This window comes from Thunnus thynnus, chromosome 17 (genome assembly GCF_963924715.1).
Source record: "Thunnus thynnus chromosome 17, fThuThy2.1, whole genome shotgun sequence".
NCBI lineage: Eukaryota > Metazoa > Chordata > Actinopteri > Scombriformes > Scombridae > Thunnus > Thunnus thynnus.
In genome coordinates, this window is record NC_089533.1 from 24,108,449 (window position 1) to 24,211,644 (window position 103,196).

General features: G+C 40.0%; 9 protein-coding genes and 2 long non-coding RNA genes across 15 annotated transcripts; 8 read left to right on the forward strand and 3 right to left on the reverse strand.

The window, feature by feature from the left end:
- The first annotated feature begins 586 nt into the window (after nt 1–586).
- tlcd4b (TLC domain containing 4b) lies at nt 587–16,026 on the forward strand. The gene is made up of 7 exons (XM_067615841.1): nt 587–932; nt 4,133–4,285; nt 6,795–6,884; nt 10,832–10,890; nt 11,242–11,336; nt 11,460–11,533; nt 11,666–16,026. Exons 2-7 carry the CDS (start codon nt 4,140–4,142, stop codon nt 12,015–12,017), a joined length of 816 nt encoding a protein of 271 aa, XP_067471942.1. The 5' UTR covers nt 587–932; nt 4,133–4,139; the 3' UTR covers nt 12,018–16,026.
- LOC137201025 (uncharacterized) lies at nt 5,254–11,795 on the reverse strand. 3 transcript variants are annotated; one of them, XR_010932118.1, is made up of 3 exons: nt 11,653–11,795; nt 6,740–6,881; nt 5,254–6,606 (listed from the first exon to the last, which is right to left on the reverse strand). It is a non-coding gene; the product is annotated as an uncharacterized lncRNA (long non-coding RNA). The 3 variants fall into 3 exon arrangements; XR_010932119.1 differs by having other exon boundaries at nt 6,729–6,881; XR_010932117.1 differs by having other exon boundaries at nt 5,254–6,881.
- A 7,908-nt stretch (nt 16,027–23,934) lies between the features above and the next one.
- On the forward strand, nt 23,935–35,535 carry cnn1b (calponin 1, basic, smooth muscle, b). Its single transcript, XM_067615699.1, has 7 exons — nt 23,935–24,184; nt 29,315–29,436; nt 29,568–29,634; nt 31,234–31,371; nt 31,768–31,884; nt 32,236–32,382; nt 33,651–35,535. Exons 1-7 carry the CDS (start codon nt 24,125–24,127, stop codon nt 33,894–33,896), a joined length of 897 nt encoding a protein of 298 aa, XP_067471800.1. The 5' UTR covers nt 23,935–24,124; the 3' UTR covers nt 33,897–35,535.
- On the reverse strand, nt 35,285–38,595 carry elof1 (elongation factor 1). 2 transcript variants are annotated; one of them, XM_067615700.1, is made up of 4 exons: nt 38,434–38,595; nt 37,589–37,720; nt 37,430–37,500; nt 35,285–36,284 (listed from the first exon to the last, which is right to left on the reverse strand). In XM_067615700.1, the coding sequence occupies exons 2-4, from the start codon at nt 37,702–37,704 to the stop codon at nt 36,220–36,222; spliced, it is 252 nt and encodes an 83-aa protein (XP_067471801.1). In that variant the 5' UTR covers nt 37,705–37,720; nt 38,434–38,595; the 3' UTR covers nt 35,285–36,219. The 2 variants fall into 2 exon arrangements, with proteins under 2 accessions (XP_067471801.1, XP_067471802.1); XM_067615701.1 differs by lacking the exon at nt 38,434–38,595 and adding an exon at nt 38,280–38,382.
- A 3,131-nt stretch (nt 38,596–41,726) lies between these two features.
- On the forward strand, nt 41,727–44,663 carry tmem205 (transmembrane protein 205). Of its 2 annotated transcripts, none has more exons than XM_067570259.1 (4): nt 41,727–41,867; nt 42,975–43,090; nt 43,199–43,362; nt 43,524–44,663. In XM_067570259.1, exons 2-4 carry the CDS (start codon nt 42,991–42,993, stop codon nt 43,824–43,826), a joined length of 567 nt encoding a protein of 188 aa, XP_067426360.1. In that variant the 5' UTR covers nt 41,727–41,867; nt 42,975–42,990; the 3' UTR covers nt 43,827–44,663. The 2 variants fall into 2 exon arrangements, with proteins under 2 accessions (XP_067426360.1, XP_067426361.1); XM_067570260.1 differs by having other exon boundaries at nt 41,728–41,867; nt 42,982–43,090.
- A 2,769-nt stretch (nt 44,664–47,432) lies between these two features.
- Nucleotides 47,433–59,526, forward strand: rab3db (RAB3D, member RAS oncogene family, b). The gene is made up of 5 exons (XM_067616282.1): nt 47,433–47,810; nt 51,662–51,898; nt 55,995–56,113; nt 56,768–56,892; nt 57,034–59,526. Exons 2-5 carry the CDS (start codon nt 51,662–51,664, stop codon nt 57,219–57,221), a joined length of 669 nt encoding a protein of 222 aa, XP_067472383.1. The 5' UTR covers nt 47,433–47,810; the 3' UTR covers nt 57,222–59,526.
- A 2,153-nt stretch (nt 59,527–61,679) lies between these two features.
- Nucleotides 61,680–68,422, forward strand: epor (erythropoietin receptor). The gene is made up of 8 exons (XM_067615516.1): nt 61,680–61,945; nt 62,246–62,381; nt 62,804–62,970; nt 63,687–63,838; nt 63,981–64,137; nt 64,330–64,417; nt 64,519–64,606; nt 64,870–68,422. The coding sequence occupies exons 1-8, from the start codon at nt 61,843–61,845 to the stop codon at nt 65,608–65,610; spliced, it is 1,632 nt and encodes a 543-aa protein (XP_067471617.1). The 5' UTR covers nt 61,680–61,842; the 3' UTR covers nt 65,611–68,422.
- Nucleotides 66,992–71,053, reverse strand: swsap1 (SWIM-type zinc finger 7 associated protein 1). Its single transcript, XM_067615518.1, has 2 exons — nt 70,507–71,053; nt 66,992–69,382 (listed from the first exon to the last, which is right to left on the reverse strand). Exons 1-2 carry the CDS (start codon nt 70,768–70,770, stop codon nt 68,813–68,815), a joined length of 834 nt encoding a protein of 277 aa, XP_067471619.1. The 5' UTR covers nt 70,771–71,053; the 3' UTR covers nt 66,992–68,812.
- On the forward strand, nt 71,005–79,308 carry znf653 (zinc finger protein 653). Its single transcript, XM_067615515.1, has 10 exons — nt 71,005–71,417; nt 71,640–71,680; nt 73,137–73,454; nt 73,621–74,153; nt 74,245–74,422; nt 76,797–76,881; nt 77,052–77,163; nt 77,261–77,375; nt 77,454–77,553; nt 77,847–79,308. Exons 1-10 carry the CDS (start codon nt 71,122–71,124, stop codon nt 78,022–78,024), a joined length of 1,956 nt encoding a protein of 651 aa, XP_067471616.1. The 5' UTR covers nt 71,005–71,121; the 3' UTR covers nt 78,025–79,308.
- Nucleotides 79,309–81,453: 2,145 nt separating this feature from the next.
- On the forward strand, nt 81,454–86,708 carry tspan34b (tetraspanin 34b). The gene is made up of 8 exons (XM_067615519.1): nt 81,454–81,710; nt 83,752–83,829; nt 84,240–84,455; nt 84,666–84,740; nt 84,845–84,952; nt 85,050–85,181; nt 85,280–85,372; nt 86,134–86,708. Exons 2-8 carry the CDS (start codon nt 83,773–83,775, stop codon nt 86,191–86,193), a joined length of 741 nt encoding a protein of 246 aa, XP_067471620.1. The 5' UTR covers nt 81,454–81,710; nt 83,752–83,772; the 3' UTR covers nt 86,194–86,708.
- Nucleotides 86,709–95,460: 8,752 nt separating this feature from the next.
- LOC137201357 (uncharacterized) lies at nt 95,461–96,961 on the forward strand. Its single transcript, XR_010932163.1, has 2 exons — nt 95,461–95,842; nt 96,378–96,961. It is a non-coding gene; the product is annotated as an uncharacterized lncRNA (long non-coding RNA).
- The last annotated feature ends 6,235 nt before the right edge of the window (nt 96,962–103,196 follow it).

Below are 103,196 nucleotides of genomic sequence, written 5' to 3' on the forward strand. Positions count from 1 at the left end.
TATAAAAGTATTTTACATTTTTGCTGAATATTTTTGAAGGTATGCTGTACAGTTTCAGAATTTTAGACATTGTTTTACCTTCCAGTCACTGCGTTATTTCATGAGAAATGACTCAGACTTAACAAACAGACTTAAACTTCCTTGTGTTGCACAATCAGTCACAGAACCCATCAAGTCTGCATAATCATGCCAATTATATTACAATTGTGTGGTGACGCAGTTACAGTACAGATTGATTTTTAAGGGTTAGTGTTGACTCTTGTCACACTGACAAAAATGAATGCAGACTTCGTGTTCACTGATAAACTGCATCAATCAAGCAAGTTTCAAGAGCCTGCTAATAGATTTTCATATTGTCTGGAAATGAAAAGAAACCACTGGATGGCTAAAATAGTAGAAGAATAACAGCCGCATGGTTTAATGAATAATCAGATGAATTGCTATAAATGGGGTACAGCATGTAAAACCACAATCTGAGCTGCTGCGTGTTATCATCACCTTATCATTATAAGGTTATCAATAATGCAATGTGGCCTTTGTTCCTCGTGGGCGTAGCCTGTGGCGCGGGGGCGTGTGCACGCGGGAGGGGTACGTGTCGACGTCACCGCTTAGTCCTTACTGTCAACGCCAAAATAAAACGAGTTAAAACTTTTACTAATCGGACACATCACTAGAAACACATGGCAGCGAGGAAACGCGGCTGTGCGGAGAGTCATTCATTTTCTGCGAGCTGTGATGGTTGTTGGGACTCGGCTCTGTCTGCGTAGCACAGGAGGCTGTTTCTCTGTCTTTCCTGGGGTCGCTCAGGGAGAGCCAGCGGGCTGTAACAGTTTAGCCGACTTGCTAGCTAACGTCAAGTTGTAAGAAAGTGGAGAAGACGGCGGCTAAACGGGAGCTTATCCGCCTATACAGACCTATGCGACGGATAGCAGGTAACAGAGCTCTCCCTACTGCTTCCAACACGTCAAATATAACGCGGACCGACGCGTGCTGTGTTTATCTTACACAATTTAGATGTTTGTTACCGTACAAGTCTTGGGACTGCAACAGCTCTGCGCCTCCTCCGTGGCAGCAGCAGCAGCAGCAAACGTAGCAGTCCAGTTTGAGCCAACAACTTTGCTCCTGATATACACCGGGTTGTTACTTGGCTGCTTTTTACAACTCGTTCAACACCTGCCTGACTTGTATTGTAATAATGTGTGTTTACGAGTGATAATGTGGCCGATATTCCCGGTGTCTGCGTGGCTCGCCATTCCCAAAAACTGCCTGCATTGCTTTATTATGCATTTGCACCCACTGCAAAGGATATAGGACCTAACAGGGAGAATTAGCCATTTACTGTTACATATACCCTTTACTTTGAGTTGCAGATGCTAGTTGCTATTGTGCAGAGTCTACAATACTCCAAATCACAGAGGGGAGTGTTTATTTATTTTAAGAGTTTGTATGCTAAATGGGGATATCCCTGTCAGCTTAAAAACGGCTATAATCACCAATTATTAATCAGTATTCATGTCATGACCCAACCTGCCTGCAGAGATTGGTGAGACCAGGCTGGCCAAGGATTGTGCCTGAAGAGCTGCTCCAGAGCGAGTCAAACCCATTGGTCTGTTGTAGCAATGCGGTAGACAGGGGCCGGTTTAGATTTCCAAAGGAACAGGGGAAATTGAAGCGCTATTATTTATGTTAGGTCGATATGTCACGGGGTCATGGTTTGCTGACAGCAGCAGTATAGTCCAGCAGGAACAAGGTCAAACGTGGACGGTAGAGCACCTCTCCTGTCCGGTCTGTCAACCGCAGTGAGGGGAGGCTCTGTATGCTGCTTCTTCCCATGGGGCAGTGTGAACCAGCCTGCCAGGTGAAGAATGACAATGAATTATTCAGGCACATGCTGCATATGATCAACGTGGCCCAGCATAGCTGCTGCTGGGGGACAATACGAGGCTCTCAGGGTGGTGTGGTTCCTCCAAGAATAATGCCTGCCTCAGCTTTCCTGTTGAACATGCCAGTTTCTAGAGAATGAGTCACTGGAAAGCTCAGTGGAGAAGCAGTTGTTCGCCTTACAACGGCTTTTGATTTGTGTGGGTAACGTGCATTTCAGAGTTGGAGGGCGTCCTATCTATTTTGATCCATTTTGAAGTTTATTCTGCGGATGTTTCGAGTGATTGCAGAGCTCAAATTGGAAGATTGTTCTGAAGCTTGGAGCATGATGATTGTCTGTGGTGGCTCTGAGCAAAGGTGTACTCTTCATGGCAGCATTATAATGGATGGGTTTTGCTTGTCTGTGGCACTTTGTCTTGAGGGGCTTTGTTTTCCTTAGCAGCTTGTTGTTGTGCTTTGTTTCCTTGTATTTTATGGAACAGTATGCACACATGACATTGGACATTTTAGAGTAAAAATAGATCTTGATGTAGGCTACGTGCCTACAGTGTCATGTGCTGCCCAGAGGCCAAACTACTTAGGTTGCTTTGCAAAGAGAATGTCATCACACAATATATGGCTACATTACATCATATTCCCACCTTTGTGTCTGCCAATCTGTAATAATCTCTACCTTGTGCAATCCTAATCGTCAGTTCTTCTAGCATAAGTGGTTTTAAAGGGCTTGCATAATTTCAGTAGTGTAGTCAGAATTCCTGGTTATTTCTCAGGGCAGAGTCCAGACAAGCACAGCCTGCGGTATGTTGAAATAGCTGATGTTACTAAAGAACTAATGAGAGGTCATGTTGAGGATGAATCACAGTATCAAATGTTTCCTGTGACTTATGTTAAGAGGGTATATTTGGATATTGATATGTGGACAATTTTGTGCTGTAATTGCACTTCTAATATCTTTTTATGGCTTTGTGATGATGGAAACCGAACTAGATGTGCAGCAAAATGTACAGTGAAGATGAGACGGAACACAAGGTGCTCGCTATGCCAGGATTTCTAGTCATCAGTGCAAGTTCAGGACTCAAATTATCAGGACAAATGCTCATTATTTTGTCTATGAGTCCTGGCAAGAGTCAGCAAGTCGTTGATGCTCCAGTCTGACCCTGAGACATCCGGTTGCTCAGAACAGAGTCCGAAAAACAGACAAGATTACAGTTTGAGAAGTTACGCCTATCTCTATAAATGACTTTTCTCCACTTCTTTCATTTTAAACAGGCTGGAAAAAGACAATTTAAACCAAATTGTTTTTTTGTTTTGTTTCCTTGCAAACACTGTGTTATTTCAGTCCATCTTTTCCTGATTGCCTGTGACATGAAAAGACAGGCCTCTAGTTTGTTGATCTGAACGAGGACAAACAGATCTCTTCAGTTTGTGTGTATGATTGTGTGTTTACAGTCAGTAGTTCGTACATCTGCATACAGGGTCTGTGTTTGCTCTCATTTGTTTAAATTCATGTTGATCCACCACTTGGACTCCTTTATCTCAGGCCAAATCTGCCATTACTGAGAACACTTGAATACGGAAGATAAAATGAAATACCGAAAGCCTAATACACAGATGATTTCGACATAAATAAACACAAAATGAAGTGCATTGTTCAAGTAGAATGTAGCCTAAAACTTTGCAGTCTTGCACAGCCTCTGTCTCATGAGCTGAACCCGTTTCTTCATCTTGACAATCCTCTTTTCTTTCCTCGCTCAGCCTTTGTTTTCTTCTCAGGGATTTTTGGTGTGTCCTAAACAACCCACTGTAATCCCCTTGCAAAATATGCATAATAATGGGGACCTTTTATTCCAAATCTAAATACCATGCTCCGTACTGTATTCACAACACCCAATAACTTTTTTTCTGTTTCTGCCCTCAACTGTAGTGCCTCTCTTGTGCCTTTCATCTTCTCTTCCCCCTCTATGAACTGCCCTGCTTGTCTAAAGCTCTCATGTCACTTGCATTAGACAGCCCATGTCTTCGGCTTATATATTTTTTTCCTCTGTCTCTTTCCCTTTCTTCTTTTCTTTGTGGACTGGATGAACCACGTAGGGCGCCGCTTCATCCTCTCACCACCGCTGCCACCTCAGTCTCTCTTCTGGCGCTGCCCAGGATGACTGACAGTCATTGATTGAACCTGTCCATGTGTGTCACCCTCTCCGTATCCTGCCCCCACCCCCTCCCTTCCCTTCTCCTCCCCTGATGTGTTTAGGTGAGTGATGGAGATGAGAGAGTTGACCGTGGTAGCTGGCAGCTTCGTGGGTTTCCAGCTTCTTTTCTCTGTGGCCAGTCCTCTGCTCTCCTCAGCTACCACACCGGGTTATGGACGGCTGCCTCCCACCAAGCTCACTGAGTGGAACTCCAGGTGTGTCCACTGCTCCCCCTCCGTAGGCCGGTCTTTTCTCATATGCATCTAACCTGTAAATGCTCTGTCAGTTTCATCTCGGTACCATGTGGGAACCAGAGCTGGACTGTTTTTTGTTAAAGGCTAAAGCAGTTTGACAGCAGACTTATAACTGTCTAACAGGAATCATTTGCTGGTTCTAGTTTCTCAACATCTGCAGTTTGTTGTGGTATTACATCCAATAGTTTTATTGTTAGATGTTTGAAAATATCACCTTTAGCTTTAGGAAATTGCGATGGGCATTTTAATACATTCTTGAGAACAAATGATTAATCGAAAAAATCATGTGGAGATTGATAATAATATAATCAGTAGTTGCATCAGATTAAGTTGCATCAATAGATCCATCACAGTTTCCCACAGCCCCAGCTGACGTCTTCAGATGTCTTGTTCTGTACGACCAGCAGTCCAAAACCCAAAAATATTCAGTTAACTATCATCCAACAATTGCAAATCTTCACATTTAAGCTTGAAAAATGACTAAAACGAGTAATTGATTAGCATAATAGTCTGGATACTAAGTTAGTAAGTAGATGACAGTGTTAAGCAATAGTATAGCATTTGCTGGTGAAATTATGCCTCTGCTCTTCTCCCCTAAAGGTTTAATGTTTTATATCAAAAACAGTATTTTTATGATGTTAGCAGAGGTGGTCTATGTTTTAGACAAAGTGGACTGCCTGCACTAAAAAACCACTGCAGGGAACCTTCCTAATATCGTAGTATCATGATGTCGTAGCTGCAGGTTTTAAGTACAGTTTAGCATTCAAAACTAATTCATTATAAGTAAGTAAACTAAGTTATTATGATGTCAGTGGGATCTCATTGGGTGTAGTTTTTTGTGATCCAGGTGTGGAAGACTTTTTTTTTTTTTTTTACTACATCTTAAAATAAATACAGAGATGCATGAATGAAAGTTTTCCTCTCACACATTGGACGGGACAGACTTGAGTGAACTCAAACATTTGGTTGTTTGACTTAACTGTTTTTTGTGTTTATTGTTTCTATGACACGTACATTGGTGTCATAAAATCATCCTGTTGGCTTACTGAGACACACCTCTCTAGAATAGGACTGTTGTATAAAACTGTGTGGTCGTGACATCCTGACAGAACTGACCTCTGTTGAGCAAACACCAGCGTGTTTGATGATGTGGCTCTGTTGAGATGGACCCTGATGTGCCTCAGGCCAAGTCATCATCATTCCACACAACTACAGCTGTGATTTGAACGGCTGGTGGAGCACAGAGCGGTTTGAAGTTTGAAGCGGAAACTTCAGGGGTGAAGTTCAGAGGGCGATAAATTGTAGTTACATAACATCTGTCACAGACTCTCAGTTTGTTGTCTTTTTAATCTGTCTTTTGCTATCAGCTAACACTCACAGATAATCCTTCATTCATAGAACCAGTTTACATCTGTCCATATTTTAAAGTATGGAGTGCATTGATCAAGGAGTAGTCCAAAAGCAGTCAAAGGCCAGGTACTGATGGCCCACCTCAGAGTGGTCTACTGTTGCATAACAGCCAGCTCTCAGTGTGTCAGTGTGTTGTTTATGTAACCATGACTTAAGTGCAAGGAGGGAGAAAGCATTTCAAAAGAAAGAGCAGAGTCACATGCCTAATGTTGAACACAGCTGCATCAACTACAAGACTGTTGTTAATATTGCCTTCTTTTTATGTTCATCTCACTTCTTTTCTGCCCTCTTCTTTTTAACTGTGCATCCTTTCTCTCTCCCAATATCATTAAGAACTTCTCAATACAAGAAAGCTGCGATTTCTGTTTCCCATAGACTCTCAACACTGTATAGAATGTTCCCTTTGAAATATGCTGCCTTTATTTTCTGTTTTCTGCCATAAAGTGTTGCAAGTTATTGGCAAGCAGAAATTATCTACACATTTTTTGGACAAGAAAGACGTGAGCGTGAGATTTGTATCGTAGCCTATACAGACGGCCATACTGACACTCAGTTTCACCAACTTCCTTCAGCCAAGTTCTTCCATGGCTTTTTCATTCTCAGACACTTCACACTGATTTTTTTTTTAGTGCCAGGAGTAATAATGGAGTCATCCACTCATACAGTAGCCGATCTGTAGAGCCAGTCTTGGCCAGGGCTCAGGCCAGCGGCTGCAGTCTGTGAACAGGGGCCGCTGTGCCCCGGTGGCTGCATGGTGACAGTGGAGGAACTGTGATTCTGGTAGAGGAGAGATAAGGGCCACTGGAGCTCTGGAGTATCTCTTCAGTGGTCCAGATAGCCACTCCAAAGGTCAGGAATGATGCTGTAGCAGCCTTGATAAAAAAAGAAGTTACACTTTCATGGACACAGACACGTACGGACAACACAGATATAATTGCATACTCATGAACAGACATGTAGCAGAGACATATGCACGTCCATATTTAATGATTACCCATTTGTTACCATTAGCCTGTCATCATATTTACTACGTTGATCTTGTGTGTGTGTCCATCCCCAGGTTGGTGTCGACTGTGCACGCCCTGATCGTAGGTTTGTTCTGTTTGTACATCCTGTGGTTCGATGATGCGGTCAACGCCAACCCCGTCTGGTAAGAGGAAAAGAAATGAAAGCAAATCTGTTAAATGTTATATGAGAAATAAGGCAGCAAAATGTGTGACATGCAAAGAAAAAAGAGGTAATACTGACAGTTATTTAATTATGTAAATGGACAATCCAAAGCAAAAAAAACCCTCAAAAAACAAAGAAATGCTGTTGTATACGACACTTTTTGTTTTGTCATTTTGGCAGGTTAAAAGAAAAAGTAGCGTGAACGCTTCAGGCACTTTTAGGAGAAACCTTTCTTCTCACATCTGCCTTTTCAAACCGGCAGCCATGACTAGCTCACAAGGGAAGGGAGGAAACAGATGAAGGGATGAAAATGGGAGGTGGAGGTTTTTTTTTTTTTTTTGGAGGAGGAGGAGGTAGGGGGGTTATTGAAGGATTGTCAAGGTTGGTAGCTAATACCTTCGGAGCGATGACGACCGTGTTCCCTTCATCAGAGCTAAAGAGTGAAGGGGAGAGGGTGGATCTAATGTGTCAGCGGCGTCTCCAGAGAGTTGTAGATTCAGTGGATTTAGCCTTTGATTATTGTCTTCTCTCTGTCTCTGTCTTCCACTCTCTACTACTCTACTGCTGACTGTCTTATTTGCATCAATGACTCCTGAAGAAGAGAAATGGTAATTTCTCTTCTTGTCTTCACTCTCTAATATCTCTGTCAATCTTTTCAAAGATGTCTTTCTTTCTCTCACTTCTCCCCTATTATTATCTTGCAACACTCCTTCCTCCTCTTCTTTCTCTCTTTCTCTTTCCTTCCCTCTGTTTCGCTTCCTCTCTGGCTATCTAGCAGACAGACTAGAATCCCACCAACAAGGCTCCTTTTCATAGCAAACAACAGCAGCCTAGTCTTCACACCCCCCCCCCCCCCTTTCCAACCCTCTATGAGAGCCTCCTCCCTCTAGCTGTCCGTTGTAGCAGCACCCCACATCTCTGGCTGTCGAATCAATGCAGCACACCTCCCTCACTCTTATTGTCTCTCTGTCGGCCGCGGCCAGCATCGCTGAAGGAGTGAAAAGGGGGAGAAAACAGAAAGTGGAGGAGGGGGCGAAAGATGGGGGTCTCCCTCCCTCCTCTTGCTACCAGTGCTACTATATCTGCGGTGTGTTCAGGTGCTTAGTATCTTAGTCCTCCCCAAGCCTCTTTCTCTTTATATACATTTTTTGCTACTGAATTTAATGCAGTGTTGTTTTCTGTCAAATGATTTCCTTCAGCTCCCATGAAGAAAAGGTGATTTCTTTGTGAAAATAGTGTTTTAGCGTAGTATTCCTGTTCCAACTTGAGCTTTGCAGTTTGCTATTTATTTCTTCACTCCCTTCTCTTGTTAAATTTCTCAGCACCTAGCCCGATCCCCGGCAGTATCCTAATGCCTTAAAGCTCATCTCGTTGCAACAGCGGAGTGGTGCAAGCATTAATTCTCCAGTCAGTCTGATTATATTGCAGCATCATTAAGACCTGTCACACAGCAGCATTGTTCTCCACGCTGCTCTCAATAGTGCTGGAGTGGCCAGAGCCAGACTGTTAGAAACCTGCATTGTTTTCAGCTGCTCAGGCTCTTTCAGTGTGTCACTCTGGCTGGCAGCTCAGGCCTTGGCTGTTATCATAATCCATTCAGTTAACAGGCAGCGTGTCTGACCAACCCCCCCCCCCCCCCCCCGCTTGCATTTCTTGATTGGCTTATCTGGTCTTGAACTTAACATGTACAGGGCCTGAATGAGGGAGCAAAACTCAGGGTCATGTTGAGTTAAGGTCAACATGGATGAAATGTAAAATATAAATGTAACATTCATGACATCGGGCCTCATGCAAAAACATTTTCCTATTTTTATGGCAAACCACATATCACATACTTGTAGTAAATTGCTCGTTTCAACTTGAAGAATGCAACCTGCTTTGATTGTTTTGCATAATGTACGTCCCCAAATTGTTTCATTCACAAAATATAACCCAACAACTAAAAGATCCAGCTGTCAAAAATCAGCAGCCAAAAACTAGACAAATTCAGCAGCGTCAGTAGCAGTATTAGCGGACCCGAAGACAGAAAAAAATATTAGTACAGCTGTCAACACCATGTCATCACAGAGCTGCGCAGACACAGAAATAAAGTAGAAATAGTTTGACATAAAGTTTCATGCCTAAAAAAATGTCTTGGACGGGAGGCAGTCAAGGCGACGTGACAGTCACAGAGTTGGATGAGAGAATACAATTCAGTACATTCATCATAGGTGACGTTACACTGTCATGTGCAACAGAACACGTTCCACTGAAGAGAGACGTGCAAAGACACTAAAATGCCGCTGCAGTGTGAACATTTTACTAGTAACTCCTGAATATCGTCATTAAATTGCCAATCCATGATGCACGTCACACTGATGCAGTCAACACAGTATAAATTTTACATGTATTTTTACATTCACTTTTTAAGTTTTAGTTTCTTTGTCTTTTAGTTAGTTTTTGGAACATATTGAAACTCCCTATTCATTAAGCTGTTGTCATTATGCTATGATACAGTAAGTATAAGGCAGACTGACGGACCACTCAAGAATTTCATTCATATCTAAGAGAAAATTTTAAATACAAGAGAATCAGTAACATTTCTTAAATCACTCATGATTACCACTTAGAACAAATGTCTTCCTCCGAGTGGTTTTTGCATGAGGCCTGTGGAGTTCAATGATCTTGTTGCACTTCCTGTTTAAAAGAGTCTACATCTCTTTCTAGGCCAAATTCCAGTCAGTTAAGCATACACCCAGAGAGGAGTGTGGGTTTACTGTACGTCTAATTAACTGCAGCAGGATCACACTGATGTGATTATCAGGAAGCCTGTGGACTCTGACGGCAGCCAGCAGACTCTCTGACTGTCACGCTGTCAGTGAGGTTGTGTGTTTTCCTCGCTTATATTTGCTTGCTGCATTTCTTTCTAAGTGCAGTGGTAAAGTGATACAATAATCACTTAACAGGATGTGAGCTGAGCGCTCACTTGTGAAACAGACATTAGATTAGATATATAAGGGGAAGAGGAAACAGAAGGTATCATTAACAGTGTGACCAAGCTGAGGAGAAACTTTTTGATTTTTGAGTTCCATACAAAATTGCTTGTTCATGGCAAAGCGAAGCCTCAAGTTATTAGTGATATAGCAAAAGATGCATTTATGTCACACATGCCTACAAACACAGTAGTCATAATTTCATTTATTTAAACTGTATGTACACTGTTAAAGTGCAAAAGCAGATGGTGTGCTGAACAGTCTCAGGTGAAACGTGCAGTTTGACAGCTGTGAGCTCAGTGGGGTAAGGTGCGCCATGTGTGCATTGAGGGTGTATACAGTATGTGTTCTTACAAGGTTTTGTTACAAGCAGTCAGCCAGTCGTTTGCTATACGATACTTGTGACTGATACCAGGATCGGATGTCTGTTGAAGCGAGACATCTTCATTGTTATTTTGAACAGTGTTATTTGTAAGGACACCTAACAGTCACCAGAGCAGCTCATGGGTTCATGGACTGAAATGACCACAGTTTATTCAGAAATTTTGTCAAAGGAGGGAAACAAAGACTGTCAGTGACGTAGATGTTCTAATATGCTAAGCTAGTTGTCACGGTGTGGACTCACCACAAACACTGTTGATTGCAGCTGTTCTTTTTAATCAAGACCTAACTATGTTACAAGGTTATCACAGCAACTGTTGTAGCTCATCAACATTAAACAATCATTAGACAATCAACCTTGAATGACCTTACTGTGATTCCTGATTAGTGTGTTAGCACTGCTTGTGTTCTCTTTACATAAGTAGATTATTGATCAGAGAAACTGTTGTAACTAGTGTTTAGATTTTCTAAGAACAGTAAGTAGCTTCCTACTCCTGGTTTGTTTGCCTTGCAGGTTGAATTGTTACAGCTGTGTTGAAAGTACCTTTACACTGTGTTCTTTGCTGTTCCACAGGGGTGACCCCGGTCTCGTCAAATTAAATGTAGCCATAACCTGTGGTTACCTACTTTATGGTGAGCTATTTGTGTTTTTCTAACTCTGTTGATCATGTTTCCTAGCTCACAGTCCATCAGGGTAGTGAGTCATTGTATTTGGTGTAAACACCTCAAGGAAACGACCTTAAACTATTAAGTAACTTGATTATACTGTAGAAATGAACATAAATGCAGTGCTGCTCACTGTAGAGTGAATGTCTGGTAGCAGCATATTTTGCTATTAAAGAGGTGTGACGATCTGCACTTTGATAACCTCTCTTGTTCTCTGATTCATCACTGGTGCAGTTGTTATGTACATAATCCTCCTCCTAGCCAAACAGACATATCAGTTTGCTGGTTGTCTGACCAACCTCTCACCCTGTCCTTTAGACCTTGTGCTGCTCGCCTGTAACTGGAGCACTATGGGTGACAGCTTTTTTGTCTGTCACCACTTGGCGGCGCTGTATGCATATGGATATGTTCTGGTGAGTCCACCATTCTTCGAGATCCACAGTGTATAAACTGAAATAGTAACTGAAGAAGTCTCATATTAATAAATGACATTTTGCTCCTGTATTTGTAATAGCCTATGTGTTTGGTCATTGCAGACACGTGGCGTGCTTCCCTACTTTGCCAACTTTCGTCTCATCTCAGAGTTATCCACACCGTTTGTGAACCAAAGGTGAGTCAGCCCTACTAGTGAATATAATCCACTTCCCTTTTTATCAACACATCCTAGGATTCATATCAAGCTTTGCTCACCATATAGCTGACATATCTTCCACGACATTTCTTAATCACCTTTTCCCTCCAGGTGGTTCTTTGAGGCATTAAAGTACCCCCGCTCACACCGGATGGTGGTGTTAAACGGTGTTGCCATGGCGGTGGTCTTCTTCCTGGTGCGCATTGCTGTCATGCCATCGTACTGGGCCAGCGTTTTCGCCACCTTTGGCACTCCAGACTTTGAGCGGCTGGGCTTGGGCGCCCAGGTGGCCTGGATCTCCTCCTGTATCGCCCTGGATATCTTGAACACTATCTGGATGTATAAGATCACCCGTGGCTGCTACAAGGTCATAACCGGGAGGGGAGGACGAAAGGTTAAGGAAGTAGCAGAGGCATCGTCTTCCTCAGACAAGACGAAGCATGTCAACAACCACACAGACTAAAGACATGTAGAGCAGAGAACACTGGGACGAAGGACATAAGCAGGGAGGGAGGCTGGACATCCAGGAACCTCACAGCCTCTCTCTTTTTGCTGAAGCCTCTGTGTCCCTCCCTCCCCCCACCCACCAATCCCCAACCTCAGCTCTTGATCTCCTTGAAGTTGGCTAGTGGACGGGCAATGAGTCCTCAGGTCCACACCCTGACACGAGACAAGGGGACTGCTCTTTGACTCGCTCAAGAACCAGCCTTTGCAGCCTCACTGTTGTTCACTGACAGATTAGTATCCTGCTGGGTGATAGCTTTTGGTTGCAGATAACAAGGTAGAGCTCACAAGCACACTTTTAACTCCATCTGTCACTCGCCTCTATCGTCGCCACCACCACCATCCTTCTGTCATCCCCAACCCGTCTCCCCCCTCAGCTTCCTCTCACTCTCAACTTCAGCCAAAGCCCAATCCTCTGAAGTGCCTGTGAAAGACAGGAAAGCAATAATTGTGGAGTAACAAGATCACAAAGTCTAACAGAGCTTAGCCCCTTCAGTAGACAACCATCCCTCGCACGCTATCGCTCCTGAATGACTGAAGGCTCCTTCTGCTGCCCCTTTCATACTCCGTCCACATTTGAGGAGACATGGCCTACAGAGTAAAGTCTCACATCCGATCCATACAGCGTTTGTGAATCTATAGGGCTCTTGTCTTAAACTCATCAGACCTCACAAAAGGACAGACAGACAGACAGACAGAGAGAATACCACCATAATGCCTCTTCTATAGTATCACCTGCTGTGGCCTCCTTGTAACAAGTGGCGCCTGCCTATATCACCAGCCATGCCCCTCCAACCTCTTTATGATTTGGACTACAATTCAGAAAACACTCTAACCTAAGAATATGCATGCAGGAGAGAGAAAGACACACGGATGAGAGACTCTCCAACATCTTCTAGCTTCTCACAGGACGATTTAGCCTTTTCAGTATTCATCGTACTGGCGTCACTGTGTTATACTCCGCTCTCCTCGTGTACGGCCGCCAGTCTGGAGCTCTCTTTGTTTTCTTATTTTACACAGCCTCAAGCCCTCAGCAGTCACGATAACATGTCTAACTCATATTACATTTATCACAACCCGCTGCCTCACTGGATAGGGCTCCACTATCCAGCCTGAACTTTTGGTTTTGTTCTACCTCTCCCCCTGCCTTACAATGACTTCGTCAATCCCTTCGTCACAAGTTAATTAATCAATCTGATGTTGTTGTTTTGTTTTGTTTTTTTTTCTTTTTACTGTGAAGAGTGATTTTAGCCTTTAAAATGGTATCGTTTGTGATATCACTGGTTCAGAGGGCCTGAGAGAGCTTTTCTCTGCCCTTCTCTCTCTCTGCTAACCGTCTCTAAAGCTTCTCCCAGCCAACGCAGGGAAACAAAGTGGCATCACTTTTCTTGCAAAACTGTGTCTAGTGTATCTTTCTAGAGAAACACCCATGGGAGGCTTTTACACTCCCATTTACTCTGTTCTCAGTGACTCTGAGAACCTAATTGAGGAAGGCAGGTGGATGTGCGTGTGTGTAAACTTTTTCCCTCTACCTTCTTCATTTTTGCAAATGCATAGCCTAGCGTGCAAACTACACATACAAATGTCACGGTATATGGTGCCCTTCTAAAACACAGACATGGTGCTCTTCTTTTTTTTTTTTTTTGCAGAATTTCAGCGATAGAAATGCTAGCAATATGATATTTTTCAAAAAGTAGACAACAGCACAGACTGGTTCAATATGCTGTTGCTGTTAAATGCAATGTGGCAATCTGCATGTTTTGTTTTTCTGTAGAGTAAGTCATCAGTATAGAGCATGGTAAGATTCTGTGATGCCTTAGTGAATAGTCAACATAGATGAATAACATCTAAATATTAATTGCATTAATCTAATGCAGAAAGGGGGTCTGTCTTCCAAAACAGTTAATGTTTTTGCCTCTCAGAGCATACTGAAAGCATGTATTTTTGATTCCCTTCTCTACCTGCATGTCTGTATATACACATGCAGGTACCTTCTGCGTATGCTAACCCACTAATTGTCACCACATTCTCTGTATGCCAGTTGGCATTGCTTGGTTCTACAAATTCATTACAGTCTTGTTGTTGTACTCTTGTCAGCAGACACTAATAACTTCATAGCTGATGTCATGACAGACAGAAATACAAGAGGGTGTTTCAGATTTGCCACACAACTAGAAATAGATGATAGGGATGGAAATCTACAAAGGATAAGTTTGTACTCTGCTTGCACGTTTACTCCTGTTTCCTTCTTGCTCAAGTCTTTGTCTCTCTACTAGGATGGGTAGTTATAATAGTCTGAGAATGTCTGTGTTTTCACTGTGGAACTAAAAAGCACACTCCCTGCGGAGCAATAACTCAGTGATCTCCTGTATTTCTGTCTGTCACCGCAGAGGAGGGGCTACAGTATCTGGTGCCTTTACACTAACGGTGGATGTGACACAGTCAGATTTGGATTAGCATGACCTTTTTAATGTAATATCCAGTGATTCGATTTTCATTATTAACTCCTCTGTACTCCATATGTATACTCTATGTATATATTTTTATAATCTGCCTGCACAATGATTAATCCGGCCAAGTATTATAATCCAAAGCTGATCCCTCTCGGGGAGCCTGTTTTGTGTTGATTTGTTGCTTTCTTGAATACAGGGGTATGTCTCTATGAATGTTGTCATGAGTTATTTAGTGGCATTAAAATGAGCTTACAGTATCCAAGGTGATGAGAATGAAAATCAAAATATATTTTTTTGACATAAGCTCTTTAAGATATACAGATAATTAATGGGTAGGCTAACATCTCATTTCTCCAGCCTCCTAAACTCAAAGCTGTGAATAGTTGTAGAATAAAACTGTAATATCGTTCAGTCAAGGAACTAGAAGAATCTGACTAAAGTGTGGGAGATATCTTGAGACTGGCTGACCAGTGATGTTGGATGTCTTTGAGTTTAGACTGAGACTGCTCTGTGGTGCAGGTCTCATGCACAAAGTTAAAACTAAAGTACGTTGTCTACTTGGTTGTCTACAGACTGGAAAAACTGTTGAACTGGGAGTTTTTGTACTTGTCAGGGTTTTCTACAGACTATATTTCAAGCCCTCATATTTGTGCTGTATCTCACAATCTGGGGCTGTTTGAGAATTGACAGAATGAATAAATAATTTGATAAGGCTGCTATTGTAAGGCCATGATCTGTATTCTGTACTAAGTATTGTATCAGGTTAGAACAACCACATTGCCTTTTGTTTCTTTGGGGAGGCCAACATTCATTATATTCTATAATGAATATATATATATATATATCAAAAATGTCCTGTTCTGTGATCAAATATTGCTACCAGATGCACATTGTGCTAAGGAAACCACTTCATTTGGATGACAGGATGTCACTTCTCTCTGAGGTACATTATGACAAAGCTGCGTCAGAATTCGGTACTGAAATGGTAAACTCTGCAGGTCTTCTCAAGGTTACACGTGGTATTTAGGCAAGTATTATTTTTGCCCCATTTTTGTTTGTTTTTAAATCTTTGATTTCTCCATGGACTGATCCTAGGTGAACAATAAAATAGGATGGAATGAATTTCAGTGTCACAAAGATGACAACATTTGTATAACAGTTAAGAATGACAAACTGATAATCAAATGACTTACCAGTTGATTTTTTTTTTTTCTTTGAATGACTTGCCAGTGTGGCTTATTTTCCTTCCCTTTTTATTTTGTCTTTTAATTCAGTGCAATTTCTTGTTATGATCTGTCTTTTTTTTTTTTTTTTTTTTTTCTCTGGAGATTTTAATGTGAAACAGCACTACACTACACTACACACAGGCCTTTTGGGTCCCTGTCTGAGCATCACCTTGTGACTCGGATGGTTGTCGTCTACAATGACCACTACTAATGATCATGTAATTGTAGTGCTGAAAGCTGAGACTTACTTGAAAGTGTTCTTCAATAAAGTTGAAGATGAGAGAAAACAGCTGCTGGACTCTTTCATTGTGACTTCACAGTTAAATGTTTATCCTTTCTTATTTACTTCCGCACTAGTACATCAGTTTCCCATTCTTGGTTTCTGAGCCATGATGTCAGCATGGGAACGACCTGTTGCATACAGTATAATGCATCTAGGCTGTTCCAGTCATTTGTTAGCTGTGGGCTGATAGTATGACACTTCTACCCAGGCAAGCCAAGACCAGCTACTGGTACTTAGCACCACAGTGGCATGTACCCCCTGCTCCATGTGTTTTTTTTTTTAAGTGTGAGTGTGTGTGTGAGGAAAGAGATGGAGATATTCAGCAAAAAAGGAAAAGAGAAGCACAGACTGAGTATAAAAGCGTCAAACGAGAGGATTGACTGAAATAGGGATGAAAGAGAGATATGAAGGAGCGTGGAGAGTGAAATATTTGGAGGGGTCTGAGCCACAGTAGGTCTGTGATTGAAACCATCTCCTCTGTGTGTGTGTGTGCACACAGTTGGTCAAGGGGCTTGGTCAGAGTCCGTGCCTGAGGAGCTTTACCAAACATGGTCACGTAACAGAGACTCAATGAAAATTTCCTCTGCTACTACAGCACACATTCATAGTGCAGAATTACCACTCAACTTCACTCATGCACAGGATTAATATCATCACCTGCTTGTCGTGTACACAGAAAAACACACCTGCACATGACATAAACATTCTGTCTGTCGTCACCCGGTTTAACATAATTACTATCACGTTACAAGCACACAAAGAAGCATGTGCAGCATACCTCAGCGTTTGTGCTGTTTAATCTGCAAGAGAGCACCAGCCTCTCATGGGTGTTTACCCTCTGTCAGCTATGTTTGTGAGACATTTTAACTTAATGAATTCATGTCTATAAATGTCAAGTCATCTCTTTCCTACTTAACAACTTCCAATATATGTGTTTTGTTTCTTGTAAGCACAAGCCAGCCACCACAGTATATTGAGCCAGTTATGTTCAAATAAATAGATTATAGGGATATGCCTATTTCAGGAGGAATTCATGCTGAAGACCTTTCCCAGACTTGGGGAAACAAAAACATATCAAAAATCAACATTCCAGGCTTTAGAGAGGCTGTAAACGAAGCCAATTTTACAAGGTGCTTAAACCCTTGGCTGGCGTTGATCGAAATGACTTTTAAACCAGCTTGTTAACAGGCAGCACCTGACTGTCACCACCTACCTCACCCAAAGATGTCATGAGCCTGTCCCAGCCTGTGAGTAAGGGCCAAGATTAAGATGTGTGAAAACAACTGAAACCAAGGATGGTTCCCATTTTGTCCTACATCACCACTTCACAGGTACCTGTGGCACAAAGCAGAGACCACATCTTCAGATAGTTCTAACTAGAAAAGGCTGAATTTTCTGAATGTGTGTGTGCTGCTGAAATTTTGCAGTTGACACATTTTTAACTGTTGAAATACTTGAACAGTTGAAGTGGCAGGTGAAATATAAATACCAAAATACGTTCAATTCGTAAATACAAGTGGAAGTACTGAAAAAATGGAAGTTTCAGCTGAAGAGTAAGCACTGAATGAAGTCGAAGTGTCATTTTAAGTGAATTAATAGAGTGAAGTTGATGCTTCAGTTGTTGAAAGGAGCTGAAGTGTCAGCTGAGGTTCAAACACAGAAAGAAGTTGAAATGTCAACAGAAGTGTCACTGATCAATTGACCTAGAAGTTTCATTTGAAGTGGAAGTCCTGAAAGAAATTAGAGCCAATTCATGTGTTACAACTGGAAGAAAATATCAGTTGAAGTAACAGCTGACATGTAAGCAGTGAAAGTAATTGAAGTCAATTGTGTATGAACTGTGTCTTGAAGTTTAAATATTGAAAGCAGTTGCAGTGTCAGTTAATGCATAATTGGTAAACCTAGTTGTGTTACAGTTGTGGAAGAAGCTGAATATCTGAAAGTTTAAGAATAAAATCAGTTCAAGTGTCAGTGAAAATGATGAAAGTACTTTGTAGTTAGAGTAAGATAATGAGGTTTGAAGAATAAGTAAATTTGGAATGACGTTTCTATGAAAGTATGTTGACATAGTTGAAGGGCAAAAGTGAAGTGGAAGTCTAGAGAGAAATTAGTGCCAGTTCAAGTGCATAAACTGAAAGAAGATATCAGCCGAAGTGTAAGCAGTGAAAGCAGTGGAAGTTGTGGGAGTTGAAGTAGTATTTAAGTGAGTTAAAATGTCAGGTGAAGCCAAGAGACAAAAGCAGTTGAAGTGAATGGTAAAAGTAGTTGAAATTTCCTTTGTGGAAGATCTGAAAGAAGTTTAACTCAGTTTAAGAATAAAATCAGCTGTGTCATGCTGACACGTAATACGTGAAAGCAGTTGAAGTGTCAGTGAATAATATATTCATAGGTCAAATATTTAAAGTGTAAGCTAATGAAGTTTGAAGAGGAAACTTCATTTAAACATTTGTGTGTTTAAGTGGTTGAAGAAAAGAAAGTGTCCAGAAGAATAAGAAAAAGAAAAGTAATAACGATATAATTACAATAACATGAGCGTGCGTGGCTGAAGGCGAGCACACTTACTAGTGATTGAATATGTTTGTGTGGACGCTTGTGGTTTTATTGACCAAATCCAGGTTTGTTTGAAGCGTCCTGTCCTACTGTAACGACAGGTTGGAATTATAATGCCATGAACTCAGCCTTCAGAACTCTCTCTCTGTGTTACGTAGGATCTTGAGGCCTTCTACCATAAATAGCCAGACGAAGTGGAGTGAGGAGAGGGGTCGGTGGGTGGGTTGGAGGGAGGGAGAAACAGCTTACTGTGGAAATGCCCTTCTGAGTTTCTGAAACTGTATTAATCTCCCCCTCTATCTCCTCCTCTCCCTCCCTGTCTGTGTTTTTGCATCGTTCTCCCTAAACAGTTTTCATCCTTGAAACTCTCGTCTGCATTATGTCACGTTTCATGACTCAAAACTTCAACCTGAATCAACCTTTGCTGATGTATGTCTTCACTGTGAAATACTTTTTCTGTGTGTATGTTTCCGTCCCAGTGGAAATTAGAAATTGTAAATCAAGAGTGAAACAGTTAAACTGCTCTTGCCATCCAAACTTAGTCATTGAAAAACACAGTCTCATAAAACACCTACAGCCATTTAAAGTAAGAATACTGTTAATACAAAGCACATTATCACAGAATTTCTCCCTCTAGTTGATAAAACGGTGACACATTTATTGTCTTTCCCTTAAATGAGGCCTCTTTACTCATCAGCTACCATCCACATGACACTTTGCAACGCAGTAAATGCACCCAGAAGTAGCCGATTAGCCAAAGTGACAAATGAACAAATGAGCCAACGTAAACAGCAAAGCCCACCTCGCAGTGAATATCAGACTGTAGTCTGTTATTTTTAGTGTGAGGGATTCCTCCTTCACAAGACATTACATCTTTATCCCTCTCCCAGCCGACTTAGGCCCTTCCCTTCTCCCATCATGCCCAAATAAAGTGTCCAAATTCCATGAGTGTGCTTCTTCTTCTCTCTGTGAAATGTTTATAAGACCCTCGCTTAGTGTGTGTGTGTGTGTATGTGTATATGTGTGTGTGTGAGAGAGAAAGAGCATGCATAAATGAGTCTCTAAGTCTCTATGCTTTCGTATGCAGATTTCTATATTCCAGCAGGCTGTTTATGGTAACCTAATGTGCTTTGATAACCTTGATTCATCTTAGAAAAATTACAAATGACAAAAATAAAACTTAGACTAAATTTTAATCGTATGAGGTAGAAGATTAACCAGTTAATGAGGTCCATTATGGTGTTTCTGTATTCTTCTCTGTTGGATTTTACTAGCTGGTTATTGGAGCACTGAGCTCATCAAGGCTGTAGCCAGGGTATTATAAAATACTGAGGTCATGCATCCAGATTTGACCTGTGCAGTGTGCATGTGAAATGCTAAATATTTTACTTTACTTTTCTTAATCTTAATTTTACTTTCTGTAAATCATATCATAGCCTTCTACACACTGCCAGGATGTAATTCTGGTGGAGAAATAATAAATCCCTTTATTATATTGTATTATTATATTTTTATTTAATATTTTCTGGCAAAAAAACAGCCAAATATGAAAATATTTAGTGTAAAAATGTCAGAATCAGCCTTCAAATCCACCATGTGTGATTACAGAATTTACACTACTTCTCAGGTTGTTAAAATCCCCAGAAACATTACAGAAGAGGGGACTTCAGTGTCTTCAAAAGTAGCCATGACCATGGCGCTCATCAGGCTGTCTGCAGTGTTACCTCTCTCTATAGGCACCTGCTGTAAAACACAATGTTAAGATATCATATCTCAGGTGTATTAGTGAATAAACATCTTGCGATGACACCCGCTACTCTCCCTTAATCAGATTTGTCCATCATGCCACATCTCTATCTGTGTTTGTTGCTGTGGGATCAGTATAAATCAGTTGCTGGACTCAACTGAAGTTAAACTAATTTTCCATATTTCCAACAGAAAAGGTCATGTGATGTGTGTTTTTATTCCTCAGTCACCTGGCACTTTTCTTTTCCAAGAAATATCACAGCTGCAGTGTTACATTGTGAACATAACTGTAGTGTTGTGGTCAGTGCAAGTCTGTCATGCAGACCATTGCTTTGCAGTAATTATTTTCAGCTGTGTGTGTGTTTGTGTGTAATTCCTCCACCGACTGATTGAAGCCCTTTGCATTGTTACTGGGTAACAGTGTATGTCCAGTAATCTTGCGTCTGCACTCTTTCATTGTCCATCACCACCACCGCAGCCACATATCCCCTTTACTGTAACTCGGTCTGTCCCTCTTTCTTTCATCCTTCCATCTCTGGCCTTTTCCAGAATGTTCCTCTCCAGCTACATCCGCCATGCCAACCATGCGTCTGGTAGTGACACACACACAAACACACACAAAAGAGAGAGGAGAGGGTGAATCATGCTGTTTAGGGAGAAGTTGAGCCACCTCCTCCATCCCCCCTCTGACTCTTTCCACTACTGAGACCCCCTGAATCTGCCGCATTCTTGTCCTTGTCATCCGCCTGCCTGCCTATGGCCGAGAGAGAGAGGAGTAACACACTGGAGTAAAATAGAAAACCACCTCATTGTTCCCAGAGTGACGTCAGAAGCCCAACAGTAGCTTCCACGCACAGTCAAACACATGTCAAATATGCTGCAATCAATCCCACAGCAGTTTATGGGTATACAGTACATGCACTGTATATTCTGGTTTCAACAACTGGAGAGAAAAGAATTCAAGGTGGCCAATGCCACTCTTCTTAACGTAAGAGTATTTTAAACTGATTTTTCAGGATTCTCCCCTAAGAAAAGGTTGTTACTTTAAAAGAAAGAAATGACTTTTACTTTTTAAAAAAAAAATGCTTATTCACTTTGTGGCCCTGCATTAGACGAGAACATTGATACCACTTTCATATCTGTGTGTTAAATTTAAGGCTACAGCTAGAAGTCAGTTAGCTTAGCACAAAGACTGGAAACATTTCAAAACAGCTTGCCAAGAGTTAGACGAGAATAATGATGCCACTCTCATGTTTGTACTGTAGATATGAAGCTACTGCCAGCAACCAGTTAGCTTAGCTTAGAACAAAGACTGGAAACAAGGAAACAGCTAGCCTGTTTCTGTCCAGGTAAGAACATCTGCCTGCCAACACTCACTAATCAACACCTTATGTCTTGTTCAGCCATACAAATACTTAAATGTGAAAAAGACAATTTATCATCTTATGGGGGGTTATGTGGCAGACTATTTCTTGGTTGGAAAGAGTTAGCGTATTTCCAAAAATGTCCAACTATTCTTTTAATTGTGAATTTTGATAAGAAATTATAATTCTGGAGACAACTTTATTCACCATGTGAAACCAAATTATACCATATTTTAAGGGATAAAAGTGAAAAAATGTAAAATGAATTATAACATTTTGCATACTGAAAGATACTAAGTGATCATCTGTAGCACTTTTACAATTAAAGAATGAATGTGGTCAAAATGTGTTTCAGATCATTGTCACCAAGATGCTGATGGTAGTTTTTCAGTTAGTTGGTTAGTGTTAATGTCTTTGTGGTTAATGGTGTGAAGAGAGATTTGTGAAGAAGAAAATCCAGAAACCAGTATAACAGCATCCATTGAAAGTGAAATAGTGGATTTTATCAACACTCCTCCAGCATCCCTGTGTTGTAATGCAGGTAAAGCAAAACCTGTCCAGGACCTGCAAGGTTCTCAAAGTGTGAAACATGTAAAATAACACAGAGAACAAGTGAAGGTTAGTGTACAGGCATGTAGGTTATGAGTGTCTTGAATAATTCAAATCAAACCCCAAATAGCTCACATGTTTACAACTAAAACCTAAATAGAGTAAAACCTAAATCCATCTAACACTGGGACTGAAAGTTCATTTTTGACCTTGGAAACAGTTTTGAGACTTTTCATTCATGTTGGCTTAAAAATTGAGATTGAAATGATCATTTGATACCACTGAATGAGAACAGAACAGATACTACATTGATCTTGTGAGATTGTATCATCAGCTGCTGTTTACAAGGTCAAGTATGAATATCAACATAGATGAGAAGTCCTTGAAGCGCTCAGAAGAGTGGAAGTTTGAATATCTAACATTCCATGACAACAGATCTTGGGATACAATTGAAAACTCCACAAAAGCTACTACATGGACCTTGTCGTGAGATTATTTTGTCAACAATCTTAATTTCATAACTCAACTTGACCTATCTTTCAGACATTATAGTGACCCTCTACTAGCATGCAAAAGGTGTCCATAAGCAGGTTTAGATAAAACTGAAATGTAAAAATCATTGCACCATTGAGAATGCAGTGAAAATGAATTATAGGACATTTCAGACATGTAAAGTTCAATAACCACCTAATGTATCCTACCTTTTAGGAGAACATCACACATCTAAATGTCCTGGATGGCATGAAATATGGAGGGTGATATCAGTCTGTCTGTTGGTCCAGACTGAAATATCTCAATAACGATTGATTGCCATGAAATTTTATACAGACATTCATGGTCCCAAGACGATATATTGTGTATATCCTAATGACTTTTGTGATCCTCTGACTTTTTCCTTAGCGTCACCATAAAGTTCACATTCTTGTTGTGAAAAATTGAATGGATTACCTTGACATTTACTACAGATATTCAAGGTCCCTGGAGGACAAATTCATATGACATCAGTGACTCTCTCACTTTTCATTTAGTGTCATCATCAAGCCCAAAACTTTGGTTTATGACCAAATACCTGCAAAACTAATTAACCTGAGCTGCACTTTGTCTAATTAGCAAATGTTAGCAAGCTCATGATCTTAAGTAAGATGTTGAACCAGGGAAATATTACCTGCAAAACATCAATGTTTTAGCATTGTGAGCATTCTGCCAGGCATATTATTATTGATGGTTATTACAGAATTAGACCTGTATCATTATCAACATCATGTAAGCACTAGTGATATTCAGTCCTTTAATAATCTAATATTTTTTCATTTTTAAAATACCTTTCTTCTCTAGTAGGATATCATTATATTATCTCTATGTGGATTAACATACAGTATACTTGTATAGGTTTACTGAAATATTTGATGATTCATCACAGTTAAATCAGATAGGGGGAAATGTTTGGTATTGATCCTGACATGCATTTTAAGGCTATGACTGATAACTGAATATGACAATGACATAACTTTAGCAAAGTGCATCTGAACACGAGTAAAAAGCATCCCTAACTTGCCCGAAGGTGGAAAAAGTGACACTGATTAAATCTAATACCCGAGCGGTGACATCACTCCCCCCGATCAGAGGAGGCTGCGTCCGGATTGGACGGCGGCCGCAGCCAATCAGAGAGCACACACATGGGAAGAGTTTAAAAAAGATTCAGAAAAGTGTCGGAAAGTTGCCCAAACGCCTCACCAGCAGGTCCGAGCACGACTACGAAGAATAAAAGGAGATACCCACGGATTTGTTCGGGACTTTTTCTGTGTGCTTCCCCTGCCCCGGACAGAGAGCTGAAACCTGCTGCTCCATTTTTAAAGCTCCCTCTGCTCTCACTGTAAATAGACAAAAACAACAGAATGTCAACACATTTCAGGAGCGGCCCGGCCTTCGGACTGTCTGCAGAGGTCAAGAGTAAGGTAGGTTTACCTTTTTCACATTATTATGAAGTTTGTTTAGAATATAGGCACGTTGTAGGTGGAGCAAGTGGGGTCAGGGGTCCACTAAGGGTCGATGAGGGGGGCCCCAGCATGACGAAGGATACTGTAATCCCTCTGGTAATCCCACTGTGACTGAATATTTTTATTATTTCATTATTCCTTCAAACAGAATCCTATAAAGTGGGTTTTGGGTCAAATGGTTGATAGATATTTGGGCCCTTGGTATGGAGAAAATATGGGATGTTGGTGGATGAAACCTTGGTAAAGAACATGTTGGCCTTTGCTGCATCATAGATAAGAAAGAACACAAAAATGTACCCGAAAATGTGATAAGTCTTATCTTACAGCAGATGTCTTTATGTGCACCTTAATTGGATCCAGTTTTGATTCCAGGTTGTGTGCTTGGGAAACAGCTCTGGTGACACACTCCTGCCTTTTGATAATAGATCACACAGTGAGGGAGGTGATTGTTTTGGAGCTGAAAGTAGGTCTTAGTGGCCAAATAATTTGAGTGATTATGGAGGGGTCAGGGCATTATTAGTCTGTGAGAGTGCAACACAATGGTGAGGAAGTTTGAATTGTACTGCATATGCTCCATTATTCTTCTGTTATCGCTTCATCGATCTATTCGGCATTAAGAAACCAGACTGAAAGATGTGTATCACAAACAGTAAAGTGACGGCTTGTTGTAAAAAATGAATCGAATGAGTCAATATGTATATGAAGATTATTTTAATATTTAAGTAAAGCTTGATTTGCAAAACTAAAAGGACATGACAAAGATTATTATGAATCAAAAGGTAGTTTGTGAGTTTTTAGTGAAAAAGGGCAACATGGGGTCAGTGGTGGACTTACATTAAGTACCACAATGTATAAATACTCCATTACAAGTAATAGGCCTGCATTCAAAATCCTACTTCAATAAAAATAAGTCTTTTTAAGTAAAAAGGAGTATTACTAGCAAAATATACTTAAAATATCAATGTTAAAGTACTCAATACATCAGAGTTGGCACCTGTCAGTGTTACATTATTGTATATTATAATATTGTATGATTATTATTGATGCATTAAACATATAAGATGTATTAATATGATGTCAGGAGTCTCGTTGGAGCTAATCTTAACTATTTCATACACTGTTGGTATTTTAATCTATAAAATGTATCAAGATTTCATTAGATGATGATACATTTGTGTGTAAAATATTCATCTGTAAAGTAATTTAAAGGAGTAAAAAGTACAATATTTCCCTATGAAACATAGCAAAGTAGTAGTAATAAGTAGCATATAATAGAAAGAGTCAAATTAAGTAGAAATACAGTACCAGTCAAACGTTTGGACACACCTTCCCATCCCCTTGAATGAGAAAGTGTGCCCAAACTTTTGACTGGTACTGTACCGCAAATTTGGACTAAAGTACAGTTACATTCCACTACTGAATGGCAGTCTGTATGTTGGGATGACTCAGAGCTGCTGACAGTCTGTGTTCAGAATGAGAAAGGTCAGCCTGTGACTATTCCAACACCCAGATCATCGTCATCATTGTCCTGGAGGGAAGTCGCCTCCTCCCTGAATAGTGCCATCTCTCATCAGTGCTTTAATCTCACACAGAGGTGCACTGCATTGCTGTTATTCATCATCAGCAGGGTCACAGTCAGCAATGGCGGTTTGAGATTTTGGCACTATAGTCTGGCAGTTGCTTCGCTGTCATCTCTCTATTTTGGTTAGTGGATTATGTTCACAAAGTCAGACAATGTAAGCTGGGAAGGGGGGCGGGGGGGAGTCAAAGTTTCCAGGTAACAAACAGCTGAGTAGGAGGTGTTCATGGGTCATGCAGGGATGGTGAGTTCCAGCAGCATGACATCAGGGAGGAGCAGAGATGCAGCAGAGAGACTGACAGGTACATCAGCATAATCTAATGGCCTTTTAAGGAATGACCGGGCTCTGACTTGGAACTTGAGAAAGTGTCCTTATTCTAAACAGTTTACATCGGAGTCAGGAACGACAAAACACTGTCCTGAAAGAAACCAGTTGGACAGGAGTGCGTCTGATAGATGGCAGAGACAAAGCCGTGCCAGCAGCTCACACAGGGGATCTATTTTACACTGCAGGAGAAAAAAAATCATGTCACTGAAGCTTTTTCTATTTAATGTTTGTTTATCTATCAAAAACGTTTTTTTCATTTAACAAAAAAAGGCAAACATTTCTAAACATGAGCAGCTGTACAAGAACGTTGTCTAAATAAAACACAGTCTAACATTTCATAAATTGTAATTTGAATCAGGAACTGTCTGAACAGTCCCTGATTCAAGATTAAAAATTTACCAGACATCAATTTTTAATTTAACCAGACATTCAGTGCTGGCTTTCGGTAGGCTGCTTGCAGTGGTGGAAAAGTACATTTACTCAAGTACTGTACTTAAATGCAATTTTGAAGTACTTGCACTTGGCTATTTCTGTTTTATACTACATGATACATCTACACTAATATTGTTCTTTTTACTCGATTACATTTGGCCTATTTGACAGCTGTAGTTACTTGTTATTTGTCTAATCAAGATTGAACATAAACACATATGAAAAGCTTATAAAATACAACACATTGTTAAAGATTAAACCATAGATTCCCTACATGTGTGTCTTGTGACCAAAGCAGTGTCTTGTTTGGGCCCCTTGTTGCATTTCAAAGAGTTGTTAGCATTTCCATAAAAGAGTGATTTTTCCCACCAAACTTGTCAGATGATTTCATGTGAATAATTGTTGGAGGCCAAAGAGGTAAAGTTATCCAAGATCTTACAAAAATATAAATCTAAAATAATTGAAAAAAGTCCAAATTTGTGCCGTTGAACTTTCTTCTTCTTCTTTGTTCTTCTTTCCTCCCACTTTAATCATCTCACAACTCCACAGATTTATATTGTGACCCTTTGAAGGGGGTGCGACCCCCAGGTTGACAACCACTAAGCTCACCTACCAAGCATGTACTGCACATAAAGTAGTTAAAATACTGTTGTCCATCATGTACCACAGCATGATGCTACTTATACATTGATGCATCAGTCATATATAAAGTCATAGATAATCACTTATCAGTCAAGGCCCATTTTTCTGCTGAACAGGTACTTTTGTTTTTGATACTTTATGTACATTTTGCTGATAATACTTCTATATTTTAAGTGGCATTTTAAATGCAGGACTTTTGCTTGTAATGGCGTATTTTTAAGCTGATGTGCTAGTACTGAAGTACATCAATACCTAAGTAAAGATCTAGATTAGAGAAGAGTACTTCTTCCACAACTGGCTTCTTGGCACATTTCTGGCATCACCTACACCATAGTCCATCAATCAAGTGTCATTAAACAACATCACAAAAATTCTCCTATGTTGTTTCTTATATGTTTTTATGCTTTTTCTCTTCATGTGATTCATGTTTGTGAATCTAAAATGTCTTTAAAAGCTCAGAAAAAACAACCAGTTCTGCTTTCCTGAGCTCTACAATGAAAAGAACAACACAACAAAATCAAACTCTGAGCTGAAGTACCTCGACTGGAAGCAGGACCTGTCGATCTTGGCCTGCCTTTATCAGACGTGGTTTGCCTGAATAGTCAACTCACTGTAAAAGGGCAGATTCTGGAAAACCCAGAGGGAGAGAGAGAGCGAGAGAAAGAGAGAAATATGAGCCTGGCCAATGGGAGAAGCAGAGCAGGACAGTCGAGGGAGAGGGAGGAGTGTTTGGGAAAGCTGTTTCTCCCAAGTTTGGTGTGATGGACTGGAAGCTACGCTATCCCTGCTGCTTTGAAATACTTGTTTGTGTTGGCTGCTGATCCCAGACTGTGAAGACTTATCTGCAGAACATTCAGGAAAAGGGGACAAGGGGGTGTGTGTATGTGTGTGAGTGTGTGCGTGTGTGCAAGGGGGGGGAACAGCCTTAAACCCCATGCCAGAATTCAAAGTATTAGGGCGATGTGTTTGTGCCAATAAGGAAATACATGGAGAGACGCGAAGGAGGCCAGTATGTTTCTTCATGCAGGAATGTCCACAGGCCTTTTTCATTTTCTTTTTTCCTCCTGTTATTTTTATACCCCTCATCTCAAAGTATTTTTTTATTATACAGTAAGACTTTCAAAGACAGTACAGTTATGGCATGCCATCCCTTATGAGAGAGGTTATTTTAGTCATTGAAAACCTGAAATTAGGCATGAAAGAAACATTGTATTAAACTGAAGTAGAAAAACATTTCCTTGTGTGTGTGTGTGCATGTACCTTAGTAAGATTTGAGTATTGTATATACAGTATTTTAAGTGACATTCTACTACTTTTTTTTCCATCCCACAGAGAATTTCACTGTATTTTTCCCACTGAGAGTTTTAAGGGTAACACTTTACATAACACGGGTCTGTAATTTCTGAATAATTTCCTTGGAAGTTTCATAAAAAGAAAGAACTATGTCATTTGACCATAATAGAGTTCATTTTCACTTGGTACACTTCCAATGATTTCATTGCAATTAACTGCTAGTGTAATCTGTTTTTGTCAGTGCACAACAGGTCAGCTGAATATGCAAAAATGTGAAAATTGAAAGTTTTTCTGTTAATAATGAATCATAAATGAATATTTACCTTGGTTTAAATGGAGCTTTTCTTTCAAAGGAAATTCCTAATTAGTTCACAATTGCACAGTTTTTGCCAGGAAAGCTTTTGGAAATGATTGGAAATTACGTACCGGCAAAATACACATTATCATCCAAAGCTAAATTTTAATAATCTCAAATGGAATTCATATTCCGCTGGATAATATTTGACACTAGCTCAGCGAGTCGTTTGGTGCATACATTAATACTTTTTGTTCTTTCACAAGAGCTACAAGGGGATATTGTGCATCTGTTTTCTATGTGTCAGCACCACAGGATGTATTATACTGACCCTGGTTCTTTTTTTGTCCTTCTGGTGAAATTCAGTAGAAGCACCAAAGGCTTGACAGTAGAGAGTGGGAGAGTTGAAAATGAGTTCAATCGTGGGATAGTTTGAGTTAAAATTAGTCTGTAACAAAACAGATTAATTAGCAAAAGTCAGATGTTATGTTTGACCTTTGACCTCTGCTCCACCCTCAGCTTGCAGGGAAGTATGACCCCCATAAGGAGGAGGAGCTGAGGCTGTGGATTCAGGATGTGACTGGCAAGAGGATCGGGGATAACTTCATGGAGGGTCTGAAGAATGGAGTCCTGTTGTGCGAGTGAGTGGAGGTGGAGGATTTCTGTCAACACACACTGAAGCACAGAATCTTTATCATATTAATATCTGGACTATGATGAAGGTGATTGAAATTTTTGTTTAATACCAATTGTGTTTCTTTCTCCTTTATAGACTCATTAACGTTCTTCAGCCAGGTTCTGTGAGAAAGATCAACAACTCCAGTCAAAACTGGCACCAGGTAATGCACCAGCTCCATGGAAAGAACTACGCCTTATTTGTCCTGCTAGTCTCAAAGTCAGGGTCATTTTCCAGAGCATGTGGAACTTGGTTAGTCTGTCGTATTGGCATTGACAACACAGAGCTTATTTACATTCCATAAAGTTGCTGCCATATCTAATGAATCAAATGAAAGCATGGCTTCATTAGCTTTTTACAGGTCTGAACAAAGCAAACAGTGCTTTTAAGGCTTTATTGAAGATCTTTCCAAAAAATCTTTCCAAAAAATGCATAGGTCATCAGAAAAATCAGCCGCTTTTGTTAATGTTAACTGTAAAGCTTCATAATTTTGCATCAAATAATTCTTTGAATCATACAGAAGAATTATTCTACATTTGTCATTTTTATTTTTAATTTTTTACACATTTTAAAAGAAATGAGTCATACAAACTACCTTTTCCTGCTGTGATCATTGCACACTGGTGCATTGCATTTTACACAATTATTTACTTGATGGTCACTTTTACTTTTGTCAGATTCTATGTCTAACCCATCACTGACTCCTCGTCCAGTGTCTCCGAGACCATTTCAACTGTATATGTAGCAAACATGTCAACACTGCATATAAAGAAATGCAAAAATAATTGAATGTATTTAATGGCACATTAATGTATACATGCAGTATATATGATGATAAACTAATGAACAGTATACCATCAATCAGTGAACAAATAGGTTTATTAAAGGTATAACTATCATGAAATCATCAAACTAGCAAATATATCAAGATTCAACTGTATCTCTCTAAAATATGCTACTTAGTAACTAAGCTAAGTGGCTAAGCTACAAAGCTACTTAGTTATGTGACGTCAATACACCCACAACAACTCCAGTAATGTTAGTTAGCTAAAAAGTATGCTAAGGTGACTGTAACAGCAGCTGCTCTTTAATATAATTGTAAATGTGTTAACAGTATGCAAAACAGCTCAATTTAGTGAAATAAAAATATAGATACTACATCATGTATTAAATGTAAAATGGTCTTTCTGTGTAAAGTGATGTAGTAAATATACTGTCTATACCTGACAGACATAACTGATCAGCATGAAATGAAAGAAATGCATACAGGTCATCACTTACAGTGAGTTGCGTATGATACAAAAACTTTAAAGGTACATAAAAAAATAAATGGGAGGATAACAAAAAAAAAGATTTTTGAGGAATACCTGGAATAGATTTTGTTGATGTGCTAATATATTTTTGTCTCAAAAATTTTGGAAAGATATAGACTTTCTTGACTCACCTATGCATGTCAGGCTTAAATACTGTCGCTGTAAAACTGTAAAACATTAGGGAGGCAATGCACAGATAGAATACAGGTCTTTATATATCAATACCAATCAATGAATTTCTTTTAAAGTATTAGCATCCCAATTATTCTTTCAGGTGTCCACACAAAACTCTAATGACATCAGCAGATAGAAACAGCTGATTCTGTTGCATCCAATAATTCTCACATGTGAAACACGAGGAAACAAATCACGCTGTATGCAACAGGCCAAATATATGCTCCTCGCAACTGATTCCATTTTCCATTCTGTCCGCTTTCTTTCTTCTTCAGCTGGAAAACATCGGGAATTTTGTCCGCGCAATCACAGAGTACGGCCTGAAGCCGCATGACATCTTCGAGGCCAACGATCTGTTTGAGAATGTCAACCACACTCAGGTCCAGTGCACACTCATCGCTCTGGCTGGAATGGTAAGCACAACTATACAAACACATGATGTTACTGTGACATCTGTTGTAGGAAAGTTTAATGTTTGAGCTTTACTCACCACTGATTACTACTCAAACATCAGATGCAATTAATAAAAACTGGAGTAACTGTTTGGGAGATTTAAGCTACAGACACCAATCACTGCAAGCAATGGCTGTACATAAGTATATTGTGATATTTATATAGGTATTCTGCGTATATGTTGCAGTATAACATTAGTCAAGGTATCAGCCCATCTATGTGAGTGCTTTGTGTTCCATGGACTAAGACTACAATGTGGCAACAGTAGTAGAATAAATAATAAAAACAATATGGGTATGAAATACACTCTTATTACCACCATTTTCCTTTCTGTCTCTGCCATTTCTCTCTCCAAGGCCAAGTCCAAAGGTTTCCACTCCAAGTACGACTTAGGAGTGAAGTACGCTGAGAAACAGCAGCGCCGCTTTGCTCCAGAGAAGCTCAGGGAGGGACGTAACATCATAGGCCTGCAGGTCAGAACAGCACATCTAAACCTGTAATCTACTTTATGACCATGCCTGCATGAAGCATTGTGTCCAGAGGAGTTCTGCTGGTTTAAGACACCTCCCAGTAGGTTGTTGTTGTGCCCCCTGCTGGACTTATGCTGAATGAATCTCTACAGAAACATCTTTTCTCGAATCTTCTCACAGCTGCCCTGCTTTGACACATGACGGATCTAGAGACAAAGATATACATGTGTGGATGTAGGGATGATTCATGTAGAGCAGAATGATAGCAGATTAACAGGAAATTAGGCACAATAGGTGTGATCTTAAATTTGTATTAATTTGGCAAATGCTCACTCTGTTTTGCTGTGTCTCTAGATGGGCACCAACAAGCTTGCCAGCCAAAAGGGCATGACCTCTTACGGTACAAGACGCCATCTGTATGATTCCAAGATAGGCATGGACAACCCATTGGACCAGTCTACTATCAGCTTACAGATGGGTACCAACAAGGGAGCCAGCCAGGTGAGGAGAGACTTGCACTTTACATGATGTCTGTATTCATCCATTTTACACTTTGACCTGGAATAAATTTCAGACTTAAAGGTTCATCACATATTTTCACATTTTCATTTTGTATGAAAAATTGAGATTTAATTATTATAATTGTAAGGCTGTTGTTATTCTGTACTTGCATATTGTCAACAGATCCCTTAAAAAGACAAAAAACAGTAATGCATTAGTCTGTCTTTGGGCCATAAGCCCATTGGTTCTTACTGAAGATGTAACTCTTTTTCCCTGTTTCCTAAAACAATTTGGCATTGCAGTTTTTAGCAAAACTTACTAAAACAGGAGTAAATAGTAAATTTGTTGGGGACTATATTCAGTTTCAGATACATTCAGTGCTCTACCACAGTGATTCCCCACCAGGTGTACTTGTACCCCAGTGGGTAGCCTACTTCTGCATTTGCCAGGGGGTACATTTGCTCAACTAATTTGAAAAAATAGAAATTATGATTTTAAAAAACATATCCACATACTGAGGCAGCTGAAACATCTGAAAACTATGGCAACACTCAATCATATGCACTCTCAGTCACAACACATAACTGTTAATAAGAAAGCAGAGAAGATGGCTAGAAGTAATGACTAAACAGATGAAATAGTTAGCTTAAAGTAACGATAAATGGTGAAACAGCTGTAAGTAGCAGGTAAATGGTGAAATGGCTCAAACTAATGGATAACTGGTTGAACTTTCAACCATTTATATTACTTTTAGCTAACTATCAATGGTTAGCTAAAGGTAATGGATAATTATTTTAGCAAACTATAAATTGTTGAAATGTCTAGCTTCTCCAAGTGGTAGCACAAATGCCAACCTAAACATTGACAGTTCAATTATATGAAAAAAATATTGTAACAAGATCCACTTTTATATAATTCATAAATAACTACTGTGCCCATATTTATCATAATGATGGAACATGTCAGCTAGTGCAACAGTGAGGCTCATTATGTGTTCTTGTTGCTCCACAGCACAGAGCTGTATCAGGTTTTTGATACGAGTTGTTAGTTGGATCTATTTAGTCTTTTCATGGGATTTATTGACAACAACAATAATAATAATAATAATAATAATAATGATAATAATAATATATAATATGCCTTATTCTTTAATGTGAATTCTATATATATAAATATATTAGTAGTCACTGTCTGTTCAAGAAGCTTTGAAAGTATTACATTACAGAATGTTTTTTCAAGAAGCCTTCATCTTGCTTTCTTTCGGCCAGACTGGTATGACCGCTCCTGGAACTAGGAGGCACATCTTTGACAAGAAGCTGGAGCTGGAGAACTGTGACACCTCCACCATCTCTCTGCAGATGGGCACTAACAAAGTGGCCTCCCAGCAGGGCATGACCACCTACGGCCTGCCCCGCCAGGTCTATGACAACAAGTACTGCACCAACCCCACCGAGGCCTACTACAACAACGGGAGTGAGGTTGAGTTTGACGGCTACAACCAGTACTCTGACTAAGAAAACCACAGACAGCCTCACCCCCCTCCTTCCTCTTTGCTTAACTTCAGACAACCAACCGCAACTGTCTTTATGACAAGCAAAACTCCTAGACTGTTATTTAACACTGACTCTTGTCATTGCCGTCTTCATTCCCCGTCTTTTTCTAAACATATTTGTACTAAGAATTGTTTGTCTTTCCATGGGTAAAAGAAAAAAAGTGTTTACCTTACATCAAAAATTTCATGCTGTGGCCAACGTCTGTATCTCAGCAAAGATGTGTTTGCTCGAATGAATTTTATTACTGCTAAAAATACCCAAACACCCAGAAGCTGAGATTTTTGACCTTTGCTATTTATAGATTTTTTTTCTTCTTTTTATACTTGCATTGTAATTAGAGATGTGTAACTGTTTATACCCCTCGCCTCACTTCCTGACCTTTTCAATCCACTTTGAACACTGACGGAGCAGAATTTGAGAGTTCCTTGAAAGGAAACAAGTAAGCGTGTTGGTGCTATTGAACTTTGACCCAGTTTGGAGCAGTCCACGTCCACATTGGAGCTCTGCAAACTCTTAGGATGCCATTCCGAAGGATGACACAGAAGACCTGACTAACGATGCACACATTGCTTTGTTTTGTGAGCACCTGCGCTGACAAATAGTCATGTTCATGAGCCTGCCAAATTACCCATGACGCCTTTTACCAGCGCTAATTAACATGGCTTATGTGCATTGAGTAGAGGGGTAAAAGTAGAGGGGTCTTTCAGACATGGTATAAAGTTTAAAGAAGCAAATGTAGGTGTTGTGATATTGGGTGTTAAGACACCATTTGAAATTATGGTAAACTTAATCACCGGTGGTTTTTGTACTGCAAGTGAGTCCTGTTATTTCTGCTTCCATCCTTTTGTAAAAGGTCTTCTACAGTGAACTTTGGCTTTAGTGCTGTTGCTTCGTTTGCACTTTAACTGGCTTCACCTTGTATCAAAAGAGCCATGTGCAATGTGAATCATGCTACATATAGATTCCCCTTTAAAAAATCTGCATCATACTGTTGTAACCCACCGAATGTCTTGAATGTAATGTTATTGTAAGATTAGAAGTGCCACTAGCTGTTACATGATTCAACATTAAAAGGCAGAAATGTACATTTACAAAGTTATAAGCAGAAGAGGCTCGGTCCCCGGTGTTACAACATTCAGATTGGCTTTGAATTATGAAATGAGGTGCAGACTGTCAGAATTTGTTGTTGATGTGCTAAATGAGCTAACAGATTTGAGCTCTTTAACTGTTAATTGCCATTTAACAAAGACATTGGCAGCCATGATTTGTAGTAGAGTGCCATCTAGTGTTGTAAGACCTTTACAGTGGGGAGAAAAGCACACGTACATTTACTGTATTTTCAATCCATCAAAGGTCTAAACATTGCTTTTATTCAATCAAATGTGCGAATGTAGATTTTTTACAGTGCATTCACTTATCATCATTACCACTCTGTGAGATCCAGAATGGCAATAATGTTGAGTAACATTTCACCTTTAATGTGTTGGCTGTGTTTCAACATTGTTCATACTATTCATCTTTGCTAACCTCTTGATTTTTTTTCCCTATATGCCTTTCACTAAACATGACATTTGTGCAATAAAAACACTTAAAAAATACAGTTCTGATTTACTGTCATTACCTCAAAATACACAGGACGTGAAATTACACAAAAGTAGTGTAAATAGAAATTACATGATTGTGATTTTTAAAAAGAAAATAATAAAATCTAGCAGTACAAATATATAGTGGTCCAAAAACAAAAGGCAGTTCAAAAAAAATGTCAACCTACAAAAAAGTTTTCAGTGCATTAGTGAGTGACAGGGTTGAAATATAAAAAAAATGAATTATCATATCATCCATAAAACACAAAGAATACCGATAGAAGACATGGAATGTTTTACGCTGGTGGAAATATCAGATTACATTTTTTACTTAACTATGTGACAGTTTGGTCCAAAAAACAGAAAATTATGATCTAATAATAAAAAAACACTTACAGTGAGCTTATCACTGACATAAGACATGAAAACATTGAGAACTGATACAGGCAGGTTTGGACTCTGGAGTCTAAACGACATTGGCAGTGCTCTGGTCCAGCCAGAGGAACGTGTCATGCTCAGCAAGCCACACTGTAGCAAAACTAAACTTAGCACGTCACAAACTTACAGGAAAAACAATGTTCCAACCGTTTGGGAAATTTTGCTACATTGTGCTGACTGAACAGGAACCAATTCACCGGACCAATTGAAGGGGTGAAATGTGGATGAGGTTAGAGAGAAGGAGGCTCACAGGGGAAACATGACTACTGATTGGCTGCCTCACAGGCGTCGATCCAATCACTGTAAACATCCACTGCCTCGGACAGATCTGATGAAACAAAGGTTAAGGAATGTTCAAAATGCACACAGACAAGAGACACACACAATCCTCTGATTTCTTCTTTTAATAATCTAAAGTGTTTTGACATTTTTCATCCGCATGTGCACCCAGAACTGCATTATAGTAGGGCTGCAACTAATATTAACTGGAATCATCAATGTTTGGTCCATAAACTATTAGAAACAGTGAAAAATGCACATCACAATATCCTTGAGCCCAAGGTGAAATTATCAGGTGTCTTGTTTTGTCCAACCACCAGTTCAATATTCAAAAATAATTCAAATTTTCACATTTGAGACCCTGGAACTATCTAATGTCTGTTATATTTGCTTGACAAATTAATTAAATGATTCATCTATTTTCAAAATAGTTGCTTATTAATTTTAACTAATGAGTTAAAAGGGTAATTGTTGCAGCTCTAGATTAAAGTACATACAGTCACTCATTGCATACCTAAGCATGATTGTTTTTAAGGCTGTAACTAATGATTATTTTCACTGTTGATCAATCTGTGGATTATTTTCTTGATTAATTGATTAGTTGTTTGGTCTATAAAATGTCAGAAAATGTTGAAAAATGTCAATCAGTGTTTCCCAAAGCCCAATGTGACGTCCTTAAATATCTTGTTTTGTCCCCACTAACAGTCCACAATACAAAGATATTCAGTTTACTGTCATAGAAGACTAAAGAAACAAGAAAATATTCACATTTGAGAAACTGGAATCAGAGAGTTTTTAACTTTTTTTCTTAAAAAATGACACAAAACAATTAATCGATTATCAAAATAGTTGGCAATTGATTTCATAGTTGGCAACTAATCGATTGATTTACTAATTGTTGCAGCACTAATTCTTTTAGTAGTTCATGAGAAAATAGTGAAAATAATCAAAAAATGCCCCATCTTGCAATATTAAGAAATGTATTATAAAATACCTCGCTGAAAAAACAAAACAAAAAAACAAAATCACATGTTCTTCTGCTCATGCCCCAACCTAGTTTGGTAGAAATCTGTTCACAAGACTTTGAGATATCCAGGTGAACATGACCCAAGAAGAAAAAACAAAACAAAACACAATAACTGAAAGTATTTGGTCTAACATGATGGTGCCATCTGTAGTTGCTTAAAAGGATACAGGTTATAGGAGTCTGGAACTCCTCCAAGCAAACGCTGCATGATATAATTCCTGTGTTGCGGGTTCGTTCCCTGAAAAACAGTTATTTTAGTCATATTGTTCATAACGCGTTTAGTTGTATTTCTAAGGCATTGCGATGTCACACTGAGCTGAACTTACATTTTGACGTCGCAGGACTTCTCGTGGTTACAAAACGGGCATGTGAACTGGGTGTCCAGGTTACCCGTCATTTTTTTCTTGGGAGGTGGCTTTCTTTTGGACTTTCTGCGCCCCATTTGTGATGTTGTATCTCTGCAGAAATTAAACAAACAATTGAATATTAACTTTTTTTTCCCTTTTTCCATCAGCTATGAACATTTCCAGACACTTTCATGTTGACAGTTTTACAAAGAGATGCCAAAGTAACGTGCATGTGTATGTGTACTGATGAATGACTGGTATTTCACTGAGCCACTGTAGCAGTCACTTTATCTACTTTGCTGCCATATTTTCCTATTAAACAAATCATTAGATGTCTATGGTATGGTATATATAGATATTAAACAATAATAAACACATCATCCTCCATCAGTGATGGCTTGATTTAAAACACTGTTTACCTGGCTAAAAGGAAGGTAAAATCATAACATGCTCCTGTGATAACATCATACCTTTAACCTCATGGATATTAATTAACGTTAACCTCAATGTACAATGTCATATAAATCTCAATTCTGTTTTATTACAGCCTCATTTTCTGTAGTACTGCTGTCTGTAGCTGAAATTTCTTCCAAACAGCTCACCTAACGCCACACAGGATCAGAAAAAGACTCCACAAAGAGACAAAAAAGCCTCCGCTAACGTTACTCACCAGCAAGCTAACTCGCTAACAACTGCTAGTATCTCGCTCAATTCTACCTGAGGTAATAAATTATTTTAAAAATGATTTTAAACATATAATGCAACGGTGTCGTTCGTGTTTCATCTGTACTGGGTTGCAGTATTTTGCATTTCTGTTGTCTTACCAGAGGGATGTATTTAACGGAGGATGCTCTCTGAATGCAGCTGGATCCGGATGCAGCGTTTCTACGGGACCGCTTCTGATTGGTTAGTTGGGAAATTGGTCCGATTTATGATTGGTTCAAAAGTGAAGACTGACAGCCTGTGTATCCAATACAGTGTCGGATCTTGTTGAACTCCCTCCTCCAGCGAGAGACGTTAAAGCATGACTTTAAATCATTAGATAGATAGATAGATAGATAGATAGATAGATAGATAGATAGATAGATAGATAGATAGATAGATAGAAAAAGGCCCATACATAAAAAGACAGTTGCAAGATGAGTTTTAAGTTTTGTTTTTAAAAGTTGTACGCAAGGTGCACTCTCTTCTAACTGAAGACCCTTTTAAGCCATCCAATCACTAATTTCTGCTGACAGGGCTCAGATAATCAGGGACAGCAGAGATATATTTGACATACTAGTTGGTCACCAATATCATTCATTTTTGTGTCCATAAAGGATAATAGTACAACTCATGCTGGATAGCACCAAGTGGACGCTGGATGAAGCACTTGCCAAAAGATCATTCAGTCTGAATTACCACCTCTGTTATTGTGGTATTCTGTATTGGCAGGCAAGTTCCCAACCAGCACTTTGCTTCAGAAAGGTTTGATTTAATATATGAAAATCCCATTTGGGATTTGGGAATGCACTGGCAGCTGTAATTTAACCAGAAAAATCTAAATCCTCTAACGATTACCCAGCTTAGGTAGTAGAGTCTGTTGTTTGCTGCATTAAAGTGAACTGATAAATTCTCATTATCAACAGCCACATAAATTGGTGATGATTCAATGCAAGTTATTAGAGATGTTTCCACACCTGGCCCAGCCCAAACAAGATGACCCACCACATCCAAAGCTCATAATTCAGTAGGGTTGCTCAGAGGCCAACCCACTCATGGGCCCGCCATTGATCCCATATCATTTCACTAAGCTGTTCAGGCAGCAGTGTGCTGAGCAATGTCAGTTTGCTGCTGAGGATCCCACTGTTACAAGGATTCTCCCAAACAATGATGAAAAGTCACATCAACTGCAGTTAAAAGTGCAGTCAAAAAAAAGAATAAGTCTGTGTATATATGTGAGGATCCTGCTGTGTCACAGAGACACAGAAATAGATGAAAAATAGATCAAAGAGGAGAGTCAGTGTTTCACAGGGTGGTTCTATCAAAGACTTTTATGGGATACAAATTCTGAGGTTAAAGATAAAGATAAATCGGGGCTTCCTGTGACAGACATAACTGCAACATGTCTATTTTGAGTCCAGAGAAAGATCTCTGGGACATCCTTCTCTCTCTCTCTCTCTCTCTCTATCTCTCTCTCTATGCTTCATCTTATTAATGTCAGCTATCCAAAAAAGGTAATAATATAAAATGAAATAAAAGCCTAATAAAAATTGCTGATTCTACCACACCATATATGATACTACCATACAGTGTGGAAAAAACAAAGGATTCTGTAAGTTCAAAACTACTAAGGACAAGCTAGAAGAGGAAAATCAAGGTTTGAGAGGGTAAAAATAGATTTGAGGTCACTGTACTCGAGTATTTCTGTTCATTCTTATACTTTTCTTTGTTTCAAAGGGAAATTTTACAACTACATCTATCTGATATCTAGTCACAGGCTACTATGCAGAACAAGATACATGCAAACCACATAAGCTCATAAAATATATTGCACTGTTAAGACAAGTTAGCCAGCTCTGTATAGAGACTGACTGTATACCATCTGGACATGCAACATTAACATTTCATTCATAATATTTGTATTACTTTTAGCTCTTTCTGTTTTCTTTCTTATGATACATTTTTATATACCAGTATTATATTTTCCACCATAACTATCTTTTGAACTTACTTTGCACCACTTTTAAACCAATGACAATCTTCTCTATCTCTATCTTCAGACCTGCTAGCTCTTCCTATATTTCAGTCAATAAGAATAGATATAAATAAATCAAGTATAAATATAAATAAATAGGTATAAATGGACAAATAGGTATCTTATTGTCAGTGGTGGAAAGTAACCAAGTACATTTACTCATGTACTGTATTTAAGTACAAATTTGAGATACTTTACATGAGTGTTTCCATTTTACACTGTTTTATTTTTCTACTCCACTAAATTTATGTGACAGCTGTAATGAAGCCTACTAGTTGCCTTCCAGATCAAGATTCTAAATTTTTAAAAAAACATATAAGTTTATAAATTACACTGCATTGTTAAAGAATAAACAAGGGTTTCCCAGCATTTTTAGTTTGTGAGCCCTTACCAATAAGCAGTGTAGGGGCCCCTCGTCATGTTTCAGATGTCTATGAGTTGTTGAGCAGCTCCAACAAAGAGATGTTTCCCCCCTAAACTTCTCAGATGATTTCATTTAAACAGCGGTTTGAGGCCAGAACAGGTAAAGTCATCCAATATTTCACAAAGATTAGAGAATAGTAGGCAAAATCACTACAAATATGTGTAGAAGTTAAAAAAAAAATCCTACCATTGTCTTTTAACCATGTCACAACCCCTCAGATTTATCTTGTGACCCTTCAGAGTGAGCTGGGTATGATGTATGTAGGTTTAGCTACATCTTGATCAACTACAACAGCAAAATTTACACATTATTGTTATATATATATATATATAACAATATATATATATATATAAAATATGAAAATACATAATTCACAGGGGCCGTTTTCCTGCTGAAACAGTAATTTTACTTTTGATACTTTAAGTACATTTTGCTAAAAAATACTTTGGACTTTCATTGAGTAGGATTTTGGATGCAGGACTTTTACTAGTAATGGAGTGTCTTTTTACACTGGTACTTTTACTTATGGCTCTGTAGAGTACTCCTTCCACCATTGCTCATCATACAGCCACAGCGTATAACAGTGTCATACCTTAAATGTGTTACAACACATTTCATAGTGTGAGAGATACAACTTCAGCAGCAGTCATTACTCTGTGAAATGAGATGAGAAATTTACTCAAATTCACACAAAAACATGATAAGGGAATTAAATTCAATCAGAAGTCAAAAGCCAAAATAATGCATTTAATATATCATCAATCAATTTATATAATATATTTCAGAATGGAAAAAGTTGCTGTTCATCTAAAGAACACATATGAGTCACGGAGAAACACATTTGGGTAGAAAATTACAACCAATAAAGTGACTGTGACAAGAAACATCAAATGAATAGATGAACAGATGAAAATAGTACATGTTGTAAATATTATTTTCAAAGAATCCCATTGGTCCGTCTCTCTTCGAGGGGCGGGGCGTGTGGACATAATAATGTGACAGAGGAAGCGTCTCTGCTGAACTGTGGATCAGATCATACTGACGTTATTCAATTAGTATTTTGCTCTCCAAATTTCTTCAAGGAAGCGGAAGCGCAGGTAAGTTTTTGTAAGGTGCAGTTAGTATTTGTTCTTCTCTTGGAGAAATACAGCTCGAAGACAGCAACGCTGCTTAGATAAAACTTGTGTAACTCTCCTTTAGCTCAGAGGCTAAAGCTGGTTAGCTTGTCAAGCCCAGGCTAAAAAATAAGTCTCACCTGCAGTAGACAGAGCTCAGGTTTCACTGCTTCTCTGTCGTGTATTTACCTTTATCACTCCGTTTTCATAAGTTGTCGCCTTAGGGATGATTTAATAGGTTATAGTTGTCAGTGACGTCTGAAATATATTATATGTGCTCTGCCTCTGCACCCTTATCTCATTCTTATCAGGACTGCTGCACATATGGAGCACCAGGCTGAACAGATACAAGACTTTATCTCTCTGGCCCTGTTCTTTAACGCTAATGTGCGTTAATTTCATGAAAATTGCCTGTAAACATAACTACTAACTGTAGTTAACATCTCAGAGAACCCAGCTGTAAAACATGGTTAAATTAAATGGATTATCAATCCTCTATATCTGTGATTGGTACTGTTTACACAGCTCTACCTCATGCAATCCCAAATACACTCACTTGCCAGTTTATTATGTACACCCAGATACAAACTAACACAGCATAATAAACAGCCCTGCAATAAATCCTTCATGAAGGTTCTAATGTTCAGTTTTTATTTAATCATTTTATAGAGGTGTTGATTTATTTTATGGTCATTTATTGTAATTTATGACATTTTGGAAAACAAAGGGAATATACAGTACCAGTCAAAAGTTTGGACACACTTTTTCATTCAAGAGAATGGGAAGGTATTCATGCTTATATTAACCTATAACACACAATTTAATGTAATAACAATGCGTTATGGTCATTTCCACCATTTGTCACCTTCATTAGATGGCAAAGTGATGGGTCACCACTTCGTTACTTTTATACATATTGGGTTTTAATAAGGACAAAAAAAGAAAAGAATGTTTAAAGGAGAAAAAGATTGATTTTGAAGTTATTATTATTTTTAATTATACAACAATGTCGGACCCTTAATTCTGTAAAGCCAATGTCAACAAAACACATGTATACTAACTGTGTATATCCTGTATGTCTGTTTGTAGTTTGCAGAGTGACACCATGGTAACAGAAGGGGATCCCACAGACCTGGTCAAAGTGTTACACCTCTTGGTGCTCTCTTTCACCTGGGGCATGCAGGTCTGGGTCTCCTTTATTGCAGGTATGAGGTGCACAAGATGAGCCATCATGGTTGGAAATATGCCTTCCTGTTTCAACACTGTATTTGATCTCTGACCCCTTTTCTTGATCCTGATGTCTGTGCCTGCAGGTTTTGCCTTGGTGTGGCAGGTAACTCTGCACACCTTTGGTCTGGTGCAGAGTAAACTATTCCCTGTATACTTCTACTGTCTGCTGGGCAGCAACTTTGTCAGCCTGGCTGTGTATGCTGTGTATCACCCCAGAGAGCTGCTGGACTCGCATGAAAGTGTGCAGGTCAAACATCACATTTACATATACAGTAACTGTAGCTGTTGTTAGAGTGACACTCTACACAAGTCTTATACACATATAAGACTTGGAAAGACAGATCTTTTTACTCAAAGTAAATCATCATCATGTTGTCTTCCAGTAAGGTTTCTTCTCTTCTTCTGCAGATGGCTCTGTACTTTGTGGCGTTGATCATGGCAGGTCTCAACGCCCAGTGGTTCGGCCCAGCAGCCACTGAGGTGATGTTCCAGATGAGGGAGGTGGAGAAGGAGCATGGCCTGGGGGACCAGATTGGCTTGGGCAGCCAGAAAGAGGGTTACACCAAGCTCAAAGAGCAGGACCCCAAGTACAGAGCCTACAAGAGCACGTTTGGCCGCTACCACGGGTTGTCCAACCTCTGCAACCTGATTGGGTTCATCTGCACTACAACTAATTTGATCTACACAGCTCTGAATTTATCCACCATTTAGAGAAGATTAGGTTTCAAGATTCAATTCATGAAAAATATCTTGCAGTCCATTTCTGATACAGCATTTCATATGTCATAGCGAAAATTATGTTAGGAGTCAAGAGGGCCAGCATACTGTACATGGACTTGAGTTGAAAATGCCCACGAATAAGTGAAAGTGATATTATGTAAGTTTAATTACAAAAAAATTTGCATCACTTTTGTTACCACTGATGGAGCTTCAGCTGTCTCAAGTGTCCTTATGAGTGACCCCCCCGCCCCCCAACCCCAAAAAATATTGCTCTTCACTTTTATCCGGCTGTCAATTTTTCTAAATACACAAGTAAAATTTATTCAAAAAACCTCAGGTCCCGTATGGGCAGTTTACTTGTATCACCAGCAGGGGGTGGTGTTTGGGCATATATTCAGGTATATTCAGAGACGGGTTTGTTGATCCATTGCTGAGCACAGCATAGCATACTGCAATTCATTTGTAAAATGTCATGTTTTAAGTTTAACTGCTGGACACAAGATATCTCCTACTTCAATGAAAAGTCCATTTGTGTAATTTGCATACTGGACTATGATCGGCTTCCAAACTAGTTGTCACAAAATCAACTTGAAACTGAGATTTAAGGTGAGCACAGAGACGCTTTCCCCCTTCAGAAGATGAGTGTAAAAACAGCCTTTTTGTGTCAAACTCTACACATACATCATTCTCCACAGTGAAGCTCAAACATCCAACTGAAGCAACAAGAAGAAAAACACATTTTTGAGTGGAGGGGGACTTTAAATTTGTCAACACTGTTGAATTAACACTGTGAATGGAAAATTAAACAGCATGCTTTTCATATTCTTACATGTACAACCAGTGTTATTTTTTCGTATTTGATACTATAGGTCTCTCTTTTTTGTTTTGTTTTTTCTACTCATGCAAAGAAAGAAAGAAACTCTCTGTTAAACCTAATAGATTCACACTGATGTGGATGAGTGATCCCAGACCCAACAGACGGTGCCTGGATTTGAAATCGGCAGGTTTTTAATGTAATTACCAGTGACGCACATCAGATTTTGAGAGCACCAGCCTTGAACGCAGAGAAGAGCTTTGCTGGCAAGCTAGAGGCCCTATTACAGCTACAACATCAGCACTAATGGATTATAATGGACTCATTTCAATATAAAAAGCAGGGACTGAAAGTAAAAGGATGTTTTCCCAAACGTAATTTATGTAGGCCTTTTTTAAGATGTTTCCTCCATCTGTGATCGTGAATTCAGTAATCATTTAATGAGGTTTGTTTTTATTTTTTCTTGCTTTCTAGCTAATAAAATATGCTCTGGTATAAACACAGAAAACGACCTCCAAACACAGTTTGTTTTATCAGGCTGACATTGTGTTAATGTGCCTTGATGTCCATTTAGATATTGTACAAGGAAGTTAGTCCAAGTGTCTCGAGGAAGGAGACCAAAAACCTGCTCTGAACCTCTCAGGGAATGCACTGGGTCTATAGCTGTCTCGTCAGATTGCCTGCTACAGCAACATGAGGAAATAAATCTTGTTTCACCAAAGAACAAGTTTATCTACTCATCTCTGCATGGCATGACTTACAGAAGCAAGAAGAAGTTTCAAGTGAAATTACTCATATACAGCTTGAGAAATGACAGGACTGTAAGAATAACTTCAAAAATGATATAACAATGTATATTATTTGGATTAGTAGAGTATGGACAGAAGGACCATGAAGAGAATGTTAACTGTTTAAAAATTCCTCAGCTATGGGTGTGCAAAGTAAAACATGAGGAAGTAGGGAAACAAAAGGAAGTGTTGAAGACTTGCACCAGACAAGTTCCACCATCCTCCCTCATTCCTGACCCACACAAGGAAATGAATTTGTGTCTATTTGTGTGCAAGAAAGAGATTCACTGCAGTCGTAACTTAGACTGCTGCCAGTTCAGGGCTTATTATTTGGAACTCTAGAGATACTGCAGAGCAGCCCTGCAGTAATATGTTGTGTTGAATTAATTATGAGCCAGAGTCTCAGGCAGCTTTATTCAATCATCTCTAATGTGGAAATGTGGACCTAATTTGCAATTGTCTGATCTAAGTGATGGATATGCACCTATACAGTATAAAAACACTGAGACCAAAAAAGAATGTGCAATTTATGAAAGGATTAGGCTGCTCAGTTTGATACAAGCACTAACACACAGAGACAAACACAACTCTGGTAGTGATAATGTAACTTGTACCAAAAAAAACCCAAAACTACCAAAGCACATAATGAAACCAAGAGTGAGCACTGAAGACCATGCACTGTGAGTGCCACACCTATAAGAGACTGTAAAGGTATTTGACAATGATGTAACATGAGAGAAAAATACCATAATTCACAGTTGAATGACATCTATACTTTAAAGTAGCAACAGAGACTTTGTAGGAATATTATAAAAGAGAAAAATAACATGTACACTTTTTCCTCCTGACACCGACTCTGATACTTCTGATCCCAAATTCAAAATCTGTAAAGCTCACTGTGGGGAACTTATTGCGATTATCTTCATGTAAGGTAACATGAGACCATTTTTGTGGTGCTAAAAACTGAGTTACCAGTCTGCTGTGACTAATGAATGTATGACATTGACATTGACAAAGATAAAAACTGGATCGTTGAATCCCTAACATACACAACACAATACACAACTTAAAGTCCTTATAAGCAAAGCTGGATTCCATGTGGGGTCTGCATTGAAATTAGTTTGTGGTAATAAAATTTACTGAATTTTATTGGGTTTGTTTGGTAACACACTAAAGCACAATATACTTAGGTTAAACTGAAATGATAAGAGCGTCAAGGTGGCTCCTGCATTCTTAATCATTATGTGCTGGACCATTTCTTGGCTGGACACAGTCACTTCCTGGAGTCTTCACCGTGAGACTCCAGAAAGTTACTACACCCAATAATGTATCATTTTTACACATTGCCTTTTTACAAATTAAGAAACGAGATATAACATGCTAATTGGTGCTGGTGGATAGATTTTGTTACCTTTGGACAGAGCCAGGCTTGCTGTTTCCCCTGTTCTCAGTGTTTGTACTAAGCTAAGCCATCCAGCTGCTGGCTGTGGCCTATCTTACACACATAAGAGTGGTATCACTCTTTTCATCTAACTCTTTGTAACAAAAGCAGTCATGCATATTACCCTAAATGTTGAAGTACTCCTTCAAACATAACAGGTTATGTATGCAACTGGGAGGAATGGGGGGTCAGTAGGGGCCCACTGCTCATTTTAGCCCCAAGGCTCCCTGACAGGTTAACCCTGCCCTGCTGATATGGATGGAATATTAGTATAGGAGGGAACTGGAGAGAAAAAATATTATAAAGCTGCTGTAAGATAGAAACTGAGTCTTACAAACAAAAGTTTCTATAGATCATTACTGAAAAATTAAGCTATAATGATACCATAAAAGAAAGATGTATTCCTCACTTCCCAACAAAACCCTAAAGATGTGAATATTGGAAAATAAATATAACCACTAGAAAGTACTGAATGGCCTGTATCTCCTGTAGTGATATTATAAAGCTGTCTCTGTAAGGTGTGTGCGTTGATGTGGTGCCCGCGCGCTCACGTGCGCACGCACGAGGGACAACCCTCTCCACCAGCAGCGTCATGTAGCTGTCGGCTGCTCAAGTGCGGTGTCCGCATTAACTCTGTGACAGACAGAGGAGCTCCAGCACCGACAGCGTCAGCTTTGTACACAACCGAGATCCGGGAGCAGCTCCAGCCCGTGAAACGGCGAACAACGAAACGGGAAATAAGTAGCCTGTCGAGGAAGGAAGGCACCTCGGCTGCTGGTGCTGTTGCTGCAGCAGAAAGGTGCACTTTGTTAGCTATACTTTTATAAGCTTCATAACCCGGCCGGCATCTCACCGCCGGACAGAAGATATCACCGTATCAGAGAGAGGCGAAAGGGAACCCAGTTGGACGTTTGTTCTCTTCCGCAAAAAAGGTAAGTTTCTTTAAGTTTCTGAGTCCAGTATGTGTGTGTTTTTTTTCCTGCTTCATATTTCCCTCATGCCTTGGTGCTATTTGGAGCACCCTCACTCAAAATAAAGTGACTCGTTGCCTTTTTTAAATTGTTGTGTGTTTGTGTGTTTAACTGAATAGGTTGATCCCCACGAAAATATAGCTAACGGGTTTTTATTTTTTAGGTCTGTTTTTGTTCGACACACAACTGTTGCATGATGTAAGCATATTTGGCATATAGTGTTGTGTCATTAGTAACTTTCCAATATCGAAATAATGTCCAATCCTTTTGATTCTCATCTATTTTCGCGTCCAGCCCTTCCCCTAATGAGAGAACAGATGTGACAGCTGCCAACTAATCAATAGTGGTTATTTCCTGTTGGTCAGGCAGCCTGCTGGCTCCTGGCTCAGCAAACAGTGCCAGCTAAAGGACCTGCATGGCTGCACCATCATCCGGCCCTGGTCACCACAATGGCCTGTATTTGTTTTACTGAGATAATGCCACTCTCATGTGCCATAAAGAAGCTCCCATTCTCATCCGTGCTGCAGCTCAGTAGATGGCTTCACCACACGGAGGATGACTGTCCTGGTAATAATATCATGGCAGGTGCTGATGTGGAACACTGTGATGTGGTCAGGCTGTTTTGTTTGTGAAATGTTTGTTGCCTCATGTTGCTCTACACACGACATACTACAACTGACTGCAATTAGAAAAGCCTTCTTCCTTCACATGCTGTGTCTTGACAGTAATTTACATACCAAGAGGGAACTTGACACCACAGAATTAAGCAACGCAGTTACAGGAAATACTATATAAAGTAATTTATGTAACATGTTTATGAATAAAAACATACATATAAAAGGAGAAGATAGAGAAGAAGGTAGAATCAGCAAACAGACTGTATGTGTCGACTTATTTGCCTTCAGACATCTAGACCTCCACAGTAAACATGAAGCACATGTGACTGGGTTTACCTCAGGCTTAGGCTGAGCTGATGGGAAAGTTGGAGTAAGAAAATAATAAAAGTTAAGTGTGGTTGGATCCATGCTATGGGATCTATAAGTACGCAAAAAATGTCCCCTCGGAGACCCTCACACAGCACAGGCGTCATGTGATTTGGGATTTCACAGCCAATGTCTTTAAGGATTAGAGAGACTTGAGAGTTACGACTTTTATGTAATGCCCAGAGAACACTTCTAAGTCTGAAGAGAACGTATTTATGGGGCATTTACTTAGGCTTCAGATTGAGCTGTGAAGTGAAGTTGTGAAAGAGCATTGTGTTTTCCCATTGTCTGTAAAGCGGCGTTCATTGCAACATCAACCAGCACACAAGGTTGCACTGGCTGGAGTTTGTAGAAAGTGTGTGCCTCATGCCACAGCTCCCTTGATATTTTCTTTATTTTATTTTCTGCAATGATTAATCGACTGACAGAGAATCAATCAGCAAATATTTTGATAATTGAACAATCGTCTTTTTTCTGTTAAAAAAAAAAGCAAAACATTTGCTGGTTGAAGCTTCTTGAATGTGTGGATTCATCACCATTTCTGGTAGGGCTGTAGTCTGCTGATGGACTGGTCGATTAGTTGGTCGATATGCTCTCGTCCGACTAAATTCTCATTGGTCGAATAATCTCTGTGTTATTTTCATAAGGAGAAAAGTGCTACATCAATAGCTTTCCAGGAGTAATCCATTATTTCCTGCGGCGGGAGGGACAGACTAACAAATTATCTGTGAAAACGGGTACAAAAGGTTAGTAGTAAGTTGTCAGTCTGGCAGTAAATGTACAGTACAGACTATAGTGTGTCAGTTAATAAATGCTAAAAAGTCACGTCTGTTGTTTCCCCAAATGCTGGAAAAGTAAAGGGGGTTAGCTCCAAAGTTAGCAACAATGGGTTAGCATAACCTGAAGACACAAAACAGAGAAATACAGAACAGAGAAATGTGTGACTGCCAAGTTTACTATGCACACTATCCCCCCCCCCCCAAATTAGTTGAAGATTATGTACTACTTTAGTCGACCAAGATTTTCTTTGGTTGACTGCAGCCCTAATTTCTGGCTGTAATGGTTTCATCAGAGAGCAGCAAACTAAGTAACATCAATTATTTTAAATCATTTTTTAAATTGACACACAACTGTATACAAAACTAAGCCACCAGTGTATGTATGGAGCGAGTACTCACTCTCTCATACACTGGCACTGTAAGTATTGTGAGAGTAAACACGTGTACACACAGTAAACCATTTTGCCAGGCTTGCCAGGCTCAGTAATGAGCTTCCTCTCCTCCTCTTTTTTTCCACCGCCCTTGGTGTTAGTGTGATTGATATCTCTTTCCTGCTCTGGAGACCTCCATCTGGCCAGTTAAAAGCTGAGCGAAGTCACTGCCTTGACCACTAATGGGTCTTGCCGGCAGCTGAGTCCTAGTCTGGTCTCCACGGAGACGAGACTCACCAGAGAGAGGCAGGGCTGAGCCGCATCGATTGATCAGTTGTGTGTTTGTGTGTGTGTGTGTGTGTTTGTGTGTTCGGAGGGGATAGACATGGCCAAGTCTCCTTTTCACACCCTGTGCTGTGCAGCTGCTCTCCCTCCTCCCTCTGTTTGGATGACAGACACTGAAAGGCGTAATGTCAGGTAATCTCATACCTGCCCTCAGGAGAGATTACGCTGAGATGAATGGGTATAATGAAGCAGGTGGACAGATGGCAGAGCTTCCCGTCATTTAAGAGCACAAATGTTAGCCATTCTAAACGTTATCTCAGTGTTATCTTTTTCATTTCGATGACAAACCCTTTAATGGAGTTGCAACAGGATTACAGTAATCACAAACAGATTTCACTCACATCTGCCTCTGCTTTGATTCAATAGTAGAAAAGTAACAACTACACTTTGTAACTTCTGTAATATTCCAATAAGTAGAGCATGTTTCATTCTAGCGCTGAAGTGATTAGTTGATTAGCTCAAGAGAAAATGAATCTGCAGCTATTCTTATAATCCTACACTAGTTCAAATCATTTTTCAATATTTGCATGTTTTAACTTTCAAATGTGAGAACTTGCTGCTTTTCTTTGTTCAGTATTAAAGTCAGTTGGATATCTTTGGGTTTTAGAGTGTTGGTTGGACTGAAAAAAGACTTATGGGAATTGTGATGGCATTTTTCACTATTTTCTGATGTCTTATAGTTTTGTGTTATATATATTTTATAAGAAAAGAAGCAGATTAATCTATAACAGCTGCAACAAGTAATTGATTCATCGATTAGGTGGTAGAGAGAAAATATGGGCAAGAATTTTGATAATTGATTAATCGCTTTGAATCGTTTTTCAGGAAAAAATGCTAAAATTCTGGTTCCAGCGTCTTAAATGTGAATATTTTCAGATTTCTTTAGTCCTCTATGATAGTAAACTGAATATCTTTTGGTTGTGAACTGTTGGTCGGGACAAAACAAGATATTTTAGGTTGCTTTTTCAATCTTTGGGTTTGAGATTGTCTGTCGGACTACAAAAGCAATTTAAAGATGTCAGTTTGGATTTATGGATAGAGTAGTGATGGGTGTTTTCCACTATTTACTGACATTTTATAGAAGAATGATCTTTGTATGTATGACGACCTCCTGACCGATGTTCCACACTGAGGTCACATGATATCTAAGTCACTTCCATTTGCTGATGATGACAGTAAAAAGCCATTTAAAGCTTCATCAAAGCTAGTAAACTAATAATTGTTGCAGCTCTAATTGATTCTAAGCAGCATCAGCTATGCTCAGAGACCAGTTGCACTCATGGTGCTACAAGATGACATTTTAACACCGGCTTGTCCTTCTCCTCCTTCTCTAGATGGCATCAAACGACTCGCGGCTCCAGCAGCAGCCGTCCCAAAAGGACGCAGCCGACCAGAACTTTGACTACATGTTCAAGCTGTTGATCATTGGCAACAGCAGCGTGGGCAAAACCTCCTTCCTTTTCCGCTACGCAGACGACTCCTTCACCTCTGCGTTCGTCAGCACCGTGGGCATCGACTTCAAAGTCAAGACGGTCTTCCGCAACGACAAGAGGATCAAACTGCAGATCTGGGTGAGTGGATTAAAGATGCTATAAGTTTGATTTCTGCCATTTGTAACAGGCAAACTAGAGAGCGTAAACAAAGTGGATGCTGCCTTCCCCTCAAGATTTTATTGCTTTAGCTGTACATAAAGACAACAGGGAGATAAACAAACAAGTGGAATGCTTGTTAGCACCAGGACGTTTTTTCCAGTCAACATTTCGGACAGCTGAAAGGTTACCAGAAGACCTGTGGGTTTCACCATTGTGCAGGTTTAGCCTGTAAATTGTGCAAGCGTAAAGAAAGCATGACTTCCTCATAGTTTCAAACACATATTTACTCCCTACACTTATCTGGCATCTACTAAGAGTTCACACGATGTATCAAGCTGTGAAGGTGTGAAGTTTCCAGACATGAGAACTGTGTTCAACTATTTAAATTATCTACGGAAAACAAAAATCACTCCTGATGCTTCTGGCAGCTCTTGGGTTTCTCATTACTGTGATTTCTGTGATTTGTCCTGATCTGATGGGAACATTTCTCAACTCCACGTTCTTCGTTAATCATATGATTGGCATTTAATTATGTTGTGAGGAAAATTTCATCACTAAGAAATGAGGTTTCACTCCGCCTCATTTAATACTTCCAGATTTGGAGATGTTTTGCTCCTTATTAAAAAATATGGTTGAATTTATGGTTTTGGGATTTAGATAATAATCTGCCCCCGCCCCCCCCCCCCCCCCAAATGTCACCATGAGGTATTTAAAAGATGTATCCTTCCTTCCTGTGTTATGTTTATCACCCACAATAACTTGTGAAGATATTGTTATTGCAGGAAGATTATTATGATAGAGCCCTTTCAGGACCTGTTATATAATACAAAAGCAATGCTGTACATATTAAGTTGGTGTAGCTCACATATTCATATTTGTTTTGTTGAGACAGGCTGGTGACATCTTGGATATTATTGGAGCTGCAATTTGTTGAGTTGTGAAGCCTCGCATATCTTTCAGTTAGTATTGATGGTCTACTTGAGACTGCTGTTCCTCTTTCATGCAGTTTTTCATCTCTGTGTAGCGTATGTGGTCATGATTTTTGAAAACTTATCAGTGGCACATTTCATGAGTTTGTAGCTGTTGTGACCGACGCTGCGCCAAAGCAAGCAGCAGGTACCGTTATTCACAAAGTCAGTTAAAAAGGCTTCTTTACAAAATTTTGGGATGTCAGTTTAAAAGACATGGGCAGGTAGGGAGAGTGTAACAAAAAGACAGACATGAGTTGCATTATGGGAAATGTGGGATGCAGCATTTTTTTCAACTAGGGACAGAAAGTCAGGATATCTGTAGCTTCGATGTCTTTCTTCTGTTTTTGGATGTTTTTGTTGCGAGTTCCTCAGCTTTCTAGCGGTGCAGCACTTGAAGCACACCTTTAAGTTCATTTTATTTTATATATAACATAAAGATGTAGAGAGGCTAGATACAAGCCGCCTGAACTTTCGATGCACCAAACAACCTCGGCCATCACTGACTGAAAAACACTAACAAACCATGGCCCAAGAATTCCACTCCTCTTAAACAATCTGACTGAAATATTGTACATTGCATTCCTCACAGTACACTACGAATCCTATTGATATACGTTGTTAAGGCTGTTCAAACAGATGATTCATTTGAACCAACAATGTGTGAGCCACTGTATGATACACACAAGTTGACCAAGATGAATCAGCAGCAGAGGAGCCAACACCAAAACACACACACTCAGTCACTTACCTGACCAAACATGTGTTTCTATTAAATGACATGCAGCATTAGCAGTGTGTGTGTGTGTGTGTGTGTGTGTGTGTGTGTGTGTGTGTGTGTGAGATATTCTGAGAGCTGAGGAGGGTGTAAGTATTAACTGTAGCGACTGTATAATATGTGTTAGATAATTATGTGATTAGTAGGCTTTTGAGAAGGTGGGCCGACTTGTGTTGCCTGGGCTTGACGTAACTGCTGACGGTGCTGTTTAATGACACAGAGACCTGGTATTTCCTAAGCTCAGGAAGCAGAGGAAGTTCCCTATCAGCATCCGACGGAGACATAATGAAGATATACAGCAGCACTAGAGTAGCAGTGTATTTAAAGGGTGTGGGAGCGGTAGGCATGTCCAAGTACAAGTCCTCCTTTGTGAAGTGCGGTGTTAATAATCAACTCTGTGAAGTTTCCTCACTGTTAAATTCATGTTAACTGGCACTGAGCAGCATCTGTAAGAGATTTCACTCAGTTCTTAGACAAAGAGTATTGTTGATGATCTCACTCTGCCAGCTGCTAGCTTGTGTATCATGGAAACAAGCTAGCCTGATAACACACCACATGGCCCTCGCACCGGAGAGATTCGTAGAGCACATGTACGATGTCGACACGCTGCATACACACATTGTTTACATCCCTCCTTTTTTTGTGTCATGGAAATATGTTTCTGATCTTTGAGCAAACACACACACACACACACCTTTCGCACACTTAAAACACAGCCACACATATGTTGTGTGTGTGTGTGGTCACCCGGGGATGATATCCTGTGTGTGGCACTGCTTTGTGTTGGCAAGCCAATAAAAATAACCCAGGTGACGCTTGTTTAAAGAACAGGGTCCCGGTGACGTCTCAGTCCTCCTGAGCATGCAGGAGCCTGATTTAAACCCCTCCCTCTCTATCAACATGCATATACACGTGAGAGAGCAGCTTTTGTTTTCTGGCTGGGGTTGATTGTAGTAACCCTGGAGACCGTCTATTTGGTTAGACGTCCCATTACGCTGCCAAATATTTGATCATCTCTGCCTGCATGAGATAAAGATGGACCTGGAATATTTCAAAGTCAAAAGTAACCCCTGACAGAAAGCAGATTGTGGTTTTATTGGAAAGAATGAAAGAATATACCATCTCTCTGATGCTGCCTCTGATAGAGGGATTTATGCAACAGGCTGCCCTCCCTGCCCTGTCCATTTTGTAAAGTGAGAAGGATCATTTGGGTCGACCACCCGGAGCTGTCCTGGCTGAAATGGAACATTCATAACCCTCAATGGCCTCTGGTTACCTGGACAACTCACTCCTCCTCCTCCTCGTCTTCACTGTGAGGAAAACATCAGACAAACACATAGGCCTTCGATGCAAATGAAGGACTCAGACAGGTTACTAAGTAACAGTGAGAGTGGAGGGGATTTACTCCACCACCTCTGTCTACCTGTTTGATCTTTTTGCTCTGAGCTTCTACTATAAACTATATACTGTAACATCTACCAGATGCTTCAGACAAACGGGTCGCTCACTGTGGCCGGGAGGCAGCGTTGGCCAAACCTCCTCTGTCTCTGTGACGCTCACTTTTTTGTTATCTGTGTGTCTCTTCTGGTTATTGATGCAAGCCAGAAGTCCTGGTTTGATGAGAAATGATTGTGGTGGGAGCTCATATCTAAATGCCCTCTTCTGGCAGATTGTGTGAAGTAGAGCAAGAGGCATTTTGATGTGGTAATGAAGCTGAGTGCTTTGGGAGGAGAGGAATGAAAAGAGGTTTCGCAGAGTGCAATCTTACCTTGATCTATCCTTTTATTTCCCAGCACACAGGATTCCTAACTTTTTTGTGTACTTTTTATGTTTTTTACCTTCTACAAATGAAACCAGATACAAACCTGAGTTTCATAACGCAAATTACTTATTACAAGCTTCTCATCATGAATAGTAATACGGGAATAAATTGTCAGTCAAAATTTCAAAATGTCAGTTTGCCTCCCCACCATTACCATTCATTAACTAGACCACCCTTTACACCCATGTTCAGTGTAAAATAACTGTCCATCTACATTCTGACAGATGTTTTTGCATTATACAGCTGTACTGGAGTAGACCACTCACTCTAATAGCTAGCTGTTGAATTTGCTCCACACTGACTGTGTCAAAGGCAACTCAAAGCTGCAGCTAAAGGCCATAATTTGGACAATATTGCCCCCTTATGGTGTAAAATGATTAGTATAATGATCACAGAGGAATTTATGATTTTTCTTTTTTTTAATTATATTACATATATTACAAAGGATGTAAATTGTGTGTGAACTGTTGTATAGAAATATATTAATGTGTATGTGTGTAAATGCAGGACACGGCAGGGCAAGAGCGCTACCGCACCATCACCACAGCCTACTACAGAGGAGCCATGGGCTTCCTGCTCATGTATGACATCACCAACCAGGACTCCTTCAACGCAGTTCAGGACTGGTGAGTTTCTGTTGATAGCAACACCAGGAGCTTATGTTTTTGGTCCCGTTTCAGTCAGTTAGAACATCTCAACAACTTCTAAAGAGCTGAATGAAAGTTGGTGTAATGCCACAGGCCAGGGAAGAAGTAATAACCTTTTGGTGTGGATATTGCCACCTTGTGGTCATTTATGGAGCACTTTTGCTCATCAGTCTGGAAGTGTGAGATATACAAGCAAGCAGCCTGTTAATTTCTTGGATTCCTTGTTCCATCATGTATCTATTCTTACAGGCCATGTCCATTTCTTTCAACACAACTTTTTTTTATTCTTTTTTTTCATCACCTTCCTTCACCATATGTAAACATAAGATATTTGGATGACCTTGAATACAAATATGTTTATTTGCTTTATGGTATTTAAAACCATTTTCCAATAACTGGTTAAAGGAATGACCAATTTAACAGAAATTGCCATAGATCTTGAACACACCATAGCACTACAGGAACTTTATCAATACAAGTGTTGACCGCACTTATGCTTTATTACCATGTATACAAAAAAGGATCTGATTTGTTGGATCCTTAATAGCTTTACAGATCCAACATACATTTTTTATACTTTTCACTGCTTTGATTCATGTAGACTGTGGAACTAACTCTGTGTCTGTCCTGCAGGGCGACGCAGATCAAGACATACTCATGGGACAACGCTCAGGTGATCCTAGTCGGCAACAAGTGTGACCTGGAGGACGACAGGCTCGTTCCCACAGAGGACGGCCAGCGTCTGGCAGAGGATCTAGGTAAAAACTCTCTCACGTGCTCAGTATTACTCGTCTTTTTGTAAAACTGTTACCTGTGTGCGTATACAGTATATATTTGATTGTAATAATAAATTAAGTGAAATCACGTTCTGCCACCTGTGTGCCATTGCACCTCCTCAGGTTTCCAGTTCTTCGAGGCCAGCGCTAAGGACAACATCAACGTCAAGCAGGTGTTTGAGCGTCTAGTGGACGTCATCTGTGAGAAGATGAACGAGAGCATGGAGGGAGACGCCAACCTCGTGTCCAACCACAGGAACCAGGGCCTTAAAGACTTGCCTTCAGAGAACCATGGGGGCTGTGCTTGCTAAACCATCTGCCTTCTTACCAAGTCACCCAACATACACACACATACACATACTGATACTCATACATAAAGACCAACTCCTGCTCTGTGCCTCAACCATGGAAAGTGCTGAGCCTTTTCCTCTCTCTTTACTGCAGCCAAACACAGCCCAGCACAGACCAAAGGACAGCTAGCTGAGATAATCATCATTAGCTCTGTCAGACCCCTCTGCTCTCCTGCTTCTCTTTCTTTTCCCTTAAAGAGGCCCACTCTGTGTCTGTGATCTTGACCCATCAGCTCTGTGGTGGGCTGATAGTCCACTGAAGCCTGCCCTGTGCTCTGTCCACCCCCACATCAACCACTTTGACCACTGCTGCGCTATTAGCATTTTACATTTACTGTACTTGAAACATTTGTTCAGTGGCTTTCATTTTCTGAGCCAAATATTTGTGCAGATAGCTTGAAGCTAGTGATGCCAAATGTGATGGAGACACAACATGTGTTGTTTGGCATTCAATGTTCTGTTTGAAATTCATACATATGCTTGACTTTCTATGAGCCTATGAGCCTTGAAAAACCAGACTACATGTCGTTAGCTCAGCATTTGCTAGGAGACATACATAAGATTTGATTGTTGCTACTGAACCTCATGAACAGCTATTTAAATGTGTGATACTGTAGATACAAAATCAATAACGTTTCCTCCTATATCTCTTTGTCTCAGATGTGTTCAGAAAGTGATTCTGGGTTGGTAGATTGTAGAAAATTCCACAACACCTCCAAAGCATCTGCCAAAAGACCGATGACAGTTCAAAAACCGGTGTGCTTGTCCAATCATACAGTCATTCATGCTCATAACTGATTGAAGGAGAGAGGAATAAACCATTTTTGTACAGCCTACTTGAAATAATATAAGTCTCAAACAAAGGCATGAGCTTTGCAAGGCTTAAAGGAATATTTTCATTACATATTTTGGGACATCCACTTATTTGCTTTCTTGCAAGAGTTGGATGATTAATACCATGCTCATATTTGTACTGTAAATGTGAAACTATTGCCAGCAACCACTTTGCTTATCTTAGCACAAAGACTTTGTTTTTTGTACAGATTAAACAAACAAGTTATTACAAGCTAGGGAGCTTTAGAAGTGCTGGTAGGTAGATTTTGTTATTGTTGGACAGAGCCAGGCTAGCTGTTTCCCCCTGTTTCAAGTCTTTATGCTAAGCTAAGCTAACTGACTACTGGCAATAGCTGTATATTTACAGTGCAGACATGAAAGTGGTATCAATCTTCTCATCTAACTCTTGGCAAAAAATAGTATTTTCCAAATTGTGGAACTATTCCTCAAACAGAAATCAAAACACATGTTGAGTTTACAATCAGAATTCAAATGCCTCTAAATTCCTCTAAATATGGTCATATCAGTACAGCACAGCCAAATGAAATTCACTTGTGAGAAGAACTGTGAGCCTTCATGTTGTTGTTTTTGGGGTTAAACTTTGTGAGGTCAGGTGATGATAATGACTTTTCTCCTCTAAATAATTTCTCAGTTGTAAAATTCCGAGGTACACATCTCATCATTCATCACTTATATATTTAAAGCATCAAGTACGTCACTCAAGATGTTAAAGAAAACCAACTAGATATAATAATTAATACTCATGTTGTATTCTGAATCTTGATGCCAGTCTTGTATTGCACTTTGCCTCCCTCAGTGCTTCTCGGCGGCCTTTTCTCGTGCACTGATGCTGAAAGAACAGGAGGGGTAGGGTAATGATAAATGTCGCCTGTGTGCTTGTGTGAGGAAGTCGTTAAACACTGGTGACACTTGGATTCGTCACATGACCTGCCCCACGGCATGTCCTCACTCACCCCTTTGTGCTGCTCTTTCTTAAATGCCTTGCTCTTTCTCACACACACACACCCATGCTTTCACCGTGATACACACAACACACACACACACACACACACACGCTGCTCCTCTAAGTGCAGCATTGCAAAACAGCTGGAATGGGAAATTTACTATGCTTAAAAGTTGAGTTTTACAAAGTAGTCAATTATCTTCTTTTTTTTTGTTACTGACATGATGACTATTGTGTGGAAATGCAGCACATTGTGTGTGTGTGTGTGTGTGTGTGTGTGTTTATACTCAGAAAGGGAAGAACACTGAACTCTGAGAAGCATACTTCTAGGCCTCTGTTAGCACTATCAGGAGAACTTGTTGCAGAATGTTAAAAACAAAAACAACAACTTTGTGTCACTTTATATCCCATTACTGTAATATCTGTCATCTTTTCACTGAAGTGAATAAAATGAAGTTTTTATTTTCATTCCACAGTATGTTATGTTTGCCAACAGTTGAACTGTACATTCAATCATTTTTGTTGCTCCATTATACCATTTTTGACATTTCAGTATTGAACGGTCAAACTGAAAACTGTGTCCTGAAATTGAAAAGGCTGGGGTGACTTTGGATTGCTCCACAAATCAGGAATTCCAAAAACTTACTAAAAGACATTTTTTATTTTTATTTTCTCTAATTGTCATTTTTTACAGTGCCATTTTCGACCATCACTGTCCATGTGCAGGCTACTGCCTGTCAGTTAGTCAACCACCTGTATGATAGCAGCCTCACGTTGCCATGCCAAAGCCCATCGTTCCACACAGCTCTGGGGTTTGGTCACAACTGGTGGTCACCTCAGTCCCTCCCTGCTGTTGTATAAGCCTGTGGTCAGTTATCTCTCCTGTCAGTGTGTGCTGCTGAATAGTGATATAGTTTAACAGTTATCAGATATATCATCTCATCTGCAACACAATGAGCTTTGATGCAGGGCTCTAACATGAGGAGGTTGTGTGCACGGCTGGACTAAGGTCACTGACTCATAACACTACATTTGTATTACATGTATAATGTACTGTGCAGTTTTGCAATGTATTTGAAAATAATGCGGCATTGTTTCTGTGATGGTTTCACTAAAGGAGCTTACAGTGGTGGCTGCTGCTTGAATACACGTTGAACGTCCAGTATCTGCCATGTGCGTTGTAGAAAAACTACTGACTCAAATAAGTTTGTAGCATCTAGAGCAGTTAGTCAGAGATGTGTTCTTTCTTTCTTATGTTTATGGTTTCTTTGTTTTCATGTGTTGCATTCCTGAATGGTAGCTTTCTAAAAGATGGGAGATTAGACACGTGATCCCTTTATTTTAGGTTCTGAATGTGTTGGATGGAAGTTTTGTTAAAAACTGCATATAAACAAGAATACATTTAATATGTTGAAATGTGTATATGAAAATAAAGAATATATTCATTACAAAAAGGAGAGCATAATTGCCAATTATTGTCTTTAGTTATAGGACGGTTGTACAACAGTTGCTTAGGGTTCTATGGTGCACTCATAGTAGCAGTGCTTTTAACCTTTGTGGTGGCAGCAGCATCAAAAGTGTAATTTATTACCATGCATCCACCTCCTAACCCCAAAACACCAGGCCAGGGCTTTTTTCACGTTTTATCTGAAGAACCAGTGAAACCACACTCTGCCATTGTCCTCCACAACAATACAGATTTCCTCATCCTCCTCTTCCTGTCACCACACAACTACCTTCCCTGTGCAGGGCCTCTGCATTCAATTTTCAATTTTACTACGCTGGCTCAAAATGGAGCTGAATTTAACCAAGCTGGTTCAAAGTGTAGCTAAATGTCGTCATGTGAGTGAAATTCAGCTTTTCTTTACGTAAGTACCAGTTTTCACTGGCATCTGGCTGTCTTGCCGCCTTTCAAATGATGTAAAAAAGCGCTGAATTGCATTTAAACTGACGGGGATGGGCCGCTACGCCCCCTTGGGCTACTTATCATGGGTGAAGAAACAGGGATGCCTGCAGCTCTGATAATGCTGGTCAAACGAAAAAAACACATGGGTGCAGTATGTAGATAAGAAACCGTTTAGGACTACATAGGTGTGCGAGTATTCCGCGGTTACTCGGGCACATGCAGGGATTAAATTGGCCCGGGGCCAAGAGCTGAGCTAAACCTCTTCCTCAAATCGCATCCTGATGGGGTCATCTTCAGCTGTGAGCTACAATTCACACATGAGACAGGTGTTCGGGAGATACTTACTTTAAAAATAACACAATTATTCCTTTTATTTCATTCGTAATTCCCCTTTCCTCATATGGGGCGACTTAAAATATCTATCTATCTATCTATCTATCTATCTATCTATCTATCTATCTATCTATCTATCTATCTGTCTATCTATCTATCTATCTATCTCAACGTTTTTGCGCTTTTACGCACGAGACATGTTCGAGGCTCACTTCCTCAGTCACTACAGCCAGCAGAAACAAGTCGTAAACATCAATGAGCGCGTGATTCCCGCCCATCAACAAGAGAGTAAAACGTTTTGTAAGATTGCTCTTGCCCCACCTCTTCTTCACTGACTTTGGGTGAAAGTAAACAGCTTGGCTCTACACACCTTATCGCTCACAAGCAGGCGCGTAACCGCGTTGCGCTATCCATGGTATCTAAACAAAAAACAAACCTCCCCCAGGCAAGAGCTGCAGCAGACGCGTTTGTGACAGGTTGTTCTCCAGTTATGCGGGCGGACAACAGAAGGCCAAAGTCTTTCTGTCCACAGAGAAGACAAAAGGATGACATATGATCACCTGAACCGATTGTTGGCACTTTACACGATATTCTGCGCCATGCGGACGGCTTCATTCGTCCAGGGCGCACGAGATTTCGATAAGAAAGGTAGGATAACATTTTTTCGTTAAATGTAGTTGCAGCAAAACAGAAACTCTTAAAGTAGAATACGTGGAAATATTCGGTAGATTTTTATTTCCCCTCCCTCACAATTTGTTGGATACACCAGGAAACAAAATCGTTGTTTCTTATACAGTGCCATTATAGTGGTGTTGCAAGAAATGACTAGATTTCATATTCAAGGCAACAAGCAAGCAAGCTTTTGGCTGATCACAACGATATGCCATTGCACATGGTGCTGCTCTCACACTTGTCTGTTGCCCCCCCCCCAACACATTACATTCGCAGTGTCTATGCTGCTGAATGAGGAGCCAGAAAACCCCAAGTGCTTTGCTGAAGGCAGGAAGGACTTCACGTGCTTCTGGGAGGAAGATGAGGAGAAAGCTGGCTCTGTGGATCAGTACTCCTTCACATACACTTACCAGTAAGTCACACTGAGGGTACATCGATTAGCCATGTGGTGTTCAATATTGTTAATAATATACTGTAGTCAAAGCTGACAGTTACTGGATATACCTATCAGTCTTTGTTTTTTGAAAGAAAAATGTGAGCTTTTACATCATCACTTGACACCAAAATACTCTATTGCAGACACAGGCTACATGATTTTTTAAGGGTTAGTAGACCAGGGCTATTGAAGAATTACTTTAAGGGTTAAAAACAGTTTTTACTGTTTTAGGGGCCTAGTATTTAAAAAAAGGCCAAAATATCAGTCTAGATATTAAAAATAAAAAGAGTACCATCCAGCATAGAGTTATGTCAGAATTCTTAGTGGCTTCATTCAAGAACAAAACATTAAACTCTCGCTGAACCCTCAGTGTTTCTGTCTTCCACTGTCCTGAACAGAAATGAAAACAGCAGCAGGTGCCCACTGAGGGCCCTCCGTACAGCTGGCGGGAAAAGGCTGTACATCTGCCATCTGAACCGAACCCAGATGTTCGTTCAAATGGACATTCAAGTTCATCGAGAGGCAATACTGATCCACAATCGCAGTCTCCTCATCGAGCTTGTCTGTAAGTTATGTCACTACCTCAGTTACTGCACAGTTACAGGAATGCATTTCAAAGTTTGTGTGAGAATGATGGCTATGTTTTTCATAGTTTTTTAAATTTCCCAGTTAAAGTTTTTTTTAAAGCAGCCATGATCGGTATTTGAAACAATGGATTACATGACTACTTTTATGTGAAAGTGGTTGCTTGCAAACCTACAGAGAATTATTATCTAACTCTGCAGCTCCCCTTCAGCACTACAGGGCTTGATAGTGTCTTTCTGCTCATTGTTTTGGTTTTATGGCGCCCAACTTTACTGTTTTGGTTCACTCTCACTGCTCACACCAGTGTCTTTTTCAGCAAAAAGCTCTGAGAAACCAACTGTACTCTTCCTGTATTTCCTTCAGGGGTTGGTGAAGAGCAAAACGGAGCTAAAAGGAGAGTGAACATTGAAATTACAGTACATTTATCATGTTCTCCAAATTAATGCTAATGTTTCTGGGTCTGTTATATGTGTAAGTAGGTAATTGTCTGCTCTATATAATGTTTGGTTTACAACTGCTCCATAGTGGACATAAATTCAGTTATTGTTTAAATAGTGCTGTAATCAGTACACACTAGTGACAAGCGTGCGTGTGTAACATCAGGGTATGGAGTGGTGTGACATACTTTTGGTGAGGAACAACCTTTCCTTGATCTCCTTTGAAATCCTCCCTAACAAGCTGCCTCTTGTACCACAGTTCTTCTGGACCCTCCGGCTAACGTGACAGTGAGCAGTACAGGTCAGAAAGGTCAGCTGAATGTCAGCTGGGTGCCACCTCCCCTCAAGTACATGGACGACAGCATGATGTACGAGGTCAGCTACGCTACAGTGGACAGCCACGTGGAGCAGGTATGGCAGTTGTTTTAATGTCCAGCATGACCTCACTGATACGTTAGAGGCTGAACAAAGATTTGAGCAGCTGGTTTTCTCTCAGGTCGGAGGGTAGGTGCCCACATGGACCTGTATTAATGAGTTGAGGACTGTTTTGCAGGTAGAGGTGGCACGTGCCAGCTCTGAGTTGATCTTGAGTGGTCTGCAGCCAGGTACAAAGTACAAGGTACGGGTGCGTGTAAAGCTAGACGGGATTAGCTACAATGGCTATTGGAGTGCCTGGAGTTACCCGGTGGTCATGGAAACACTGCCTGCAGGTTGGTATTCATTCACATATGCATTAAAAAAAATGTAATTCCTTTTAATAATCATTTGGCTCTGTCACATATTCCTAGCAGTAAAGGCATCTATTGGAATATGAAGCCCCCAAAATCAAATTCACAGGTTTTATTTCTTTTGCATTGTTTGTTTCTAATGCATTATTTTTGACCATTCTGTGCCTCCTCCAGAACTCAATCCACTCATCGTGTCCTTGACTCTCATCATCTCTTTCATCCTTGTTGTGCTGTCTCTCACTGTGCTCATGTCGAATCGCAGGTCAGTTAACCAGGGACACATGCCTTCTTTTCTAGCCTGAAAAACATTTATACACAAGATAAATGTAGAATTATATTTTACACTATCTGTGCTTTTTTCAGGTTTATTGTAAAAAAGATTTGGCCAACTATTCCAACTCCTGACAGCAAGTTCCAAGGCCTTTTTACTGTTTATGGTGGGGACTTTCAGGTAAGAACAAGAATAAGAGTCTACACCCATGTTACGGCTCTGTGAGGTTGCTGTTTTGAGCTAAGTACTAACGTCAGCACGCTAACGTGCTGATGTAATCTTTGCCACATGCACCATCTTAGTTTGCTGTAATAGCATTCTAACATTTGCTAGTTAGCCTTAAACACAAAGTACAGCTGAAGCTGAGGGGAATATCCACATGGTGGGTCAAAGCCAGACATTTTTACAGATCTATGATAATACTTTGTTGTGTTTTTGTACAGGAGTGGTTAGGGCAGACCAACGGAGGCCTGTGGTTGAGTCCAGCTTTCTTCTACTCAGAAGAATGCCCCTCTTCTCTGGAAGTCCTTGCGGAGCTCAGCCTGAGCCCCTCACTGCCCTCCCCGCCTCTGCCACCCAAGGCCTCTAGAGCTTTAACTGCAGGCAGAAAAGAGGACAAGGATGTGAAGAAGGGGCTGGATGAGAGACCGCAGCTGGAAAGGGAAGATTCAGCTCCGACAGAGGGATGGAGAGCCACGCCACAGGACCACTGGCTGATGGACCGCTTACGGGCACTCCACCAGCTACCCGTCCCCTGCTCGCAGTCCTCTCTGTTGGAGTCTCAAGATGCTTATGTCACTCTTAGTGGCAACAACCACAGCGAGGATGAGCACCTTGATGACAATCTTGAGGAGGCCTTACCCCTTGAGGTGCTTTTTGCCTCCAGAAAGACAGTGCTGTCTGAGTCTCACTCTGACCTGGGGTCCGTACAGCAGAGCTCTGGGTCAGGTCGCCTTTCATCCCAGTCCAGCTTTGAGTACCCAAATCACGCCTGGACAACGAAAGGCCCTGGGTACACCTACATGGCAGTGGCAGACTCTGGGGTCTCTATGGATTATAGCCCCATGAGCAGAGTAGATGACATTGGGAAAATGGTCATCTACGCCAATGATTACAAGAACGAGATCCCTGCTCAAAGAAGACCCTTCCTGCCAAGGCAGAACCCTGTCCACAATGACTGCTGAGAAGGAGCTGAGCTGGACAGGCTACACATGGACTGAGGAGGCTTGAAGCAGGCTCGGTGAAGGGTATTTAGATATTCACCCAAGCTACATGGCCTCTCATCAACTGTTAAGAAAAGCATACCAAGGATTCGGGCACTGACTGACACCAAAGTCTAAGCTAAAGGACTCAGAACTAAGAGTCCACTGGATGTACATACATCATCTCAACTTTATTCAAGTCATCCCTGATCTGTACAGGACAATACCATTACATGGAAATGGTAGCTGTGTGTGTGGTTCACACCAAATACTGATATTCAGTGTAAAGGTCTCCATGACGATCTGTTAGTATCCTACCCTGTAGATCAGATCAGGAATTTTTCTTTAACTTCACCAAAATTCAAGTTAAGGGAGTGAACTCCCTGAGTGTTTCCAGAGTGATCTATTCATATTTGAGCTAAGTGTACTCTTATTTCTAAGCTTTAATGACAGAATGGCTATGAGGTTAAATTACACAGCAAACATCCTGAAAGACTGAACAATACAGACCCTGATGTGTCTTAAAGCATAAGGCTGCTGATAGTCTATATTTTTCTTATTTTCATTCAAATCCCATGAAAAGACTAAAACTGACAATGAATTGATCCTTCTTCAACTGTTACCTGTGTATCTTATAGCCTGATAGATGTTATTCCTCTATGCCGTAGAGCTCCACTAGTGTAGACTTAAGTCTACAGCCATGCTGGGAGCCCTGTGAGGCTGTACATAGGCACAGCAGTGCTTTGAGCTAAATGCTAACATCAGCATACTAAAATGCTCACAATGGCAATGCTAAAGTTCAGCAGGTATAATGTTTACCATCTGGGTTTTGTGTGTTAATATGCCAACATTTGCTAATTAGCACTACACACAAAGTATAGCTGAGGAAGATGGGAATGTTATTAGTTTTGTTTGACTTCGTCCTGCATCCATGGGGACCATGGATGTCTGTACAAAAGTTTATATCAATCCATCCATTTGTTGTTGAGATATTTCAGTCTGGACCAAAGTGGTGGACCAACCAACTATCATTGCCATCCATAGATCCATGTCACAAGCTATGCTAAAAACTATGAAAAACATCTCAAAGACTCACATTGTTGCACTGGGTGGCACGGTCCTTCATTGCGATGAACATGGGCACTGTAGTTTATTTTGAGTCAAATTCATTCACCATCGTAGTGCTACAAATAGTCACTAGTGCATCAAATATATATTAATCCATGACTGAAAATAGTCCTGAACAAATGTACTATTTACTCCTGTTTGAGTAACGTTAGCTGAACTCTACAGTGCCCAGCTGTTTTAGGAAATTACTGAGTCTGTTTAAAAACTGAAACCAAGTACTTGTCATCTTCAGTAGAAACAAATGGGCTTGGTGATAAGTGCCACAGACAGTGTAGGTAAGTCAGAAAGGATTGAGAGACAGACTAACACATTGTCAATTTTGGTCTTTTAATGGGATTAGTTAACAATAAAAAATATGTACAATATTTCCAGCCATATACTTTTAAAAAACCCTCAAATTTAAATCACAAAGTGTTCACTTGAACCCCACAGCCATTATGTCAGTGTCATTTCTAAATCCAAAGAAACTCACTGTATTTGTAAATAATAATATGAGGAATTTTGTGTTTTATCACAGTTGTTTCAGAGAACATTCAAACTGGTAAGTTGTTGCCATTTTCCAAACACAGTATCCTGGAACAAATGAAATAAGAATACTTCTACTGTAGGCTGTGCAGGAAGGTTTTAAGGCAGTATTCATTCTCAGGTAACTGTAGCTGTTAATAAGTCTCTTTTGTCGTCATGTTGAAGTTATTTTTAGTCACTACTGCCATCCCAAGAGCAGAGCATGTCTTAACCTTGACATTTATAGTCATTGCAGTTCTGAAATCAAACTGAACATTTCCATATGTTTTTTCATGTTTACTTTTGTGGCTTAAGTATGATTAAGTGCATTATAATAGAAGTTTATAATTACATTTATTTACACTGTTGACTTATATTTTTAAAATTTGTATTGTGGCACAGTGAGACACAAAAGGGAAACTGATGTTTAATGTGCTATCTTTGTTATCTCTCCACTCAAATGGTGGATATCTCCTTCTTAGGATGAATATTTTAGTGTGTATTTCCTCATTAGTAGCTTACTTATGAGTTTTTCCCATGTTTTTCATTTTCAGAAACATTTAAAAGAATATTTTCTTTTGATAATGACATTGTTTATTTTTAAAAATTGACATTTTCTATATTTTTTCAGATTTATGAAATACTCTAAATGTGATATCAGCCACATGTCACACATGTATATTGCTCCAGTGGTTCCCAACCTGATGGGTCACAAGATGATTAAAGGGTATAAGAAAGAAGAAAAAAAGAACAACATTAATATACCATTCAAAACATGTTTATTAGAACTGTCTTTTTTGGATTTCTTCTTGTGAAATAATTTTACTTATACTGAATTGTTACTTTATGGTTTTACTTCTTCAGGTCTCTAAAAATATTTAAATCAATTCAATCAATCTACAATCTGAGAAGGACAAAAATCACCTTTTGGTTTAACTGTTTAAAACTTAAAAGGTACAAACAACTTGTGATAAATGGCCACAAGAAGACTTCACTTTGATTTAAAGGGGTCCCATTTGGGAGGGAACCATTGTTCAGTTTAAGATGATCACATTCTTCAAGGTCTATGTACATTTGGTCAGTGTACTATTTTATTCTTATGTTTGAGTAACTTTATGTCATTTAAAATTTAAACTCATTAAATGTTATACATCTACAATGATTGTGGTCCTGTTAACTGATATCTGAAAGGGTGAACGGCAGATTACAACATGCTATACAGTATCAGTGATAAGGCAACAAGGTATGGTGAGAGATTTAAGTTTTATCACATGGACTTAAAGCAGAGGCTCTGCTAACTTAATGGAATGATATGGCAGAAAATATTATTTTGTTCATAAAAATAAGGATCTACTCAACTTGATTCATTCAAGAGAATGAAGTGTAACCATGACCAAAGCCTGTCACACTGTCCTAGATCTTATTTTCACTTGAAATGCTTAACTGCTTAAATTTAAAGCTGGGCGATGCTGAGAATGAAGATTTCTCTCAACAAAACTACTCCAAGTGAACAAATTGGCTGTCAACTAATCACCCATTTCTAAAGTCAATTTCAGACCAACTTAAATTCCATTAAGCCATCAGGAAAAATGAATAGCTGCCACTCTTGGGCTACACCTGGCTTGTCCTCACAGTCTTTGGTACAAGAGTCCTCTCTGATGCCCGTCCCAGAAAGGTAAATGTGCCACATTTCCTGCAGTCCAGCTGCTGTAGCTTCATAGCTTCTGTCTTGGTCCAGAGTACATCTTACCATGAAATAGCGATCAAGGACATCAAGGATAGGATCCGTGGCAGACGGCCCCCCACCGTCTTTCCCAGTGTCCCTTTCTGGCTGAAAAGAAGCGATGACACGGCAGGGGGCCGAGCTTGACGCCCGTTGCTGCAAGACTTGTGTGAGAAAGGTAGCTGTGTCGCACAACAGTGCAGACAGATGTGCAGCGCAGGACCGCTCTCCTGGGTGAAATCCACTGTGGCTGTCGGCTGCAGGAGCAAACAGGAAGCCCTCCAGCCTGTCAACTATGATCAGTGATGGAGGTGTGGGAGACGTGTTGGTGGACTCGTGAAGGCCGGCCACCTGCTGGAGCAGCTCCTCCAATGTCCTGGGATAGGAAAACTTGATTTTCTTTGAAGAAAAAAAAAAAAAAAACTAAACTCAATTGACAGACAAAAGCTGAGTGAGTCAAGGCAGCTGGTCAGCCTGGACTGTTTTGATGGGCTTTTCACTATTTTTGGACATTTTCTAGACAAACTAATTATTCATTTAATCAACACGTTAATTGATCATGAAAATAGTGATAAGTTACAGGACTACAACAAATAATTTGCATACACAATTATTCTTCTCAACTCAATTAAGAGGCTCAATGGTGCTTTCCATCTCATCTCGTGGTCTTCCTCGGTTTGCTCAGGTGTCTTCACATGACCTAAAGCTGACCTGAAGTTGTCATGGAGAGCTCTATCTTTATGACAACTGAACGAAATCCGATCTGCCGAGGAAGACCGTGAGATGTGGTTGAATGCCAAAGAAACATGATGACAATGAGTAGATTTTAACTTTTTTTTTTTTTTTATATCAGTGTCCTCAATTAAGCTTCACTTAACGAAGAAACTTGATTAGCTACTTAGAAATAAATATGTTTGTTAACAAGTTAATAAAACCAAAACAAATGAAAATGCAAGTATGCACAACCCATACAGGTTTTGTATCAGTGAGATATATTTTTAAAAAGAACAAGGAAACAACTTTCTCATCATCACCTTTGCATTGGCTTTGTCTTTGGTAAATCATCTCATTATTTACTGACCATTAATAAAAGTAATACTTGAGATGCCAAGTTGTAAAAAATCTCTCTTGTCCAATCATTAACAGTCCAATCATTTCCAAATACTCATGAGTTTCTCGCTTTCTAATAAGCCATTAATAAAGGATAATCAATGATCAATTATGCAGTTTTACATGAAGTTAAAAATATTTGCATATTCATATATTCTGGGATTTTTAATGAGGGAGAAGGCGTAGATGTCATTTTAAGGATTTGACGAGGTAATTATGTTTTTTAATAGGAAAACCATATTAGACGCAATAGACGCATTATTAATCAAGGTAGAATATTCTATATTCATCTAAAAACATGTCTAGAGGGGATCTTTAAGTAAGCAAGTTAGCCCTGTTGTAAATTGTGACTAAAACGGTGAGTACAGATGTAGTAGCCTACATTAAGCACACAGTTTGAGAATAATCTCTACCTTTAGACTTTCTGGGCTCAGGCTGGGAAAGCATTTCTGTAGAGACACTGGCAGGCTTTGAATCTGTGTTTGGGTGAAGAACATGACTCTCATGTCCATCTGTGAGGCTGCTGTCACGGCCGCCAGCAGCAGCAGGGAGCGGCTGGTGCTCCGCTCTCCGACCAGCAGTGTGCTGCAGGCTGCAGGAGGAGGGACGTCGGGCTCCTTCCTCGGGTCAGTTTGTGACATAAAGGTCCTAAAAACATGAGCTAAAATGTCTGTCATGACCACAGAATCCGGTTGGTTTCTTGACAATGACGTTCAAGCTGAAGTTTCCCGCGTCTGTTTACATGTTGCACGTTGGTGTTCGTGTTGCTTTGGTCCGTGTGAAAAACACCTCGTTTAATGTACCGTTCCGCCGCTGTTCTCGGTGTACACAGCGGGCATTTTGCTCAGCATTTTGACTGATACTTACCCATATGGTGCACGACTGTGTTCAACACTGTTTCAGGAAAGTTAACAACCCGGTGGTGTGAGAAGACAAGCAGAGAAAGCGTCTATACGAGTGCTTCCTCTCAGGTCTGAAAACAACTTCCGGACTCCTGGATAATCACAACACCAGCTGTTGTGGCCAAGATGGCGCATAGCCTGGCAGAGTTGGAGGTTCCCCTGGACGTTGACCATGCTGGGGACCAAGTGAGCGGTGTTTTGAGGCGCTGCAGAGGACGACCAAGGCTCACAGACTCCGACCGAGCACAGAGACGTCTTGAATCCCGAAAGAAATACGATGTACGGCGGGTGTACCTGGGAGAGTCGCACAAGCTGTGGAGTGAGCTCCGCAGGCGAACCAGCCTGAGTGATGCTGGTCTGGCAGAGTATCTAATCCTGCTGCACTCAACATATGGAGACAAATATCAGCAGAAACACTGCGGGTAAGCCTGGCTGTGCTCAGTTTATCTCTACAAGCTGACATTTCGTAACCAGACAGTGCACGTCTTTATCATAACGGTCTGCTGCCATATTATTGGTTAGGTGTTCCTTCTATTCAGTCAGTCACCAATGTTTGTATTTTACACCACTTTCAAATTGAGCAGGTGATTTATTATGCTTATCCTGACCAGTCAGTGTCTAAATGACGTGATTCTGCATTACAGGAAGAAGACTGCCCCAGAGGTCTTACTAAAACAGAAAAAAGGTGAGTGCTCCAATTAAAAAGAACATGGGATGCAAACAGCCAATGTGTAGTAATACTCATAGTCTGTAGACTAAAATGTCAGTCTGGATAGGCTATAAAGACCAATGTTTGAGAACCAGGAAGAGAAGAGATAGATTAAACGTGACCAAGGACCAAATGAAAATGCTAAGTCAAAGTTATGAGATAGTAAGCAACATAAAAAGTCATATCTGTGACTTCAAAACTCATGTTAATTACGGGTTAGTTCAATAACCGATAAATTGAATTGATTACTGATGAAGACATTTTCAAGCAAAAATGCCAAACACTTGATAATTCCAACTTCTCAAATGTGAGAATTTGCTCCTTCTCCTTGTCTTAACATTATTGTAAACTGAATATTTTGGGGGTTTTGACTGTCAGTCAGTCAAACCCAATTTTTATTGGTGTCACCTTGGGCTCTTGGAAATTGTGCAGAAATTTTTAATTGTTTTGTGATTCTTTTATAGACCTAAGGATTAATCAGTTATTCAAGAAAATAACTGGTAGATTAATCGATAACAAAAATAATCATTAGATGCAGCCCTGGAGATAAGTTGAAATTTTAACTGTTTACTTTAAAATTGTGAGATGATAATAATAATAATAGTAATAACAATAATACTTAGAACTAGTTTTGACTAACTTACTAAAACTATGACTAACTATCTAATCATTTTGACCAAAAGTATAAATTTGGACTCATTATCTCATAGTTATTACAGCTGAAACAATAAGTCACTTAATTAGTCAATCGAGATAAAAATTAAATTGTCAGCCATTTTGATAATCAATTATTGGTTTAAGTCATTCCTAAAGCACAAATGACAAACATCAAGTTCCAACTTCTCAAATATGGAGATTTGCTGCGTTTCTTTGTCATATTTAACAGTAAATTGAGATTTTTTTTTGTTTATGAAGACCTAAACTTGGGCTTTCTGACATGTTATGGACCAAATGATTGATCAAGAAAATAATCAACAGATTAATTGATAATTAAAATAACCATGAACTGCAGCACTAAAATGTATAACTTACTCTATGGCTCAGAAAGTCAAATTTCAAAAGTCAAAATCTGTTAATTTGACTTTAAAAATGAATTTTTTGTCTTATTAACTCATAATTATTATACTATTGATATTGATTGACCGTGAGTAGTTTTTTTTTTTTTTTCCTTTTTTTTTTACTTTTCCATCTCTTTTTTTGGCAGAAATGATCTTCCATATAAAAGAGTATTGTGCGCTAAAAGGTTATACAGATGTTTGCACAGAGAAATGTTTGCTCTCACTGTCAAAATGTTTATCCAAAAAAGAAAAACAACAACAAATCAACAGGGGGTTTAGAGGCATTTAGATCCGATTAGTGCATTCACATGTGGTGACAAAACCCAGTTCTTCACTCATCTGTCGACTCTCGGCTGATTTTTGTCGTCTCCCAGGTAGGAAGGAGCGTGTGTCCAGCCTCCAGAGCCTGGTGTGTTGGTACCAGGAGCATGCACACTCCTGCCCTCACGAGCCCCAGCTCAGAGCCCTGGAACCCCAGCCCAACTTCTCCACAGCTGCTATCTGGCAATGTGACTCTGACCATTCATTTGTGCAATACCTGTTCTCACCGCCGAGGGAGGCAAGTGACTCTGAGCATGAGGCGGGAATGAACGGAGAGGGTGACGGAGAGAGTGCAGCAAAAACAGACTTGCCTGTGGCGAAAGGTGGGGTGAGCAGGAAGAGAAGAAAGGAGGCTCACAAACAGTTCAAAGGTGCAGAAAGATAATATTAATCTTTGACTCAGACAGAAGTTTTTAGTTTGGTTGTAGTTAAATGTTTATCAGAAAAAAATAAACCTTTTTATCTACAACCTGTAGTAGCTGGTAAATACTGTATTTCTTGATTATAAAGAATATATATTTATCTGCTTTTCTGTAGATTTGGGAGAAAATGTGGATGTTTCTGAGGTGCAACATACAACCATGAGCCCGATAGAACAGGCTGCAGCTCTAAACCACCAGCCCAGTATAGAGGCCTCTTCCAAGGATGTCCCGCTGACAGGGCAGCCTGTCTGGGAGATGGAGATGGTAATGGAGCAACAGCAGGGCTCCCCCGAAGCAACATTTCACTCCATCACCTCAGAGGAGGAAGCTGAGGATCTGAGGCGAGGCAGAGATGAAGAGGGAGGAAGAGAGAGACTCGGAGAAGAAGAAATAAGGACTATACCGCATGGTTACGAGTGTGTTACCGTGACGGCATCCTTAGCTGATAAACTGGAGAAGACGGATGAGGACTCGGTGCTGTCACAGAGCTTGAGCGGCTCAGTGCGTCTGGGCGCTCAGCCTGAACTGTCGGTCCCGCCGCCCATGCAGGTACAAGAGCAGGGAGAGCTGTTTGACCCTCAGACTCTGCAGACGGTGGTGACCAGCTGTGAGATTCCAGACCAGAGGACCGCTTTGGAAGGTTCACAGGTTGGTGAATTCATGAGATGTTTAAAGGAAGAAGAAGTGTGTTACTGCTTTACTCAACACTTACATTGCTTTTCCATGTCTCCCCCCCCAGTTAATTATCATCACTGGCCCCAGCTATGAGGCGCTCACATCAGAGGGCATTCAGCTCAACATGGGTGGTGGAAACGTGGAGGAAGTCACCTGCACTGTCATCGGGGGGGTCACCTACAACCCAGTTTGCGAGTCTGATTCAAAAATCAGAACAGCGGAGGATGAAGACTCCATGACAGGTGCGCTACATTCAGAACTAGCACTGCAGTAATGGGCAGGTTATAAAGTTTCAGGACTTCTTTGTGTTTACGCTGAAGCTATGGGGCTTTAAACTCAGCGAGAACAGTGACATCTGGTGGTTTGCAGAACTTATAGCAGCTCTTCAATACTGAGGTGAAGCACTTCAACACATCGCTGATTCCATAGATTAAATTTCATATGTGTGCAATTAAAGTCCAAAAAGCCTACATGTATTTTTTTAAATCTATAATACTACATTCTAACATGTGAAATAAATGCATGTTCTTATGCAATACGCTGCAGTAAAATCTTGAATAAATGCATCCAAAAAGCATACATATAAAACATTTTTGTTGACATAAAATATTAATGTACCTTATTGATGTGGTGTAAGCTCAGTGTCCACTAAAGGCTCATGGTAGATATTTATGTGACATTTCATATGAGTTGCAAAGTAATGTGATTAGAGAATGATACTCATTTACATATTATTACTTTATTACTTGGCATCAGGTAGCATACTTCATTATGTCTTTCTTGTGTACACACCATATCGGACATCGCTTACCATCCGTTCACTTGACCATATTATTTAGCTGCATAACTTTCAATATTGTCAAGCTGAATGAAGCGCTTTCTGAAACACCAGTGACATTTGAAGCTTCAGACATTATCAGTTACGTGGTAAGTTGCCAAACAAGGTATTGAAACTGCTTTGTAATTGTCTGCCCATCACTACTGAATCCTAATGTTCAGACATCCCTGCAAATGCAGATTTGCAAACTTCAGAGGGTAGAGGGCTGTTTTAACCCACAAGTCATTAATTCTGCAAGGGGGATTCCAGAGAGTTCAGATGCAGACAGACACCAGGCTGCAAATATGGATGTGACAAAACACTTCTGCTTATACTACTAGACTTTATTAAGGCCCGAACACGAAAGTGCCAGGGCCCAACAGTCCTTGGCACTGAAAATGTGAGGAACCTATTGTTTTTGTAAAGATTATTATTATTCTCTGCTGCTTAGGATGCTCAAAAACGGAAATTGGCACACATGTCAGAACTGGTGAAAATTGCAAAGTTCTGTAGTGACTGGGCTCAGGCGTGGCCATTGGGCTCCATAGTGCCCCTCAAATGCAAGGCCATGTTGGGATAAAGTTGGGATGCTTGAAAACTCACAAAACTTTACACATGCATCATAAGTGGCGAAACTTCATATCTGATATGGGTCTTGGGCATGGGTGTGGCAAAATGGCTCGAGGGCGCCCCCTAGAAATTTTCAAAGTCAAAGCTCCCACCTTTTAAATTTGATGTAGACGTATGAAATTTGGTAGGCGGCTGTACCATCTCCAGATTTTAAAAAAAGCCTCTCGGAGCCATACCCTAACTCCAACAGGAAGTCCACCATCTTGAATTTACTGTGCAATTTTTGTGCAGTTTGAAGCTATTTACAGGCTTTGTACTTTAACAAACTCCTCCTTGAGAGTTAACCAAAGCAACTTCAAATTTGATTGGTAACATTTAAAGACCTTTGCGATGCTAAATTGCAAAGTTTTTGAGGTTTCATGGAACACCCTTCGTGCTGTGCCGGTCAGTTTTGCCCAAAACATTTTTGGGGCACTAAACAGGAAGTTGTTGTAACTCAAGTTTACATTGTCCAATCTGCCCCAAAATTCTCATGCTTGATAAGAGTCCAGGCTTAAACACATCTACCTATCAGTTTTGAGTCATCGTCATGGAGCCAACTACTCACAACAGGAAATCAGCCTTATGTGACAAACATCTTCCGATTTACATGAAATTTACATGGTTTGGTCTGCACACGATATACAGCAACATGATGTATAATTAGTGAGTGTTCTCTGTCACCGCATAGGAAGTTATATTTAACTCCTTCATGCAATGTCCGGTATTCATGAAAATGTATATCCATGTAAGTTGCCCTTTGGTAAATGTATTGCTGCATACTGCACACAGGAAATGATGTTTTCACACAGCGTTTGATAGCCCTGTAAATTCAGAGCCCTGTCAACTGACTTCCAGTAGCAATACCATAACTGCTGCTCCCTCTGATGCATGCAAATTTACGTGTTTATTTTCATATTGGGGGGTTTTTTCTCCAACATATTGCAAATGTGAATCTCATTCAGAGCTGTTCAGAAAAATACTCTGAGATGAATTACAGGGTCAAGAGTTCGCTCATGATCAAAGTCTTGACTCCCATTTTATTACATGTTCTATCCCTTTCTGTCACAGCCCCCTTTCAGACTTGAAGTGATGAGCATGGTCGAAGTCCTTGAGCACCCAGTTTGCAAGTCCGGAAGGTGGACATTTCAGGGTGCTTTTGTAATCTGTTTTCAAATTATTTTCTGCAGGTTTGAGTGACAAGCAGCTGCTGCAGCCCACTGTTGATGCTCTGGAGCTAAGTAGTGACAGGGAGCTGCAGCGGAGTCTGAGCAGGTTCGTGGCACACATACTCTACGTGGGGAATTCAGGTGCAAGTTACTTTTAGACAGACTGAGAAGGATTTAAATCTAGGAGCATTGCAGAGATGATAATCCGTCTCTCCTCCAGTTTTTGCCCTTTTGTTATTGTGAATGAAGTCTCAGTCTCTGTTTTTGCGGCACCAGGTCAAAGAGAAACAGGCGAGGTCCAGTCATTGAGGCTGATGGGATGCTCAAGATGTTCCACTGTCCATATGAGGGTTGCAGTCAAGTCTATGTAGCAATCAGCAGCTTTCAGGTAAAACAACGGTTTTCACTCATTCTTAACATTTCAGTTTGTTTTTAACTGGAGATTAAATTAACCTCCTCTTTGTACCACTTCCTGCTCTCTGTAGAATCATGTGAACCTTGTTCACAGGAAAGGGAGGACCAAGGTTTGCCCCCATCCAGGCTGCGGAAAAAAGTTCTACCTGTCAAACCACCTGCATCGTCACATGATCATCCATTCAGGTGGGCTCACAAAGACACACTTGACATGTGAGAATCTCATCTTCATAAACCTTCAAACGTAACAGAATCTTTCTACAGGGGTCAGAGATTTCATCTGTGAGACATGTGGAAAATCGTTTAAGCGTAAGAATCACTTGGAGGTCCACAGGCGGACCCACACGGGAGAAACACCACTCCAGTAAGTTACTAATGCTAAAAATAGATCTTATTGTTTAAATTTTTTGCACTGCTTGCGTTCCAGTCTGTGACATTTTAGGATTAAACTTAAATTTGAAACCATTGTGGGGTTAATGGACTCTGGAACCTGGATTTATTTCATCACACTGACGCAGAGATGAAAATTAATTATATGACAAAAGATTAAATTTCCTAAATACAACATGGCCCATAAACATCTGCATGATTGTCACTCCTCTCTTTTCTTCTGTGTTCCGTCCATCTTGTCCTCTCACCCACGTCATCGTCTGTCAGATGTGAAATCTGTGGCTACCAGTGTCGGCAGCGTGCATCCCTGAACTGGCACATGAAGAAGCACACTCCAGAGGCCCATTACAACTTCACGTGTGAGTTCTGCGACAAGAGATTCGAGAAGCTGGACAGTGTTAAATTCCACAAGTTAAAGAGCCACCCGGAGAAGCAGGCGACCTGAGGTGTTCAGACACTGCTGATAAGAGCTAACGTTACCAACCAGCAAGTGCAGGTTGGCCCTTGGAGACCAAAGGAAGACGTCTTGTGAAGAGAAAGACTTTCCTTTGCTGTGTTTGTCTTGCCTGTCATGTCCAGGATATGAACATGAACTGTGTTTACACAGGCAGTGGTTAAAGGCAAAAGTGGGCCAGTCTGACAGCTGTGCAGGACACCAGCTGTTTCAGAGTATAGGGCCCAAACATGGGTTTTGAACATACAGCAGGAAAAAAAGCGTAATCCACTGTTGACCATTCTCTAAACCCCTCCCTTGAACATCAATTCTCCAATCATAGCTTAGCAACATTAACTAGGCACTGCAGGTCTGTCAAGCTTTAGGTTTCTTTGTATGTTGAAGTGGTGTGCACAGGGCTGTAGTAAGAGCAATACTTTATGTACTGAGTTTGAATAGTGGTTCTGTTTTTTTACCCTTTCAAAAAGCAAAAATACAAGAGTGAAACTGTAAGGAAAAGATTAAAATGTGTGTTATTCTGCTCTAATGCAAGATGCAAAGGTTAGCATGTCCAGCTAACTAGCTTACTACCCACAGTAGTAATCCAGTTCTTCCAAGGCCAGGGGCATTTCATTATTACATTATTTTGTGAGTTTACAGGTTAAATTTTTTTTCAAAAAAAGGCCCTGCTCACGACTAGCACATTCACTGCGTGACAGCTGGTTCTGGATGCTACAAAGTCTGAGTTTAGCCTAACGTTAGCAGCGCCGTCCTGCTCTTGGTTAGTCATCATCCTATAAGCCTTTTTTCTTGTAAAAAGTGAAAAGGCTAGATGTATGAACAATAAATTTTAAATCAGAACTCCTTCTTGTTTGTCCAAGTATGTAGTGGTAGGAGGGCTACCGTAAAGGGCTAACTATCTGTACACTGCAATACAAGAGCAATGCTGTTTCCTTTTCTTCATGTGTTCTACATGCATTGTCAACTCGAGAGAATGTTGACTTTCTCCTTGGGACATGCAGCATTTAGCCTCAGTCTTTTAGCACCATATAATTTATGTTTCCATCTAGTGCATATTTAAGACCCCTTTACAGGGTTGTCATTTTAGAATGAGTCACCTGAAATCAAAAGCTAGCTGGAGAAGGTGTTTTCAACCAAATCACGGAGCTAACTTTAATTATCTAGCTAGCTACAGCTGATAATATTCTGTTAGCCATAGCTGTCATTTCAGCCAGAATGAGAAGCTAGAATGAGAAGCCCGCTTTTGTCTACTTTAGTTTGAAATCAAGAAATTAAGTCTGTTTCAAAAATGACTAACCACCATTATCATTAAAAATTGAATATGTGCTGTGCAAGAATGGAAAGCTTGACAGGCTTCGCAACGGTAAGTAGGGAGGTAGGGCTTAACAAACAGTCATTTAAAATTTAATAGAAAATGTTTTCCATTAAAGGGAAAATTTCGGTAGGCCTTGGAAAGTGTTCGGCAGTGATGTAACGTTCACATGATTTATATTAAATGGGTTAAAAAATGCAAAACACTGGTATGATTCTTTAAATATTAAGTGCGGTCATTCGGGTCATTAGTGCACCACCAAAAATATTATTAATGACATATCAGTGAAGTATGTGTAAATATGAAAATATCACTACAAATGTTTGTTAGATATATTTGAAGTTGACAAATGACATCATTGAGGTTTGACCTTGGTGTGTTGCACTACACTGCTTGTACTGATGCAAATACAGGTTCTTCAGTTTCAGTTATTGAAATTGAACATCTGTTGTGTGGGCCAGGAGAGCAATCCTACATCCTGCTACATTTCTAATTTATCTTTTTTCACCATCCCAGTGTCCTGACTCTCAGGCAGTAATGAGAAAATCCAGAGAGTTTAATGTGACAGTTTCTCAGGAAATTTCCCCTCATGTTCTATCAGTATTTTAGCTTGTAAGCAAATGCACTTTCCTCCCTTCTGTCAGTTCTGTTAAGTGATGATTCATTTAAGTATGTGACTCATGTTTGTATTGTACCATTCTTTTTCTGAAGGCATTTATTTGGTAAATAATATGCAGCGTATTCTTACCTCTTGCATAATGTACTCTTGGGTGTTGGTGACCAAGTGTGGGTGTGCATAAAGAGTAAGAAAAGGCATGAAAAGCATAAGTGTCATGACAGCTAGTCATAAAATGACTTATACTGGATGCTTTCAGTCAGTTGAATGTTGGACATGAAACTGGTTTCTGGTTGTTTGTGTAAATATAAGGTTTGGCTTGGGGGAGCATACTGATGTGTTCAATTTACTAATCCCATTTGAGATAAATCATGATTACAAGATTTTGGATTTTAAAATTGACATATTTATTAATATGAAGTTGATTTTGATCATTATTTCACAAACATTTACTGTATGCCTTGTAATTTGAATATGAGAATTTATTATTGGCATCATACATTTAATGTAAACACCACACCTAGTCTTATCAGGTACTCAAACATGGCATGTTACCAATGACAAGCTATTACTGATTACTGGTATTCTTCTCATGTAAATCATCTATCCTTCATTATTTGCAGTTGAGTTTGTAGTTTCCACTTGTCACTCCCCTGTTTTTTCATCTCTTTTTTAAAGGGTTGTGAAGGTTAGATAAAATGATAAAATTACACATTGTAAAAAGTATGTGGCCAAAGTCTGAGGAGCATTCAACTCGCCTATGTATTTTGTAGAGTCGGATATTAATTATCTGTGGGTTTGTCACTAGTGGCGACACCTTTCACATTATACATAGTCATTTGATCCACCGTTAATATGAAAAATAATGATTAATGCAGCTTTAATGTTTCTAATCAGCAGCATGTATAAATTAAAAAGTGGCGGTTTAAAACTGAAACATACTGCATAGAAGCTCTTGTCCTTTAAGTAAGAAGAAGAACAGCATCTGATAGACCAACTTAATCTCTAAGTCTTTCAAGTAGAATATCATGATCCAGCTTGTCAAAGGTAGCACTGAGGTCGGGAAAAACTGCAATGGAAGTTCTGGTTGATCTTAAGGTCACTTAATACTCTGATAAAGGCTGTTTCAGGTTAGACCTGAAACCAGACTGGAACACATCAAATACTCTGTAGATGAAGATAATTGTTCAATTGCTTTTATACAACTTTTCTTTCGCTAACTACAAAGTCCACTAACTACAAATGGTTATAATTACAAATGGTCACACTATTCTGTCATATTTACAAACTGTCTCCAAATTCACACCTCAAAACAAAGGCACACATATGTGCATGAAAATGTTTGTGTGACTACACACAGGTGCTACCTCTGCCCCTCTAGCCCTCCCTCCCTCAGGGGCAAGCAGTCCAGCTCCATGGTGATGTGTGTTACTCTGCTCTTTCAGTCACGCCCATCTGTTCCCCCCTCCCTTTCCAGTATTTATAACAACCCGGCAGCCTTAAAATAAGCAGAAGGCTGAAAAAGTCACTTCGAAGCCCTTTCAGAAGTATCAGAGCCACAGGAAACAGGAGACAGGGAGTATATTGTGAGTCATTTTCAGAGGACAGAGGAATAATACACTTCTGTATTCCTGTTATCTCGCAGTCAGTTTGTTCCCACAGCACCAGTTTCCATCAACAGAGTGAAGGTAAAGACTCTCCACGAGTAACCCAGCCTGAGTGCACGTCCTTGGTTATCTCCTCTGAAAGGTAAGCCGCAGAGTGACTTAGACTGAGTGTGATTTAGAGTAATATGGTAGCTTCTTCCTGACAGTTTGAGGTCTGTTGATTATGTTTTAATAGTAAAATTAAGTGCCGTACCAACAAAGGGAGGGACCCATCCAACAATGATCCTTTGTCTGTCTCCTGAGACCTGCCTGCAATTATTCCTCTCAATGGCGTCCTTTGAGATTTGCCTCTGTTTTTGATGGATGTTCGGGGACAAGGTTTTCTTGGTCATCAAAAACAGACCATATCTCCTATATATTTAACATAGACATAATGGAGCAATACTGCACTTCATGAAGATTTACATAATTGCACTCATGAAGCTCTGCCATCTGTGCAAATCAAGGTTTCTAATGTTGAAAGATATTTTGCCATTGCACCCTTTGGCCTTTTTCAGACATTGCTGGGGCATTAGCATGTGACTAACTTGTTAATACATCACCAAGCTGACTCCTTGGTACCAGAGTGCAATCACTGAACACGGCTGACCATAAAGAAGTGGGAAAACCTTGGAGGAGTGAAATAATAGAGAGATTTGGGAGTCAAGGCAACTGCTCGTTATGTTTCTGAGCTCATTCTGGCTGTTGCTCTCTGGCCCCTGAATGTATGATTAACTTGATGATGACCAGCAGGCTAGTGTCAAGCCACTTCCTGTTCTTAGTTAATTTGATATGTTTGCCTGAGTGGATATATTGTTGAAGGTGTGAGGGAGTGAAAATAACTGTAAAGGCTATAATACAAATATGAAGGAAAATAATAGCGAGAAGAGGCTATGAGGGATATCCTAGTTCTCAGAAAGCAGTCTCTCGCTATACACAATGGGGTTCTGCTCAGTCATTGTCGTTGGGGATAACAATTTGTCTGCTTTGTCATGCCACACAAAGGGCACTGTTCCCCAGCTGGGAGGTCTACACACACACACTCACACATTTGGAAGTGACAATCTTGAGGTGACTCCAAAACAGAAACAGGTTGTAAAAATGGAGATTTGGAGATAGGATGATTAGGAAAGGTATTTATTATATATTTGTGTGCGAACACTTGAAAAACACACCCGAGTATGTGCTTTGTATGATTGTGTCAACAGATATAGAGGTAGTAAATGGGCTGTTAATGTTGTGTCTCAGTTGTTTTTTAGTATTAGCACCATAAAGTCTAACCTCTTCCCTGGCGCTTACGCCAGAGTAATTTGTGTGATAGACAGACTGGCCAACCACAGACTTTTCTATGCAAATACACACACAAGAGTCTTTTTTGCTTTAATATACTGCATTTATGTACATGTTACTCTAGCTATATCATCTCTAAGTTTATGAGTTTCAAGTATTATAGCACAATATTCTAAATTTGATTGGAAAAAGGGAAAGTTGCAAAGAGAGGAAATATTTCCACGTCAATAGTGTTGCTTCGTAACTGCAGAGTTTGGTCTCTTTCCTCATTTGCATACCGCTGGCTTACCATTTCATTTGTTTAGTGAAACACTTTCCAGACAACACAGTGAGGTGTACTTCCTCAATCCTCACCTCCCTACCCTCATTAATTCTAAACCAAACAAAGCACTCACTCTGTAAGGTGATATGTGTACAGTAAATGTCCTTAGAATGGAAATGAAAAGCTCAGGTCACTCTCAGTGTTTGAGAAAGATAACTTATTAAGCTTACAAAGGGTAAAAGGTTAGTCCTTGGGAAAGTGGCAGGTGCTTTCTCCTTCCCTGCTCTCCTACATCATCACAGAGGAAACAGCACAATCCCACTGTTCATTTGTCACCTAACTGGCAGTGCATAGTAAAACTCTGAACAACACATCAAGACGATTCATCCTGTTACAAAATGTCTGCTTACAAACAGATGACTTTGTATTCAAAGATAAAGGCAGTCAAAACTGTGAATGATCGTGTAAAATCTTCATGTATGAAAATCACAGGACTGAAAATAACATGACATAAAATTATTTAAGGGGCAGCACACAGCTGAACTGTATTGGTTGACCAAGTTGTCTTTTTTTTCTGTTTTTTCCGATGTAGGTCAAACAATCTGCAGCAAAAATGGGATGCTTTGGATTCCTCAAAGTCATGATGTTTGCTTTCAATGGCATTATCTTTGTAAGTGCAGACTTTTAATGTCTGATTAGAAATAAGTATGATTTCACCATTTTCTAAAGAAAACGCTGCCACTTTTACATTTTACTTCTGTGTACATCAACAGAAGGTTACAGTGTGAAAGATGTACAAAAACATGCAAGCAAAGAAAGAGGTAATTTTGTGACGCAGAGTTAAATCAGTGGGACATTTTATGACACTTGCAAGGCAGAATTTTATTTAAGCAGTAAAACGTACAAAATGTAAAAGTCAAGATATCTTGACTTTTGGTCCCTAATATGGGTCAAACTCCAAAAGTTCTCCCATGACAAGAAAACAGACCTTTACATGTAAAGTCAATGGAGTGCTTCTTTCATCCTGACGACTTTCCGCTATTCTTCCTGTACCCTCTTCTTCCTGTCACTCTCCCTCAGTTGGCAGGTGCTGCCATTCTTGGTGTTGGGATCTGGGTGAAGGTGGACAGCGGCTCCATCCTCAGCATCATTGGGAAGATGGACAACGCACCAAAAGAGTTCAATCAGGTGCTGAATGTGGGCTACCTGCTGATTGCATTAGGACTCCTCCTGCTCATCATCGGCTTTCTAGGCTGCTGTGGAGCTGTCAAAGAGAGCAAGTGTATGCTGCTGCTGGTAGGTTGTTGTCTGCCACTTTATAGAGGGTTATAAGAAAAGTTTGACATTTTGGGTAATTCAGAGGGTGGTATCAATCTTCTCATCTAACTCTCAGCAACAGAGCATACAAACTTATTTTCCAAAATGTCGAACTACTTATATTTTGGAAATGTTGGTTTTCACAATCCCATTCTAATAAAATGAATAACATCCTGATCTTTTTCCTAGTTTTTTATCATAGTCCTGCTGGTCTTCATAGCAGAGGTTGCAGGAGCTGTGGTGATCTTGGTATTCAGACCTTTGGTAAGTGGAACTTCTTCACACAGAGGAGTAAGGAGCCGGATTATCATGACAGCTACTGCCTTTTGGTACCTTGATGCAAAAGTACCTGTATGCTTGCATTTTAGGCAGACGAGTTATTAGAGAAATTTGGCACGGCAGCAGTTCAGAACATCAAGAAGGACTATGGGAAAAATCCAGACATTACAGGACTTTGGAATTCTACAATGACCACGGTGCATAATTCTGCTGAACAAATTATAAAATGCATCCTTTTTCACACCATTTCACTGATGCTTTGTCTAACATATACTCTCTTTGTGTCCACATTAGCTAAAATGTTGTGGATTCAAAAATGCCGAAGACTTTGAGGGATCCCCATATTATAAGGACCACAACGGACAATACCCGTCACAGTGCTGTTCAAGCACGATTCAACCATGTAATAATGCAACGGTCGACATGGTATGGCCTTTGAAAGAAGGAGAAACAATATAAACATCCACTTGCATGATCCCAAGTCATTTTACACTTTTACCTCAACACTTTATTTTTTTACACAGGGAAACACTGGTTGCTTCCAAAAGATCAAGCAGCTAATTGATGACAACACAGTGGTTATTGTGGGAGTGGCACTGGGAATTGCAGCTCTCGAGGTATGACTGTATCTCACACCCTCTTCATTTGTAAGGTCCTCTTTAGATTAGGCTGAATTTCCTCAGAGTGAAGGGAAAAATCATAGTAAATTAAGCAGCAGATGACTAATATCTTGCATATATTATATATTAATACATTATGAATTTAAATCCACAAGAAAAACACGCTTTGGATAATGGTTTATCATATTGTATTGTATCATATATCATTATTTAAAGTATTGCATATTATCATTTATTAAAGGACAAGTTCAATTTATTCAAGTCTGTCTTAAAACTATAGTCAGGCGGTCAAATGAACATTGAAATAGGTTTTTCTTGCTGTAATTATTCCTCCTGTTCATACTGACCATTAGAAGATCCCTTCATAATGCACTTACAATGTAAGTGATGGAGGCCAAAATCCACTGTCCTTCTGTGTAAAAATGTATTTAAAAGTTAATCTGAGGCTAATACGAAGTTTCAGTCGTCCAAATGAGTCAAATCAAGCAGATATCTTTCAACGTTACAGTCTTTTTAGTGCCAAAGTCTTTTTGTTACTATACTTCCACCACTGCTCAACAGAGGAAACACAAAGAGGGAATTTGATGCTAAAAAGACTGTAAATGTGGCAGATATCCACTTGATATGACTAACTCAGACTGCTGAACCCTCATATTTTTTTTTGTCTTTTAATAACCAGTATGAACAGGAGGAAAACCACCTTCACTGTTCATATGAATATATACTGTTTCATATACTAATACATATATTCCCCTCAGTTATGTGCCATGGCTGTCTCCATGATCCTATTCTGTGGAATAAAATCCAGGGGAGACTAACTACAAATGGCGACGACCTCAGAGGGATCATTTTAATCACTGCAGCTCTCTACTTCCTGTATCGCCTCTAGAGGAGTAAACGCCTCATCAGTGAAGACAGTTAATGTCAGATCTTGTGCAATCAGAATGACTGAACGAAGGACATAACAAATCTATTTTTTACTACATTTAAATCTAATGAATGTCATTTATGAATGTATATTATCTATTTCTCAAGAACACTACAGTTCACTTAATAAACCATGCTACACATATTTTATACTTCACCAGAGATTATTTTGAATGTCAAGTAGTGCTACTGCCTATAGCACATTGCCAGTCATTGAGGAATCACATGATAACTGAGTTCATTGTGATAATGAAACAGAGGCTGGTGTCAGTGTTGGAGGCAGGGGTTACTATTATGAAAGTTGTTGCCATGATTCAGGTTGTAATATAGCAACAGAAAAGATACATTATTTGTATGTACATTGTAAAGTGATCAATTTTGAAATAAAATGCAATGTGTTTCTAGACCTTGGTGTGTGTTTGAGTTGGTTACACACATGTAATGATGTTTCTATCCAGTGGACATTATACAGAAGTTTCAGAAGGGGAAGGAGAACCAACAAACTGCGGGTAAAAAATGAATACAAATTATTTCTTCTCTTTCCTCTTTTATTATGTTTTAACAAGCAAACTAGCATATGTGTCTATAAGCACATGGAGGTTAAAAGTGCCTTTTCAGTCACTAAGTTTAAACTATAAGTCAGTTAGCTAAAGATATTCGTGCCACTAGGTGCCATTTGAAACTATCAACAGCGGACACATGAGCTCTGATTTCCCATCAAGAGTTTAAGGATTTTGTTTAGAAAAGATAACATACACCATATTACACAATACAGCTGAATTAGGATCAAGATAATTGAGTTGGTTTATTTAGTTTGCTAAAAAGTGTTGGTGTTAATGTGTAACTCAGAGCAAATGTTATGTACCCTGAACTTTAGTTAAGTGGGCTTTTACTTCTGATACTGTCAGTATGAATTTAAAAAGCAGCTGCCATTAAAGCTCTGAGTCCAAAACCTGTAGTTTGTCTACATGAGTTAGCTGTGATGTCTTTGGACTCATGGCTTCATTTGCTGCTTTATAGACTGGAAAGAAACTTCCTCATGCTGGGGGCTTACTTGTGATCTTTGGAGTTCGAGGGTTAACATAAGTAGAGCATGCTAGTTAAAATGCCTACCTAAACAGGCACCTCTCAGAGCAGATACTAATTCATTATTGTGGCAATACTAAATTTGCTGGTCTTGTTGACTTTAAAACACAAGTTCACAAGTTTTCATGTCTGTCTTAAAACAAGCCAGAGAATTAATAGGAGGAGAGGTAGCATTATCTTATTTATGGTGTGAAGAAATAAAGCAAAAACAAACAAAACCAAAACATAGATATAGTTGATACAATGTGGCTACAAGACTCATACCGTGCAGCCAAAATGGCAAATACAGTACATAAAGGAATAGGCTATACATGTTCCACCTCAGCTTTGAGCTATAGCAGTCCAGCCAACCTAAATGTAACAATGTGTAATGACGGTACTTCAGCTTCATTAAAAGGGACAGAAACAACCCTGAAATTACACACTAGTCGAGACTGACTAGCACACCATATTTTTCTTGTCAGCTCAATTAACTCTAGGACACATACTGTAAACTAAAAACCAAGCATCAGAATATGAAAGTCATCTCTAAGAAAATTTGTTCATATGAATAATTTGTCCATATGAATGCACAGACATTTAAGACTAAGGTCTTCTCCTTGTGGACTTCTCAAAGACAATTCAGCACAGTACCAGACTCCAACCACAAGGTGACAGAACAGGCTTTCTGACAAACACAAGCACCTCTGTCATTACTGTACAAGACATTTACAAGTATGACAATGGTCCCCCGTGTGACACTTCTGAAATGACTTTTTTCACACGCCTGTTATTTTTGTGGTTGCTGTAGTAGTGTAGTAGTGATACTGTTGTATATCATCATGTAATCTGTTGGCTGAGCATCAATTGACTAAACAAAGAGATCCCCTTATACTTTTGTCTTTGTTTCGTGGTCATTTTACCACCTGTGTAGACTGTGATTACAATTTCTGTCCACAAGATGTCAGACTATGCCTCCAATCCATAGTGAACGCTCTCTGATCTGACTGTTTATATTGCTTCATGGGAAAAAAAGAATTGGCTTGTTCACTTCAGTGTGCAGCAGTTCACCACTTTTGTATGGGTTGTTCATTTTACTTCCTCTTCTACTTGCATTTTACAATATACCAAGTGAAACATATATTCCACTACACAACCTGTTGGCATAAGAAAGCATTCAGCCCTCATAAATTAAATATAAATATTAGTTTCAGTATGCAATCATGGTGGACAGTACCACTGTCTAATAAGTCAACCTTCATAAAGGGTTTATAAGATGGAACTAATGGCTTTAAAAATGATTAATGAATCATTTTAGTTATAAACCTTTCATTAGAACCACTTTTGGGTTGCCAGGTTGTGGAAAAATACTCCTCCTGCTTTGTCTTTTTAGCTATTGCCCTTTAATTCAAATTGAAATTCAGAACTGCAGACGTGATGACTTATCAGAAATTGATCAAATTAGAATTCTTGGTCTGATGTAAGTTACCAAGAAAAAGTTATTTCATCTTATTCTCTCTAATCAATCATGTGTATCATCATTTCATGACTCCTGCATAGAGTTTGGTGATAGACCTACTGTAGCTGAATGATCTGATCTGTGTAAGTCATTATAAAATAGTCATATGATTCTCATGTCTGAACTTATAAATGTGAGTCAATGATAAATGGTCACGTGTTAACAATCTTTATAAAAGGGTAATAGCTTCATAACTTTCTGATAAACCATCAGTTCTGCAGTTACAGGTGTTTATAAAGCCATTTATAAAGGACCACAAGTTTCTGACTTTCAGTCAGTACTGTGCAGTTATAAATGTTAATAAATCATTAATAAAGGGTTCATCTGGGTAATTCAAGTTATTTATTATTAACTTTTCCAATTAATTAAAACCCGAAATGCAACACAAAACAACAGTAAATCTTTGGAGAACAGGATACAGAACAAACAGAAAGAAAAAAAAGGATAAACAAAAGTTTAAAAAGTAAGAAAAAATACAGCAATAAATAGAATATATTTGACAATTTTACATGACGACTCCCACAAACACCCCAAAACACGGGAACAGTTGCGAACAACGTTCACGAGGAGAGATGACTAGCATCCGTGCAGGCGACCTCTTCAGGCCTAAAGCTGTATCCAGGTCTGAATAACGACTGTTAGATTTCAATTCTGACCACTTGCTGAACTTCGTATTAGGAAGAAAACTCAAACCTCGTTGACAGACACAAGAACTGGCTCCAGTGTAAATGGGGGGTCCTGAGGGCCATAACGATCAGTAAGTCTGTGGATGATTGTATGCCTAAAATTTTGGCTTTATACCTCCGAAAATGTGAACCTACACTGTTGTAGCCTATAAGTGGGTAAAAAAAAGAAAAAAAAAGAAACAATGTTAAAATCAATAGTAATTTTTCATTTTGTGCTGTAGTTAACTCTTAACTGGCAGAATAATCAATACGAAACCCGTTCTGTGTGAGGAGTGTATGTGGCTGACACAGAAGTAGCCCCAACCAGACCCAACCATTCCTGTCAAGAGGAAAACCGCTTTCACCTACGAGACTTAAATGGGCTTCTAATTCACAGCTTCTGATTTCCCGGTCCGGTTTAAAAGTCGCATAAGGCCTGTAGATGGCGGTGCTCAGTCATTTTCAAGCTAATTGAATAAATACGGGGAAGATGAAATGATGACGATCAATAGAGTGCAATTGTACTAGCCTAAATTTTGAGCATTTTAACTGCAGCATATTTTTCTTATTGTCCTTACTCATGGTAAACTGCTTTCCAGTCCTATTGCTAATTCTTCCTGTTTGCTGTGGTCTTATCTGCTCAGTAATAAAAAGGCTTGAGAAACTAATACTCCAATATGACAGGAGTACTGGAGGAGTACTGTAGTACTTTTTCTTAATGATCTCAAACTCTTTACTCTATTTGTAAAAATACAAAAAGGGACAATTGCACTGCTTTTTTCCCATCCAGACCACATTAGACCAGGGCCAGATCAAAAACCACTATAGTTAGACCTGTCAAATCTGGACTAGATCAACATGGAGTCTCCAGAGACTCACTAAAACACAGTGTCTGATTTGTGAAACCTTGATTATATTTGTGAAAATGCAAAAAAGGGTGATTTCACCGCTTTTTTTCCCTTCCAGACCACATTAGACTAGGTACAGATCAGAAACCACTATACTTAGACCTGTCAAATCCGGACTAGATTATCTCAGAGAGGCTAAAGTGTTTTCATAACACAATTTCAGATTTGTGAAACCCTTACTCTATTGTTGAAAATTCAAAAAAGGACGATTTCACAGGTACACAGCTGGAATAAAGGATCAGATAATTCATCTCCCATTGATAGTTATGAATTTCATCAAATCATTCCTGTTTAATATTTTTGTTCTGTTGGGTCTGCATCTCCTCCCTGTCTGTCATTTGGGGTTTGTGTATGTGTTCAGCGGAGTTATGTAGGTGTGTGTACGTACGCACGCATGCAGGTTAAAGCTCTATCCAACTGACAGAGAGGTAGGCTGTGTAAACTGAAATTCCTTTTTTATGCAGGTAGCCCGTCTACCCTCTATATTATGTAGATGGGGCCCTGAGTTCTTTATCCTAATTTCCTTTGTTATATTATCTCTGATTAATTTAATGTTTTTTGCTTGGGTCACTTTGGAAATCCTATACCTCTTGAATATACCTTATTGTGAGACCACAGTGTAACAAACAATTGAGTGTACTAACCCTTTAACACAGTACAATACCACACTCTAATAGAAGTTGGTATAGAGTATGAAGGCTATATAGCTTTTAACCTCTGAAATAATAAACACACTCAGAAACCATTTAAAATTAGAAGTAATAATTTCCTCCTTTAATTCTACAGCAAAATTAAATGAAAATAATATTAGGCTAAATTAAATACCAGGAGTGTTCACTGCTTTTGTTTCACAAGTCACACAGTAGTTTTCCCTTTTTACCTTTCCAACTTTAAATTATATGCTTTTACTTGTCCACTGAATTATTTTAGTGACCAAACACACGCAAAAAGGATATAACAAAATAAAATAAAAGTGTTGCAGGCCTGATGCGGTGCTTGTGATCGTAGGGACCAAAAACTTAGCGGTCGCTTCACTCAGGTTTAGAGCAGAGTTATGGCATCCTCCAGAGAAAGTTAACAGTCCACAGGTCTCTGTCCATGAGCAGGATGGCAGCACTCGGGCATATTCACGGAGTTTGGTGGTTATCCCGCGTTGCCAGAGGAACTCTGAGCATCCCCGGGTGGCTCAGAGCGCTATCTGGTTGTTGTCCCTCGTTTCCAGGTCGGAATAAGTCCAGACGAAGCTGGAAAAACTCCCGCATTAGCTCGTTCGCCTCCTGCTGCTTTTCTCTCCGCTCTTCTAGTCTCCTCTTTCTCTTACTCTCTCTGTCTGCGTACACACACACGTCAGCCAAGTAACACACACAAACCTATTTGACCATATTCACCTCTCCAGAAAGATACCACTCTATTTAATTAGCAGCTTTTTTATCAAAAAGAAATAAAATAAAATACATGTATGCATTTTTAACATCCTTAACATGTTTACTCATGAACTTGACCTTTTTAAACACAATGAGAAATATGAATTTTAACCATACTGTTTTAACAAACCCTATTTATCTATCACAGACAACAATTTTATACATATTTTTAACTGGGCTACATGCACTAGATGTGATGCTAACGTGATCTAATGGTTGTATCTTGTTCTATGTCAAGCTGTTTGTTGAAGTCACAGCAAAGTTCCTATCGAGTCGCACATGTCGCTGTGCTCACACTCTGCTACTCTGTGCGCCGGCTCTGTTGAACATCACATTCAGCAGTCCACTGATGGATATCACAGCAAGTCTGTCTCGGCCGCGGGAAATGATGACAACCAGTCCTTGAGGCTCCTCGTAGCGCATCTGTACATCAAACCGAGAGAAGATGTTTGAGACAGACAGCAATATCTCCTGTAGTGCAGTGGTGTTGCTTGCAGTGTTTCCAGCCATAGTTTGACGTCTGAACAGTGACTTAGTTTCGTAGAAGGTCCCAAAGGGACATCAGTTGTGACAATGATCAAAAGTCAGACGGCCGCAGGCTAATGAATCCCAAATCACATCAATCCACCTGTTGCTGGTGTTTAGATGACTTCAGTCTCTTTTATATTGCAGTAGGTGAGGCTTCACCTGGGCTGCTTCTACTTGGAAGTGACACACAGTGTCAGACTATTGTGGCTGTAGCGGACTTCGACCACTGCAGCCACAATACTTTACATGCCCCGCCTACTCTACTCTCATCATTTGACAGATTCGCTCTCCGCAGAATTTCACTGTGAAGCTGTTTGTTGAAGTCACAGAAAAGTTCCCACAGTCCCACGGATCAACCGCGCCGCACATGTCGCTGTGCTCACACTCTGCTACTCTGTGCGCCACCTCTGTTGAACATCACATTCAGCAGTCCACTGATGGATATCACAGCAAGTCTGTCTCGGCCGCGGGAAATGATGACAACCAGTCCGTGAGGCTCCTCGTAGCGCATCTGTACATCAAACCGAGAGAAGAAGTTTGAGACAGACAGCAATATCTCCTGTAGTGCAGTGGTGATGCTTGCAGTGTTTCCAGCCATAGTTTGACGTCTGAACAGTGACTTAGTTTCGTAGAAGGTCCCAAAGGGACATCGGTTGTGACAATGATCAAAAGTCAGACGGCCGCAGGCTAATGAATCCCAAATCACATCAGTCCACCTACTGCTGGTGTTTAGATGACTTCAGTCTCTTTTATAGGCTATTGCAGTAGGCGGGGCTTCACCTGGGAAGTGACATGTGAAGTGACACATTTCGGTTTCTTATTAAGGACAGCCATGTCCTGCTACATATATACATACATACAAACCCCGTCCTGTATCAAGTGTGTATGTGTCTATGACTGACACAGAGGTAACCACGAACAGACACAACCATGCCCGTCAGAGGGAAAGCCGCTTTCACCTCACAATTTATTTTTTCACAGTTGAATACAGGCGTCTTGAACCTTTTCTGTCTAAACTAAATATAAGTTAAGTTTATGTCGAAATGACATGAAACATTGTATTATTGATGGTCATTATCACAGTCAAACTGTATGTAGAAAGGTAGGGCTGGCAGTAGCAGCGCCGCAGCAACACTGTCTGTGTGGACACCGCAGTGTGAGAGCAGCAGTTCAGCGACACACACACGCTGCTCAGGTAGAGGTAGGCTGTGTGTCCCAGGGGCGATGTTGCCTTTTCACTACAGTCATTTCTGGTTGGACCTTGGATCATAATGGCCTGGTAGAAACCCTCTGTCGGTCGTGCGTAAAATAGCCGCTGCCGATATGTTGACACGCATTTCCCCGTGTAGGAATCAACAGGAGATTGTAGCAGCCGGATTTTAAGGAGTGACACAGCACAGGTACACCGCTGGAATAAAGGATCAGATAATTCATCTCCCATTGATAGTTATGAATTTCATCAAATCATTCCTGTTTATCATTTTTGTTCTGTTGGGTCTGCATCTCCTACCTGTCTGTCATTTGGGGTTTGTGTGTGTGTGTGTTCAGCGGAGCTATGTAGGTAGGCTATGTGTATGTACGCACGCACGCACGCATGTTAAAGCTCTATCCAACTGACAGAGAGGTAGGCTGCTTAAATTGAAATTCCCCGATAAACTTTATTTTATAATGCACTAGATGTGATGCTAACGTGATCTAATGGTTGTATCTTGTTCTGCTTTTTTCCATCCAGACCACATTAGACCAGGTCCAGATCAGAAACCACTGTACTTAGACCTGTCAAATCTGGACTAGATTATCTCAGAGAGGCTAAAGTGTTTTCATAACACAATTTCAGATTTGTGAAACCCTTACTCTATTGTTGAAAATGTCACATGTGGGCGTACATGAGCGTACTTCTATTAGGATGTGTCTTGTGTCGGCTGTGTGTCGCTGAACCTGTGCGGTTTCCTCCTACTGCCAGCCGCGTCTTTCTACATAGAGTCTAAAAAACCCCGTTCTGTGTGAGATGTGTATGTGACTGACACAGTGTAACCACGACACTGTGCAGTGGTTGAAGTGCAGTTCACTCTGGTTTCTCTCGTCCAGTACTGTAGGTGTGTCATCATTTGACAGATTCGCTCTCCGCAGAATTTCACTGTGAAGCTGTTTGTTGAAGTCACAGCAAAGTTCCCACAGTTCCACGGATCAACCGAGCCGCACATGTCGCTGTGCTCACACTCTGCTACTCTGTGCGCCACCTCTGTTGAACATCACATTCAGCAGTCCACTGATGGATATCACAGCAAGTCTGTCTCGGCCGCGGGAAATGATGACAACCAGTTCTTGAGGCTCCTCGTAGCGCATCTGTACATCAAACCGAGAGAAGAAGTTTGAGACAGACAGCAATATCTCCTGTAGTGCAGTGGTGATGCTTGCAGTGTTTCCAGCCATAGTTTGACGTCTGAACAGTGACTTAGTTTCGTAGAAGGTCCCAAAGGGACATCGGTTGTGACAATGATCAAAAGTCAGACGGCCGCAGGCTAATGAATCCCAAATCACATCAGTCCACCTGTTGCTGGTGTTTAGATGACTTCAGTCTCTTTTATATTGCAGTAGGTGGGGCTTCACCTGCCGAAGTGACACACCGAAGTGACACTTATGTGTCATGTGTGAGCTTCCTGGAAAGCCTACACTTCCTACTGAGAGCCATTTCCTGCTACTTCCCACTACATACACACCCCGTCCTGTATCAAGTGTGTATGTGTCTATGACTGACACAGTTGAATACAGGCGTCTTAAACCTTTTCTGTCTAAACTAAATATAAGTTAAGTTTATGTCGAAATGACATGAAACATTGTATTATTGATGGTCATTATCACAGTCAAACTGTATGTAGAAAGGTAGGGCTGGCAGTAGCAGCGCCGCAGCAACACTGTCTGTGTGGACACCGCAGTGTGAGAGCAGCAGTTCAGCGACACACACACGCTGCTCAGGTAGAGGTAGGCTGTGTTTCCCAGGGGCGATGTTGCCTTTTCACTACAGTCATTTCTGGTTGGACCTTGGATCATAATGGCCTGGTAGAAACCCTCTGTCGGTCGTGCGTAAAATAGCCGCTGCCGATATGTTGACACGCATTTCCCCGTGTAGGAATCAACAGGAGATTTTACTGGACGGGGTTTTACACTGTAAAAAAAAATCGCTGTGAAATCCACGGTAATTTACTGTTTCTGCACAGTTAATTACTGTGAATATTTTTACAGAATAGTACTGTGTTTTAGGCCTAAAAACACAGTAATCGTAATGATACTGTAGAAATCACAGTAGTGAACACACTACTGTAGAAAATCACAGAACTTCTTGCAGCGTGGTGAGGAGTAACGTTAACGTTAGCCGTCAGTCCGAAGCAGCAGCAGCAGCAGGAGGAGGCACCGACATCAGCAAGTGATCAGTTAGTGTCTTCAACATTAAAACACTCGGTCCTGACTAACACCAGACATTACACCAAGCTAGTTTTTGTAGTTAAATTATTCACATCGATTTCTGGCTTCTCAGAAGTGTGCTGTGCTCACATTATTATGTTAGCTAGTGGTCTGCTAGCTAACAGAAATCCATAGTCAACCTGACTGTATTGTGTTAAACTGAAACAGCTTCTTGTTACAAATCTAACTCGTCAACACGCCTTAACGTTACAAATGTTAGCTTTATAAATTCTACCCTCATAGGACTCGTGAGAGCACTGTAACGTGTGTTTAGCCTGTGCCACCCCCTGGCTAACTCAGCACTGTTATACTAGTTCACTGTGAAAACATCACCCTATTTTTTTGTTTGAGTGTGTTTGTGTAAATATACACCTAAAATCTTGTTAGGTGTAGCCTATTCTACAAAAGCTTTCTTTGAGAGTCTTAAAAACATGTGTTTTGATCCTAGCTTGGTTATTACACTGACAGTAATGGTAAAACATTTTTGTTTTTTGTCATCTACAGTAGCTGTCATTCAATTTGCTGAAGAACATGAAGCAGCAGTGGAGGATCAAAGTGAAATCACCCGGCGGCTCCTGACCTGCATCCAAAGCCTTTTGGGCCAGTGGACTTGTGATGCAAAGTGGACTGAGGTGGGCTGTTGGACTCTTTGCAGACAAGTACGCATCCACAAACACCATTTTAAAGACTCAATGGACACCTGAGTACCTGGTGAAATCTCCCACAGTTGAAAGTACATGTTTAGATTACCTAAGAGTGTTATGTTTCAAGGAAATAACAGTGTCTAGTGTCATTGTCTATATATCAAGTTCAGTGATTTGATTTTGGTTTTTTTTAACTTGTAGTGGGCTTATTAAATGGCATCTGTATTATTTTTTCATGAGGGTTTGTTTAACTGTGGTTACAGATTTAAGCAAGCTTTTTACAAATTGCATTTTTAACGTTGTCATTGTAATATTTGCTAATGTTTGTAATATACACATTTGAAAACTTTGTTATAGAATGATATTTAGAGGACAGAAAGTTGCATATGGCCCCTGCTTTTATGGCAAACACTGAAAAGTAAACATTTATTTACTTCATTCTTATTTTCTATATATTTATTTACTGTGTTAAGTTGATGCCCATGCAATCCAAATATTTCCTGCGTTTGCTACTTCACATTAAAAGCTTCTCACTGGTGTACCACTGTGTGGCTTTTATTATGAGGCATGTACAGGAAATGTAAAACAGACTGCAGTATTGGTCAGAAGACATTGGTCTATGCAAAATGTTTTGTGCTGTTTGGTCAGCAGATCAGTTTTATATATTGCAAAGGAGCATTGGTGAAAGAGGAAACAGTTGAAGTGAGGTGGTAGATGTAGAACTGCAGGCAACAAGCTCTTTTACTACGGTTTATGTCATTAAGGGTAAACAACTTCCTCTGTTCTGCTGTCCTGTCTGAGGGAAAACCATTTGCACTGTGCATCACAGATATTATTGCAGTGTGGGTATTTCTGCCATATGGAAGAAGGCCATTAGATTTCTGTAAACATGGTGCACAATCCCTGTGCACAGTGAAAATGAGTAAAATGCAGTACTTGCTGTTCAACAGATAATAAATAATTGTCATTTAAAGAGTTGGTTCTGTACTCATTTATTGAAATTTAAATATTGTTTGAAAGTTTACAGCATTATATGAATAACTGTAATCTAATTTACTGCAAAATGTCTGGTGCTAATGTAATCCATTACACAGTAGCATAAAATTACTGTATTTTATTTTACAATTGCTACTGTAAATAAAAACACAGTACACTTACTGTAATTTATTTTACAGTAAGTTTATAAACACAGTAAACTTACTGTAAAATAAATGACAGTAAGTGTACTGTGTTTTTAGTTACAATAAATAACTGGCAGCAATTGACAAGTAACTTACTGTGAAATGATTTACAGTAAGTTACTTGTCAATTGCTGCCAGTTAATTACTGTAAAAATCACAGTAAGTTTTTTACAGTGTACTTCTGAAATGTGCCTGACAGTCTATGGTCGGGACACAGCCGGCTTGAGCCGCGCACTGTCGGTTTGCCTGAACCTGCAGCTGCACGACACTCATCCCACACCTCTTCAGGAGAATGGGCTGTAGTAGCCGCTCTCTCTTCTATGTTTCACCGTCACCAGATAGACTTTCATAGTCCACATAACAGCTTAAGTTCATATTTAATTGTTGTTTCGTGTCTCTAAAGATTCGTCACATTTATTGGCGAAAAAGATTTTCTGTGCGCCTTTTCCTTTATTTTGCGCTTTGTATGTCGTGGCACTGTAGGCCTACAGGTGACTGAGCAGCAGTACTACAGCACCACTGACGACGTGCATGAATAACACATATGATCTCTTTCCTCCTCCTCCTCTCTTCTCTCGCCACCTCTCCCTCTCTCTCTCTCTCTCTCTCTTTGAATCCTACACTCCGGCCTGGTTCATTGGAAGCATGTTCGAGTCGAGGCTAAGCCTAGGATGAGCCAGGCATTGAACGAGCTTGTTCGAGATGAACGAGCACGGCCATGCCTCGGTACTTTCTTCCATGTCTCGGTACTGCAAAAAATGAACAGTCACCGCCCTCACCCCTCCTCCTCCTCCTCCTCTCTCTCTTCAGTCTCTTTCATAGGCTATTGCAGTAGGTGAGGTTTTGCATGCCGAAGTGCAGCACATATTCATAAATGTGTCTTGTGAGAGCTTCCTAGGAAGTCTACACTTCCTACTGACAGCCATTTCGTGCTGTGTGGACACCGCAGTGTGAGAGCAGCAGTTCAGCGACACACACACGCTGCTCAGGTAGAGGTAGGCTGTGTGTCCCAGGGGCGATGATGCCTTTTCACTACAGTCATTTCTGGTTGGATCTTGGATCATAATGGCCTGGTAGAAACCCTCTGTCGGTCGTGCGTAAAATAGCCGCTGCCGATATGTTGACACGCATTTCCCCGTGTAGGAATCAACAGGAGATTGTAGCGGCCAGGTTTTAAGTACACTGTAGAACTGCAGACATGATGACTTATCAGAAATTGATCAAAGTGAGAATTCTTGGTCTGATGTAAGTTACCAAGAAAAAGTTATTTCATCTTATTCTCTCTAATCAATCATGTGTATCATCATTTCATGACTCCTGCATAGAGTTTGGTGATAGACCTACTGTAGCTGAATGATCTGATCTGTGTAAGTCATTATAAAATAGTCATAAGATTCTCATGTCTGAACTTATAAATGTGAGTCAATGATAAATGGTCACGTGTTAACAATCTTTATAAAAGGGTAATAGCTTCATAACTTTCTGATAAACCATCAGTTCTGCAGTTACAGGTGTTTATAAAGCCATTTATAAAGGACCACAAGTTTCTGACTTTCAGTCAGTATTGTGCAGTTACAAATGTTAATAAATCATTAATAAAGGGTTCATCTGGGTAATTCAAGTTATTTATTATTATCTTTTCCAATTAATGAAAACCCGAAATGCAACACAAAACAACAGTAAATCTTTGGAGAACAGGATACAGAACAAACAGAAAGAAAAAAAGGATAAACAAAAGTTTAAAAAGTAAGAAAAAATACAGCAATAAATAGAATATATTTGACAATTTTACATGACGACTCCCACAAACACCCCAAAACACGGGAACAGTTGCGAACAACGTTCACGAGGAGAGATGACTAGCATCCGTGCAGGCGACCTCTTCAGGCCTAAAGCTGTATCCAGGTCTGAATAACGACTGTTAGATTTCAATTCTGACCACTTGCTGAACTTCGTATTGGGAGGAAAATTCAAACCTCGTTGACAGACACAAGAACTGGATCCAGTGTAAATGAAGGGTCCTGAGGGCCATAACGATCAGTAAGTCTGTGGATGATTGTATGCCTAAAATTTCTGTTGGTGAACCTACCTCCGAAAATGTGAACCTACACTGTTGTAGCCTATAAGTGGGTTAAAAAAAGAAAAAAAAAGAAACAATGTTAAAATCAATAGTAATTTTTCATTTTGTGCTGTAGTTAATTCTTAACTGGCAGAATAATCAATACGAAACCCGTTCTGTGTGAGGAGTGTATGTGGCTGACACAGAAGTAGCCCCAACCAGACCCAACCATTCCTGTCAAGAGGAAAACCGCTTTCACCTACGAGGCTTAAATTGGCTTCTAATTCACAGCTTCTGATTTCCCGGTCCGGTTTAAAAGTCGCATAAGGCCTGTAGATGGCGGTGCTCAGTCATTTTCAAGCTAATTCATGAACTGAAAAATTGAACAAATACGGGGAAGATGAAATGATGACGATCAATAGAGTGCAATTGTACTAGCCTAAATTTTGAGCATTTTACTCAACTGCAGCATATTTTTCTTATTGTCCTTACTCATGGTAAACTGCTTTCCAGTCCTATTGCTAATTCTTCCTATTTGCTATGGTCTTATCTGCTCAGTAATAAAAAGGCTTAAGAAACTAATACTCCAATATGACAGGAGACGTCAAAGGGTATCATAATCCTGAGTTTTATTCATTTTTACTGTAGTACTTTTTCTTAATGATCTCAAACTCTTTACTCTATTTGTAAAAATACAAAAAGGGACAATTGCACTGCTTTTTTCCCATCCAGACCACATTAGACCAGGGCCAGATCAAAACCCACTATACTTAGACCTGTCAAATCTAGACTAGATCAACATGGAGTCTCCAGAGACTCATTAAAACACAGTGTCTGATTTGTGAAACCTTGATTATATTTGTGAAAATGCAAAAAAGGTTGATTTCACTGCTTTTTTTCCCTTCCAGACCACAATAGACCAGGTCCAGACCAAAAACCACTATACTCACTGCTGGTGTTAAAATGACCTCAGTCTCTTTCATATTGCAGTAGGTGGGGCCTCACACCTCGGCCACACAGCGTACTTCTACCTGAGCAGCGGCTGTGTGTCACTGAACCGCTGCGGTTTCCTCCTACTGAGAGCCATTTCTCTCTACATAGAGTCTACGAACCCCGTTCTGTGTGAGGTGTGTATATGACTGACACAGAAGTAATCCCGACCAGACCCAACCATGCCCGTCAGAGGGAAAGCCGCTTTCACCTCACAATTTATTTTTTCACAGTTGAATACAGGCGTATTAAACCTTTTCTGTCTAAACTAAATATAAGTTAAGTTTATGTCGAAATGACATGAAACATTGTATTATTGATGGTCATTATCACAGTCAAACTGTATGTAGAAAGGTAGGGCTGGCAGTAGCAGCGCCGCAGCAACACTGTCTGTGTGGACACCGCAGTGTGAGAGCAGCAGTTCAGCGACACACACACGCTGCTCAGGTAGAGGTAGGCTGTGTTTCCCAGGGGCGATGTTGCCTTTTCACTACAGTCATTTCTGGTTGGACCTTGGATCATAATGGCCTGGTAGAAACCCTCTGTCGGTCGTGCGTAAAATAGCCGCTGCCGATATGTTGACACGCATTTCCCCGTGTAGGAATCAACAGGAGATTGTAGCAGCCGGATTTTAAGGAGTGACACAGCACAGGTACACCGCTGGAATAAAGGATCAGATAATTCATCTCCCATTGATAGTTATGAATTTCATCAAATCATTCCTGTTTAATATTTTGTTCTGTTGGGTCTGCATCTCCTACCTGTCTGTCATTTGGGGTTTGTGTGTGTGTGTGTGTGTTCAGAGGAGTTATGTAGGTATGTGTACGTACGTACGCACGCACGCACGCATGTTAAAGCTTTATCCAACTGACAGAGAGGTAGGCTGCGTAAACTGAAATTCCCCGATAAACTTTATTTTTTTATGCACTAGATGTGATGCTAACGTGATCTAATGGTTTTATCTTGTTCTGCTTTTTCCCATCCAGACCACATTAGACCAGGTCCAGATCAGAAACCACTGTACTTAGACCTGTCAAATCTGGACTAGATCAACATGAAGTCTCCAGAGACTCATTAAAACACAGTGTCTGATTTGTGAAACGTTGATTATATTTGTGAAAATGCAAAAAAGGGTGATTTCACTGCTTTTTTTCCTTCCAGACCACAATAGACCAGGTACAGACCAAAAACCACTATACTTAGACCTGTCAAATCTGGACTAGATTAGAATGAGCAAACAGCAATATTTCTGAAAATGATCTCATGTTTTATTGACAGATTGAAAGCATGACAGAAGAACTTAATTGTTTCATCAAATCGATGGTTGTGTATTTGTCAGTTTAGCATCATCAGCAGTGTTGTCCATAAGTACACCAGCAGTGCGCAGTCTGTGCATGTTGTTGTTGTAGTTGAGGCTGCTGCAGTGGTTGAAGTGCAGTTCACTCTGGTTTCTCTCGTCCAGTACTGTAGGTGTGTCATCATTTGACAGATTCGCTCTCCGCAGAATTTCACTGTGAAGCTGTTTGTTGAAGTCACAGCAAAGTTCCCACAGTTCCACGGATCAACCGAGCCGCACATGTCGCTGTGCTCACACTCTGCTACTCTGTGCGCCACCTCTGTTGAACATCACATTCAGCAGTCCACTGATGGATATCACAGCAAGTCTGTCTCGGCCGCGGGAAATGATGACAACCAGTTCTTGAGGCTCCTCGTAGCGCATCTGTACATCAAACCGAGAGAAGATGTTTGAGACAGACAGCAATATCTGCTGTAGTGCAGTGGTGATGCTTGCAGTGTTTCCAGCCATAGTTTGACGTCTGAACAGTGACTTAGTTTCGTAGAAGGTCCCAAAGGGACAGCAGTTGTGACAATGATCAAAAGTCAGACGGCCGCAGGCTAATGAATCCCAAATCACATCAGTCCACCTGTTGCTGGTGTTTAGATGACTTCAGTCTCTTTTATATTGCAGTAGGTGAGGCTTCACCTGCCGAAGTGACACACCGAAGTGAGACACCGAAGTGACTCTGAGTGTCACACTTCCTACTGAGAGCCATTTCCTGCTACATAGAGCACAAACCGCGTTCAAGTGTCAACCACACTTGACAGATATGTAAAACCTGTGTAAAACCTGTCACACACACAACTGACAGTTGTATGCAAAACCGCTGCGGTTTCCTCCTACTGAGAGCCGTGTCTTTCTACATAGAGTCTACAAAACCCCGTTCTGTGTGAGGTGTGTCTGAGACTGACACAGAAGTAACTCCAACCAGACCCAACCATGCCCGTCAGAGGGAAAACCGCTTTCACCTCACATATTTATTTTTTCACAGTAAACCTTTTCTGTCTAAACTAAATATAAGTTAAGTTTATGTCGAAATGACATGAAACATTGTATTATTGATGGTCATTATCACAGTCAAACTGTATGTAGAAAGGTAGGGTTGGCAGT

What these genes read in the sequence shown, in the direction of transcription:
- epor (XM_067615516.1), top strand. Translation starts at nt 61,843, where the DNA reads ATGACATATGATCACCTGAACCGATTGTTGGCACTTTACACGATATTC. An exon ending in CATGGAAACACTGCCTGCAG is followed by an intron (nt 64,138 to 64,329) that starts GTTGGTATTCAT and finishes TGCCTCCTCCAG; the next exon opens with AACTCAATCCACTCATCGTG. An exon ending in TTTATGGTGGGGACTTTCAG is followed by an intron (nt 64,607 to 64,869) that starts GTAAGAACAAGA and finishes GTTTTTGTACAG; the next exon opens with GAGTGGTTAGGGCAGACCAA.
- cnn1b (XM_067615699.1), top strand. Translation starts at nt 24,125, where the DNA reads ATGTCAACACATTTCAGGAGCGGCCCGGCCTTCGGACTGTCTGCAGAG. An exon ending in CCAGTCAAAACTGGCACCAG is followed by an intron (nt 29,635 to 31,233) that starts GTAATGCACCAG and finishes TTTCTTCTTCAG; the next exon opens with CTGGAAAACATCGGGAATTT. An exon ending in TCATCGCTCTGGCTGGAATG is followed by an intron (nt 31,372 to 31,767) that starts GTAAGCACAACT and finishes TCTCTCTCCAAG; the next exon opens with GCCAAGTCCAAAGGTTTCCA.
- swsap1 (XM_067615518.1), bottom strand. Translation starts at nt 70,770, where the DNA reads ATGACAGACATTTTAGCTCATGTTTTTAGGACCTTTATGTCACAAACT. An exon ending in TGAGCCCAGAAAGTCTAAAG is followed by an intron (nt 69,383 to 70,506) that starts GTAGAGATTATT and finishes TTTTCTTCAAAG; the next exon opens with AAAATCAAGTTTTCCTATCC.
- elof1 (XM_067615700.1), bottom strand. Translation starts at nt 37,704, where the DNA reads ATGGGGCGCAGAAAGTCCAAAAGAAAGCCACCTCCCAAGAAAAAAATG. An exon ending in AAGTCCTGCGACGTCAAAAT is followed by an intron (nt 37,501 to 37,588) that starts GTAAGTTCAGCT and finishes ACTGTTTTTCAG; the next exon opens with GGAACGAACCCGCAACACAG. An exon ending in GTTCCAGACTCCTATAACCT is followed by an intron (nt 36,285 to 37,429) that starts GTATCCTTTTAA and finishes TTGTTTCATCAG; the next exon opens with ATCTGTCCGAGGCAGTGGAT.
- tlcd4b (XM_067615841.1), top strand. Translation starts at nt 4,140, where the DNA reads ATGGAGATGAGAGAGTTGACCGTGGTAGCTGGCAGCTTCGTGGGTTTC. An exon ending in GTCAACGCCAACCCCGTCTG is followed by an intron (nt 6,885 to 10,831) that starts GTAAGAGGAAAA and finishes GCTGTTCCACAG; the next exon opens with GGGTGACCCCGGTCTCGTCA. An exon ending in ACACCGTTTGTGAACCAAAG is followed by an intron (nt 11,534 to 11,665) that starts GTGAGTCAGCCC and finishes TTTTCCCTCCAG; the next exon opens with GTGGTTCTTTGAGGCATTAA.
- rab3db (XM_067616282.1), top strand. Translation starts at nt 51,662, where the DNA reads ATGGCATCAAACGACTCGCGGCTCCAGCAGCAGCCGTCCCAAAAGGAC. An exon ending in GGATCAAACTGCAGATCTGG is followed by an intron (nt 51,899 to 55,994) that starts GTGAGTGGATTA and finishes GTGTAAATGCAG; the next exon opens with GACACGGCAGGGCAAGAGCG. An exon ending in GCGTCTGGCAGAGGATCTAG is followed by an intron (nt 56,893 to 57,033) that starts GTAAAAACTCTC and finishes GCACCTCCTCAG; the next exon opens with GTTTCCAGTTCTTCGAGGCC.
- tspan34b (XM_067615519.1), top strand. Translation starts at nt 83,773, where the DNA reads ATGGGATGCTTTGGATTCCTCAAAGTCATGATGTTTGCTTTCAATGGC. An exon ending in GGAATTCTACAATGACCACG is followed by an intron (nt 84,953 to 85,049) that starts GTGCATAATTCT and finishes TGTCCACATTAG; the next exon opens with CTAAAATGTTGTGGATTCAA. An exon ending in ATAATGCAACGGTCGACATG is followed by an intron (nt 85,182 to 85,279) that starts GTATGGCCTTTG and finishes TTTTTTACACAG; the next exon opens with GGAAACACTGGTTGCTTCCA.
- tmem205 (XM_067570259.1), top strand. Translation starts at nt 42,991, where the DNA reads ATGGTAACAGAAGGGGATCCCACAGACCTGGTCAAAGTGTTACACCTC. An exon ending in CTGGGTCTCCTTTATTGCAG is followed by an intron (nt 43,091 to 43,198) that starts GTATGAGGTGCA and finishes CTGTGCCTGCAG; the next exon opens with GTTTTGCCTTGGTGTGGCAG. An exon ending in ACTCGCATGAAAGTGTGCAG is followed by an intron (nt 43,363 to 43,523) that starts GTCAAACATCAC and finishes CTTCTTCTGCAG; the next exon opens with ATGGCTCTGTACTTTGTGGC.
- znf653 (XM_067615515.1), top strand. Translation starts at nt 71,122, where the DNA reads ATGGCGCATAGCCTGGCAGAGTTGGAGGTTCCCCTGGACGTTGACCAT. An exon ending in TATCAGCAGAAACACTGCGG is followed by an intron (nt 71,418 to 71,639) that starts GTAAGCCTGGCT and finishes TCTGCATTACAG; the next exon opens with GAAGAAGACTGCCCCAGAGG. An exon ending in TAGCAATCAGCAGCTTTCAG is followed by an intron (nt 77,164 to 77,260) that starts GTAAAACAACGG and finishes TGCTCTCTGTAG; the next exon opens with AATCATGTGAACCTTGTTCA.